General features: G+C 41.0%; 1 protein-coding gene and 2 long non-coding RNA genes across 30 annotated transcripts in view; all 3 read left to right on the forward strand.

The window, feature by feature from the left end:
- The first annotated feature begins 5,749 nt into the window (after positions 1-5,749).
- On the forward strand, positions 5,750-74,991 carry LOC106096594 (myocyte-specific enhancer factor 2C). Of its 28 annotated transcripts, XR_003213333.1 has the most exons (13): positions 5,750-6,011; positions 13,119-13,252; positions 36,889-37,131; positions 46,520-46,723; positions 60,349-60,492; positions 60,671-60,808; positions 63,239-63,428; positions 64,247-64,294; positions 68,601-68,773; positions 69,350-69,373; positions 70,303-70,432; positions 70,751-70,886; positions 71,183-74,991. It is a non-coding gene; the product is annotated as a myocyte-specific enhancer factor 2C (long non-coding RNA). The 28 variants fall into 28 exon arrangements; XR_003213341.1 differs by lacking the exons at positions 5,750-6,011; positions 13,119-13,252 and adding an exon at positions 13,269-15,493 and having other exon boundaries at positions 71,279-74,991; XR_003213332.1 differs by lacking the exons at positions 5,750-6,011; positions 13,119-13,252 and adding an exon at positions 14,566-15,493.
- A 6,220-nt stretch (positions 74,992-81,211) lies between these two features.
- Positions 81,212-115,531, forward strand: LOC112841723 (uncharacterized). The gene is made up of 4 exons (XR_003213360.1): positions 81,212-81,555; positions 94,997-95,094; positions 111,972-112,069; positions 115,273-115,531. It is a non-coding gene; the product is annotated as an uncharacterized LOC112841723 (long non-coding RNA).
- A 21,413-nt stretch (positions 115,532-136,944) lies between these two features.
- The window catches only part of tmem161b (transmembrane protein 161B), a 20,767-nt gene continuing 13,532 nt past the window's right edge, over positions 136,945-144,179 (forward strand). The window contains exons 1-2 of the mRNA XM_005473229.4: positions 136,945-137,201; positions 142,987-143,090. Of these exons, the coding sequence (XP_005473286.1) occupies positions 137,199-137,201; positions 142,987-143,090 (107 nt within the window). The 5' untranslated portion in view covers positions 136,945-137,198. The remainder of the gene's footprint in view (positions 137,202-142,986; positions 143,091-144,179) is intronic.

Below are 144,179 nucleotides of genomic sequence, written 5' to 3' on the forward strand. Positions count from 1 at the left end.
AAGGGGCAGGCAACACCCTAAACCTCTGGCCTGAGACTTTGTTTTCCCTAGGCACCAAAGCACAATACTTAATCAGACTTTGGTCTGTGAACTGCAGACTGTGGCTGTTTAACTGTATCTCTCATGTCACATTTGCCATATTCTGAAAGCTCGTAGGAAACACCTTAGCCAGATTACTGGACTTGCTAGAAAAACTGAAGTAGTACACGGGACTTTAAGAGTGTTGAACATGAAAAGAGAAATATTAGTGATTCTGATTTGAATTTAATGGCATAAAAACAGCAAAGACAGCTGTGAACAGTTTGTGTTTAACATTATGACTAAAAAAATTATATGACTCAGTTTGGGTATACCACAGTTCAAATGACCCAAGACTGAGCTCAATAATTAGGTCATGAAGGTTTGGTAATGAAAGAATCTGCATAAGAAGATAAATAGGTTGATTTTGGCTTGTGTTGGTGGTTTGCTAAGTAAACCTTAACTTTTGAAAGTGAAATATCCCCCCAAATAGGAGAAATAACAGCTTGGGAAACTTGAGAAACAGAATGAATTCTTTGAGGTCTTTATATCCAAAAAACAAGACTTTTTTCGCACACAAAGATCACTAATTCTTTAGTTTACCCTGACCCTAGGTACATAAAGAATGTCAACTTGACTTAAGAAATTATTAGTTCATTTATTTATTTATTGATGCTTTCACACTGATTAAAACGTAAACTTCAGGGTTTAACAAAATGTTATAAAAAATGATGCTATTTTGTGTATTGACATCCAGAAAAAGTGAGCATATGTAAATACATGACATTCGCTCATAGAAGCAGTGTCACTTCAAATAATGAGGTTTCCTGCTTAAAATGCAGTCAGTAAAAAAAAAAAAAAACAATTAAAGAGACTGTCTTACTGTCTAAAAAATTTAGAAAACCTATTTTACATTAACTGAAACAGCAGAAGTATGGTATGCACTGCTCTGAATCTACAAGCAAAAGACCTGCTGTTTATGTTAATGCTAAATATAGTCTTACTTAGAAAGATACACTATTCGACTATTTTTTTCTTGGCATGTTTTCAAAGAAAGACTGGATCCTGTACTGAGTTAATATGTCAGTATTGAATATGGTGCAGTTAGTTTGGGTTTAAATGAATGGGATCAGAAGTTCATCAGGGTTTGCTCTGGTTTGCTTTCTGCCACTGGGGGATGCACTCTTCCAGTGACTTAAATGTCTGAATATTAATCAAGTTTACATTTTTGATACTGTGAGTTTGGTCTGATTGACTTGTGAAAGCTTATGAGATCTCCCTAATCAAGAAATAAAACATCCCATTTTCCCACCTTTCTTACGCTTGCGCTAATATCTTTGACGTTACCTCTACATTTTAAATATAGGGCTGATGTCCTTTAATGGACCACATGTCACATTAGGCTAATTTGAATCTTCTGCCACTCGCAATCGTCTTACAAGTTCAAAAAGCACCACGCTATATATGTTTATTTTACAAAATGTATTTAGGGTGAATATACTGTACATTGGCTACAGTAACAAGAAAATAGCCTTCCTTCCCAATTTACACTCAGCCCCATGGAAACAGGGCGAAAAACGTGGGGGAGATTTATGTGGAAGTTAAGGCAAATACAGAGCAGTAAGTGCAAGGGAAATTGCTTTGCTTTGTTACCATGGCCACCTGAAAATGCTTTGTGTTTTTCTCCAGCACAAGAGATGATGAACAGAGAGGGGAGCATGCGGAAAAATATGTGTTCATGACAGATCTGAATGTTAGTTGATTACATACGAGATTAACTGTATTATGCGTTAAGATATTTTCATTTATTTCTTTCATTCAGATTTAAGTGTATTTGACATTTTTAACTTCTGTGCCTGATTTATTTCACTCATTAAACTGAAGATTATGACTATATGTGATGTATATTTTGAATTCCTTACAGTAGTAACAAGACTCACATTTATTTCATGTACAACTACCCTTTTGGAAAAATGTCAGACTGGAATTACAGAAGGAACAGTGTGGGCTAAAGAGTTAGCCATGGCACTGGGCATAACCCACCTTTCAAAAGAGCCAGATGGAAAGGGTAAGGTTTCAGTCAAAATATTGTTTTTGGATTGAGGTGTGTAAGCGTTCTCTCACTCTTGCACTCTTTCATTCTCCCTATGTCCTTGTCTCTCTCAATCTTTCTCTCTTGTGCTTTCCAGCACTCCTTCAAATCCTCCTCCTGTTGTGTTTTATCTGATCTTGTCAAAGGTCTCCCCTATAAAACCAACGAAAGCTCATCAGGGCAGACCTCTGGAGACCTGGCTCGGTAAGTCCTGGTTAGGTTACGTTCAGCTAATATTTATCAAAAATATCAGATTCAGAGTGCCGAATAAAAAGTCAGCACTTCAAATCTTCTGTTTTTTTTTCACAGAGTGATTCACGATGAAATGTATGGTGAAAGGCACCCAAGCAGCGGTCTTAAATCAGCAGTTTTACCCTTAGACGCTTGATAAACATACGGCCCATAGGTTTGTGTCTGGCCTGGTGGGGCTGTGGGGCAGAAAGGTATGTGCTTAGTGGTGATTGTGTGCCATGGCCTCCCCTCATTCTCCAAAGTCGAACACACACAGAGTGACCTTGTGTGGAGCAGAGGGGTGGGCAGACACACTAAAACCAGCTCACGCCACGCAGTGCTGTTGGCAAAAGAAAAAAAAAAGATCCTTCAGGATTACACACGCACCCACAATTACTCACTAAAAAGCATTAGTTCTACCCGACTCTGCATTATTATCTTTTTTTTAACTAACACTAAATACACTTGCACGAATTCCTACATGATTCTCATAATCATCAGCTCCAAGTGAGACTGCAGGGTTGCCCCAGACTACTGTGGACTTGTTATACAAGCACTCATAAATCCACCCAGAGTTACATAAACCTGTCAGTGAGTTCATTACAATAATTATTTTAATTTTCTGTTGATGATTTAATGATAAAGCAACAGAAAAAATTGAGAAAATAAAAAAACAGTGAAAGCAGTTTTCAGAAGAGAGGCCATGCCATGTTTCCTGTTGAACACTTGTCGCCTTTCAGCTGACAGAACACTTTGTGTTTCACTGCTGGCATAGCCCACAGTGTTGTGAGCAATAGCAAAGAAACACCTTCACCCTCACTGGCACGCAGTTAGAAGCATATACAATATATACACAGAATATATGCTTAACAGTCCACATGCATGAAAAAGCTATGAAAACATCATCATCAACCCAGCGGTGATGCAAATTAGGATTAACATACTTTACTGTTAATTTAAAGAAAAATAAAATCAATACAAAAAAAAAAACATCAGTAAAGCAACTTGTTCCTGGGTGAGAATACTTAAGTCAGACCAACAAAGAATACCAGCTCAGCACAGACATCTGCAGCCTGTGCATACAACTGATTAGCAATTATAAATAACATTATGAAACCGCCTTCCTATAGCCTTACGAGAATTAATCAGAAAAATATAATAAAACTCAAACTTAAGCATCCACATGCAAAAAAAACAAAGACAGAACATTGTCATATAGCTGCAGTGTGCAATGCTGTGGGGGTTTTCAGGTTTCCCGATAAAGCTAGCATGGAGTTTGCTTCTTAGATTGTTCCAAAGGTATTGATGAGGGCTTGTCAAAATCAGTAGAGTTGGTGCAACATCCAATGAAAGTAGAAGTTACTGGAGAGAGTACTGTGATACCTAAAGCAGACATGCAACAGCTGGACTTCACGAATTATGATCTTGTTCACTTAGCATAACTGCTACGACTGAGATATTGCTAATTTTACCCGTTCAAATCTAAGACGACTGTCCTTGACTTCACTGAATTGTTGTGGGGGATTTTTTTGGTACTTTAATCAGCTGCTTAATCTTTACATATCTCCTGACACTCACTCAGCAAGAATAAACATTTAGCAGAGTATCTTTCCAAAATATCCACCAGTGCCGAGAGGTACCCTCATTCAATCACACACAGCTTCCTCTCTGCCCGAGCAGCTGACATGTCCTCATACAGTTTATTATAGCTTATAAAGTGACTTTTGTTTTTACTCTCCCACAGATATGACTTTAAATAAGGTAAAGCACAAAGCTCAGAGGAAAGTACAAAATGTTTATTTTTTTAAAGAATTATTAAAACAATTTCTAAAATTAAAACTGTCTCATTAGGACAAGATACACATGTAAGGTTTTTGTGATTGTGCTACAGCTTTACTGGTACTTGTGCTCTTTTCTTACCATTTTTCTCCACACTCATAATCAGACAACCAGGATTTGGTCATCTGTAGTGCACTCTATTGATATTGTGGGGTGGGGGGCAGACCCACTATTTTCCAACTGGCAAAGAAGTGTACTAAGGGGAAGTCTTTAACCAAAATACACAATAACACAATACAGCACGGTCATATCATCTTTGATCAAGACACTGAATCCCTCATAGAGGTAGGTCACAATTAAATGAGCTCCCCCCAACAACCCGCTCCCCACCCAGTTCCCTTCAAAAAAGATTAGTGAATTCCTGCTCATGATGTCACTGCAAATGTACCGATGTATAGGTACCCTGGATTGGATAGGTGTACAGGTAGTCATGGTGACAGAAAAACTTCCCCAGATAAACAGATTAGTTGATTATCTGTGCCCAGAAACATGAAAACAATACAACTAGATCAATACAAACCATATTTGACTGGCAGGAGTGTGAACACCTATCATCCAGGGAACACCACTGTTTTATCTCGTGTCTCAGTGGATCCACTCTTTTGGATGTATTCTGGGAAAATACCAATCTATAGTCTACTCATCTTTCCTTTGTGCCATCAATCTCCACATTAGCAAATTGGTTGACTTAAGAGGGATATATAAAACACTAATTTAGGTGTATTGTTCTGTCGTTATCTACATTAGATTTTGGCATCAGGTATGAGAGCGTGACTGGAAAATTTGTGATAAAATTACAATTACCCCTGTGCCACCCCCACAAAACTCTGCTAATGTACAAACAGTCACAGAGGATGTTATGATTTAAGCTTGTTGATTCCTACACCCTACTGAATGTATCATTTAGAAGGGAAAATGGGTTACAGTCTGGATGCCAGCAGCTTTGGGAAATTCAGAAGTTTTCTTTTGGATGAAGATGTATGATTTTTATCAGGTAGCAATGAAAAGGAGAAACATTTCCTGAGTAATATGTTTCTTTAAAAAAAAACAGGACTGTAGGTGGATTTTAGTCATAGATAAACTCAGCTAAATGAGCTTATAATTACGAAATTATAGGTGTATACCACTGCACCTGGTATTTTGACATTGGACAAGATGCTATCAGTGCTGACAAATCTCTTCCAGTGGCTCATTTATTTGCACAAATTACACAGATTGGTTATGCAAGGAGTAGGAGTATTTGTTATATAAAGTTATACTGTATATGTATATATATGTATACTTTTAAGACAGATTAAAAGAGGATATTGAAAGTTTGTGTGCAGCAGAACTGTGGATATGTGAAGGGGCAAAAAGGGGAGTCTTTTTTTGCCACTGTGGAGGTGGCAGCATTCTTGGTAGGGCTTATATGCCAGTGCTGACAAAGGTCTGGGGCATGTGTATGCATCAGGGAAATGGGGGGTGGGGGGTGACACTGATCCCTCAGAAGGCTATATTTACCCAAGAGTGATAGGGGCAGGTGGATTCAGCTGGGATAGAAGGGTAGGGGTGGTAGAGATGGTTGGGAAGAACCGGACCTGGTTTCAGTTCAGTCAGAGATCGGGGGCAAACAGACAACCCAAATTGGGGGTTCTATTCAAAGCCAGCTGGTCTGGCTTTATTACATGCAGGACATCTATTTAAGGTCATTTGTGGCCTTTTGTTTTCTTTTTATCCATTATCACGTTAGTTTTTTTCTCTTTTTCAACTTTTTTTTTACTTGTTTGATTGAGTCGGGCCTCAGCTGGTGCTGCAGGGTGTAGCTTCCTGGAGAAGCAGAGAAAAGGCACGGGTGAGTTTATAAAATACACCTATTCCACTCTTTTTTTCCACCCTCTAGTCTGAATCTCATTCGGTTAGTGGAAAACCTGTCTCTGTCAGAACTTCAAACACTTTGCACAGCAGGTCATGACATGTTTAACAGATTAAGCCATAATTTGGATATCTGAGCTGCACAATTTAAACCATTCTGAAATTTATTTTGCAGCCGCATTTCCTAATTGTTTCATTATAGCTTCGCAGGATTTAGTGAATGATGTCTTTGTCATGTAACCCAACACAGAAGTGCCTATACCAGTATGAACAAGGATAGAATATCTACTTAACTGCTGTTTACATTTAGATTTTCCTGCTCCTGAAAAAGTAGAAAGACACCAAAAAAAAGAAAAGAAAAAATCTCAAACAGTGTCGTAGGAGGAGCGAGGTCCCAGCTGGTGCCAATCACCTCTGTTGAGCACTTGGGGAATAGCTGATTGAGGCTCCTGGAAGTGCGTGTGTGTGTGTTTAGTTTTAAGAGTGTACATTTTTATGTCTCCAAGGCAAGACAAATGGTTAAAGTCAGTAAAGTGGAACTTTATATTGTGCTGTTTCTCTGTTTCTAATTCTTCACAGTCAGTTTAGGTTACTTGTACCGTTATGGGTAATTGCTCAGAACATCTCATTGCACGATCTGGAATTATCAGTGAAAGAAAGAGCGTGGCCTTAAAGTGCTGTTTGCTTTAGAAATGACTCATTCCCTCAAGGTGGCTGCACTAGATGCAAATACATACTTCAGATGAAACGTGTGTTTCACATGTTGGTGTCTAATGAAGACATACTGGACAAACTTTTGATTGACAGAAAGGGGATTATTCTTCACCAGGGGACGTAAGAATATGTCCTTCCTGTAGGTCATTTGTCCCAAACCGCATAAAAGGGTTTTATTTTTTAAGTTTGTTTCCACATTAGATTTAAATTTGTTGATGCTTCTGAATTTCATATCTTTAAATTTGAAGTTCAGGGTATTTTAGACTATTTATTAAAACCGTTACCAAGTCAACTGTTGACACAGACAGTGGATATAAAACTTTATTATACTCCTACTTTCAAAGTAAAACAGTTTTATTTTTCATTTTTAATATACATCTAAACTTGAGAAGTACACATGCACTCATGTCTTTTTTTGATACCCAAGTAAACTTGCTGTCCTCATACTATTCACCCAAAAAGCAGAACAGTAGAAACTTTGACCCAGTTTACAGGAACAGTGCAGTCCTTACTTTACTGCTTCTCTGCCCCTGAATTCCATGGCTTTGATGGTCAGCGGAGTTGAGGAAACGCACTGTTTTCTTTCTCCGTAGGGTGGTGAGCGCTCTTGTGCAGTTGCCTCTCTGCCTTTGAAACTCACCTCATCCTGTCTTTCCACCTTCCAAGTCAGCTATTGGTTTCATTGTTGCTTCCAGTTTTTTGTTTTGTTTTGTTTCTTTTTTATGCTGTATTAATAGTAAGTAAATTATAATAACAATACGTTTTTAACTTGAGTGGTAATGTCTCAAAGGTGAATGTCAAAGTTTGGTCACAAACGAGCACAAATTTCCCTAAAAATGTAGCTTTCTAAAGAGTTTCAGTGTTTCACTTTGTCTGGCGTTAAGTGGAAGGTAATTCAATGCAGATATGCATTTTGTGGTTTCCACTGTGTCACAGTGTCTTTGTGTAAATTAGAGGGAACGTTAAGATACACTGTAGAAGTAATTTGCTGATTTGTTGTTACTGTGTAGCTGCTGCTGACAGAAAGCATTGGTAGTATTTAGTTTCCATGGTTATTTTGTGGCACCACTGATCCAGATGCTCCCGAGTTACTGAACCTATGTTACTGTAGAAAGTGCATTTCATTTTTAAAACAAATTAGAACTGAACCAAGACCAATTACACATATGGGAGTGATTTCAATTGTGAGGCATGAAGTACCTTGGTTCTGTAATGGCTTACAGTAACAGCGTAGTAATTCTGCTATTATTTTTTTTCCTTTTCATTCCCCTTTTTATTATCTTTATTATTTAATTTTGGAAGACTTCCAGCAGCGGTCCATCCTTCTGTTTAAAAACTCTGTTTCCTTCTAACCCCCTGAGCACTGTCGAGGCCAGAAAACAGTATGACGCTCCGCCGCCACGATACAATGCTTGTGTGCCGGGGCCGCCTAAATCTACAAAACACGAGCGCTGGCGCTAGGCAGCTCTTTTGATCTGCAGCTAATCTCAGTTGCCTGCCTCCCCTCTGATCATGTCTGAATAAGAATGAGTTGGGGGTGATCCTGGAGGCACAAAGAGCTTTAGACATCGCCGCTCGTCTGCCAAGCTCTACTGTGTAACACAGGTCTGCGCCGATGGTCGGCCTTGCTATCATACATCTGAGCTGGGAAATCCTCATTTAGATACACAACGTATTCCACTCTAGTTGCTTCTCTTCGCAGTGAAACACTATCAGCTGCTTGGTGAGAGTGTGGGAGAAGTTGCAGAGCCATGCTGAATGATTGTTAATTGTCAAGAGAATTGGCTGAGGTCAACAGCTGCAGGAGGGACTTTTGCTGTGTAATAGTTATTATGGGAAATCAAAACAAAGCTAACTGCAGACTTTCGTGCTATAGTTGGATGCATTACAGCTGGTTTTGGTTATTCAAGAAGTGCAAGTGCAACTTTTTACAAAGGATCATCTTTATATTACTCTTTATATAACAATATTCTGTTAAAAATAATGTAACTTTACATCTTCTTCAGTATTAAAAACTACTTTTATTACTCAGCATGGAACTATATTGCTTCTGCTGCCTCTAATTAAACCACCAATGCCAGTGACCCATATTAATGCTTTCTGATTTGCCTCCTTTGTCAGCAGAACAAGTTTTGCCAGTTCCTCTCTAAAATGCGCTTAAGTTGAGGGAGCGATCATGGACGTGGTTTAAAGAAACCATAGTTGATGGTTAAATAAGAAAGAAACAGCTGTCTCCCATCACATGTTACGCTCAATATTATTTACAAATACATAACAGAGCCAAACTTCAGCTGTAATTTAAGCCCGCATTTCTTCTTTGACATGTTGATCATGGCACTTTGCTCAGACGTGGGCTCTGTTCCACTGCCGCACATTTAACACTAATAATGTTGTTTCAGAAACAGCTTTTGCACCACTTCAGGAAACACCGGTGGGCACCCCTTGAACTGAGACATAAAAAAAAAGTATCACTGGCATCTCTCTTTTATAGGCACAATTAGAGAAAGGGCAGCAAGAACAATGGAATAACTGTGCCTTTGTTGGAGCAGTTCATAGGGAATTACTTTCCAACCATTCAAAATGAGGAAAAATCATTAGCAGAAAGTGAGTTTCTTTTCCCTCCCTCTCGCGAAGCAATCTGCTGGAGACAAAGAGAACTTTGAGCCCTTGATATACAGACAGTAAGTGTGGCAGTTAAGCACAAAGAAGACACGGGAAGAGGAGGAGGTGGGAGAGAAAAAACCATCAGGGATTAGAATAATGAAGGAAGTAAATTAAAAACAATTAAAATATTTGTGGGATAGCGGTTAGAGTTATTTAATATTTGTTTTTTAAAAAATTACTTGGCTAAAATGCCTAAACAGTCACTTTATAAAAATACGACCGTGCTGAAGTAGTTTAGGGTAAAAAGTTGGTTAAACTTTGGGGCACAGAGAACACCTCCAGTTAACCCCTGTGCTAAACCTCTCCATTCTCCTAAGAAGGGTGCAGACCTCCCCTGCAGGCAGCACACTTAATTGCAGTGCCTGTACACTGTGTTGTTCATATATAGCAGATGGCACACACTGATGGCACCTGTCACATTAATGACATATGTGACATTAAAGCATTTTGATTGTAAATAAAATAAGCTGGCAGTCAATTTGCAGGTATCAAGGCTGAATAATCACCTCTGTAGTCGACGTGAGCTATTTTTGTTTTCTTCCCAATGTGATCATCTTATTGAAATTGTTTATTATCATCCATTCGACAGGTGGCACGGTTAGTTCTTCGAATTAAATATGAGGAAGACGTGCTTGCTTCGTGGTCTGTGTCTCTGCGTGTCGAAAAGCCCACGTAGACGTGATATAACAAAGCGAAGAAGCAACAGGTCTGATTAACAGCTCACCCAGCATCGCTGCGTCTCAGCGTGCCAGTGCAGTCACAGACAGGACCATGGAGCTTTTCCTGTGATGTAACCAGAGAATCAAGAAGAACAAAGGGAGAATTTGTTGTTCAGCTTGTGCCTCATCCATAATGCAGGAAAGGTGTACAGACAGAATAGTGTTGGTTAAACGCAACACATGCAAATCACCCGAGCTGTCTCTGAGTGACACTGCTTGTTAAGGGCTTGTTTTAAAGCCACTGCAGTTTTGGATGATAGATATTATTAAAGATGTAGCCACACGGTAGAAAAAAAATGTGTTATTAAAATTAAAACCGTATACAGTTTCACTGAAATATAGCAGGTCACTTCTCTTGTTATTTATTACATTTCAAGATATAACAAGTAAAACTACAGGATGTAGGAATATTTGACACAACAGTTTTTAAAAATCAGTTTTCTTGTAAAGTGATACAATAATGACCTAAAGTTATGATGTAGATTAAATGAATATATGATATATGTATCATGATCAAGTTTTTTTACATTTGCATACAACTGATTCTTGCAGAGGCAAAATACCTCGAGGCACGAGTAAAGGCAGAACTGCGTCGCTGCTTTCTTTCAGAAATAAAATTAACAAGGAGATACTGCCTAAAAGCTGAATTGCATGTTCACATATAAAAAAAAAACCCATTCATACGTGCAAATAAATACTTCCTCATGGTTATATGACTTTCTTTGTTTTATATATATTATAACAAGGAGAAATATGATTTCATTTAATTAAACCTGATTTTCTAACCTTTGCTCCCTTAATTATAAAGTACAGTAGTACAATTCCTTCGACTATAATTACTGATGATATTGCCCTGTGAGTTTCATTATAATCCTTATTAATAAGGAGCTTCAAATTATGTATAATACCACGCTTTAGATGACTTACCCAAAGACCAAACACAGATCAGCGGGGGAATGTCTCTCATTTTCTAAAGCAGGTGTGTTTTTCCTGAGAACACAGCCCAGATGTTGAGGCTGAGTGAGAACTGTATGGCTTAGACACTATGAGTTCAAATGAACAAAGAATGAATGATCTTATAGTTTAATAATTGTATAAAATAACAGACCATGTTGTGGATTCCTAAATATTTGTGCTCTTGAATGTATACTGTCACATTACATACACATAGCACTTGAAAATGATTCATAATTATGAATAACGTTTTAATTATTATACACAGTTTTTTTTCAAAATTTCTTTAGTCAATCTAGGTTTGACCTAACCCTAACTATAATGATACATAATATGTGATACATTTCAATAAGGCTGAATAAGAATAATTAAAAAAAAAAATCTTTTTTAATAAATATGCATTGAATTTTTAGCATTCTATACAGAGTCAAAAAATATTGCTGTGATTGCCCTTGAAACACCCATAAGACATCTCCACTTGCAAAAGTGAGATCTATAGATTCCCAGCTGAGCATGCGAGTTAAATTGGCCTGCAGGTCTTTCTGTGCTTTCTGTGAAGCCTTTGGTCGTCACATCATGTAGCATCAATCTATTGTCAAAAAACCAAACGTGTCTAAAATTCATTAGGGAACAAGTGCAGGAAGAGAAAGCGGTAAATACCAAATAAAGCTGCAAGCATCTTCAGACATATCCGACATACAACAAATACTCTGCGTGTTTCGTAGTGCTTCTGTAATCGCTGGCTAATTCTCAGGAGCAGTGAGGCAGAGCGCTTGACAACATCATCTACTGTGACAGGCAGATTGTGTTTTCACGTGAGCATGATCGACAACAGATTGCAGTGAGCCCGGGCTGTTCTTGTTTGCCCTGGAAATGTGTTTGTGTTTATCTTTTGCTTGAGAGAGGCATTTCTTTCTTTCTCCCTCTGTTACCAAAAACAAACGCGCGTGCGCGCACACATACATTTTTAGGCAAGCTGTTCTGCACGTGTGCGTTCGGTGCGTGCGTGTGACACATGCTGTGAAGTGGCTGCCAGGAGAGGCTTAAGAAACAATCCAACCAAGATCAATATCAGCAAACCGCACTTATATGTTTGACTTAAGATCCAGTCGCAGTTTCTCCTGTTTCACTTTTTATGCACAGCCGAAGCCAAACCTCACGAAACTGCATTTACCCGAAAGCCTAAAGTGTGTGTTTATGCACACTGTGACATATTTTGAAATTACATAATTGTTTGGCAAACTCTTAAACTGATTTTTTTTCTCCACCAGGCTTTGATGAGACTGTCAACCCACACTCGAACACACTCGCAAACACACTCCTCAGAACACAAGTTCAGGATTGCATGTAGGAGGGAGGGACAATGGCTAATGAGTAGGTCTGGGAAAGTTTCAGATGGCAAGAAACTAATAATTTCGCTCATTTTGATTAATGAGAAAATAGTTTGTCTTAAGATAACACAAATGCCAAAACATATAATATTTAACTTACAACGCGCTCTGCTTATTTGCACACAGTCATTGTGTAACTAACTCTAAATTTATCAGTTTTAATAGCATAATGTGGCACACCTTCAGCTCTGCAATGTGGATTAATATCAGCCTGGTTATAATGCTGTATATAATACATATAGATATAGATATTTAGCCTTAGACCTGTGCTCAGTAGTCTCAAGAGCAAAATATACAGCAGGTCTTCCCTATTTAGCATTAAATGTATGAGAACTGAGGGAGGCTGTTAGTATGGTTTCACCATAGGTTTATCCCCGTAGACAAGTCAGTCATTTATGAATAAGCATGAGCCAGTGTTTGCCTCATTTAATGATTTTTCACCATTCAAATGTATTCCACATCCCCCCATTTTTCTCTATGTTTCACATGGCTATCATACACACACACACATACATTACACAGATGTTAACATAGATCTTTGCACACTATGTGTAAGTACCTACTCTTACACAGAAGCAGTAAGCACTTCACTGGCAGGTTCACTCTTCTTCTCACCGTGCCTGCCTACTTTGCTTCTCCTCTCAGGTGCTAACCAAATGACGACCTCAAGCACTGGGAACACTGAAAGGACCTCTTCAATGAACTTCTCGCAAACAGCATAGAAAGCTACAAGAGGGAGGGCACGAACAGAAGAAGAAGAAGAAGGAACATTGCATGTGGTATGTAAAATCACATAAGCACCCACAGCTATCCATATATTTTGGAGACTTACTGCAACTGTCAGGTGCGAGCACTAGAACAAGTCTGAAAGGAGGAAATCATGTCTGTTGAAACTGTTACTCTGTGAACTCATACATGCTGACATGTAACGCCGTTGATATCTGCCGTGTCGCGTTTATGAACCTGCTGTGTCCAACAGCACCTTATTGATTATTATGGAGGTAAAGGGACCAGAGGAAATGCTATTAAAGATTAAAGGGTCAGGTGATGTGAAGGTGGCATTCAGAGTCATCAGACACCAGCGGCTTCGGTTACAGGCTGTAATGTTCACCCGTCAAGCAGATTAGCCAGCTTGATTTATTTATTACCTGATGTCTTACCATTTCCTACCCTCACTGACTGAATAACTGATTGACTGGGTGGCTGACTGCTTGCATAGCTTATGCGCCGTAGGTGAACTTCAAAAGGGAAGGGGAAGATTATGGAGTCACTCGGTGTCTATTTACACAACACGCAGTCTGTATTGCTTTTACAGTGCAAAGCTAATAAAGAGAAAGGGGTTTGCTGTTTAACTGTATATAGAAGGGTTTTTCTTTGTTTTGTTTTTTTTGTTTTGTTAAAATATCAGGATGGAAGAAACTTTTGGAAGCCTGTGATAATGTTTTCCCTTTTTTCAATGTTAAATTGATATAAAGTCAACAGTAGGGTCTAACGGTGTATTGTAGCGTAACAAGCTCCATTCAGGGCAGCCATTAAAAATCCTAAAACCGCGATACGGCACCCATATAATGTGAGTATAATAGAACTCTGGTATTATGAGGCCTATCTGGGATACATCTCTGTACAGAGAGCCAATGCACTGCCTGTCTGCGTCTTATCTGAAGTGGCAAACTTGCTGTTCTAATTGTTATCTTCACACTAATAGAGTGGATGTTTTGAAATCATTTGGTTGGACGGATAAAGGCTTGGCAATTCCCCAATGCTTACTGTCTCTGTCAGGGCTTATCTGTAGGAGATAGCTGGGTCCCTAAGAATGATTGGCAGGGTGCAGGATGTACAAAAGTGTTGCAGTGTCTGAGAAAGGAGGCAGAGCAGACATCCAAGGAATTGTTGAGAATTAGAAAATGGCATTATTCGGGAGTTGCTAAAGTTGCTCCTACTTTTCCAGCAAAATTGCATTGAGGGAAGAATCATGTCATTTAATGTGATAATTAATCTTAAACTCTTATTGTTAAAATAATGAGTGATGTTGGATCATCTGAGAGTGTGTGTTTGCAGAAACTGATGAGTCTTTTTTTTAAGTATTTTCTAAAAAATAAAAAACTAAAGATGCTCAAACACGCTGAAGTGTTTTGCTTCTTGCCACGACAGACTTAAGTTTTGGTGTACTTGGCATCTGATGTGACTCGCATAAAACAAGAGGCTGAAAACTTAACCTGCCTGAGCGAAACACAACTTTCGGGTTTCACCACATGCTGTCGGCTGCAGACCTCGGGGTGCTCTCCGTGACATCATTAGTTAAAGAACACATGCCCCATCTTCATCATCCTCCTCCTCCTCTAGCGGTCCTCTCTCAGCACTTAATTGTGTCCACTCTGTCGGGGCTGGCGCGATAATAAAGCATTAAGAGCCATGCCTCGTTCATTAAAGTGGAGTTGGGAAATGTGAGACCGCCCCCTTTCAGGAGTTTAAAAAAAAAGAAAAGGGGGTAGAGAGAAAAAAATCGATTATTTCTCCACGCAGGAGAGCAGAAGGTTTAGGGAAAGACTTGGTCGGGATTGTGGTGAGGAACAGAAACAGCTTCGCAACATCAATATCAAGCTTCAGACGTCCAGTACTAATACCGGCACCACCTCCAACACAGCCGCTCCACCGAGTCCCTCGCCGCTCACCGGCACTACGCACTAGCAGACCAGACGGTGCGTCCTCAGTGCCTCCTGAGCGAGCTCTGTCGGATCAGAGAGAGAGAGGGAGAGAGAGAGAGGAGAGAGAGAGAGAGAGAGAGGGTAGTTTTCTCTGACATTATAGGGACTCATACCACGTATTGTAGGTTACTTTTTTTTCCTCTCGGCGCCGTCCTCCTGCTTAGTTGCGCTCCTGGATTTTAAGTGCGTCTCGGCGAACTCCGTCCCCCATCAAGCTGCGGCTCCAACCTTCCTGTCAAACGGCCGGACCAAACACCCGGCGGACCGCTTGTTGTAGCCTTCTCTCGCTTCACTCGGGACAAGATTTCAGATAAAGTAAGTACCGCACTTGCACCACTTGGCACTCACTGGCAAACACCTCACTCCATCGTATGGTTCTTAAAAAAATATTATTTATTTTATTTGAAATGTTCCGTAAGGGGAAACTTGAGGGTCTAGTTTGATGCGCGCTGTCTCCCCTGACAAAGTACAGCAACTGCGTGTATTGATTTGTTGTGACCCCCTTTCGACTCGTGCCGTTAACAGCAATGTAATATAGTTACCGAGTGACATCAAATCACTGGTTATGGTGTATTAGGAGATCCGTGTGGTGATTTTAGGTGTCACTGCTGTGTCGACCTTGTGCAGCTTTCTCGCGTCCACATGCAGGCGCACAGTCCCGAAGCCAATGAACAGGCTGGTCACCTTAACACTATACTTTATGCCCTCTTTTTGCGCCTTTGGGCAGGGTGGCATATGAAAAGTTACATTTGGGTTGTAAAATGTAGCGTCCAGTCTACCTCAAACAAAATTATAAAGGCAAAAGAAGATGCACAAGTTTTTACATTTCAGATTTTCATCAAAGCAACAGATTAGGGAAACAGTGATCCTAGTTTGTGGATATTCTTTGCGCACGAAATAAACGTTCTAAACTGAGGTGAACTGATGGCAATTATGCCGTGCTAAACTTTAAACCGGTATATTATGTAGGAAGCTTTGATAATTATTAAATAAATAGCTAATCATATCCACGCTGCAATACAGGGGAAAACATTTTTTTAGACTTATTTGGATGTAAATTTATGTAGATGAGCGACACGGCGGACTGTGCTGTAAATCAGTGTTTTAGAGGAGGTTTGGCTGTTCAGGCTCAACTATAATTTCTTCCCTGTGCCTTTGTGACTGAGACTGACTTATTACAAGAGAGCAAGTATGATTAAATTCATATTGTGAGTTTGGTTAAGCCTCACGTTGCTCAACTGAACCTGTTGCGATGAGAGGAAAAATCATGAGGCTACAATTAACTTGTGGCAACTTTTCTCAGGCTTCAGCTTTGGAGCTAAAAATGGATTCTTTGTTTTACACTTAAAGTGTGCGGACACGAGGCCCACCATGTAATGTGCAGAGAAACTCGGGCTTGCAGTGACATTTAAAATTACTATAATACATTTCATTTTCATTTAGATAGATTTTGGGATTGAGTTGGCTGTGGACAAAAAAAACGTTTGCTTAATGTGAGGATAAACATTTATCTCTTTACTTTTATTGGGTTGAATTAGTTCTTAAGCTGAAACACAGTTTTGTCTGTGAAATAAATTATATAAAAAAGTAAGAAATGAACAGGGCTTTAATATAGTGATAACTGCTTGAAATTAAATATAATTCATGTAACTTTTAGAGAATATTTTGAGATTCATTTAAACTATTAAATTAATTTTAAAATAACAGCTGTGTAAATGAGGTATTTTAAGGCACTTACAGAATGGTAAAAGTGTTTCTGTGTGTAGCTGTATACCAGCTTATTTTATGTGTGCGTTTAAAACACACTGCGTCCTGCTTGACTGCATTTCTCAGTTCACTTTCAGAAGAAAAGAGAGATGCTCCGTGTTTTAAGGCATATGTAATTTTTAAGATTTGTAAGAACTTCTGAAGGGAACGTGGTGTCCAGTTGTCCAGTAACCCTTTATTAAACTTTTATGTGAACTTTTTAGTCTTAAAAAAGTCAGAGTGCATTAATTTATATTTTTTTTTAGAAAACAACATCATAAGCGTGGCTTTCCTTTTCTGACTATCGTCAATGAAGTTGTTCTGTGTGGCCTGTCTGGCCTGTTGCTCTCTTGGGATTTAGCGATAGGTTAATCCGCTCAGAGGGAGGTGAGCACTTGCATGTGGACCCACGATTACACACTGAGAAGTCTGTCAGCCAAGCTCTGTAATCTAAGAGACCCTCTACACACACGGACACACGCACACACACACACACACACACACACACACACGGACACTTGTATGCAGTCGTGCGCAAACACACACAGGTGCACAAAAGCATGTTCTGTCTCCTTTCTCTCTCTCGCTCTCTCTCTCCCTCCTCACACACACACTTTTACACACATGCATGCATCAACACCCACACTATTTGGCCTGCGCTGCTTTTGTTTCTCTTATTCTCTTAAGACCTCTCCATCTTGACAAATCATTTGGGATTTTAGGCGCTGATTCACAAAACCAACAGTGACAACACACTCTTACCCTTCTCACAGAGAGGGATTAGAAGGTCACGTGTCTCTGTGATTGGCCAGGGCATTGAGCCGATTGTCAGGGCACTTTGCTGTACGCCAGGGGCTCAGTAAAGCTTTAGTTAAGTGAAGGAAGGGAACACATTGTATGCCACGGTCAGGGTAATGCCATGTGTTTTCAAGGCACTGCAACAAAATCAGCATAATTAGCAAATATTTGTCATTTGAAATGCCTAATATATTGCTTATGAATGTGTAATTTAACACCCATAAATTAGTTTTACTGGAGGTAACTTCTATTCCTGCTACCAAGTTTCCATCTTCAGGGGGGGAAAAAAGGTGTAAACTATACCACTGTGCTCCCTGATCTTTGCTCACATAGACATTTAATACTGTACAAGAGGCACATTTCAAAGATCCCCACCTTATGGAAAACCAGATCTATAAAAACATTTTTGCTTAATGGAGACAACCAATGTATTTATGTTTAAGCAAACAGTTTAAAAGCCCCTTTAGCTGTGCTTTAAAGTTTTTGTTTTTTTCACTAATGGCTTCAAATATTTTGGAAGAAGTTTGCAGAGTTTACTCAGTTAAACATCAGTAAAACGTTCATTTGCAGATTGCCGGTTGGCAAGATCGTGAGGTAGATATCGAAGAACTCTAAAGTGGACTTCATGCCCTTTGGCTCAAATGAGAGACTGATATAAGACTCAGATGTAGACATTTGTATTTACCTTATATGCAATGCTTCATACCGTAAGAAAACGTCTTAAAATGCTGAGAGACGACCTTGTGTATCCCGCATGTGAAAACGTTTAATTGGTTTAGCAGCATATGTAACGCAATAAAGTGCAGGCTGTGTGTGTAGTAAAATTTGCCTCGCATAAATAACAGAAATATTAAGCCATTTGTTGAGAAAACAATTCTTCTTGCCAATTTATAAGCAGATGAAAATGCTTATGTTTTATAATAACTTAAAGGCTTCTTGCATTCCTGTTTATTGCACATGGCAGGTGTTCTCTAGTTGCTGCATGGGAGGAATAGTCTCCTTTTTTTCTCTTTTCGTTCTTTCTTTTTTTTTCTCTTTTCATACGTTTTATAGTACCAGTGAAATACGCAGGGCTCAACCTCACCATGTGTTTATTTACTCATCTTCAGCAGATCTCGCTTTCATTGTCCTAACTGTTGTGCGTGTTAGAAATGTTTATCCAAATGCATCTTTGCCTTAGGAGCACTGTCTGTGTATCTTCTCATAAGAGCTGCAATTACTCATAAAACTTACCACACACGCGCGCACACACACACACACACACAAAATCAAAAAGTAAATAATGCAGTCCTTGAATGGTTTTTTGGTGGATTGAATGCATATATTTGAATATGTCCTGGTTTTTGCATAATGATGCAAAGTATTCTTCTGTCTCTATCTAGTAATTAGCAGTGACGTTCAGCAACTTTCTCTGTATGCTGTAAGTGGATGGGGGTGTGTGGGGTTTGTTCACTGGGGTGTTAAAGATCACAGAGGAATATATCAGCCTTTGATGTTTAATTGTATTGTAAAACACACTTTAGAATATTTCTGCATAAAGTAGACTTCTGGCTGTGCTGTGCTTTGTGTTTGCTGTTTCTTTTGTGTGTTTGTCTGTCAGTGTGTGCTGTGTGTCTGGGAGGTGTGTGTGCGTTTTCAACTTTGCGTCTTGTCTCTGTGTATTCGTGCGCTGGAATGTTTGTGATTTTGTGTGCGTATGTGTTTTTTTTTTTTTTTTTTTCCTTCGTCTGAGTTTTGTGAGGTTGTTGCTGGTGTATATTCAAATGAAAATGCTTGTTTTTCTTTTTCTCCTTTATTCTCACACTGAAGAGGGTAGGATTTGATGTCTGCGATGATGGAGCAGTCTGGAAAACAGTGTCAGTGTGAGGGCTGAAAAGGCAAACTGAGAAGACAGATGCACATGAAAACAGAGAGAGAGACGCGCGCAGAGAGAACGCAGATGGAAATTTATTTGAGCGGAGGTTAGTTAAGAGCACGGCGACAAAGTGTTCGGCCTCCGCTCAGGTAACCCTCCGTTAAGATCTCGATGCGTTCGTGATGTCATGTTTAACACACTGATCTAGATGAACAGGATGTCCTGCCCTTCTTCATCCTGTTTCCTGTTTCCTGCCTGGCCTGCTGGCCATTATTACGGCAGCAGCCTGCTGGGTGGTCTGTGCTCGGCAGTGCTGACCGCACAATCATATCATCAGCTGCAGCCCACCTAAAGAGACACCCAAAACACCTCACCATACTTGAGGCCTGCTGTCTGAAATATTTGGACAGGGAGAGAGAGAGAGAGGCCCGGGAGGTGAGAAGGCTGGAGGAGTGCAGGAGCAGAGGAGTCTGAATGATAAGACAAAGAGAAACATTTAGAGTAGAGCAGAGTTTGGGTTTCTTTGTCCAAACATGAGATCATTCCAATTAGGTTGAAAGCCTCCAACATCAAGACTTAAATGTTCAAATGAGAGTTAAATGAGAGTTTTCAGGCTTATAAACTGGCACATTAACTTCCCAAAACTTACCCAACTTTCAATCCTGAGAGATTTTTTCTTCTTCTTTTCCTGCACAGTGCAGTCAGATTTAGAGGTAACGCAAACATGACATCTGTAATGCTGACTTGAACCGTTACGTGGCGAAACCAGAATTTATCTGACAGATTTTTTAGAAGCCAGTTTGTCAGAGAAGTGTTTCCTGTCTGTTTATGGAAATGTAGCAGCCAAAGGCATTTTCTTTGATTAAACCCTGCTCCTGACCCGTAAATAGTTAGGAGCAACTTCTTACACCCTAATATTATTTCAGAGAGAGATGCCCCCACCCGCCTTCACCATATTCCTTTGGTGTGGGACGCATTTGGAATCCACCCAATGCCAGGAAAAAAAAGAAAAAAGAAAAAAAAAAGAAGGTGTAGGGATGGGGAGAGTGAGGGAAAAAAATGTAGAAATGTTTTCCAGTCGCTGTAATTTATCTTTGTCACAACTGCAACATAGCCGAGTCATTGTGCAACAGAGCCCTGTGAGACGCACAGAGGTAGCTCTGTGCCTTGGCCTCACACAAGCTCGCATCCATCTGAAACCCCCTGCTCGCTCGGCTGCCACAATCCGCGCCGCTGCCGCCACCGCTCCCCATCCGCGCTGCCGCTGAGCGTCACGTCGCGATCGGATATTTATAGCAGATCTTGTGTTCACACCAAATTCAGAGGAATTAGGACTTGAATTCTACCCCGTCAGGCTTTTTATGTGATGTTGCTTTTTTTTTTTAATACAGCAACGCAACAGTAAATATCCAATAATAGATGGCACGATTGATACGTCTGTCTCTCTTTTTGTGCTCCAAGGAAGAATATCGCAGACTTTTTTCAAATTTTGTGTTTGTTTTTCACCACAGCTTTAGAAATCTGGACAAGGTGTGTAAAATCAGGAGATCCTCTGTGTCGTTGAAAATGCTGTTAACACTTTCTAAGTCGGGGAATAAAAAAAAAAAGAATCCATGCTCTCAGTGCTCTCCTTTTCTGCAGAGCACACTGCTTAACCAGCCGGTGTCCTGCCAAAGCCCACACCAGTGTTTCTTTCCACTGTCATCTGTGCCATTCCCACACCAAAGGCCAGCCTATGAAATAATGTGCAACACGGGACTGTTTCGAAAACGTAGTTTACTCAGCTGACCAAAGAATTAAGGAGAAAGCGGGACAAAGAAATGCAGAAAAAGCTGAACAATAATAAAAGTGTTTAAACTTTTTCAGCTAATGTGCATCTGAAGTCAAACTTAGTAAGACACTATAACACACAGTAGGAAGGGCCCTGAAGGCGGTGAAGAGTGAAACAGCGTAGAGCTCACGCACTCCTTTTCTCTCTCTCTCTTTCTCTGTCTTCTTCTTTTTTCAGCCCAGTTCCTTCTGCACTGTGATGTATGGCTTTTTCCTACAGTGGCTCTTCCAAAGTGCAGCTCGTGATGTCATTAATTTTATTCATACTTTATGGATGCTCTGTCTGGAAAAAATGAGAGAAAACGAAGAGGGCCGATGTGAGAAGAGAGGGAAGAAGATAGAGGGAAAGAGAGAGAGAGAGAGGCCTGGAGAGGCAAAGTGAGAGAGAGAGGAAGAGAGAGAGATGAGAAGAAGATGGCATTGCGGAAGGAGATTTTCAGTGCAGTTGCATGTATAATGAATGAGGGGGCACTTTGTTTGAAACTCCAGCCCGCCGCTTCACTTCAAGGTTTGCTGGGCAGAGTGAGGCCTTGTGATCTCACACCAGCCACTCTCTTTATCTTGCCAATAGATGCTTTCACCTGGCACTGTGGTTCGACCCAGTGGAAAAACAAATAACCTTGGTGTGTGTGTGTGTGTGTGTGTGTGTGTGTGTGTGTGTATATAAGAACAACAGAGAGAGAGCGAGAGAGCAGTGACAATGGAACAAGGGGTTGGGTGGAAAGGATGAGGAGCGGGCGAGAGAGGAAAGAGGTGAGTTTGTATAACTGCAATGACAGCCAGACGATACTGAGGAGAATACTGGCACTTTGCCCGCACTTCCTAAATAGTGCTCTCTACAGAAATAGCTCAGCCTTGATATTGACTTTTGTCTGTTGTGTATGTGCGGATGTGCACATCTGTGTATGCTCAGTAGCAGGACATACAGTTTCATTGTCGGGCGAAGACCTTTTTCACTTCTTATCTGTTGTTGTTTGTTGCCGGTGTGCGTGGATACTTTTCTGTTCCTCATATTCGGCGCTGGTGTATGCGCGTGTGCGTTAAACTGTGCGAGTGAGGGATCTTTATTTGCTTTTATTGTCATGGGCCAAAATGGCCTCTGTCTTATTTTTGGCCCAGCTCCGGACTCGTGGTTTTAAAAATAGCTGAGGAAGTGCGGGGGATACCTGCCGTGGCTCCAGCCTCCCTACAGCAGAGTCCCAGTTCCTCCACGTCACATCCATCCACCGCCGGCCCACTCCAGGCTATGACAGAGCAGCCCCTCTGGGGCCCGTGCAAACAGGATTGGACTCAGATTGAGGGTGTGAGAAAATCAGCCTCTGGAGTAAAGCGCAGAAAGGGCTCGCAGTTCAGTGCGAGAAGTCTTAGCCGACACTGTCAGATTTTGTAACGTACAGATTAGAAACCCTACAAGCTAATTCCCTTTTTTTTCTTTTCAAATGTAGTCCAGAGTAAAAGATTTTAAGGGGAGTGTGTGAGAACAGGGTTTTTCCACAGTTAGTTCATGTGTGGAAGGGCACGGGCTGGCTTGCTCTCTTATCTGTCATCTGAATGCCGAGTTGTCTTGTTGATTTCATTTCTATGTCTTGCCTATGGGGCCTAACTTTGAGTCCTCACTCCCCTCTCATTGTACTCTCCATTTCTTATGGAATGATTCAACTGCAGATTTGCGAAGGCAACGAGAGCATTTAATAAATAGGGTTAGCTATAGGAGCAGAACTGGATGTTATACCCGGTTTAGATTTTACCATTTGACATTCATTTATTTTTTTTCAAAGATTCACATTTTCCAGGGTCAAACTCATTTTGAATGTCTCACTTCTGTGGGTGGATGACTACATTTATTTTTGATTAATTCGGGTATTCTTTACAGGGCATCGTACTCCTCCAGCCCATATCTAATTGTTTGCTTTTGAAACGGCATTATTATCCCGAGATGCTCTTTCATCTGTAATTCTTTTAAACACGAGTGTCATCACTGCTACACTCTAACCCAAGATATTGTTCACCCTTTAAATGAGTGACACTCTGCATCTTGGCCCCTCATAATAGGGACCCCATAATCATATTATAAGTGGGACAAAAAAAGAGAGAGGGAGAAATCTTTGAAAAGCTCCACTGCCCTTGGTTGACTGTCTCTTTACACAGCGAATGAGAAATCTTTTTTTTTTCCCGAATGCGCTTTCACCCCCCCACCCCCACCCCACCCCTTTCTCTGTGAAGAGAATTGTGCTGCCTGTTATTAATGTGCTTTTGACAGCTTAATTTGATAAGCGGGGTACTTGTTAAAGAAACCTTGGATTGTTCTCACAGCAAGAACGTGTTTTTTTTTTTTTTTCCCCTCCCATGTTCTTCAAAATGGTGCCGCACAATCTGTCGATGACCCAGTTCTGAGAGATGGTCGAAAACAAGGAAGAGCAATGCAAAATCCACAGGGAGAAGAACGGAGAGAAGGCGAGAGGGTAGCAGGAGACAGAGAGAGAGAGAGAGGAAGGATACTATAACTAAGAAAGGCACTTGTGGGAAGTTAACTCAAATGATTTTCTTTCTTCTCTTCCCCTCTCGCTCTTCCTCCTTCTGCACCGAGCAAGCAACCTACCTTCTTGGGCTCCACTTCCCTGTAGCCTAATCAGAAGAGGAACGCTGGGAACGATAACGGGGATTAGCCTCCACTACTCGCCAGTTCCACTTGGTTAAATACACGTGTAATGAGTTGTTTATTTGGGATAATGCACAGTAGGTGCTGCAGAAGGCCAGAACTGCCCTCGCCTCCCTCCTCCGCCGCTTACGTGCACGCACGCGCGCCCACAGCAGATAATACATACATATATTGAACATATAGCCCAGCCAGTTATGCAGAAATATAGACGCAGCATATGTGGTGTGAACACTGACGTGTCCAGGTATGTGCTCATACATACATTCACACACTCAATCCTCCTACAAACACACCCTCCTACTCAGATTCCCACACACAGCTGTGATGCAGGTCACTCGCTGTGGCAAGTTGTACAGAGGGAGAAAAATTGGCAGTTGCAGTTAAAGGGTTCATCTAAGTGTGTGTGTGTATCTGTGTGTGCTTTCTTGTGCATGTTCTCAGGCCTTCATTGGGTCATAAGGCTGGGGGATTTTTCTCAGGGCAGAGAAGGAGTGGAGGGGTGGAGGGTGGGGGGAATTGAATGATATGAGAAAAAAAAAAATCTAGGGAAAAACCTTAAGAAGGAAAAAGGGGGCATGTCGTGCCCACTGGTCTGTGCATGCATGTGTCCAGCGCTCTTGAGGGCGTGCACAGCAGAATATGTGTGTATGTACGTGAAGTGGAAAAAGCTGTTGCCTTGCGGAGGGGACGTGCTCTGCTATCATTAGCGGAGGGGGTGAGGGGCAGGGGTAGGGTGGGAGGGGGACATGCGAGGTTATGTGAACGGTGCAGCTGTGCTCACAGCAGAGGGATTTGAGTGCGGGGAGTGGGTGGAGGGGTGGGGGTGGTGGTTTCTCCAGGCGGCCAGGTCCTTCACTGATCCACCAGCTCGCGAAGCCGATGAGAGGAGAGGAGAAAAATTCAACCAAGAAACAAGCCCAGCGAAGCAAAACACAAACCCGCCTCTGCCCCCTCTGTTCACTGTCCCTCCATCCCACACTCCTCCGCTCCTCCGCTCCGCCGCTTTAGCCCATTATTTCCCCAAATAGGAAAAATAAATAAATAACGACTGATGGTCGATGGCAAGGATAAGAGTGCAAAAGAGAGAAAGAAGAGAGGGGGGAGCAAGTCACGATTTATATAGAATGCCTTTTCTGCTTTTCTGCCATCCGTTTATGCGTTTTCATTTCCGATTTTCAATTGAAAAACGAGCTAATAATGATGAAGATGATGATGATAAAAAGTCATTTATAATTAAATGTTCTCAAGTAACTATACAAGGAATAAAGAATTGTTTTCTGTCTTTTTTTTATTCAGGGGATTTCCCCAACAACTTAACATTCAAATTTGTTTAAAGCTAACTCCACACTTCTCTTCCTTTCCCCGGTGGAAAACGAAAAGACAAAAAACACAAAAAAAACTTGAAGCCCACGTAGCGAAAAAGATGGCGACGCAGCCGACGACCCAAACTCGCTTGTCAAGACGTGTGATCAGTCGCCGCAGAGAGCGAGACAAGGCAGAGGTGGCTGAAAGACGACAGAACACAGAATGGCATCAGCGCGCGCTGCTAATGCATTCAGCGTGCCACCGTATCCAACAACAAGGCAGAATATCACACAGCTCACTTCACAAGACGTCCCCACAACAACAACAACAACAGACGCATAAACGCGCGCGCTCGCCGAGGCGCAGTCATGCAGCCGCACGCAGGCATTCACACATGCATAAATAACGGCGCGCTGCACGTTTAAAAACCAACCATGAGGAACAAGAATTTGAAAGCAAACAAACAAGTCAGAATGTAAGCAACTTGTCTGAGACTTTGTGACAGAAAAAGAAGAAAAAAATATAAATGAAAAATGAAATAACAGCTTTCGTTTCATGGGAAGACAAAGAGTTAAAAAGGACAAAAAAAAAAAAAAATTCCTGGCAGAATTTAGCGTAAGTGTGAGCTACGTCAAAGACAATGTGAGCGCTGAGCTAAAAATAGAGTGTGGTCAAACGGCAGTGGCGCTTTGGCGGGAGTGGTCAGCTTTGTGTGATAGAGCGGCCTTCGCTGTCGGCCACATATTGAGAGCAGAGGCACTCTGCCAAAGCTTGTAGATTCACAGCAGTAATTTAATATTTGTTTGTCTCTATTATTTCATTCTTCCCCTTTCTCCTTGTCCCTCTCTCTCGCTCTTGCTTATGAGGGTTAAGTAACAGTATGCTTTATCAGATTACTGGGTCTGAGGTCTCTTTCAAACCTCACTTTGCCATCTTGATGTTGTGCAGCTGTGCAGACTCTTTAATCACACGCTATCTTTTTTCACTCACCCTCTCCTCCCTTCTCCTAGTCCTCCCTCCTCCCTTAACATATGTTAATTGGCTGCTTTCTGTGACAAATTACGAGCGCTCACTTTGATGAGGTCGGTTTGTGATGGTGCTGGGAGTGGAGTACAGTGGAACAGCCAGACCCTCACCAGTTCCCCCTTAACCACTCCAAAAAGGAGCGCGGCACCCAGCCGATGACTAATGAGAGGCTTGGACTGGGTCTGGCCTGGCTCGAGCCTTGGTGGGGCCACTCCCCTAAACAGAGGCTGATCTGTAGGTACCGTATGCCGCCACACGCCCTCCACACTCCATACAACCTTTTGCCTCATGCACCCCACCGCCACCACCCTTCCCCTGGGAACTGTAACGGTCTGTGAGAGCTGAAGAGTTCAGGCTATGTGGTGGAAAAGACTCACGTTATGCATGTTGTGCACGTTACACGTTATATATATGTATATATTGTTTTTCTTTTCTTTGTGAGACTGGACACATTTTCAGTGCTTTGTTTCGCTTTCGTGTTTACGGCTTTCTTTACATTCGAGGCTTAAAACAAAAGCCCAGTAGTAGCATAAATTATAGATGCGGCACATACAGCTTGTGTCTCAGGTTTACATTGAGCGGCGCGTGTGTGTGTGTGTGTGTCTGTGGTGAAGAGGCAGTGCCTGGAAACATTAAACCAGCCATGCTTAAACAAACACTTACAGTGGAACAATCTCTGTTTAATGATGCTCAGCATCAACAGGGAAACAATGCTCACCAATAATCAGCACAATCAGCTTGCGGTAACAAAAAGAAAGAAAGAAAAAAAAATGACATCATCCAAGTAGTGTGTTCTGTATTCTTTTTTTGTGTGTGTTCTTAAGTGTTGTTAGTGGTAGGGTGTAATAATGTGGCTGTCTCCTGCCAGTCTGTCATGCTGTTTCGTGTTCTCCGTCTCTTTTTCTACCTCTGTCTCTCATTCTTACTGTCTCACTCTTTTTCTCCCTACTTTATGATCTAGGTTACTTGGTTTCCTAGCAGAGCACAGGGACCGGAGGAAGAGAAAAAGAAAAAAGAAAAACAGAAGGTCGAATCTATGAAGGACATGCTTGTTGAAGTGTGCAACCTTCTACTTCTCTGCAAATTACCCACACACTGTGCATAGAGTCAAAGCGGGGCTGTGGCTCCCATTTCAGCTCCGCAAGGCTGTGACCATGGCATGTAACGCTGCTGGGAGCATCGCAGCTACGGGAGAGGTGCCGATGTACCGTCAGCTCCGGCGCTCGTTCGTCGCGGAGGACAAAAGTATAATCGTTTTATATAATGGTATCGTTGTGGACTCTAAATTTGCTGATAAAGCGAGAAAAGGAAAAATAGTAAATTCCACAACTTCCTCATAGGTCTGCCTGTCTGTACATGCTGACTTAGTTCCAACAACCTCAAAAAGGGAAATTGTTCTATTTACCTCTTCCCATCAACAAAATGCAAAAGAGATAACAGCCCATAAGCGACTGCTCATTTCCATAGCTACCAAACTGAAGCACACACACACACACACACACACACACACACACACACACACACACACACACACACATATATATATATATATATACATATATATACACAAACAAACTGGGTGACAGTATGAAGTTGGTGAACAAAAACTGCACTAGGCACCTTGCGGTTGCGTGAGGGTTAGCCATGTTAGCATTAGCCTGCAGGCCTTAATTGAGGCCAGGAGGGAGCATTTAATAATTGCTGTCACAAGATCAAATTTAATTCTCCTCTCTTCACAGCCACCACTGCTGTAGGGTAGAGTGAAACAAATTGTCATCAGAGATTTCTAAATGAACAAAGCTTTTAATTAGGGTGATTAGAATACTGTGGCATAGAGGAAGACTAAAGGGTGGGGGGTGTGATGAAATCATCAGTGGATTGTCTTCACCGTGATGTGTGGCTTTGATACAGTGCGGGGTGAAGAGTTGGGGCACGCAACTGCTATGGGAAGTTGTCTGTATCTTATAAGTCAGCAACTCGTGTCGCCCTAGAAATGACATCCTATTGGAGCAAATTCTTTTACCGCTTTCAGTGTAGAGCGAATTAAATCTAGCTGTTCAAGAGCTGGGTTTTTTTATGAGTGGTGCAAGAGCTCCTAACCTGCGCTGACATTTTTTCTGTTCAACCAGATTGATACGTTTTGCTAGTATCTAAAAATACCCATAAAAAATGATTAATGTAATATTTCCTCAATTAAAAGAGGATGCTCTATTTAAAGCCGTGCCTCTGTGTCTGCTGAGCAGGCACCGTCGTAGACAGAAATAAAGGCCGAACCCAGGATGCTGGCCAGCCGTCTCTCACCTTAATGTTGTTGCGTGTTTTTCACAATAAAAGCCTTGATTAAACAAAGTAAATCAATAATAGGTTGTTTCTATTAATACAACTTTAATTTGAAATGGCTGCATGATGTGTTTAAAATTAAGCTGGTTGCTCTGTGTCGTATACAGTTCAGCTACAGCTGTTGTATGAGTGTTTTAGGTCCCTTGGTTGATGACCGTCTCCGTGTTGGTAGAGATAAGCGAGTGCCAAGTACTCAACTGTTTTGCTGAGTTTTATCCAGAATGAGTCACTGTCCTCTAACAGACTGATGAATTAACTTTAACGTAGTCAAGGGAAACGAAGGTTTGTCTCTATAACAAGCCTGCTTCAGACAAAGACCTGTTACATTCTGCGGCTCAGGTAAATAAAGCAACCGGGTTAACTTTCAAATCTTTACTGACATGTCCAGCCAAACAGACACTATTTCTTTCTTATGATTGGGGCTAAATTTTCTTCAAAATGTATTCACTATTAGAAATTACTTGTATATATAAACATCATCTCTAGGAGACAGGGTTGGAGTAAGCATGGCCCCTACAGTAATGAGGCCTTAGCTTCAGTTTGAAACCTCTTGACTCAAAACACACATACACACACTTTCTGCCCTTCTCCCCTCCCCTCCGACTGGAGAACATTGCTAACATCCCGAGACATTGTCATACTCGGCAGAGTACATAATTGGGTGAATATGTCAGTGCTTTGTGTTCTTAGTGACATGACTCCCGGCTGTTCCTGTGGGGGGCTGGGTGCGCTCAGCAAAGGGTTTCTACTGCAATTTTGTTACATTTGGCTTATTGTTCATTATGGTTTTTGCTTGTATTCTTCTAAATCCAGATAAGCATGTAACTCCTGATCCGTGCACACAGACCTTGTCTTGTGACAGTGTGGTCATTTAAGCTCGTGTGTGCATTAATTTTCTGTTCCTGTACCTTTGGTGTCAGCAGTTGGTCGCACCTGGGTCCTTTGGTGAACGTGGAAACATGCAAGTTGAGACAGTGGTTAATGCTGACTGAAGGGCGAGAGAAGGGGAGAGAGAGATGAAGAAGAAGTGAAAGAAACTGTGGTGGTGATGATAAAGTGAAACCCAGTGAAGTTATTTGTGTTTAAACATCAGATGTGTATATCGCCACAATCAGCACCACTTCCATATTCAAAACCATTTTGATACCTCTAATTTCAGCCTCTCACACTGTACACTGATCTGCCGGGTACTTTGTCACCTCTGTTAAGCTAATCTTTCTTTTTTTAAAATATGTAACTTCTATCTATGGATTATGCTTTAATTCAGCCATTGTCACTTCTTATGCTCGGGCCATGGAAAGACTGAATGTACGAAATGGTGATTCACTCCAGTCTTTCCGGGGCCTCTCCAAAATGTGGCTTGCCTATGCTTCTGCTTTTTCTTCTCTTCTCCTTTTTTCACTGATACCATTTTTTCCAGCATGGTTCAAGAGTATGTTTGTGGCGAGCTGCGGTCCTCAAAATGTATTTATATATCTCTCATGTTCGTAAGTCACAGTCCCAAAAAACAAAAAGCTGCTGAGAATTGACAAGGAATTCCTTTTTAGCCACAACAGCCAGTCCTTCTCCCTGTTGTTGTCGAGCTAGCTTTACCTAGCTTTAGCGTGGGGATGTTTGCTCATCTACCTTTGGCCTAGCAGCTGCTGCTTACAGCCCTTGGCCTCCTTTCAGACAGAGGGGTTGACGCATCGTGTCAAATCATTTTGTCCTTGGGGCAGTCAGCATTAGGTTATGGAAAGATGGCTCTCACCTGTCTCCGTACTGGCTCTGACGGATGGCTACCTATCTGCATTGCAGCTCTGATGGCCCAAGGCCTGCATTTCCTGGTGCTGAGTGAGACGTACAGCTGCCCAAACGAAGGGCAGACCTCTGTACACTGTTGCCTCCATTTCTATTCCCTCATCATATCAATGTGATACTTTATAATTTTAGAAAAATGCAAAAGTGATTATATAGACACATTACTTGTGGGAGCGTCCATAAACGCTTTCACAATTTAACATGTCTGTAAGCTTTCTTGTTTTTTGTAAAACTTTACATTGTAGTTTACATGAAAAATAGACACATCATAATTTATGCATTTACTCTCTAATTTCTTTTATAATCCTAATGCCTTAATTTAATTTGAAAATGTTTGATAAAGTTTGCTGCTGTGAGGAAAGCCACAGCAAAGTAAACAGAGAATGAATAAAGAAGAAGAATGAAGTTAACAGCATCAAGGTACTTTTCTTCATGGGGATATTTTGACACTCCCCTCACAGGTATGCATTTACCACAAAAGATGCTCAGATGTGTTCAAAAGTTAAAAAATAAAAGTTTAGGGGGGTGTGGAACCAAGAACAACTAAAAATGCACTCATAACAAACCTGACATTTTTGTTCAAAAATGTTGAAACCAGTGAGTGTTTCCGTCTGATGCGTCACAGAAAGGTTGTGATTTCAACATTTGTTTTTTTGTCTTTTGCTTTGATTCATGAGTTCCTGCATAACCCCCCACCCTACCCCACCCCCACACTCCTTCAAAATATGTCATAGCCTTACAAAACCAAGAGACACATTTTGAGGAACTAGAAGTAACTGAGGCCTGAAGTATTTCGTATTGAGAAAAACATGGTTTCTGTTCATTTGTCCTCATTGTCGGCCTCTGGAAATGAGAGGGGAGCGTAGCAGTTGAGTTTTGAACCCTAATTCTTACCCTGCGATTTGGGGAAGGAAAGACCTTCAGCACCTTTGATTGTCTATGTCTGCTGATGTCACATCCTTCCCCCTCCCCGCGTATCTGTGTTTACTTCCCCTCTTTCCGTCGTTCGAGATCAGGCAGTGCTGCTGTTGTGAAAATCAGTTTGAAGTTTGAAATTCTGGTATGAAGTTTTAAATTAAAGTAGGGTCGGTAAGGAATTGAGACGTCACCTAAAATATATTTATAAATATTTATTTACTTTGTTCTATAATGTCTCTCACACTATAAGTTGCTGGGAGAGTGTCTAAAACTCCTCATCCAATGCTCCAATGCTCCTCATCAATAGACAGGTGTCTCAGTTCTAAGGCACCTAGAGATTGAAAATAGAATACATGAGAAACCTTCCCTGTCTCGGTAATGATACAACTAAACCATGATCTAATAGAGAGAGACAGGTGAAGACATATCCTCCAACACACATATACGTGCACACTTACACAGCAGCCTCTCAGTTTCAAGTTTAGCTCGAATGCTCACTGGGAAAAAAATGAAAAAAAAAGGAATGAACACATTATAAGATGATCCACTGCTATCACTCTAATCCCCAGATGTACATGTTGCTAATCTCTTTAGCTGCTAACATGTTAAATTAGCCCTAATATCTGCTGAGATTCAAAACCATAGAGGCCCACCTACGTGTGGGCTACCGCCCAGGTTTAGGTCACTCGTCTCCCCCTTCACTCAAAAAAGATACAGACTCTGGAGGGAGGGAGGGGGGGTGGCAGTGATAGCCATTCGTCACCCTGCCTATCTTGCTCTGACAGATGGGGAGTGTGGCGTGCCACATAGAGGAGTCACTGCCTGTAATGACATTAGAGGCACAATGAGACCTGATACACATTTTTTTTCCGTCCTGCCTAGCCATCAACTTGCTCCTTTGCTTGATTCTTCCCCGCCTCTCATTTCTGCTGCTGTTATGCCTTCTTCTCCCCTTACAGAAGATAAAGTGTTGTCTGCTGCTATTTCCAAATCAAAAGTACAAATGCACAAAGTGCACATTTAACATGCAAACATGCACATAGCTGCAGCAAAAACACAAGAAAGAAACCTCCGAAAAATCTACACTGAAAGAATAAAAAACTGTTTCTGAGCCCAAAAAAAGAGTTTCCTACATAACAGAAAAACTCACGTACAAATCGAGCACCGCGAGTGTGTACTGACGTTGGGATTGTTTTGTGTAAAATGGTATTAAAACATTTTTTTTCCATCCTCGTCTTCCAGGAAATGGGAGTTTATTTAAAAATGAGAGCGTTTATTTAAATGTACCATACACCTCCTAAAAGGTTTACTTACTGCAGTGTAAGATGTTATTTCAAATTCTCACAACCACATTTCCCATGAGGGACGGAGGACACTGGCATTGCACTTGTGCACACAGTTCATTTACAGTTGCCCCGGTTTTGTTTTTACGTTTCCCCACAGAAATTCTCTGAATGCAGAAACAATCTCAACAGATTATTGTGCACAACTTTAGTTCTTGGAAGTGCATCGTGTGTTCATTTCTCCTTATTTATTGCCACGTCCATCCACCTCATTCACAGAAAAAGGGGAAAAAAAAACACAAACTGAAACTGTCTTTCAAAATGATGAATTAGCCCTGAGCATGAGTTAAAGTAAAGTTCCTGTTTTTTGTTGCCCCCTGATTCAAAGAAGTCATCTTCAGTGTATGTCCTCAATAACAAAGCCACATTAACAAGCACCCTACAGACGTCTATTAGAATGTGAAAAAGTGCCATGTGCTGTATATTAGTTTTTAGTGACTAAACACTTGGGAGAGGCGACCTAGAATCAAGCCTTGTGGTGCACTGAGTGTATATGTTCTCATTGTCCTCTCAGCTACACTTCTGAGACACAGAGAGAAAATGCTCATTAGATCTATGTGCTGAATTGCTCCTCTCTCTCCATCTCTCCCATCCTCCCCCAACCTTCATATCTCCCTCTCTGGCTCTCTCCCTCTCTCCCTCTTTCTCTCTCTCTCCATCCGTCTGCTTAACAGATGGGAGGGTCGTGGGCACAGCTCTTCCCCTCCCCCTGGAGAGGCCTGGTGCCTGTTCAAAAGATCCCTCTTTATGCTTCTCTCCATTTCCCTGTCTTCTCTCCATTTCTCTGTTTTTCTCCCAGCGCTCTTCTTCTCTTTTTATTGTCACCTTTAAAGCTCGAAGATACGATAAAACCGGCGGAGGAACAACCGTCGTCCTTCAGCACGCTCTGTGCCGGCGTGCCCTCTGACCTTAGCATTTGCCCACCCCGGCCTCCTTCCAGTTACCACACATTAGTGTGAATACAGGCATACCGCTAGTCAACAAGTCTACAGAGTATAACGGAGCTCTTTTGTTTATTCTTCATTTCCCACAGATTCATTCCCTCCTTGCCTGCTTCGGGATTAGTAAATTGGCTTAATGTGAGCAAGTTTGCTCTGGGTTTTTTTGTCTGCTCTTTTGTACCACGTGTCTTCATTTTTTTGTTTTGCTACTTTCTCATCCTCTTTGCCCTGTCAAGGTCAGATGTCAGTGTCGCTGCCTTGCAAGACATTCCTGCCAAGGACAGCTGTGCTGTGCCACTTGACCACGTTCACTAAGCACTGCTTATTTCCTGCTTTTCCCTCCACTTCACTGTCTTGGCGTCACGAGGCTAAATTGGATTTAGTGATTCACTGCTAATCTGTTAAGTTAACCGATGATCTCTCCAGCGCTGGGGAAGGGAACGCAATGGGGAAGTGGGCACTCGTTCTCTTTTTTTTTGTTGTTTTTGGGTTTTTTACCCAGGAGCTGCCTGGCACCCATAAGGGACGGGGGTGGGTGTGAGGAAAAGTGAGGGGTGGTGGCAGGAGTGGGGAGGGGAAGTGGGGGGGCAACTTGAGTTGTTGTTGTTGTGTAGGAGGAGGTAAAGGAAGCAGGAAAAAGATGGGATGGGGAAGGAGGCTGGGTGAAGTGAAGAGGCACCAACATGGGGGTAAGCAGCAGCAGAGCTTCACCTCAGGGAGCGTTGGCTGGTGCTCGGAGCCAAAAGCGGGGATTAAATGTTCAGGACACGGGCTTAATCTTAGTGTTAATGTTACGTAAGGCCTAAGGTGTTGCCCCAGCGGGTGTTGACATTGAGAGGTTCAACTCTGTGAACGTGCTGTGGGAGGAACGCGGAGGAGGTGCAGGCCAGGAGGCAGGGATCATGAAGGTAACGCCTCCTTGTTTGGAGCGATGCCCGGGCTGGGTAGTGTTGAGTACAAAGACTGGGAGGGGATGATGCTGTCAGCCTGTGATTGAGGTACGCTGGCTTGATTGATATCCTTGTCTGGCTGTCTTGTGCCAAGCGCCTTAGTGTTGGCTTGTAATCCTAGTTTGTCTGACAACATCCTTTTTTGTTTTCTTCCACAGGGCAGCTCTTTGTGTGTCTGTCTACGGATGGGTGTGTTTGCACAGAGCAATGCTAAAATGTTTTGGATAGCCTCTTCAGAGCTGCCACAGAGTTATTTTAGATCTTGTTATTATTATGATGGTGCAGTCCGGCTGTTGTCCTAACTGCCAAATGACGCATTTATGTTCGTATCTCAGTTCTTCCATGAGTGGGTGTATTCCAAACCATCATCTCAGGAAGTTTTTTGTCATGCATTTCATTATTGTTGAGACTGTATTGTCTCACTTTTTTCAGTTTTTGTGTGATGGACATTTTTGGCAGGCAATCTTATAAAATCCATAAAAATCAATGCAATGCTGTTTCTTTAATACAATGTAATATACTTACTAAATCCGTGTTTCGCATACATACACTGAGAAAGCCTTAATTATAATGCAGTATTCTAAATTTTGAAGGAGTCGTGAATAAAGCACAGAGCCTGCATTTCATGCTGCAAATGGAAAAGATAGCTACAGCCTTGCTTGCGCTACAGGCCTTGGTCTGTCATTAAGAGCCACAGCATCCCTGGATGTCTCTATTATGAGTTTTCATTATCAATGTCCTACTCTCTAGCACAAAAAGGTCAAGTGCATAGCAATGTGCTGCATTCACCTGAGGGGTTTAGATCTTTCTTGTGCTTCCTCATGCATGTTACTCAATAAATACATGGATTGAGGTTAGCAGGAGGTAAAAAAAAGGAAAGGAAAGGAAGTGCATTACAATGTGCAGGTATGTGTGCAGGAGTGCGCAAAGGAGAGAATATGAGAGAGTGAGGAAAAGAGCAAGGGTGTTTGAGAAAAAGGAGAGAGAGAGAGAGAGAGAGAATGATAGAGAGAGAGACTGAGACTGACATGTCTTTTGGTGAAGCGGTGTCGTCTTCCACATCAATGTCTGATGCTTGTGCTGCCAGGTGCCGGAAATCTGGTTCAGAAAGGAGAGAAGAGAGAAGAAGGGGAAAGTAGAGAAAAAAAGGCAGGGTAGATGGAGGATTTTTTTTTTTTTCATGTGACGGCGTTGACAGCTCCCCTGCATTGCACTGAGCTTAAATAATGGGATGCTCATTTGCATAACGAGGGACGTTATCACCTCTACTGTCAAAAGAAAACACAACAACAGTTCTTCTGCTCCTCCCTGAGATAGATTGGGTTGGCCTACTTTAGCACTCTGGAGAGATGCACTGGAGCTCTGGCTTAGCCAAGCTCACACAAGAGCACACAGTTATGCGCACGCACACACACAGATGTACGTCCACACGTGTACACACACACACAGTCACTCAGTCATGCAAACTTTTCGGAGCGCAACTCTGTTCTTCGCCCGTTCAGTCCAGCGCTTCAGCTGCTGGCCTGCACCTCTGAAACACAGGTACACACACTGCGCACGCGTTTATTGGCTACTCAGATATCTTCTGTACATGCAAGGTTTTTTTCTCCAAGAAACCATCGTGCATCAAACTATTATGTTGCCACATTTTACTTGTTTTTACAAAGGCTTTGTTTTACCAGAACACGGCAACGCTCTTAGCTCCTCGTTTTTTTACATCTGTATTCTATCTTAGCAGATCACATCTGCCATTTTGGAGATGAGCTGCAGATAGAGTAGAAAAAAGTTGCGGCTGGCAGCTCCACTGTCAATACAGTGCAGTTTCATGGGAAGAAACAAAATGTATTTCTCAGTCTGGAGGTAATGTTACAGTGTTGGTGATTAGAGCGTTTAAGTTAGCGGCACTTCCAAAACACTGTCAAACTCTCTGTGAACGAGGCGAGATCCTGACAGTGCTGTCTCCTCTCATAGTCGGTGCCTAGGAAGAAAAAAAAATGCAAAAACTGATTTGCATGATATCGACAGTGAAAAACACAGCGGTTCTCACAACATTGTTGACAGATTCTTTGTCTTTCTTCACCCTCCCTTGTGGCTGCCACGATGCCACTTTTATTATTTTTTTTTTCCCCTCTCAGTATTTTGCCATATTTCATTTCATTTAATGCTTATTCTCCCCGACCCCTCCCTTCTGTCTTGCAGGTACAGATGCTGGAATCTTTGAGTTGATTGAAACAAATAGAAAGCAGGAAAAAAAAAGAAGAAAAGACAAAGCAAAGGAAGAGCGGAAACGTGAAGAGAAACGGGAGAGAGAGAAGAGAAGAAGAAAGAGAAGAGAGAAGAAAGCTTGAAGTTCTTTAGAAAGAGGAGAGAAAGAAAGAGACGGGGACGATGGGGAGGAAAAAGATTCAGATCACGCGGATTATGGATGAACGCAACAGACAGGTAAGTCCCGGGGGGATGGGAGGATGGATGAGTATGAGGATGGGGGAGAAAAGGGTGGAGGAGGGAGGAAGGAGAAACACCCTACACCCCATATAGCTCTTAACAATGAAGGTTTCTGGGAGTCTGGGCAATATGCGAGCTGGGAGACAGAGCAGTCCTTGCAGGGAAAGTACAGATATTGCTTTTGGTGGAGGAGTTCCATCGGCTTAGAATAGCAATGTTTGTTTCCCTTCAATCTAACAATCCAGTGTGAGGACACGAGGAGTGTACAGTGTTTCCTAAAATGGACTTTGCTTTAAAAGTGTTGTGATTTTTAAAGCACATTCTGCATATCACAGAGAAGTCTGAGGGGTGCAGCCTACGCTCAACTGAAGCACCCTTCACACACCCAAGCCCTCACACCATGCCACCCTGTTTAGCTCCCTGCCAGTGGAATATTACCGGGCAGAGGGTGGTACCACCAGTGAGGCAGGGTGGAGGAAAATATAAACAAACAACCAAACAGAGGGTTCGGGATGGTCTGAAATGACACACTGGGATGCAAACACTGAAATGCTATTTTTCTCGAGCTAAATCAGTAACAGTGGAAGTGCTGTAGCTTTCCTCTGCTTTGAATAATACACATTAATTTAAAACAAAATGTCAACAACCAATTTTAAGAGTCAGAGAATCCTTGCAAGACACTCTTAACGACAGCTGGCATCACTTGAGACTTGAGATAATAAATTGTGGACACTATTGTCTCAGGCAGGAGACAGAGCTCTCTCACTGCCCTTGAGGCCCACAATCGATCACTTCCTGTGGCATAGCTGACCACTGACACTTTGTCAGCTTCCTGGCAGCCCAATTGGATCCATACGCTGCTAATGTGGCCCCTGGATCACAGGTCAAACACACACACACACACTCACACACACACAGTTCTGAACACAATCCGTTTCAATGCTGCTTGAGACTTCTACACCGCGTGACATTCTCAATAGTATTTCTGAGCCATTTCACAATGTGCTTTTATCAAACACAGTCATATGTGGCCGGAGCAAAGGCTCGGTGAATTGATTGGAGTGTGCCGGGGGAGTAATTGAAGTAGATGTTGGCCCTTGTCGTGACTAAGCTCAAGTGTGTTTGCAAGAAACAAGAAGATAATAGGAAGTGTGTAAGAAAGTTTGCGTGCTGGACTTGAAGAAGGTCACATCAGAAATGTTGTTTCTCAGAATCACCGATGCAGCATAAAAAGAAAGAGTGTAACCGAGAGTCATGTATAGAGACAGTTTTTGAAAAGTATGGAGGATGTGAGACTGTATATCTTTGTTTGTTATTGAGAGAGCCAGACGGACAGAGAGGCAGAGAAACAAAGAAAGAGCAAGGAAGAGGTCACCGAGTTTTAGATGAGGACTAAAACTATCGTGTTTCAGCAGCACCCACACTTCCTCCTTGCTGTTATCTCAGCCCTCCTCTCTTATCCCACCTAAGAATGGGCCCGGGCTCTTCGACTCCTGAGGAAAAGGAGAGAAAGAGGGAGACAGGAAGGACACCTGAGGGAAATCGATGCCTGAGATATCCGGGCTTCGCTTACAGGGAGAGGAGAAGGAGGCAGGAGAAGAGACTGAGGAGAGAGAAAGGGTTCATTGGGAAAAGAAAATCAATATATCGCAGGATTTTGTTGTTTTGATCCTTAAAACCATAGAGTGGTCGTTGATATTGTGTACTCGTTGTTGCTTTTAAGCAATTGCTATTCCTCCTGATATTATATCATCGAGTCATGTGGAAAGCACCACATGTTCTGTGGAGCATAGTGTCATAAAACCTACAGCCTAAAAAAAAAAAATGACATCACCGTGTTTTGAAGAGGCGGATATCACAAGACAGGGACAGAGACAGACACAGAAACTTAAATTTTCTTTTTTAAAGAAAAAAAAAACAGAAGCTCAAGCTTTACATATTTTCACTTCCTTTTTGAGGAAATGTCCCAGAGCCTGAGCCAAATAAACACCAGAGGACTTTTTGCAGTGTTGCTTTTGACCTCACATTCTTCACATACTTTCAGTGTTTTACGTGTTTCTGAAAGCCCTTCTCTACAGCTTTAGCAGGTTACGATCTTGTTTGAATGTTGTTATAAAATATATTGTTATTTTCCATAATATTCATTTCCAAAAGTTTTAGGAGTTGCATAAAAAAACAAAATAGGATATGGCACAATTCCTGCATTGTCCATCAATACAATATATCGGGCGACTGTAACGTTTCCTTGGTTATGACACTCTTTCTAACGCAGCCCTCTTTGGAGTGGCACCACTCCGTGTAGCTGTCAACGCTACCTTTCCACCTACAGGGCTTTAGTGCCTCCTCACCCCTGCCCTCCATGCAGCTGCAGCATCATATTGGGCACAGGGCCTGGCTCTCTCTGGGCGGCCACTTTGGGCTGCCACCTCCAGGCCCCGAAACACTTCCCAAGAGCAGTGGCAGAGGGGCCAGGCCTCCCTGGCGTTGACTGGCTGCCCGGAGTGCTGGACAGTGGGCAGCAGTGTGTGAGCCCTGGCTCCAAGCCGCCCGGCCACTCAGACCCTCTCCTAGCCTCGGGCACATGAAAGAGCCCCCTGTGCCATAAACTCATGGCCGTTCACAAAGAGCAGACTCTTGAGCCAGCTTGCAAACGTGCACAGATGGGCAGGCGCACACAAGTTAAACGTACAGGTGTGCGCACGCGCCTGCACGCGTCGACACCGTGGGCGTAGACCGATCGTAGCACACACCTTAGACGGTTCATTTGGAGCCTTTGTTAACGCAGCAGTGACAAACGCATATGTGTATGCACATGTACACATCTAAAAACACATCTATCTCTCTGGAGCCCGTGTTGTGCATCGACTAATTTGCTGCAATTGGCTCTAATTAGTGTTACCTCTCCAGCCAGTCTGCTCAGTGGGCTTAATTTAGGATGACTTGTTTGTGTGAATCATTGTGTTTGTGTGTGTGCGTCTTTGTGTCGGACATATGGGTTTCATGGGGGAAGGGACCCGAGGCCAAAGGTTAAACATGTATCAGGTCATCAGTGACAGGAAGTAAAACACGAGGATCTCCCAACTCCCCCAAACAACAGTCACACCAGCACACACTCGGCCAAAAGAAGCTTTACAAATGCTGTGGCTTTGTTTTTTGTGTGTGTTTTTTAAAAAAAATTTCTCTCTGGTGAAGAGAGCCACGTTAACTGCAGCGCTGTCGCTGTAGTAAGAGGGTCTTTTTGTTTCTACGACAAAGCGTTCTTCCCTCCAATCAACAGTACCGGGGTGAGAAAATGTGCGAGTGAAATTAACAGCAGGAAAATAATGAGGCCCACAGGGTAGCTCCTCACCCCTGCACCCCTCCTCTAATTCCCTGTTTCCCACCTTCTACCATCTCGTTCATTTACCACACCGAGTGGCACTCCTTTCTATCGTATGCTCAGCTAACCTGTGGGCTCGCTAAGCTCTCACCTTCACTTTGTTTCCCCCATTTTTTCCGCTCATTTTTTTTTGTCTCATCCGCCAGTTCGTCACTTCACTCTAACCACACTCCCCACTACAAAGCATCAATGTTATAGCTTTCGATAGTTCCTTTCCTTTGTATGCTGTGGAATTCATCCCTTTTTTGATCTATAAAAAAGAAATCTGTGTATTAATGAAAGCATATTTTGCTGGATAAGTAAAAAAAAAATTAAAAATAGAAGGCATACCATAAAAAGTTTGTTGCTAATGACACCAGCCTTTTTATTTGGCCTTGGTTTTATTTATTTATTTTTATCTATAACTTTCAGATGAGCTCGTAAACTGCGGATCATTTGCACAATCACCAAAATGTTCTCATGTCTTAATAAAAAAAATAAAAAATGGGGTAATGTGGTTTTCTTCTGCACTGATTACCGGAACAATCAGACACACATGTAGATAAAGTGAAATGAGTTTAAACCAATTAGTTCCCTGTTTTTACTTATTTTTCTATTGCGAAAATCGGCTAAAAGTAAAAATAGCATCCCTTGCATAAAGTATACAGCCTCGGCCTCAGTGCCACACTGACAGTTTATACCCTTCAAATGGATGACAGCAAAGTTATTTTTGTCTTTCTGACCACTAACTTGGGCCTTGCAAATGTGACATCCCCTTTTTTTAGTCAGCGGGTATATCCTTTTCCAGTTGCGGTTTTTCAGCATAAACAGGAACATGCTGAGATGTAATTACTTGCTCGGCTAAGAAAAACAATCTAAACTGGCGTGGACTTGAAGACATCTATGGTTGTACCTGCCATAATTAAGCTATCACGATTAACTTTCACACGCAAGTTTTTAACTAACGTGGGATTCAATACAAAACGTTTGGACCATACTCTCTCCCGCTCTTTGGTGTACAGTGCACCCTGTGATAGGATGATGAGTGGGGTTTTTGAGGAGAGAGAAGAGCACGGCATATATTAGAGGTGGGACAAAGCCTCTTTTCTCGTAATGCCTCTCTTAACAGCGTCTTGGCTGTGAGGCAAAGTTCAAGCCAAGGTCTTCGGCTCCTCTTATTCCTTTTGCGTAAGCTCGTGTCTTCCTGCTCAGCCCCTGACAATGGGATAAGTGTTTGTTTCAAGTCAAATCTCGCTGCTCCATAGGTGACTGACATCTATGTGTGTGTGTGTGTGTGTGTGTCTTCACATGGCCATGTTTGGTTTGCTAACCAGCAGTTTTTTGGTGCCTGTCTCCCCACTCCTCCTCTTCCTTCACCTCCTCCTCCCCCAGGGAAGCAGGCAGGAGGTGGGAAGCAGAAGCGAAGCCATTGTGAAGGGGAAGCCACTGGCCTCTTCCTGTTATGAGAGGAAATGCATACAAATGTGCTTCCTGTGCGTCCGCCCCCTCTTTTCTCCTCCGTCTTTCCCCTCGTCTTTCTCTCACCCATGTGGCAGAGATTCAGCCTCTCTCCCCTCCTTTCTCTGTGTCCCTCTGCTTTTCCTGGGTGTTTCTCTCCATGTGCGCCAGATCAAATGCAGCAAGCGGAGAAGAAATTATTAAATTTTTATTTATTAATTTGACTTTAAGTTTTTTGTGTTTTTTTCACCAGTCATTTTCTGGTGATAGCACACCAACTCACAAGCTGACAGAAATAAAGAAAGAAAAACAAAAGCAAATTGACTCAAATTTGTTCAATAAAAATTTACAATAGAGAGACTTTAACAGGGCAGCTAATGGTAACGCAGCTGAGTGGTTGCAGAGTTGTCTGTTTGTGTGTGTGCATTAGTCTAAAGCTCTCCTGGGATGGGGTTTGTGGAGGAGGATAGGGGTGAGTGAATAAGATGTGTGTTGCAGTGAGTGTACAGTTTACGAATAGTTTAGTTCATGTAAATAAATGCCCAAAGTAGTACTTGATAATTGTTTGTAGATGCTATGGAAGTGTGGGGATGATTTAGTGTCCTTCACAGGGTCTTTTGAAGGTAGGCGTTGTCAAGATCTCTTCTATAATTGAGTAATCTCTTAGGAGCTTAAGCTTGTTGAAGTAACATTTGGACATTCTCATACTTGCGAGGTTCCCCTGCACATGCATTCAGTCAACCTTTGCAACATTCAGGCCAAACTTCCTAATTCTGTCTTCTTCTTTTTCTTTATTGAAGATCTAAAGCCAGAAAGCATAACGTTGAGACATCACTGAGATTTGAGTTATTCTGATAAACCCATTTTTGCATATTTTATGGGTAGAATTTATGCGTCAGGGTTAGAATTTAAATATGGTCAGACCAGCATGCCAAGACATCTGTAAAGTCATGTGTCCCATTCCAATTAGTTTAGGTCTTTACCTTTAACGATGACCAAAAATAGCCAACGAATTTTTCCTGCGTACTTGTATGTGTGCTTTTATGTGTGTGAAGATAGGTTTCACACCCTCGTTACCAATATACTGTGAAAAGACACAGTTGGGTTCACACTCACACACTCGCATTTTTCCCTTTTACCAGCATGCGCGGCACTGTAATGTCATTCTCTCTGTTATTAACATAGTGATGTGTCTAACAGCACCCACTGACCAAGGAAACAAAGATTACACCCACACCGACATATGGGTGGTTTACAAAATGTTTTGTGTTTTAACAACAAAGACAGAGGACTCATTCAGTAAAAGAAATGTATCAGATTTCAAATTCATCCATTTGCATGTATAGCAAATGTAAATGTTTATGATTTTTTTTAAAGTGATGATTTGTTCAGTCCATACAAACTTAGAAATAGTAACACAAGGTAAGGTACATTAGTGCTTGGGTTACAAATTAAGCTTATTGTCCTGATTTTTGGTTATGAATATAGCAAGTGTTTTAATATTGCAAAACTTCATCATTTTTATCAAGTTTCTTCAAAAGACTGTAGACCAATGACACCTCACATGGAATTAGTTTTAAGTACTTGGAAAACAGGTCCATAGTACCTGTTAACCGCTTCTGTTTGGGCCGAGTGAGATGTTTGAAGCTTGCACAGGAAAGGCTGGAGGTGACATCAGCAACTTGGATGTTGATGGGCTAAAAGTATTGCAAGATGACATCATATGCCAGGAAGTCACAACAGTTATCTTGAAAAGTCAACTATTGAGCTTCAAAACCTGCATTGATGCGGTGCAAATCAACATGTCCTCCATGTCTCGTAAGATCTTTGCGCATTCTCTTTAAGCATTCACTCTGTTTACTTGCGTGCATTCATCTTATATTCGTGGATGTATGCACACAGCGTAGTAGTATGTGTTTTAGAGGTAGCATGTTGTACGTGTCAGGTTGAGATAAGGCGCGGGGAGGTGTGATGTGATATTTATGTAGGTGTTATAGTTTGGTCAGTTAAAACTTTTCATAATCACACCCATTCTCTTCCCTGTGGTGCTGTTGAAGCCAGACTATGTGTAAATTATAATATGTGCGAAATGCTTCTGCACGTAGTTCCTCATTTAAAGCATGAGGCTAAAGACAACTTTGATTGAATTCCGCTCTTTGTTTTCTGCATTCTGAGCTGAGAAGCCGAGAATGCGTGTCCCTCAAAAGTACATTGAAGCATTTGCATGCGTGCGGTGAAGCTTGCGGCAGTCCTCACCTTTGAGACCGACTAGTCTGGACCTCTGAGACCCACGCCCCTTCCAACTGTGTGTCCCATGTGCACACTTTTTTTTTTTTTTTTGAAACATTAATGGCCCCAGCAGAGCGAGTGACTGAGTGAGTGGCTGATAACGGAGCTTGGCCGCCAGCTAGCTGTGTCCTGCGTCTGCCCCCGGTGCCCCATGCATCAAAACACCAAGGGAAGACAACACTCTGCTTGTCCTGTCCCTGAAAAGCACGCCTTGACCTTATGTTCTGCAGTCCTGTCATCTTATTTACCTGCACAACTTGTACTTCAGCCTCGCTCTTGTAAGGCTTGCAGACGCTCTTTTGGGGTGCTCACTTTTCAGTTGTGAATAAGGAGCTCAGAGTGATTTGAATATGACAATTAATCCTATTGTCACAAGATGCCTTTTGATCTTAGACTATAAAAGTGAGGCTTGTTTTTTTTTTTGTCACTTTTCAGCATGCCTGTATAAATGTCAGCATGGTATTTAGAGCCCAGGGGAGCGTTTTTCTACACATGTCATCAGTGAGTCACACGTGTATGTACCGAGGTATAGAACCTGACACAGTGCTTTGTCAGGAGGTAGCACACTGCATGTCCACGCCACATGTCCATTATCAAGTGTCTTTGGTTTCAGCATCTGTTGTCTGACAAGATAGTTTGGCATGAGGCGGTGACATCAGTGGAAAACTTTAAGATGGGGTGGGGTGAGGTAATGGGGTGGCAGCGAGAGGGCCCAGGATAAGACGGTCCACTCCTGGTAGAAAGGGAGAGCGAGAGAAAGTCAGGGTGGAGGTTAGGGATGGTTTGATGTCCTGTTCCCCTGGTGCATCCTGGGAGATATTGTTTCAAGAAATTCAAAACTATCTATCAATATCTATTCAAGCCTATCTCCTCTTTCAGTTGTAAAAAGAAAACGTGAAGGGCAAGGCATGATAAGTAAATGCCAAAAAATCTATTCAGGCATTACCCAGATCTATCGCAAGCAAGGCTTTCTTTATAAGGGCCTTTATGCTTAAACTCACAATCTTTATAACTGTATTCGGAGCTTGTATTTGTTCTGCATTCATCTGGTATCTTTGGCCCACTTAAGTGCTAGAGGAGAATGGGCAAACATGCAGTTAATCAACAAACTGAGATTGTTAGTTACCAGCTGGGCACAGTTCTGGCAGAATTTCCTCTTTATTAAAACAAAAAAAACAAAAAAAACAAAACTTTGTCAATACAAGTCTCCAATGTAAATAATACACACAGTCACAGAGGAACACAAGAGACAGTTCTATTAAAAAAACGGGGGGGAAAAAACATGCTGCTGTGTTAAGAGAGGCAAGCTGGCAGTGGAGCATTTTCTCTTTTTTTCCCATTCAGCTAAAGAGTGCGCACACATGGCTTGGAAAAGAAACCAGGTGCAGCTCACTGGCATTAACTCACTTTCACTGTTCTAGTTTTGATTCAAACAATAGAGGAATAAGGCTGTTCTATTTTGACAGTGTTGGTCCTTGTGTGCCTGTATTATTAAAGGTACTTGTCTTGGGCTTCACACACATACACACACAGATATATATACATATATATATATATGAAGGAACAGTAAGAGAGAGGGAAAAGGGACAATTTTTGTGGGTTAAGTTTAGCGCATTATCACGATCTGTGCGCTGACTAACAGCTTTAAGTATGGAAGCTATCTGTTATTTATATCACTGCTTGTTATTCGCTATGAGACTCGGTTAATTGGGCAAGACAATAACCGAGCTCGCGTTAATGTCGCTGAATAGAAAACAGTTAATCTCAGCTCATTTTTAGATGAAAATAGTGTGTGTTTCTTTTGTGCAGAAGCACACTTTCGGACCATCTGAAAAAAAGACAATTTAACTTGACATATGTTCCAGGATGAGCCTCTGTGTGCTTTGATGTACAAGCAATAACTGACCTTCTTTACCGTTATCTGACTGAGACAGAGTATTTTCAGTTCCTTAAATGCAAGCCCAGCTTCTTTTTTTCCTTTTTCCTGGTATAGTGGATAGACTGTTACAGTCAGTGGGTGTTAAACCATTAGCAGACTTCACTTTCCTTTAATGCCATTTCCCTGAAAACTCAAAATTTTTAAAGAGGAAAGTTGCGGTGTCAAATTCCTATTTATTCTCTCATTGCAAGCGAAGTGGTTGAGGGTGGGGGATTTTTTTTTTTGTCATCATCAAATTCTTATAACAAGTCAGATAAAACAGCTTGGTTTGATTGTAAGTGTGCCGCAAAAGTAAACTAAACATAAATCCCTCTTCTCCCTTCTTCTCTCCTTTCACTTAGGTGACATTTACAAAGAGAAAGTTTGGCCTGATGAAGAAGGCGTATGAGCTGAGCGTGCTGTGTGACTGTGAGATTGCCCTGATCATCTTCAACAGCACCAACAAGCTGTTCCAGTATGCCAGCACAGACATGGACAAGGTCCTGCTTAAATACACCGAGTACAATGAGCCCCATGAGAGCAGGACCAACTCTGATATCGTGGAGGTAAGCTACGAGAAAACACAGACGGCACACACACGCGTGCACGCGCACAGCCACACAGGAGCACACGCTCGGGCGCAGACATGGACGCTCATGCAAACGCACAAGTAGACAGATGGTTACAGCATTTGTGACTCATTCAGCAACCCTTACTTCTCTCTTTTAGTCTTCACACCTAACATAGTGTACGAAATAATTGCTCCCATAGTTTGTCACTTTTCCCCAAGGGTTCAGTACCACTATCAATCACTGTTAGAAAAACTTATTTTAAGACTCACAATAAGTCATTAATTTCAACACAGCGTGTTTATTCAAATTGCCTTCTTGTGTCGCCTGCACTTTGCAGCATAAAAGAAGTAGCCTATCATTGATCTGGGCCTTTTAGACTGTCCCCTGCGGTGTGTAATCACCATGCTGTGCCCTTGGTGTCTTGTCACCATTGATGTACCTGTGAGAGGAGGATGTTGATCGGACTTGCTTTGGACACATGTCGCTAGAGTGGCTCAAGGCAATGTTAAACAGCGCTGTCAGCCAAGCCAGTAGGCAGGTAGATAAAGCAGGAAATGACGCTAGCACCCTCCTGGATCCTTAAGCTTTCAACATGAACCTGTTATGCAACATTCACTCTGGAGCTCTGACCTCGTGGACCACACACAAACATGAATGCAGTCATGTGAAGTTTATCCCTTTCCCCTGCTCTCTCTCTTAATTACGCTCACACTGTGCTTTGCAAATGTAAATGTGCCTGCCCCACAAAGTAATCCTGAATGGATATTACAAATATGTATATATATAAACATTAGCATCCCTGCTCTTTGTCTTTATTGTTACACGGAATCCTTAAATATATAAATCCAGATTTAATTAGACTCAATTTACTACATTTGCTAATTCCACACATTTGCCTGTTAACCAGAATTAAAATCCTCTTTATGTTTGATGTTTCCAATTCTACCCACCGACCAACACAATAGCACAAGTAGAACAATATGTATCCCATTTTAATTTTAGAGCAATCTATTGTGACAGTAAATACTACATAAATACTGTTTGGGACTTTGAGGTTAAGAAACGAGTCTGCGTCCATATATAATCCCCTATTTTTAAATCAATTGTTATCATAGAATACAACTGATTCGCAACATATATTGCTTGCAAATGATAGGTCAGCTGGTTATGTTCATGGAAGATACACAAAATAAATAAATAAAGACATTAATATTATCAAGCGGTTGGCCACTCTAACACAGGACAGAACAGTATGAGACTTTTTTTTCCATATGGCTGTTGCTGGGCTTCATGCCCATCTAACATCAACTGGTGTTCACACTTACATGTACATATTGCCCACGTTTTCTACATGTCATGTTTGGAGTTAGCCTTAATAAATTATGTGGTAAGAAATGCTGTACTACTGTTGTACATTAAGTGCATTAGGCATTAGCTAATGATGATCTGTGTAGATTTATGTGTAACCACAGCTTATTTTTTAATGTTACTAGAAATACTTATCAATTGCCGGAGTTTCATACTCCTTAATTGTATGCCTTTAGTAATTTTTGCATACTTTTATCACCATTTTGCCTCTCAGCACAGGTGTCCTTTGCTCACCAAGTCTTTCACTCACTCTGTAGTCAGTTTATTATCCTTCCCCAGCTGAACCCATGAAGAGAGTGATGTATAACTAGTGCTTGTGACAAGAGCTTGCTGCTTTGAAGCTCTTTCTCTAACTGTCTCCATTAGAGAGCAGAGGATAGCTAACGTGTAAACAGCCATGTCAGGGGGAGATGCTAAAGAGCCTGGTGGGGGGAGAGTGCTATAAAGCACTACATATAATGTGATCCCTGGAGAACGGAAGCTCTGCCATCTCTGAGAGACTCACAGCGGGAGAAATCGACCTGAAGAGGCCTTTAGCCTGAGCTGCGGTGTGCTAAAGGGATTGGCCACAGGGTTGACACTAGCACGTTTAGCGTGGGTGGGAGGGAGGGGGGGTTGGGTGGTGAGGGGGTACAGAGAGGGAGGGGGAGCAAAGGGGAACAGCGTGGTCAGATCTTTTCCTACAAGCCATGTGTGCCGACGTCAAAGCTGCAGTAACATGGGTGGCGTGTTCAGTTTTGGCTAAGTAAGGAGCAGAGCAGACTTCCTCTTGAGATGGCAGGATGATGAAAAGGAAAAGGAGGAGGTTCTTAACAAGATGAGGCGCTGATTTTAAAATGTAACAAAACAAAGCAAAAAAGAAAAAATCTTAAATATGAAGTCTTATATATGTCAGATTTAATTTCAAATTTGTAGAAAGCTCTTGTCTTTGCCACTATGCTCAAATGCATGCATCTCTCTTCCTCTGTTGCTGCTGTGCCTGAAGGTGTAGTGGGAGGAGAGGCAGAGGTAGGGGAGCGGAGCTCTGAGTGTGGGCGGCTGGCATAGAGGCCCGCTACATTAGCAATAAAGCTCTATGTAATTAGCATGTCTTTGGTTGATAATTAGCGTTGTTGAGAGAGTGGCACTGAGTACGTTGCACAGCCTCTCTAGCAACAGCATGTTTACAAGAGGCTGGAGGGCTTTTCTCTCTACCTCTCTCACTCTAGTCTGCCTTTCTCTTCTGTATCTATTTTCTCATTGGATTCTCTAAGCTTTTTTTTTCATTATTATTATTATTATATAGAATTTATGTATGGGTCAATGGGTTTATTTATTTGAAAGACAGAAATAGGAAATAGAAAAAAAGAGAGAGGAGTAGTAAAAAAGGTCTGATGACTCACTGCAAAACCGTTTCATCTAGGAACGACACTTGTTCAAATATATGTGAAAGCAAAAGAACAATAAAGCAAAGCTAACCCTCCTGTGAGAGAAGTGGTGAAACAAAAGAGACATCACTAATGGAAATTATGTTCACAGTGCACTGTCTTTTATTCTGTCTTTCTCCCATCACCCCCAACCAGTCACAGCACATGACTGCTCCTCCCTCCCTGTCTCTGACAGAGGTTTCTTCCTGTTAAAAGGGAGTTTTTCCTTCCCACTGTCACCAAGTGCTTGCTCAAAGTGTTCATTAGATTGTTTGGGCCTTTCTTTCTATTATTGTAGGGTCTTTATCTTATAATATAAAGGCGACTTGAGGCAACTGGCAATATATAAATAAAATTAAATGAACTGAAAGACATATACTAATCAACGGAGCAGCAATTAGAATCAAACTGAGGATTTTTTTTGTTAGTCTTATACACTCTTCAATTTAATCCTATTTCATGTAGGACCTGTTAGCCCACTCAGACTCCAGTGACTGGATTAAATAAAAACATAATATGTAGCTCTTCCATAAACATACGGAGAAGTCCACTTAATTAATGCTAAGTGTTCAAAGACACATCCAAGCTGATCTCTCTAGTAGCTTGATGAAAGCAAACACAGAGGCAGACCCTCCATCATTTGATGTCCGTGCAGGTTCCAAGTGTGCCGTCCTGGCAGGTCTACAGCACACTCTGAGTCTGGCTCCGGATAAAACAGTCAAACATGCAGATAGATTTCCTATACTCTCTGTCTGCCAGGCCAGTTTCCAGTACATGTGAACAGCATTAGAGGAGAAATGGTAAGCTGTGTTGGGAAATGACAATAGAACAGATTCATCACTCGCTTTTTCTCTGGTTTTATTCATGCTTAAGAACAATCACTTTGAGCCGTTACTGGTGATTTATATTCCGGTATGGGGGTTGTTAATTGCAATAGCACGTGAAAGAGTCCTTTCTTCCCCTCCTGATGATTGCAGATCTATCCCAAACCTAAGAAGCATTGGCTGGGTCTTGCTGTGATCGAACAGCCCCAAATCCAACAACGCACTTCGGCTTTGCCAAATCCCTCTTCTACAATGTGCTTGTTTTCCCCCGCTGTTGAAACAAAGAACACAGGTTTTTGAAACAACCGAAGGGTTAGTGAGTGTGTGGTGATCTGAAGATATATCACCTCAATACCTAAAAAAAGAACCCAAAAAAAACCCGCAAATGAAAAAGTGTTTGTGTGCCTGTATGCACACTTATAGCATACATGTGCTTAAACACACAAATACACTAATGTGTTTGCTGTGTAGGTGTGCTCTCACAGTGGCCTCACTGCATGGGTGTATGTGTGTGTACATACATAGTGACAATTGGCTCAAACCCTGCAGCGCTAATGGCATTGTGATGACCTCAGCCAGGGTCACACGCTCCGATGCCATTGGCTCAAGTATCACATGGAATAGCACATGGCTCTTGGTACTGAAGTGACCTGCCTGCTTGCCTACCTGCCAGAGGATGGCCACTGGCCAATCCCATTTCCAGCAGATTAACCTAATCTGAAAGTTCAGCTCACCCTGTAATCTTAAACAGCAGCAGCAGGGATCTGACTCCCTGCCTATCCTCAACTCCTTTTTTTTCACTTTCTCTCCCTCTGTCCTTACCCAGAAAAAAAAAGCTATTGAATGAGAGGGGGACGGGAGGGACAGAGGGATGGATGAGTGTGAGAAGAGAAGGAGGGAGGGAAAGAGGGATGGCAGGAGGAAGGCTGGTAATTATTTCCAAAGGTCATTCTGTTAATGACTACCTGCTTGGCTAATGAGATTCAGCAAAGCTCCCTCACCATGTTTCACCCTGCGTATGTTTCACCCGTGTGCTGAGATGTGCGAGAAGCACAGGTGTGATTTCAGCCCAGTGACAGTACACTTGAGGGAGGGAGAGTGTGAGAGAGGGGGTGGTGTGTGCTGGTGGAGGGGTGTAAATGAAGAAACATAAAGAGAAAGTACATCAAGCAGGTATATGCATACCAGCTCAACGCTCAGCCATTTGGAAAGAACATCACATTACCATACATTCTAAGCACTGCTTAGCTGATTTCGCCATCTCCGATTTACGCGCCTCTTCCTTACTTTCTCAAGTTCTCCAAGCCAACCAGACCTGAGCTCCCTCTCTGAAGTGCTAGTATGCTCGAGTTCTGCCTCGCTCTTATAAAAATATTTTCCAGCATCTGTGCTATTCTGTGTGCTTATTTGGTTTCTAAACAGCAACGAGAACATTAGCCTTGAGCGGTTTTTCGGTGCTGATCGGCTCACTGAATGGCTTCTTCTCATAGCTCTTAAAACTGTATTAATTGCTCCAACAAGAATGCAATTTATACCCTATTGCTTTTGCGTTGGTCGCCTCCAAGAGAAATAAGGGAGTCGTATCATATCTTGTGCTTTGGTTGTCCACGGTAATTGAGTGTGCAGTCATTTTCTGTTTTTTAGAAGAGGTTGCATGTGGTATGACATGGGAAGGGGTTGTCGGCACATTCACGAGGCCTCGGTGTTTACCGGGGATGAAGCGATTGACAACAAGGCTTGTTTGTCCTGATGAGCTAAGGATTAGGTTCTGAAACTGCTTTGAGGGACTAAGTAAATTAACCTCGTGACACTGACGAGCTCGTAGTAAAGCGGTTTGTTAAAACAAAGGCTCCCGATGACAGACTGTTTACATGCTGTAGCAGGTTGTCAAAAATTCCTAGTATATGGGGTTGAGTGCATGTTAATTAACGGTGAAAAACAGGAAAGAGAAATTGTACCACTTTCAATACTGCCTCACACATCTCTATCATCAGTGCATAATTCATATTTACAGTGTTAGCAACAATTCATCTATTAATTTACAAGAATACCGGACTAGTGCAATAGTCTGTTGCCAGATGTCTCTGGCCTCCTTTGAAATCAACAAAACACGTTGCCTCTTTATTCATTCAGTTACGCAAGATGTTTTTTTCAACCCAAAGCTTGAGATACAAAAAAATATTGATCATTAAATGTACGTACTTTCAGCTACTTCACTCTTCTAAAATGTATCGAGCTCACCACTTAAAGCAACAGCCTAAAAACAACCCACCATTTTCTTTAAAATACCCATTTCTTAATAAATTCCTCAAAAAGTAGTCGCTTTCTAAAAATAGTCTACGGTGAAACTAAATATAGACGTCTAGCTGGCGGTTCTTGCTGTGAAAGAATAGAAGAATAAGACTGTCTCTGTCTCTCTCTCTTTCACCCCCCCGGCCCCCTTGTGTTTTAAACAAGGCTGGGTGGGGGTTGTTTCTGAAACAGAGGAGTGAGTAAGCAAAGTGTCAGGATGTTCATCCAGTTGCTCTCTCTCTCTCTCTCTGTTCTTGTTGATCAGTTATGAAGACTTGCCCTCAGCGACCACATTCATAAGACCACTGGTGTGAGACCCTGAGCTGCCTACAAACATTTGGTCCTTTGAATGAAATAGTCTGTTTTTTGTTTTTTTGTTGCAATTCTCTTGTTGATCCCCCGCCTCATTCCACTAAACAGAGCCTTCCTGTCTGCTTTTCAAAAACTTTTTCATTACCGAGGAAGGAAATTAATTTCTCTGAATTGCTATCATATGTTTGGGCCGATCTGAGTATGTTTTGATCAGCAGGTCTGCCTTACATACAATTGATCAGCCCGGAGGACCCATATGTCTGTGGCTTCCACCCTGCATCAAGGCACAAAGAGAGCAAATTCATGCCCACCCAGCCCTTTTTTGAAAGAGTGGTTAAGAACAAGATTTCAGATAATACAGTATATGTGATCCACAGCGCGGCACTTTGTTCCACATCACATGCCCGCTGACCAGAAAAGCAAAAGCTAAGGCAAGAAACTATACCTCTTAGATCGCTGTCAGAGGTGTTTTTTAAGGTCAATACTGAAACGGAAGTCTGAAGTACTCACACAACAACAAAAGGTTTTTAAAAATAGACTGTTTGAAATGTGCCAATATGTGGTCCCCGTGGTGAGGAGCAGTGAAAAAGGCAGGCCACTTCTGAGGCCACGCTGCCAAAAGGCAAGACTTTTCCACTACACACAGCCCAAAACAATTCACGCCAGCCATTAGGATGAAATGATGCCTTGTTCTTTGAAACTATTTGTGGAAAATTCAGAATAAAGATCTATTTTTACATATGGCATTCCCTTCCCTGCCTAGAGCTTCCTCTTGGCCCTACCTCCTCCACCCCCACCATGGTTACTGCTTTGGGCAGGGTGTGGAAACTCAAGGTCACTGTATAGAGGTCAGCCGGCTGGTCATTGTTACTGAAGGCCTCCCTCCGGCTCCCTTTTCCTGCTTTGGCACCACGCGATAAGAGACAGAGAGACAAAAGACGATAAGTGACGATTTGTAGTGGGGTTTTTTTGTTGTTGTTGTTGTTGCTAAAGGGTCGGGGGTTAGGTGGAGTTTCAAGAAATGAAAAAGAGGTTGGTCGAAGGAGGCTTGAGGTTTGTTAACTGATGGTGATTTAAAAGTATGTACATTTTTGATATGATTCATGGTGTAGTACAGTCACATGATGACTGTGGCATAAACAGGCCACGCGCAGTTTCACTGTACAAAGTATGCAAAGCTAAATTACGTGTGGAAAACACACAATTTAACCTTGGCGAATCGATTTTTATGTCGCACCAGAAATACATATAGACCCGCACTCATTTCTCTCATTTGAATAGAGAAGCGTTATTCAACTGCAGTGTAGATGGGGATGAAAGATGGCTAGGTTAAGGGCGCAGACATAAGTGCCCTCTTTATCCAGTTTCACTGAGCTGGCATTGTGTCTCATTATGTCTATCTGGCTAATTATACAGTGTGGTGACAAGTCTGAATGACCACTTTGTTCCCAGGGCCGGGATGCTGCTGTAACAAACAGTGTTGGATTCTGACATGTGCTTAGTGTGTGTCTCTTCCATATGGGAAACACTGCACCATCTGGTATTCTGATGTGTACTGGCTAGCTAAGATTGTGTGTCTGTGAGTGGGCTCTCGTCTGCAGTGGGCTCTTCTTAATAGTGATTTTAGCACATGCACCATCAAAGTGGCACAGTTTGGAGAAATGTGGAGGAACCTTGTTGCACACAGTGCCCTTTCCCTCTGTCTTGTTTTCTGCCTCTCTCACTTGCCTTAACACTTTCTCTCTGTTTGTTGCTATATATCTCACTCCCTTTTGTAATGTCGAGTAAACTCTGTAGTCTCTAGAAAGCTAATAATCACATGTTTAGGCGGTGTTATTACTGAATGTACCACCAGGGATGATGGATCCCAGGTGCCAACGTCTGGTTACTTATTACAGTGCAGCAGGGCAGCAGGAGTAAGGGGCATCAAAGCTGCTAAAGCACTGAAAAGCCAATGATGCGGTAGTTTCTTAAACAGTGAATAAGGATGCAGAGATAATGACTTAAAAAAAGAAGCAGGCAGGGACATTAGATGGGACATTAGGGATTAGAGGTCCTATTCCTCAGATTGGTAACCTACAAAATAAACCATCTCCCCCAAATCGCTCGCACACATACACACTCCATGTAGCCATCATCCATGGGCATGCCCCTCGACATGGTCCTGGCATGTTCAAACCACGCTTCATGAAACTGTGGCCCTCTTGCCTTTGGTCTGCCATCTGCTTCCAATAAACTAAGCCAGCCTGATCCCTCTGATGTTCCCTCCACTCTGAAAGGCAGACAGAAAGGACGGGCGAGCGAGAGAGACAGCGAGCGAGGAAGAAAGACAAAAATGGGAGCAAGTTAGATTGAGCCAAACGAACCCAAAAAAAGAAAAAAAAAGGAAGAAAGAGGAAAAAACTTAGAAGAAGAAACAAAATAAGGAGAATAAAATCACATCTCAAACATGCTATTACCTCTTCCCTGCCGCCAGGAAGACCACCCTGCTGGTGCTTATTGTGAAGTGGCGCTGGGAGGTCTTAATCCACAGTAGGTCCACTTCATGACTACCTCCATCTTATTTTTGATAAGAAAGACAATGTTTCTATTTCTCGGTGCACCCCTATGGACACAAAACCCCTTTGCTTCTCACCAATGTGACAAGAGATGGTTTTCTAAACTAGATACACACCCCAGCCTACATTGACTCCTCACACTTTGCAAAGTACGATATATACAGTCGGCTTACTGAGAATGTTTGATAGCTGGAATAAAGTAAAGTCATTTTTAATAGTGCAACAGTGGCAAGCTTGGAGCCTTCTAGACAAAAGATTTCATTTGAGTGCCGTTTTATTTTAGTTTAACAGCACAGCAATCGTGATTAACCATAAGTGGCGCTGTTACTGATGTTTTTATATTGCGCTTGTCTATCACAGACTTGTTTCCCACCCACTGCTGAAATATGCCGCAAACCCCATAAACTGGTCCATTTACGGTGGGAAACATTCCCGCTATTATATATTATTTTCTATCTGGGTTTAGCTTACCGTAGTGCATGTGCGCTGAAGATCACACAGTGTTGACAGAGATATAAATGGCCTGTAATACACTGGCTGTTTGGTGGAGCGTCTTTGCGCTGATGCTGCCTGTTATTGGGTTGAAGACACTGAGGAACATTCGCTAGCCTGACCGTCGCCAATAGCTATAAACACAATATTGAATGTGTCGTAGCCTTCAGCCACTGCCAGCATAACTACAGAGGGAAAACGGTCAACAATGGAGCTCTTTCCAAACACAAATCCTCAACTGCCCAGAGTCTATCAGAAATAAAGATGTACCCGTCAAGTCAACAGTGTTTGACTGAGCTTCTGTCGAGATGTGGTGGTTTTGCAGAAAATTGGGGGACTAGCGCAGAGGTGGTGAGACAGAGACAGACTGAGCAACAGACTGAGACAGAAATATGGGGGCAGAAAGACGGATTGAGGGATAGAGAGGGTGAGCAGGGTGGCAGAATGCCGAGCAGACGGATCCTGGTATGGCAGGAGCTCTGGGCAGGCGTCAGCTGTCCCTAGCAGACTCCCTGGGGCCACCCGGGATTCACACCCAAATACTCTCCACTGTTTTTCTCAAGAGCTAAATGAAGTTATCGCTCACACCCCCAACCTATGAAGTGAATATAGAATTAAAACATTAGGGAACGGCAAGCGTGTTAGAATGTGAATCGGTTTCTTTGTAGCTCAAGCCGGCCTCGGTCTCAGCTCGGGTTACCTCCGTTAGGTTTTTACAGCGCCGTCCTGCCGTTCCTCTTACACCAGCCCCAGTCTAGGCCAGCTTAGCTGAGGGTGTAAAAACTGAAGGGTACCAATGAGACGGGCGTCTCAAGTATGTAGGACACCTTGTCTATGCTGTGCCTGCCTCACACAGGCCCTGTGAGTCAAGTCATGAGGGAGCATCATGAAGAAGGAGTTTAATTAGGAGCAAGCCTCCAAAGGGGCCAGAGAGAGAAACACAGAGCCAAGCAAGAAGACACAGCTTTTTTGCTGTCTTTGCTCCTCGCCATACTTTTTTTTCCCACCTTCCTCTTTCTCACATTTACAGCACAAACTCTCTATAGCATTCTGCGTGACTCTTTACATTATCGTAGCATTTTGCTGTCTTCTAACCTCCTTCCTCTCACACTTTCTCCTCATAATCTGGTGTCCCCGTCCGGCCATTTTTTTCTTGTGATTCACAACACGGCAGCAGAGGGTAATATTTAATGTGAAAAAAAAATGTCAGTCATTGCAAACGGGGGTAATAAAAACGCTATAAACTTAAATAATGCTCGTTTATGCCAGCAGTCAAAAGATTAGCTTCTTTTTTAACAATACAGAAAGAAAATGAAGTTACTTAGAATATTGAATAATTTTAATTTAAGCATGAGAATGTGGGGGAATTCTTTGTGCATAAAATTATTGCCACAAGTGAACTGCACCAAAGTGTTTTTGTTTAATCCTCATCCTATTACCGTATTCCCCAAAGACTCTATTTCATGCCAAGTCTTCATTCCTGTACTCCTGTTTCTCTCAATATTACAACAGCAACCCTTTTTTTCACTGATCATTATTCTCCCCATTATTTTGAAATATAAGTCTTGGATGTGCCTTATATAATGGTAATGTTACTGTATAACAGAATGAAAGTTTGGAGCAGCACTCAGTGGCATATTCAAGCAGCAGATAAAGCAATGGGCTATTAGAGGAGGGTAAAACACATAGGATGGCTTGAAAGTAGGGCAGCGGGATGGTGAGGTGGAAGGCTCAAGAGGGAGAAGTCCTTCTAAGGCTACATGAGCTCTTCAGCAGTTCTGATTGGTTGCTGGGTTGTATGCTAGGCCTTTGGCAACAGGTGTGATGCCTTTAAACAGGTGGGCATAACTCAGATGAATGGCATAACATCTTTGTACTGCACCCTAAATAAACCGAGGCCTGCTGGAAAGCTGAGCCTGGGTCAGTCATGCAATACTCACACCCTGGCTAAATGCACCTCCATAAACACACAGAGCAACTATTGCCCAACTACTGCTACACCGCCAGCTCAATTACCCCATATGGGTGTCACCTTTAACTCAGCCCCCGTTCTCCTCTCCCAGCAATGCTCCACAGCTATTCTTCCAAGAATGGAAGTAACTCTCTCATGGACTCATGTGCTGGTGGCAGTAGGTGAAAATCTATGCAAGTAGGAAGAAAAGTTGTTTTGTTTTTTCTTCTTTTTTTTTTTGTTTGTTGTTTTTTTTTTCCTATGCATGCATTCTCATGTGAGCAGAAAAAGGCCAGTGGTTCAGCTCTTGTCAGTTCGATATGATACATCGCCAAGGCCAGATTGAAACTACGCAAAAGAAATAGCAAAGTTTTACATCTCACGCCTTTGCCAAAAAAGACAGCATGCTAAACCTCTGCGCCCCTTTTGTTCTCTTGACTCATCCTCCTCAGATAGAGCAAGAGTGCCTGATTCACTGTAGGTCTATTGGAAGTCAGATCTCCTGCATCGCCTAGCGTGATTTGTTTGGTGTGATTTCCTGAAGACTGTCAAAGATGTGAGAGATGCTTTCAAATTCAGAATTCCAGATTTCCACTCCAGGGGCCAAGTGAGGATTCAGAGAGAGAAAAAGGAGAGCCAGCAAATGTTGACACACTTACAGTAGCTGCCTCGCCACGAGACGCCTCAGGAATCAAACAGTTATCACACAACACACAAAAGAAGCCCTCTAAGTTCACTAAAACCACGCTCAAAACAGGCCTTTGTTGTGCTGACATGAGAGATGACTGGATTTTTATTTGTTTTCTAAGCAGGCAGATCGCTCCTTGTCACTTCTGCTGCTGGTTGTGATGGAGTAGCTAGCACTCGTATCTCTTCTGTGAGTGAGTACTGACAGAGACAAACAAATGAGAGGAAGAAGTTCACCGAGATTAACTTATCTTAGCATCTATCTTCCTCCTTTCTCCTGCTCAGTCGCTCTTTCTTTTTTCTTGACTCTAACACCCACTCTCACACACCCACACATGCACACACACACACACAAACACAGACTCATTCCCCTCTTTCCCCACCCACACATACACACACACACACTATACAACATATACGGAGAAGCGCACACTCTCACACACTTGATCAGCATCAAATACAGGGTGTGCTAAAGTAAATTTAATTACGTCTGTCTGATATGGAGCTTCAGATGAAAGTAGGAGAGCGCAGTGTGAAGCGATGACTGCACAGACAGGAGCAGGCCCGTGATATTCCTCCTGTAGACTAATCTCCCTTTATTAAAGCCAGGAGGAGAGAGGCAAGGGGGAGTGAGGGGGGGGGGCGTGTGGTGGAGAGGAGGAGGAGGAGGAGGTGGTGTCTTTGATGAGATCTCTCTAACTGTCAGCTACTGTACTTTTCTTCTCTGCCGCTCGGTCTTTGTCTCTCTCACTTTTGCGAGGCAAATGAACACAGCACCTATCGTTACATGCCCACTTGCTCAAGCAAACATACCCTCGTGCTATCACACACAGTAATGCGCTCTGAAACTTATCCCTGTTGTTAAGGTTGTCAACAATATCTAAAAAAGGACAGAGACAGCTACAGATACAGCCCCCCCCCCCGCGCCAACCACCACCTCTCGTTTTCTTATTTATTCCAATGCTCTCTTTGTCTGTCTCTCTCCTCCAGTGAGAGGGAGTGGTGATCGAGTGGAGAGTGTGTGTGCGCTTTTTTTCCCCTTCTTCTTCTTTCAGCGTGCTATTTTCTGTCCACTCTAATGGGGGCAGGTGGCCATCAGGTGGCCAGAACAGAAACTGCCACATTTAATAGCACACACACCACACTCGTAAACTTGTGCACCTCGGCTGTATTTTAATTCTATTTCACGGCCCGCTGATAATTATGGTTGTAAAATATGTTTTACTTTTATGACTGTTCCCTTTTCTGTGCAATTATGAGGTTTTAAGGTCCCCCCTCGATTTGTCATTCAGTTATGTCTTGTTATTGAATGTGATTGAATCATTTGTGCCTTTTTTTTTTCTGTGTTTAGCGGCATGTTTACTTGTTCATAAAAATAGACCGTGTGTCCTCACGCCATACCGTGTTGTTAGAGTTCATACTGTGAGCGTTTTTTATTTTTGTTAAAAGCTTTTTTTAAAATTAAGATAATTTGTAGCAAAAGATCTCATTACCCTACACAGTAAGCCGGATTGGTTCTTTGTTTTTTAATTTGATATAAAGCCACATCAGTTTAAGAACTTTTCCAAAGTGTTTCTTTTTTTTCAAGATGTCCTTTAATCGGACTTGCATTCGAAAATGAACCTCCTCAAACTTCATTACCATTATGTCCCTCTGAAGCTGTTCACCTGGGTTTCTCTTCCCTACCCCAAAGCCCTTCAACTATGTTGTGCAACTGCTCTGTTTGCAGACATTGAGAAAGAAGGGCCTAAACGGCTGTGACAGCCCAGATCCCGACGCAGATGACTCGGTTGGCCACAGCCCCGAGTCTGAGGACAAGTACAGGAAAATAAACGAGGACATTGATCTGATGATCAGCAGACAGAGACTGTGTGTAAGTACTTCTTGTTAAACCCAGAGCCTTCTTCTCACCTTTTCTTTCCTCTCTCCCCCCCCACATGCTTTCTGTTGCTTCATCCCTGTCATCGTCATCTGTTCCTACCGCCCATCTCTCCGTTCCTTCATGTGTGTGTCTCCCCTCCATCCTTCTCTGTGGTTGTGGGACCTGGCAGGCATTGAGCAAGAAGGAGAACAAAGGTGGCGAGAGCCCGGAGCTCGAGTCCGCTCTCATCCTCACCCCGCGCACTGAGGAGAAATACAAACAGATTAACGAAGAGTTTGATCACATGATTAAAACTCATAAGATACCTGTAAGTACTGGGTTATACTCAGCAGGCTGACAAAATGCTGACTGGCAAGTAACTGTTGCGCTAACCCAGCTAACCACCATTGTTTGGAAGCAGACTAATTACACAAAGTGAGAGTGAGAGTAAGGTCGGGGTAAAATTGCACTCTGCAAAATTACAGATCTTTGAATTTTCCTGTTTACAGTAGAGGAATGGTCCTTTAATTTGACATGTCTGCAACCATAACTAGTAGGCACGTTTGCTGATTTAACAGCATAGTTTCTTTTATGACAAATTTTAACCTCACCCGGTTCCCACCTTGAACCCGCTCTACCCATAATGCCTTGCCTGGCTCTCAGGAGAGGTGTGGTCTGCATGCGCTTTTCCTTTTCCTGCACCAAAACCCAGTGGTCTGTGACCTGCAACAACAGGGACAGACAGTGTTGGCAGTGAAACAGCTGCAGGCATTCGAACACTCTTAATAAGCACGTCTACCTAACTCAAAAAACTTGCTTATCTCTCCTCAGGCAAACGCCTTAGTAGCTTTGTATATGCCTAGATGTGATATCTACTGGATTTATATTACGTAGTGTCAACTTTACAGAAGGCTTTAACCTATAGCTAGTTGCCAGAAACCACAAAATTGAGGCCTTCTTTCTATGTAAACTGAGCTTGCCACTCATTCAGAGAGCACATTATAGAATGGTTAGCGCTTTGGCCATACGGAGCAAAGAGATAATTCCACGGTAGATCGTTCAGAGAAGAAGAGTAGTGTCTGAGCCGCGTGGAGTAGGAGGAGATGTGGTTAGAAGCAAGGCAGTGGTTGGTGAGCTGGGGTGGTGCATCGGGGTGAGGTGGGGTGTGTTTGGGATCGGAGAATGGGTGGGGTTGAGTGGTGGTGGGGGAGATGGAGGGGGTGGGGTGGGGTTCTGCAAACAACAAGTGGCAGTTCAGTGTGTGGTCAGAGTGGCTGCCAAGCACTGGGCCTCTGGATTGCAGGGGACTGTTGAGGGGACTGCGGGGAGAGGCAAAGGAGGAAGATGAGTGAAAACAGGAAGGATGGCACCAGTTAAAGGACAGCTCAGAAACGGGGCCCTTATACCCAGCAGCAGAGTGTGTGTGTATGTGTGTGTGTGTGTGTGTACACATGCAGAAATGTGCATGTACGACGACAGCTCACACATTTTTAAATAATAGTTCACCGGGACCAATTAGGTCGAAAAAGTCCAGCTAAGAGTCAGAGATGGAAGAAATAATAGGGTGGGTGGGAATAAATAAAACAAAACCAGAGACAGACCCTCAAAAAAAAAAAAAATAGCATATATAGGTTTTGGCTAGCCACTCCCGTGCAAAGTCGCAGTTAAAGCGAAACGTGCAGAGGCCCATAATGAAATATGGTTAGAGTAATCATCTTTGTACACTGAAATAATATTTGGCCTGCTAACAGAACATTAGCAGAGGGGAGAAAATTAAAGAAGCTGAGGCACATCGCCCACTTCCACATGAGCCAGGCTGATGATCTCCCTGATGCACTCCCTCCATGGCTCTGAGACACATGGCAGTAATTTAGGGCGCTATTTTCTACTTCCTAAAACTAACAATGCAGGATCAACCACTTCCAGGGCACTCCCAAGGTTAAACCCTTATGCCAAGTGACACAATAAAAATGACAAACTAGATGCTGGAGGCTGACAGGCTACCGCTTCTCATGTTCCTGGTGAGACTATTGACTGATCTGAGTGCGTCACTTAAAACACTTTACATAAGCTCCATATGATCTGAAAATAAGTGATCCCCCGTTGTGTTCTCTTGTGCCGTATTGAAGTTACTTTTGCAAGATGTTCTGCAGGCTTGTTAGTGAGGTGAAGATAGACTGAATTATCTTAAGCACTGGGACAGTGGAAAACGATTGGCTTTGTTCCCTGTGAACCACAGCCTTCCATTTTTTTTATGTATGACTGTAATGACTTCAGCATGATATTTCCTTTGGTCAGCCTTTTGACTTTACAATGGCAAATGTTACAAGATGTCAGGGCCAGCACTTGACTCCTGCGTAAAGACATTAGTAGCCTCCAAAGTAACTCGATCACAGTGAAATGAAAAAGCACCGCCAGTCCATTTATATAATCACTGAGGCAATTTGAGTAACTCTGAAAGGAGTTTTCCTTTTGTCTTTCATGCAATGCTGCTTTTGCCCAACTCTGCTATCTTGTGTTTTTATTCTTTGCTGTAAGGAGTTCTGTACAGTTCATCTGTCCATTTGTCCTATTGAACTTCACTCTTTAAGTTCCTTTGTGTTCCTGGACTATTTCTGACCTGTCATGCTTTTTTCCTCTCTCTTTCTTTCTGTTTGTCTCATACTTGGAAAACCTTGTTTTATACCAATTCAAGCATCAGAATCATTTTAACCTTTAGTCTAATCACACCCATGTTTATGTCTCTCTATCTTCTCAGCAGGCCGTGCCCCCATCGAACTACGACATGCCCGTGTCCATTCCTGTTAGCAACCAGAACAATCTCATTTACAGCCATCCCGGTGGATCCCTAGGCAACCACAATCTGTTGCCACTGGCACACCACGGCCTACAGAGAAACAGCATGTCTCCTGGAGTTACACACAGACCCCCCAGTGCAGGTAATACAGGTAGGGTCTCACACGCACTCATGCACCCATGTACATGCTGTTATCCCATCTGTCTATCTTCTCAACTGTGTGTACCTGTCTGTCATGTTAATAGAGGTGTGCATAGAAATGTGCAATTTATTTTATGACAGCTACCCACAATTTTCCACCTAAAGGCAGTTAATGAATCCTAAGTCTTCCCCTCCCACATATATTCACATATTGCCTGCTCAGTATTCTGTTCAAAGTGAGCTGATGATTTAATGCAATATAAAATCCCAAGCCACAGGCCTGCTGATTTAGTGTTCTGTTGTACACACAGGACGTCTGGCCTTATATATAGGCACCGAGTTGCTGGTGACATAAGCAAATTGGGCCTGTTGGTTTGTTATTGTTGTCCAAAGTCCTTTTTTTGTCCCTTTGGTCTGAAGGCTGCTGCCCACACCCTCACCCTGTCATTACAACTGGATGCTAGAAATGCCAGCGCAAACTAAATATGAGTTTTGGCGCTTGCAGCATCCATGCCAAACCGCACACGCTCTGGACCCTCCCACTCATCCACCTCTTATGCCTTAAAAATAATAATGTGTCATTTTTCTTGGACGGCAGCTTAATGCATCCGCTCGTAGTGTCCAGTTGCTAAGCGTGTTCGAGTTGGAGTGGGAAGCTGTGCTGCTTCTGGTGTCAGTGCACATATGACGGCCTGACACGCGCACACACACGCGCAGCACATTGTGATTAAACCGAGCGAGAGACAGAAGGTGCAGTGGAGCCAGTGTGGGTGTCTATCCTCTAATGGGTTTCTCTCGTTTTGCTGCGCTCTCTATTTCATCTTACAGGTGGCCTCATGGGTGCCGACCTTACCACTGGCGCAGGCACCAGTGCTGGTAAGAAGACCCTCCTCTTCTCACACACAGATGTCTGCTAACATGCACACACACATACACCCACTCACACACATACATGGCACCCACTCACCCACTTGGGGCCATAAAATGCATGACTAACACTAACCCAAACCCAAGTGGAGATTTTGTCCATGATGTGTTGAAGTTAGTGGTCGTGGAGTTCATCTGGGAATGTTTGCTCAGTGCCTGGGCTGTGACACATCCTGCCTGTGTTCATCTATAAAATGGTAGAGCAAGTGGGGGGAAGAGAAGTAAAATGGCATTATATCCTGAGGCAGCAGATAGAGCAGAGATATTGCTAGACTCTTTAATGTACGCATACAAATTTGTCTTGTTGTTTCTGTCACCTCTCGGATTTCTGTCTAGAACCAAATTAATTCAGTGTTTAGAGAGTCTCACGGTGGGATAATGATCCTGTCGGGAGCTCAGCAACCCACATTTGGGAAACACGTGTAAAGCATCTTATGTGTTAACTTCTGTTTGTACATGAGTTTGTCCCTGAGGACATGTGAGGCCCGCGTTTATAACAAAGAGACTCCCTTTTAAAGGGTTGAATTTTTACGACTTCAGCGTACGGTGCTGAGTGTAAAAAAGAGAGAATTGGGGGCGTCAGTGGGGCACAGCTGGGCAGCCTTGTCTGGCCCCTGAGGCTCTATCACAAGGGGTCAGTGCCTGGTTTCTCTGTCTGGACAGTCATCGCACACACAAACACATACGCGCGCACAACAGGCCCATTTGTTGTGGCGTGTGTTCCATTGACTGCGTTTCGCAGTGCATCCTTCAAAAGTAGCCTTTGTGTCACTGCGCTGAAGGAACAGAGGCACTCTGTGAGCGCTGCGCGTCGCTCAGCAGCGGCGAAAAACACAACGTGGAGAGAGAGTCATGTGGGAGCTGAAAGATTCCATTCAGTGCTCTCTTAAATCTCATCTGGGGTGGAGCGGGGTGGGGGGGGGGGCACAGTGATGAATATCCACCAATGGTGGAAGCATGTGTGCAAAGGAGAAACAGAGGGGGGAACACAGATGGAAGTGTTCTGCGAACTCGGTCAGCCATTTTAATGATGTTCCTCTAAAATCATCAGTATGAAGTGGCACAGCCACTGTGGCACCTCGAGGACTGTTTTAACACTCCTCTTCTCCCCAGTGTAAGTTTTGATAAGATGATTGTAAAAGTGGCCGTGTGCCCCGTGTATGTGTCATCAGTCATGTGCCCTAAGTAACATAAGAAGAGCCTTAAGACACACAGAAACACACAACTTCTTTTGTGCTTCTGTGAAAGAAATAAAATAAATACCTCGACTGTTTCTCTCATTGCACAAAGATATGCTGCGTTGAGTCATATCTGTACATAATCCAGTGGATTATGCCTGTATATTCAACTGAAACAGATCTGCAAATCAGCCACATGAAACCCAGATGTGGGGGTTATATTCAAATCACAAAAGTTCCCCTGGTGATTCTAGTCCAGTGTAAATAGGACATGTTACTGAAGGGCTGAGTCATCATAGCTTTCCTATGGAAAGTTTTTATGCCTACATCTAAGTATATGTTTTGTTCCGTCAATTTGCATGATGAGAGACAGAACGTGAGTTGAAAGAGAAAAAGAGCACTCAGGAAAGAAGTCCGGATGGAGGCCTCGGCTTGTGAAAACCTTTCCACCTGAATGCGCGCAATTAAGCAAGTGTCATCTGTCCACACGCTTCTCACCAAAGCACAGCGAGGAATTAACAAGAATCTCCTCTCACCTCTCACTCTGCCCGTGCCTAGATTCTTCCTTTAAATGAGTTGCATAGAAGGTACATCTTGAGGACATCTCTGATCGCATTCATTCAAGTTTTTAAAAAAAGGGAACACACACACACACGCTCACATATAGTAACTGACAAAAGGTCAAGCTGATGAGTGTCTGCTTCAGTTTTGGCAGCATCCTACACCAACTGAACAAGTGTGACACCTTTGTTCAGTTGGAGAATTCAGGGTTGAATGCACGTTTGGCCAAACCGCAACGGAAGAGTGTGTGTATGGGGAATAGAATGGAGCGCGCCTGTTAGACCACAACAGGACATCAGAAATTTGTTCAGTAACAGTAAAATCTACATGAGTTTAACCACACCTCTCCTTTGTGTGTGCGCTTTGTGTGTGTGTAAGATGGAAAAACACAGAGAGAACACTCTGATGGGGGGGTGGATGGGGGGGAGTCTTGTCTAACACATGTATCTCGAAGTGCCCTAGCTAACCATGGAGCCAGATTGTAATCATTCAGCTCTGACCTTAGCTATCCCCCCCAACCACACACACACACACACACACACACACACACACACACACACACAACTCAGCAATAGCAAAAAAACCCTATTTATCTGAATCTGAGATCAGATATTGTTCTCCCTATATCGAGTTTAACGCAACAGCCAAAAAGACTCCCTGCTGGGCCGTGTTTAATTTTGGTACTTCCTCTAAACAGTTGACGCCAGCCTGCGCCGCACTTCGACTGCGCGAAATAGTAATAGAGGAGGAGAGTGGAAATGAACTCTGGTTATCATCTGTCTCTTTTGAATGCGTGCGCCCTAAAATCAGGTTGATCACGCTGCAGAATAGACCGATTTGAGTCACAGTTCTCGCTTCATTAGCTTAATTGGCTTGTGATTCTACTTTTGAAGTGCTAAAGGACTGGCCTGTGCCACTCATGATTAAAGTCATCCAGCATATAATTGACTGGACTGCAGCCATCTCCACAGGGTAGCAATACACAGATGTCAGAGTGACTGTCACCAAGATGAAGTCCGTGTCATCTTGACCAAAGTGTGTATTAATGTCTCTCCATTGCTCACTGTCTTTTTGATTCATCTGTACAGAAACAGTGATGTACTTCCTGCTGGGTTATTTACTAAAGTATGTGTATGTGTGCTGGGAGGGTGTGTGTTATGTGTGTGTGAGATCTCATTCATCTGTCTCCACATGCACCCACTCGATCTCACAAAGGGCCAGCCATGAGAATGAGAGAGCGGGAAAACTGAAGAGGCAGCTGCCTCTTTGCTAATGTGAGACTGACATTGGAACTAAGAGGGTCCAATACAAAACACACATGTGCATCCATATACGCATGGCTCGTGCAGAAGCAGCATTTCTCACAGAGCCAAGTCATACGGCGCCTATAGCGTGAAACATCGCATAGAGCAAAACGTACAGTGACACACAAAGTCTGCGCTAATATCAGGCATCACGCGTCGGCACACACATCAGCGGCAACAGTAACACAACACTGTTTTTCTCGTTTTCTGTCAGGCGGCCTCATTTTCTCTCACTGCTAGCGGTCGTTTACTCTTCAGATTGTTCAAATTGAGCTTTTGAGACTTTTCATTTCAAAACAACAAAAACCTCGCTCTCAAATTAAACAAAGATCAGCGGGGGAAATTGCCCAGGAAGACATCTGTGACTCATTTTCCCCTGGAGTATATGATTAGGAAATTCATTTATGTCTAACGTATAATTCCTGCCCGTCTTTCAAGTGGGAACGTCCACACAGTGCCCTGTGTTCTACCCCTAGGAAGAGGGAAGGAGAAGGAAGGGGGAAAAAAGCAGTCTGTGGGATTGGGTTAGAAACAAAGACCATGTTGCTTGCAATAAGTCTCCACTTTCAATTTTTTAATGATGTTGCTAGGACTACCTTTTTTCTTCTTTTTTTTTTTGAGGGAGAATCTGGTGCTGTATGCTTGACCTTCCATGCTTAGAGGAATCCAGGTCTAGTGACAAGAGAAAGGCACGACTTTTGTCTAGAAGAACCTCAGAACTGTGTTTAAGTACGATTTACCCAATCCCTCTGTGGTCTCGCTACCCAAAATTAGATGTTTCGGCAAGATTCGCTGGCTGAAACGGGAACAATGTAGCCTTCAGTGATGGTAGCAGAGTTTTAGGGTGAGGTGCTGCCGTGTGGGCACTCAAAAACTGGTAATGAAGACGAAAACTGCACATCTGCTCCGCCAGCAGTGCGCACCGCTTCCATGAAGCGCCATTTACAAGTCTTCTCTTCAGGACGGTGCGCTAATAAATTTCCTACCACAGGAAGTGAAGATGAGGCAGAAACACTGAAAGGGAGTACAAGGTGAAAATGGATTCCTGTAGTTCATAATTAGGTCACACCGTCACGGACAGCAGGAGTTTTGAGATTCATTAAACTTTTGACACAGGTTTAATAACATGTAAGTGCGCCTTCCTAGAAATACCAAAGGAGAACACTGGTGTATTAAATGTTTCTCTGCCTTTTTCCCCGTGCTCTCTCTTAGGAAATGGATATGGGAACCACCGCAACTCTCCTGGTCTGCTGGTTTCTCCAGGTGGCATGAACAAGAACATGCAGACTAAGTCTCCCCCACCCATGAACCTGGGCATGAACAACCGCAAGCCTGACCTACGTGTGCTCATCCCCCCTGGTGCCAAGAACAACATGCCGTCCATTGTGAGTAGCGGTTGCATCCCTCTCTCAACCTGCTTCCTTTCCTCATCCACTTTCCCTCCTGCATATCCTGCTACCTTTCTAGGGGTTGGGGGGGTATCCTGTCAGGTTTGGCTGTTATTGTTTATTTCCTTTCATGTCCTCTCTGCTGCTTTCATCCTATCATATCAGACTTGGGTTGATGAGGTTATGCTTGTGATAAGTGTGACTTAAGGTACACGTTTCTCTGATTAGTCTTGGCAGCTTGTTAAACCGAAGCCTTTCTTTAAAATGTACTTTTGGCCCAAGGCTGATATTCTGGCAGTTACAGTGTATCACTTCTGCTGTGTCTGTTTGCGTATGTTGAAGCTTCTTCCAAAGGTCCCCCTTATTTCTTTTTTTCCCCTCCTATAAATGAGTGTGTTACGTTAGTAGAGTTACAACAGCTGTTAGCATCCTCTTTTCACATTAGCTCTGCTTCCGTTGGCTCAATTCCAATGCAGCTCCATTCCTAGATCCACACCTAACCACCACCACTTGTGTGTGCTCACCTACACTCACTAATTTGAATGTATTACCCTCCCCTTTCAATGCCATCAGTCTGAGGATGTCGATCTGCTATTGGTAAGTCAGACTGCAACTCAAAATCAGAGATTAAAAACAAAAGAAAAAAAAAACAAACCCTGAAACAGTCGAAACATTCTGAAGCTGTCGAGTTTTCCAGTAAAATAAAAAATACCTCTAAGAAGCATAATGGGCCTTTTAGATCCTAGAGCGATGCAGTCCCCTGATACTAACCTCTTAATTTGAATCCAGTTTTGCTTTGACTAAAGGGCTTATTACTGCAAGACTGTTTTTTTTCTAAGAAAACCCATCCTGACTGCAGAGAAACTTTCACCTTTTTTGTTGCTGACTCTGCTGAAGGCCTCAGTGTCGCCTCGTGCGATGTTTTTTGAGGGCACATGGTGCCATCCAGTGGTGTGCCAGAGTAAAAGCAACCTGGCCTTTTTATTTTTGTGTGTGTGCGTGTGTGTGTGTGTGTGTGTGTATCCTTTCCTCCCTTTCTTCCTCATATTTTTTCACCTGCATGGAGAATTGTGTGTTGCACATGTGCAACTCACAGGACCGCTCAGTGTAGAAATGAAAGGCAACAAAAGAGTACACTTTCATGTTACATCAAACCTCCATGATTTTCTGACAAACCCTCCCCTCTGCCTCACTAAAGTGCCTTTCCTTTGCCTTTGCTACCCTGCGTTGCCGTGGAAACCGGCGGTGTTACTATAGCGACAGTAGGCCCTTGGAAAAAGGGTGGTAAATGATAGGGTTGGCAGGGTTCAGCCTTGCCGCGTGTCAAGTGATTAATTTCTCCAGAAGTTGGCATCACATTCATTCTTTCAGCATCTGTTGAGTGAAAGAAAGAAATGAAAGAAAGAAAAAAAAACTTTGTCGGTTTATTACTTTTTTTGTTTGTTTTGTCTGGAAGTAGATTTTATGTTCTCAAGCCTCTCCCATCTTTCCCTTTTTTCTCTCTGTCTTCTCTTCCTCTGCCACAGAACCAGAGAATAAACAACTCTCAGTCTGCTCAGTCACTGGCCACCCCAGTGGTATCAGTAGCAACTCCTACTCTACCAGGACAAGGCATGGGCGGTTATCCATCTGCCATTTCTACTTCTTATGGTACCGGTACGTTGCCCAGTGTGTCTGTAAACATTGAGTTATTTTGTGCAGTTTGTATAATTTTGCATGACACGCAAAATGACCCATCAAATCCAAATTTATTTTAAAACTCTATATTGTGTATACCAAGCTTTTCTTTTCTGTGTGCAAATGGGTGTTATACAGCAATCCAACAGCAGAGGGTGATATTGTCCCACCCAGTGACTTGAACACGTTCATGTCACAGCAGCATTTACCAGAGCTCCAACTTTGTCTTTTTTTTCACTTCACTGAACAACTATAATGTGAATCTTCCTCTTCTTTTTCGTATGTGTTTGCACACAGAGTACTCCCTGAATAGCACAGACCTGTCCTCCCTGTCTGGCTTCAACAGTGGCAGCTCTCTACACCTTGGTTCAATGAGTGGGTGGCAACAGCAACACCTTCAGAACATGCAGCATTCAGCGCTGGGCCAGCTAGGGTGAGTGCACAGAGCTTACTCTGAGGTGTTGTTGGGAAGTGCATGAAGTAACACATGAATTACTCCCAGAGATTTTTTATTTTTTGAAATGCCACACTCATAAATCTACTTTACTGTTCTCAATCTTCACTTGCAAGATCGAACACAAGTGACACCTCACTTTTTTTTTTCACGAGTGTGTATGTATGCATGCCGGCATGTGTGTATGTTTGCGTGTGACAAGCTGACTTTTAAAATCACTTTGTTTCTTGCTCTGTAACTCTGTAACCCCTTTGCGTTTCCTTTCCTTCCAACAGAAATTGTTCTAGCTCTCACTTATGTCAGGGTTCAAATCTGTCCCTGCCCTCTGCTCAAAGCCTCCACATCAAGTCCGAACCTGTTTCTCCTCCTAGAGATCGCACCAGCAGCACACCGGGGGGCTACGGTGGCGGGGTGCCACCTCCCCAGAACCCCTCGTCCCGCCAGGACTCGGGACGCTCCCCTGTTGATAGCCTGAGCAGTTGTAGCAGCTCCCATGAGGGCAGCGACCGCGATGAGCACAGGAATGAGTTCCACTCACCTCTGGGACTGGCCCGGCCCGCCCTGGATGAGCGTGAGAGCCCCTCCATCAAACGGGTACGCCTGTCAGAAGGATGGGCGACATGATTGCACTGTCCACACCTCTGCAGTGCCCCAAGTTGCCCCGAGCTCCCGACAATGCAGCATTACGATGCCCCACAGTCAGCTCCCTCCTCTTCCTCCTCGCACTCGATCTCATGAGTCACTCACCGCCCAACCCCATGGCCTCTCTCCTTTTTTCTCTTTATTGCAGAAGGAAAGCAAAGGGACAACCCTTTCCAAAAATCTGTTTGTAATTTCTTTTCCTTATTTTTTGTTCCTTGTTTTGATTTTGCTGAGTGTGCGTGTGTGTGCGTGTTATACATATTGACATTATATAAAGCAGTTGGGTGTTGTAATGGGGGCTTGGGAGGGTAGTTGTTGTTTGGGATGGGATCTGGGGGTATATTTGTTGGGGAACTATGCATAAATTGTATTGTGGAAAAAAAAAAGAATCATGTATGCATATATCTTTACACGTGCAACACGTGTGTACAGATGTGCATATCAACAAATACAAAAAAAAAAGGTCAGGTACTCTGTTTCATAAAACGTACTTACAATTTGCCCCAGTGCTATATCAGTGAATAGAGACAAAAAAACAAAACAAAAAAAACAACAAAAAAAACAAGATGAGCGTGATTGTGTCCAGTGAAAAACACCTTAGCACTTGAGTTGGACAAACAATACATGTGTACAGTATCAGTTTCATTGCTATAGACCTTCTCTGCAGTTTTACCTTGCAAAAATGTGTGTTAACATTAGATGATGTCATGTTGCAGGTTCAACGTATTTATGTAAATAGCGGGTCAAGGGGGTAAAAGGGCCTGGGGTCAAAAGTCGCCAGACATTACAAGATTTATTTACTCACTAAATGAAAAAGCTATTATGCAACATTTGAAGGATTGTACAGGTAAACGAGAAAACCCGATGCTAGATGTGTGGAACCCTTGATCGTTTTCGTGCTCCCCTTAAAGAACGGAGTGAGGACCACTCTTTGATCTAAGAGCTATGTCGGCGTAATCAAGAAAATCTCTGGATCTAGTATTAACTATTCAGTATTGATAAACAAAAAAAAGAGAAAAAAACAATTGTACAATACACTTGCTTATATTTTCATATGAAAGGAATAAAATGCAAAGCATTTTTGTGGCTTTTTGTAGTTTCTATAAGCCAGAATGTGTTTTTTGATAGCTTTGCCAATAAGAGATGGATAGTTCACCCAGAGGGGAAATGACAGGGCTTCAAGCCCCCAAGCCATGAAAAACAGACTGAGATCCAATGCTTTGCTGAACTGTTTAATCTTTGTAGAGGTTTGTTTTTAAACGTGTATTTCTTATTATATATAATAATGGTAATATTAAGAATCTTTTAAAAAAAATCTGTGAAATTAACATGCTTGTGTATAGCTTTCTAATATATAAATATATATAATAATGATTTTTTGTTGGTTTCTTAGTGAAGTTTCTATGTGCTGTTGCACATGTTGTCTGGTTTGTTTCATTTTAACTCTGAACAGGGCTGTTTGGGCGGGGTGTTTAGACTAACCTTAAAAACCAGCTGGAAAGCATTGCCAGGGTTGAAGCCTGAATGCTGAAAAACCTAATTTCTAGTGGAAAATGTCACGAGGCTGAATCTGGAGACGACACAGAAATAAATGTTGACACGTAACGTACACGATTGTCACACTGATGAGGAAATATGACAGAGCCGCAGTCTCCGGATGCATTTTTATGCATCCCGATATTTCGTTAGGAGTCCAAATTATTATAATTTAATAGTCACAGTCATAAAACATAGATTTGACCTCATCGATTTTGAATACCACCTTCAATTTTCAACCCAGTCTACCTTGTGTTCGAGATGCCGCTCAGACGCAAACTGTAAAATCTTCCTTTGAATCGCATTAACGTAATGCGATTTATGCATCGTGATTAAGTACTCTTGTTTTCAAACCTAATTTAATTCTGTGTCGCTCCAGTCTCGAAAACAGGGTTCCACATCCTTTACCACACTGTCGCAGACAGTTCAGCGTAAGACACAAAACAGAACAAACTGATCATGCTGGTATGGGAGAAGCACAATTGTTTATTCTTGATGAATAGCTTTGATTTTCTCTTTTTTAAACAATGAAACTAGCCACATATCTCTCCGCCTCCCACACCCGTATCTGCTGTCACTTAAGTGTTATGATATTTCTATGTGCATATTTCATGCAGGTTCACTAGGTTGTTACTGTATACAGTCTGTGTAGTCAAATGGGGCAGAGCCTCTATAACAGTGTTTTTCTTCTTCTTCTTTTTTTTAAACTTCAATAGAAAAAAAAAGGTTGGGAAAAAAATAAACATGATGTTTCAGGCAGCGTAAGTGTGGAGAAACCAAAGCCAGTGGCATTTCTGTGTTGTAAAGTCAGCTTTTATTTTCACATTCATTTATGGGTTTTTTTTTTCTTTTGCAAGCATTGAAACAAGATAATAAAAGATTCTGCTTAAATTCACAACTGTTTTCACATTTCACTTTCAGTTAGTTATTGTAGCTTTAGCCATCAAACTGCATTGTCCATAGGAATCGTATTAATTTACCTGTTTTCTTGTTCATTTGTCTCCCTGTGCAGCGTATCGAAAAAGGTTACATGGGAAAAAAAAACAAAAAGAAAAGGAAAAACGCATTTTCTATTTACAATTTGTTACTTAACTCGGAATCATTCAGGCCCGTGTGAAAGCACTACTTGTTTTTCACTTCATCAATCAACATTACACACTGCTTGCTCGCTGAAGAAAATAATGCCAACATGTCCTGACAGTTAATTAGAGTGCTATAGTTTTGACAGTATTTTTAACCAAAGACATGGAGAAAGCTTGTCTTTATATCTTTGATGTTGTTTTTTCTTCTTCTTCTTTCTACGTTTGTTCAATTTGAAGCCAATTTTTTTCTTCATCTGTTGATCAGTTGTTCTTTGTCATTACTATATCAGACTAAATGTTGGTACCTCAAAATTGACCCAAGCAGTACCTCAGCTGATTTTTTGATAAGTCACTTAACGTGCAAAGGGGAGACCATTCACCTGTACAGCCATGTGTAATAACAATTGCTTAAGGTCCCAACATTCACATGCTACGGGATTCTTTGTTGCTCCTCTGTGTTTGTGGTTTATTTAAGTTGTACTCAAAAGCTGAAATTAAAAAAAAAAAAAGAGTAATATGTTAAAATACTTAAAAAGTCAGTCTGTAGTATCAATGTAGCTTGTATAAACCTGATGATGGGGGGGACGTTTGTAACTAAGGTTTTTTGGAATGCAGGAGCGGCTTTCAGCGGCATAAGCTGGCCTTTGTCGCCACTTGAGACTAAGATGGTATTAAATTAAAATCACATCTCTGTAACTCAAGGGACTTGATTCAGCTGTATGTAGTGAAAACGTATGGGGATGAAATAAAAGTCTCCTCTGCAGGAGGGAAAGGCTATTTGTATTTTGCAGAGATTTCAGTAAAGTTACTGGCTTTCTTAGTTATCCTGATGTGACTTGGTGTGATTTCATTGTGTTTGACTTGTTTCTACATGCATCCCATACAGCGATTGCTTTCATACCATGCAGACTCAAAAAACATATCAACACAAAGGGATTCCATGAGGAAATGAAGAAGGGACATGGTGCCATAGCAACTTCACTTGCAGATAATTTGACATCCACATTTTTTTCAATAGATACATCTTTATATTTATAATGAAAAATAAATAATAATTGTAAAAAAAGCAGCAACAACAACATTTATTTAATATTTTAAACAGTTTTTTAACAGTTGGCCTCACAATTACAGTGGCATCGTCTTTCTGAGTAGTAAATTAAACTACATTTGAAGATGAGAGCACATAGATCCTAAACAATCACAGTCGTATGTTCCCACACGACAAGAAACAAGGTAAAGGTTTAGGCCTACTCCTGTCCTACTCGCTTTTTCTTCAATTAAAAAAAAAGTGAAAAAAAAAACAACAACTCAGAAGTGTGAATCAAAGAAAGAGTGGACAGCTTATTCTATAGAATCCATGACAGTCTTTATTTTTTTCAGCTTTTCTTATAACAGTTATTTCGCAGTGACTGACCCCCCAAAATATAGCTTAACTTTGTTGTAACAATTATTGGTTTGATGACTGCGTATTTCTGCAGGCAGCACAGGTCCGTATAGCTTACCTGAAAGAATCACTTTTTTCGAATGGAAATGTAATAACATTAGTGAATACACATATAAACAGGCACACATATACAGAAAAAACACACGAATTACAGTTTTACAAAAATAAAAAATAAATCCATCGCGAGATTTCGAACATTTTGTAATCCCAAAGAAATCCTTTTTATAGCGTTTTTCTTTTCAGTGTTTCTTCTATATTAATCTCTCTCTATTTTTATATATAATATATGTTTACCGTCTATATTTTCTAAAGGCCCCATTTCTATCTTTTCTTGTTAGTCTTAAGTCATTGTTCCTTGAAGTGAATATTAACAGGAAGTTATCGCTTCTTAACGTTAGCGTTATTTATTTATTTACTTAGCACATGCAGAAAAATTGTGAATCGATATGAATAAATATATTTTCCAGGAAGAGAAACGTTGCAGTGGGTTGCTGTGACCATAGGCCTACCTGTAGGATGGTTTCAGAATTATCGAGGAACTAATTGCATTTAGATTTCGTTTGCTTTTCTACCGTTTTTCCTCCCTATTCGGTTTGTAGTCTACGATTTGACCGTCGTTTTTTTTTTCGCTGAGAAATGTGCATTTTTTCCTTTAATAGGTAACAAGAAATGATACAAAAACTTGTCACACGTCATCTATTAATTGCACGTCTTTAAAGGTGGCAAATCGAAGAAACAGATTCAACACGTTTTGGATATTGTTTTATTTCACAAGTAATTGCTACATCAGCAACATGTCTACATGCATCGCTTTAAATACGCTTTAAACAAATTATTCACAATCTAAAAGTGAGCAACTTACTCTTTTAAAATTCTATATAACAATCAGGCTGCTCCGATATGTTGTACTGACTGCTTCACTTGTGCAGACTGGAGCAGGAGTCTGCAGATGCTGGCAAGTAACAGATTTAATGTTTACAGCATCTTTATTGACACTGTTTCCTGAACTGTCTAAATTTTCACATTTTCTTTCGCAATTACATTAATACCAGACACACTGAAGTGATTTTGAAGAGTTTTCTACCAGTAACGTGTGAATGAAGGTTTGTAAGGTCACTGCAGACCAAACATAATGAATTATCTATCAAAAATAATATACTGCGACAACAGTTTTCACAGTTTTTCAAAGGCCAGCCTTATGCAACAAACCTGAATCTGCAAACGGGCTGCCACTTTTTTGATAAAAACTATAGAAAAGGGAAAAAACGATTTGTAAAAAAATCAGCGCTTTCAGGGTGAATAAATTAAAATAAATCAATCAAAATCAAGACAGCACGTGTACATTTACATGGTGGGGAAAAACAATATCTAAAATACATTCTTAGCTTAAAGCTCAGTTAGGGCTTCAGATGCTGCTTTTGTAACATTAAAAGTGAAAGAGTTCTGAGGGCATGTGAGTTTCCAGCATCAGGCTTATTTTAAGATCGTAAATGTACATTAAATTGCACGCATGACGTTGGATTGCGCAAGTTCAGTGTGGCGTTGGTAGGAACAGGTACTCGTACACCCGTGTAGGCTGCCCACTCGTTCACCGTGAGTACTCAAACTAGAAATCACCACTAGATGTCACCGTTTAGCTGTTTAGTCGATGCCCCCACAACCTGGATCTTCCTCACCGTCTTTCTCCAAAAGAAGCTGTAGACCAGACCCTGAATGGTCCCGTGTACTCCACCAGCTGCTTCATCCATTTTTCTTTGAGGTAAGTGTAAATACATAATACACTATTTATTATCATTTAATTCTAACAATTACTGCTTAATATCCGATTGTGAAAACAATGATAATGTGGAATGTGTTGCAAAGAAAAGAAAAACCCAACAACTGTGACATAATAATGATAATGATAATAATAATAATAACAATAATAATAATAATACATTTTTTCTTGTTACTATAAGAGACAAAAGTTTTTATTTTTACACACAGCTGCAAGAGAGACCTCACACTTTTACAGTTTCAGGTATTCAGTGTAAAAATAGCTTGGCTGGTTCTTTACCTTGGAGGTGTTTCATTACGCCAGCTTCTGAATACCGTTTTCATGTGCCAGACAAAGCGCCCCGGGTCCTCTTACAAACTGCATCGTAGGCTGATGTCTACCCTGGCCTCAAATTGGAAAATAGGCAATATTTTTATTTTATTTTATTTTATATTTATTTATTTATTTTTGTCTTATCGAAGATCAGTTAATGCCATCTGATCCAAACTGGTTTCGCTTATTGTTTTGCTCCCCTTTAAACGATGATTAAATTCAGTATGTTGAGAACCGAATCACTGCTTCATCTCTCAATAATATATATATTTTTTTAATTCCTAAAAACGACATGCCTTTCGATTTTCTGTGCCCCTATTTGAAATCACATTGTCTCATTTGCTGGGAATCTGTTGTCCTGATAAGACCCGAGATAAAGGCTGTATTATCCACGCAAACAAGTGATTTTACCATGAGGAACAGTGGGAATCCACCATGAAGGTGTCTCTTCTATATACAATTCAAATGAGGATGACGGAACAGCGAATTGATCTCCTCCCCAACTCCGATTACAGAACTGGAAAGTGAAAATGTAAGTTCGTGCCCAGAAACGTAGTGGTCTCCCAATTAAAACGTATAACATCATAAGCTCTTTCTTTTGCTTTGTCGAATTGCGCAGATCCATTTCTTTTTTTTTTTCTTTTTCCTTTTTGGTTACATTAAAAGGATAACAAGTAAAATAATAAAAGGTTACATTTGTTTATAAAAAGAGAAAGCCTCCTTTCAGACCCTTTACTATAAAAACCTTTCTTCACATCGTCATCATTAAATCACAACATAACTATTACCGCAAGAATCGTTCATTTTGTTCAGGCTATAGCACCAGAATGAACACTAAACATTCTTAAAATTGACCACTAATCAATATGCTCAGTTATTTATCATTTCCAAAGATAAAGGCCTACGCGTTACATTTTGGTTTTTGGTTATGGTGATGAATACGTGTGTGATGCAACAAAGGATGATGAATGGACCCCCAAATATTCTAATATTTTTTATAGCAAGTAATGTTAGGCTGCTTTCTAGTTAGAAGCCACACATAGGTGGGGTAACGGACTCTTGTGGCTTTGAATATCTTTACGTGAGCCAGCCTGACCACTGGTGTTGAGTCACGAGCAATTTAAGAATAAGGTTCAATGACAAGGGGAGTAGCCATAGGGGCTGCATCTGCTGTGGCTGCTAGAAGAAAGTTTGACCTCCCGGAAAACGTCCTAGCAACTTGATCGAAAAGTGACCTATAACCAAACACAAATTAACAGCAGCAGCAGCAACAGCAGCGCTGGATTATGATAACTTGGAGGTAAGTGGTCAGATTTTTCATTTAAGACCCGTGCGGAAACACAAGGAATCAGAAAAAGAGGGAGAGAGAGGAGAAAAAAGGTGAAAACTGCGATGTTTTAACGCATTTCTACTTGGTTTCATATAAACATGTGATCACGTTTGTGGATATTTTTCTCCAAGAGCACTTGCATTCGCGCTCTCGTCCCTGGCATCATCTCTGTGCGCGTGCACGGACACTAAGGAGACAGGCTGAGCAATTGCAACCTAAATGTCAGCGCTGCGTCACTGTTTTTTTTTTTTTTTTTCACAAATGGGACAGCAGACTTTTTAGTTATTACTTTTCGACACTGTCATTTTCTTGCTCTGAGACAGTCGTATCAGTATCACCTCTAAGCTATTACCTATGCTGAGTGCCCATTGTTTGCCCACCAGAGAGCTCTTTGTTCATGCATGCTGCATTTACGTATTCAAAAGACATCGCCGATTTACATTAAGATCCAGTGTTTTATTTAATTCTTAAGCACACAGTGTCATCACTATCTTCGCTGTTGGTTTAATATAAGCCAGCATTAGTCAAATAATTTGATTACTGCATTTGAAAAATAAAAGGAAATCATCGCTACGAGGGTGCACAGGAGCTCTGCACAGATCTAAGCGGTCAAAACATGAGGAAATGCGTCGCAATAAACAGCAAGCAAGAAGTGTGTAATGCAAATATACCCTCTGAATATGCATCAATATTAAAAATAATACGCACACCAGAGCCAACGGCGTCGGAGAATTGAGAATGGCGGAGCGGGTCGTCTCATTACGCATGGGCGGTTTTCCACGCAGGAGCCACGGATCTCCTTCTCTTCATGTTTCCCTTTAATTCTGTCCTGCTCACATTAGGGAAGCTTCTTTGGAAGACAAAACAAAGCTATGTTGGCTTTCAATACGGCAAAGCACCAAGAACAGGCTGAGGGGAAATACTCCGACTGCGGCCGGGCGGACTATGTAGTAAGAGGGATTTGCATATTTTGATGCGCTAATTGCCTTGATGTATTTAAATATGGCTGCACGTAGCTGATATGCTTGTCTACGTCATTGAACGTGCCCTCGCTGTTAAACTAAAACGTGAATCCGGTTGAATCTAATGGATACGCCTGCAATTAGGCAAGGGATGGGGCTGGGGTAAGGGGGGTAAATGAGAGAGGATGCTTGGCGCCCCCAAACCTTTTTTTCTTTTTTTTTCTTTTTTCTTTTCTTTTTTTTTTTTTTTTTTTTTTTTTTGCATTTTCCGTGTTTCGGTCACATGATGATTTGCTAAAAGAAATGAAAAATAGGCTACGTGGAAACTGTGGCCGGTGGAAATAACAGAGCGGGAAGCCCGAGGCGCTTGCCTGGAAGAAATGGTGTTCTGGCAGGAGAAAAGCCTTTTAACTAGTTTTACTGGGAAATATCGAACAGTATAATATATTCACCCCCCCCCCCAAAAGAAGAAAAAAGTACGTCTTCACCAAGAGAATTATATAAAGACACAGGCTACTTGTAGGCTACTGACAAGTGGGTCACTTCATTCTAACTTTTTTTTTTTTGTGGTGTAAAAAAAAAAAATCTCTCATCTTTCTTTGCCTTTCACTCTCTCTCCAAGCTGTGTATACGTGCGTGCGTGCGTGTGTGTCCAATTTGGGAGGGGTGGTGTGTGTGTTATGAGATTAGCCTACCTCTTATTAGGCTACTGGGACCAAGGTGGATTTATAAGTCTTAGTATGGGCCTGTGCTGTACACCGAGATTGAATCAAAAGATTCTGAGTGAAGTTTAAAAGTGTGTTTCTCCCCTTTCTTTTCATTATTGACCCCATTCTAGACTTAGTTTGGGAATTGCATGTAGCAAATCATTTCCCCTCTGTCTGGAAACCGGTAAATGCGTTCCGTTTGTCAAAGCGTGTTAGCGAAGCGCCTGCAGCAAATTCATTACCACCCAACTGCGAGGCTCACTTCGCAACCTGGTCAGGCAAGAGGAGGGAGTTGTCCACGCCAAACCGCGAACAATGCTGCCTTAGTTCGTGCGTGCAACAAAAGAACCGAGGGAACTTGTTTGAATTTCAGAGCACGTCCTCTGCTCACACAGAAGGATGGACTTTACACCCCCCACCCCAGAACCCCTCCTCCTCATCATCATCACCCCCTCCCTCCTCATCCGAACCCACCATCAACAGGGGGGAAAAAAACTTGCACACTCTGAGAAGCTCAACTGTGCATGCACTTTTTTTTTATTTGGTGCTTGTAGACGTTATGGGAAAGTTGTGTCTCTCCCTCTCCCCATCCCTCCCTCTTTCCCCTTCTCTTCGTCTGTCATGTGCGTGGGATGCTCATGCTTTGCACAGAGCAGCTGTAGCACGCCGAATACAGGCTAGAGTGTTAGCGGCAATTTTAAAGTCCCCCCCTCCCCTCCCTTCCGCCCCCCACCCACCAAATAATACGGCTGGGATATTTGAAGGGAACATACACCATATCACGGTACACTCGGACCCCGTTGTTCTTCACCAGGTTGGGACGGCTTCTGGTCTGATTGTGACTCGCCATTAGGAAGTAAGTGCAACTTGTGTGTCTGATTTAAAGATTTCCTTGTGCGCAAAAGTTGAATCTAGCATATCGTTTAAAAACGTGAGCTGCTGTTTTCTTAAAATTCGTCGCCGAATGATGTCTCGCAATTACGTTACACTTTCAGGAAAGAAATGTGAAGTTTGTGGCTTTTAACCTTTTTTGCACAGTTTGGAAATAAGACACTGATTGGCACCCTTTAGATGCATTCAGATCCTAAGTTAGGCTTTATTCTCACAAAGAATAGTTTAATGCTATTAACTTTAAGAGCGTCTTCACTCTTTCAATTCAGCCTTCTGCAATTAAGTCATCTTTAAAGATTTTCAGCAGTGTTACTAGAGTAAAAGATGCGTCAGAGATAATCTTCTTTCGTCCTCTTTGGTTATGAAAAACAGCCGAGCATAAAAAGAAGTACTGTCCAAAATTTGACATTATTATTACACCTACATAAGGCATACTTCAGCGGCAATGAATCCACCGTGTTTGGGTTTTGTTTGTGTGGACTGGATGCAGCGAGAGAAGTGTGATTTCGAGAGCGATGTGTTTGAAAAAGAAAGGAGAACAAGGACGGACTCATTTAGGAACAGAAACAGATCCAATCGCATATTTTTTTTAATGTTTGTTGAAGGACCTGAAATGTCTTGGTACAAAAGACAAAAAAAGACAAAAAAGTTTGACTACTTTGAATGAATAACGTCACCAAAATCGTCACACACCGTCTTAAAAACAAAGCGTTCGTTGTACAGTTTTACTTATGTAGGTGCTATTACGCACGAATGCGTCGTATGCTCGAATAAAGCTAATACTGCAAAGAGAACTGCGCCCTTCTGAAATTTTTGGCTTCTCGGCATTGTGTCTTGAACTTTCGCGGAAATGCAGCTTCTTGTAATTGCACAAGGATCAGCAGGTCTTACCTCTGAAAAACGGTGAGCTGTAATTAGAGCGTGGTCTCTGTGTGGAGGCCCATTCTGAACCCCTCTTTACCTTAATCAGGTGTCCTTTATAATGAAAACCGCAAATATGTGAAGTTGGTCACTCAACAGATCAACAGAAGGACAGGATGATTTTTGGATGTGGTGAAGCTTACGGTGCATTAAAAGAAATAAAGACATTAACAATGTGTGCGTAAGTTATATAATTTGGGGCATTTTCAATTGTGCGGAGATGGCATTTGGGCAAATTCGGATATATCACGTGGAATATGTTGTTTGGAAATGGACAGCTGAGATTTGCAAATATGAATTCACTAAATGTGAATTCACTAGATGTGAACGTTTGAAGGAGCAAAGTGTGTAGAGTAATCCCCCATTGAAATCCACAGGCCCTGTGACTCATATTTGCTCATTAAAACACCTCTGCTTTGCCCCTCCCATCCACGAAACGAGAGTACACTTGAGGGCCAGGTCTAAAACTGTAGCAAGTGAATGGAACACCTGAAGAAGAGGGGGGAAAAAGTTAATGTGCCATTGACAAATAACTGGATGTCAATTTATCACAGATATGCACGCATGAACCGAGTCAGCCAAGGTGTGAGGTTGACTTTTTAATTTTATTTTATTGTGAGCTGAGAGCCTTTCGCAGTCCGAACAGAATCAAAGTTCTGCACAGGATACAAGAAATGCACTCGATAACCTGCAGCTGCATGCTCCTGCGCATGATCCATCACATGTTCCATGTGCGTGTTATTGTTGACACACTTACAGAGCCCCTATATTTTTGACCTATTTGTGCCGAGCTATCAGTTAACTACTTACATTTCTACGGAAAAAGTGAGCGGGTTAACATCCTCGCGGAAAAGCGCTGAGGTCTCATTCCGCGGGAGGCGACACCGGCAGCCTACCTGAATGCCATTGTAGTCTGCCCATCTGATTGCGACGATGGCAAAAAGACAAAAACAACAACAACAACAACACACAAGCGGCTATTAAGGATTTCGACGCAAAGATCGAGCACGTGAGAGCAATTTGACTCCTGTTGTACAGATGTGTCTCGTGTGAGGAGCAGAGCAGTGAGCAAACGGGTACCGTGTTATTGCGAATAGAAAAATACAGCCTAGACAGGAAGACGCTGGCGCTCAAGCAGCGCAGCGATGCTCTCCTCACAAAGTTGTTTCGTTTTTATTGTTTAACAGCTGCAATTTTTGCTCGCGTCTCCCAGTAAAAGCAGTAGAATCGCTCTCATTCTGTGTAAAAAAAAACATATGGTTTCCTCTGCCATCCATTTTCATCCGTGTGAGAGAGAGGGTGTGCAGACTGCTCGCTGCAAGGCGGACTTACTCCAACGCGCTCTGTGTAATGGATGAAGATTGAGCATTGATATGAGGCTGCATTTGCGATTTTTTTTATGACATCACCGGAGTTACTTTGTCGTGGTCCGAGGCCTTTGACCTCACTGGGGTTGGTCCATATTTTGGCCACCCCCAGCCCCCTGTCCTTTGGGGATGGCCCTTATCCCCCACCCCCCCACCCCTTTTCACACTGATCGACCATGCAGCCTGCAGAACGGACCCTTTGGCTCAGAGTCATCGCTTTTTATCTTTCCTTAAGTACACGTTGGATGCGAGCGGACAACTTGACACTCTGGCCAAAAAAAGAAAGAAAAAAAAAAACAAGCTCCTGTCTTCATAATCCGAAACATTTGCGTCGTAATTCCCTCTGCTGTTATTGCACTTTCCACAGGAAACAGGATTTCCCACCTTCTCTGCCGCGTTTCTTCTCCACTGGCCTCGCAGGATATCTATTGCCACTGCCACAACGACTTAATAGAGGCGAAAGAGCCTTTTGTGGGATTGAAGCTATTTGCATTGCAAATGATGGCCCCCGTGCAAGGATGACTACACCTTACCGCGATTTTGAAGGCCCTCTTCAGCTCAGTAATACTGGTTAATGTCAAGTGAATATGACATTAACACTGGGAATATATATCTTTTTTTTTTCTTTTACACCAGGTGTCTAACAGTTCGGGCTGTACTATGGTCCCCTCAACGACAAAAATAAGGGAATATAAGGGATATAAATCACAATGTGACTTGAAAAAGGACACTGATGACTTTTTTCCCCACCGCTATGTATATTTGAGTTCTGAGAGATGGAAACTTGGAGACCAGAAGATGAAATACACATGTGGATTATTGCTGAAGATTGGGAAGTGGGTTGTTATCTTTGGTTATCTAGCTGTATGAGTGTTCTGCTCGTCATAAAGCTAGATAACCGAAAGTAAAAACTACTTCCAGACTCGTCGAGGACTTTTGGACCACCTATTCCTACTCAGTTTCCCCATGGACCTGAGACTGTAGATGTGATTCATCTAAATGGGGTTATTTTTGTTCTTTTATTTATTATTATTTTTGTATCCCTCCCTCCCCTTACACAAGTGCAAGCTTATCCACATTTAACCACACACACACACACGCGCACACACACACACGCTGAACTTTTCCTTAGACTGAAACACTTTATGTTAAATTGTTTCATACTTTCTACAAATTGTTTTTAATCTAAATGTAGTTTTTAAGCTTATGGGGAGCATTTAATGGGAATTAAAGAATGGCATTAAGAGCTTCTGTAGTGATCCACGTGTGCGACTCCATGCTTCTTATTCCAGCATGATCGAGTCCGGCCAGGAAACGGCGCTGGCATCCCAAACAGTAATAATTAGGACATATACTGGAGTGACAAAAATGGAGAGAGAGAGAGAGAGAGAGAGAGAGAGAGGTGGGGAATAGGGGTAGGAGCAGGAGGGAGGTGGCAGAAGAGGGAGGACAGGAGGGAGGGAGGGGATTGGGGAGATGTTGGGGTGGGCGGGGGTGGGGGATCGGGCCCGCTTAATTGATTCCGTTAACCGCAGTGCAGGAGATGTGAACGACTGGACGATCCCATTCCCACGCTCGGTGGGGCAAGTGGCAATGCCATGCCCAGGCCCAGTATGACAGACAGCGCCGTGAGGACCTGGAGGGGCTGGGTGGGGGGATGGGGGACGACAGGGGTCATGAAAAGACGTCAAGTGCACCAGACTCATCTGCATCCCCAAAGAAAGAGGCGACGTTTCCCAGCCCCAGCCGACGCGGCGCTCCTAAACTTGGAGTAGTAACGGTCCTGAATGCGTTAATGTCTCCACAATTGTAGCAAGTGATAATGAGGACTTGTTGGGGGAGGGGGGTCATTATTTTAAAACTATGGGGTTTATGGCCGCATGTGCCCTACATGTGCGCGCGTATCCGGGCATTTTCCTAGAGAATAATTTTGCATATGAGTCTTGGAACAGCTGAATGGATCACAGCTCAGCACTTTGTATTTGAACTTGACCGTGAACGTCCTAATTGAGATTAAGAAAACAATGTCGGGGGTAGAAAATTAGCTGGCACAGATAAAACTGTGGGGTGACACATGGGACCAAGCGTTGTAACGCACATTTAACTGCCTCCCTCAGACGGACCTTTAAAAGAATAAAACACATTTCCTCCAGTAAAAGAAGTTTATCACTCATGGTGCTGTAGATTCGAGCTTTTAACGCCTGTAAGCTTGCGAAGATGCCTGCTAGCCGTCCGGATGATTGCCTGATCTTAAAAATGAGAGGTTGTTTCCATTGCAACCCACGTGTTTCCAGCTTGCCTGTTTATTTTGAATATTTACAGATTTAACTTCATTTTCATTCTTTGTACTCCCATTCACAGTGTATGTTTTTTCTTTCTTTTTTTCTTCCTTTTTAAAAAAATTCAGATTAAAAAAAACATCTGATTAAGCCCTATTTCAAGTTCAGCATATGTTCAGAGTCTTTTGCAACAGAGGATTATTTAGGTGCCGTGTTAAACAGAGGCACAGTGGCTGAATTCAACACCGGCTTTGCTGAAAAGGTCTCTTGCAGACTTTCTCACACCGTCAGACAAAACTAGTGTCTCTTGTTCCCGACCCCTGTCAAAGACGGCATACAATACCGGGTCGTTTGGCCGAAAGAAATTTGAGAACACAATTTGGGCCGAGCTGCGGTGAATAAAACAAGTCTTATTGTCCTCGGTTAAGTCGATTGAAATCCTTGTCTAGCGTTATGAAAGAGAACACTGTTTTTAAGTCTGGGGGGCACACCAAATGTCAACTCGGAGTCAGGAATAAAAAAAAAAAAAAAACTAAAAAAAACCCCGCCTCCGTCACTAAGGCAACATCTCATAGCCTGTCATTAGCCAGATTTTCTACTGTGGCATATTCAGCATGTCCTTATTACGAATTACGCTATATATATTTTGGTTTTGGTTTTCTTTAAAAAAAAAAAAAGAAGAAGAAGAAGAAGAAAGAAAAAGCATATATGCTGAATTTATGTATGCTGATCTATCCTAGTAGTCACTAATGGACCTTAGTTCAAGGCTTGTGAATAGAATTTGAAATGTAATGCTTGGTTGTGCTATTACCAGGAGAGAGCAGCATCAGGTCTCAAACAGTTGCAAATCACACTTGCATGTCTCTCCTCCTTAATAACCTCCTTTGCTGCATGCAGGGAAGATGCAGTATGATTGGCAGCCGTGTTTGTGTAGTTTTTGGGCTTTTAAATTCTAATATGGTTCAAAATGCTGGTTTTATATGAAGTGGAAGCCACTGCTGCCATAAGTCCTAAAAATAATCAATAGTATTCTTTAAATGTGATGATTACTTAGCCCTATCTGAAACTTACGCTTAGCTGATCCTGAAAATGTGCATCTTCCGTTGTGCATGGTCTCTAAAATATGTCTTAAATTAATCAAGCATCCTCCAGTCTGTCAGGAAGCCAAAAGAATGCTTTTATATTATTCACGGAGGTGTTCCTAGTATACAAACAAGGCTCTCATTCTCATATATTTATATATATATACATATATATATATATATATATATATATATATATATATATATATATATATATATATTAGGTTAGCCTTCCATCCATGTTCACACATGCAGTCCACTGCTGCCACACCAATGTTGTCACGTGATTTGTTGAGTAACATAACCATGACGACCATCATAGAAGGTGTTTTCATATTCATTGGATGTGCAATCAGCATATTTTATGTGAGTGTGTCTGGGCGCTTTATGTGATTCCTCTGTGCCTCTGTGCTGTGTAAGGCAGGTGCAATAGCAGGTTTATAGTATGTACCAGACTTGGATAATTTGTGCGCCAGACAAAGGATGTGAATATAGTATATAGTTCTCATACAGGTGACACACACACACACACACATATACATATATATATATATGTATATATATATACTCATATATTCCTGTGCAGTTAGAAAAGCTGGCAGATTGTGGGTCTACAGAGTTATACACATTACTCAGTTAGTTACAGCCAGTTAGTTAAAAAAAAGACATCATGTGCATCTACATAGTGATGTTTATGCCATACCATGTATCGTGGATAGCTAGTGAGAATACCACAGTCATGTTGATGAAAGGGAACAATAGCTGTGTCTCAGTCAACAACGTCTGTCTGGCTTGGGCCATGTCTCACTCTTTTTGTGTGTATCTGTGTGTGTGTGTGTGTGTGTGTGTGTGTGTGTGTGTGTGTGTGTCCCCTGGACATGAACTTGAACTTGAGACAGGCGGCCAGACACCATCTGTGCACCAGGGGTAATGAATTCAGTGCATTCATGGCTGTGGAGCAAGCCTAGGCCACCACCACCCATTGATGAGCAGATGACTCCTATAGTCTGAGTTAGCTCTTCATCACTAATAGAATTCAACATTACCAGCTGGTAGTAGGGGGGATTGTTTTGTCTGTTTCCCTAAATGAGTAGCGCTGTGCAAGTGTGGTGGAGCTTACGTGTATGCCTGCAGTGTGCATCCTTGTATGCGTCTGCATGCCTGTCAGTGTGTGAGCATGTATGCATGAAGGCCTCCATGTTTTCCTGTTTATCTTTGTCTCTCCATATAGCATATGCAAATTAATTGACACGGACTTCTTTTCCTCCCCATATGCTGGTCTTTTCTCCAATAAAGCGCTGGCCTGCTATTTTAACAACACGACTGTGCTGAATTTATTGCCTTGATAATTGAATGGGCCAGTTCAGTATTTCCCCTGATAAAGGGTAGTAAGTGAATGAGGCATAAACCTTAAACAAGCCAGGCACAATGTGAATTCCTGCAGGCCCTCCTTCTCCTACTCCTCCCTCTCTTCTTCCAGCTCAAGCTTCTGTCACAATCACAAGCACATACACATACACACAGACGCATGCGCACACACAATAAGCTTTTCCCTCTGGTTGGTGTCGCCTTGGCAACGGTAGGTGAGATCACCTTGCGCATGGCAGCATCAGTCCCTGCCAATGCAGGACAGGTTCCTAGTTTCAGTGTGTGTGCTTGTGTGTGTGTCTGTGTGTGTGCGTGCGCAGGTGAATACAGAGTGTTTTATGCAAGAAACTAGAATGCCACCCACCCCTGTCTCCGTGGCTTAGCGTATACACAGCTTTTTGTGTAAGGTTAAATCTTTTGCTTAAATCCCTTACACTTGTTATTTGATTAGCTTCACGTTTCTTCTTGTTTTCTCCTTTTTTTTAAATGCATAAACTGAAGTCATTATGGTAATCGAACTCGTGAAAAATTTGTAAGCGTCCCGATATATAACACAAAACAGAGTCTGAGATAGCAAATTCGTGTTTTACAGACATGCACGCTTAAAACTTCACTAAGGGTGTCACTGCTGATTAACAGGGATCTAATCAGCCACTCTCCATAACAGACCAGCCAACCATAACTTGCCAATAATCCACTAAAGAATGTCATGGCCCAGCCCTTTTTAATGACATCATGCATGGCCACTTGAATGTCTTGTGGGGAGCAGCGGGCATGCTGTGCTCTGCCACACTGTATGCCCCCCCCCCCCCAACCCCCCTTCCCCTTCAACTAACTGTGTGGATATGCGTGGCCGACATGTTAGTCAGACACCTCACTTAACTATCAAATGTCTGTTATGCAACATAATGGGACTGAGTTTGAAAGCAATACATTTTTGTTGTTTGTATGGTGTAATCCTGCCTTTGTCAGCAACTATGAGCTCTGTTAATATTATCATTATTCTTTTTTAGTATGATGTTAGAAATAAAATGTAAGTAGACTGTCATTTTTTTGACTATGTTTAAAAATTTCATCTTCAAAACTTAAAAACTAGAACCAAAATGAGTTTACATTCATCATTTAGATCATCTAAAACTATCTTATGATAACCTGAAAATGTTCTGAGCATGCGTAAAACTCTGAACTTTATTCCATAAACTGACCATTAAGGAAAGCCAAAAGTGAAGCTAAAATTTGGTAATTCCAAGACTGACACTTCTAACCCCCTCACTTAACCCAAACCCAAATCTTATTAATCTACATCGCCAGTATGCATGCTAGTATGCTTCCAAAGCACCCTACACTTTCCCTATATTTTATGCATCACCTTTAAAGTTAATCACAATGTAAAAATATTCCACAAAAAGCTCAATTTAGAGACAATTTTTAAAAAAAAAACAGACATAGGAGGGAATTTTGAGGAAATACAAACCAGCCTTTTTTAATGCATAACAAAAAAAAAACAGAAAAAGAATTTCCCACCTTATTGTCTAAAAATAAATAAATAAATAATTGAAATCCAAGTTGATATATAGCTTATCTTACTATTTCTCTGCACCCCCTGTTGAAGTTTTTAATGGAGTGTTTTTTAAGCTGATAAGATGTTTGTAATTTCCCAAAATCTAACATTACAACAACTTACTAGTAAAATATGCTTTCAGCTTCGTGGCAGTACGATAAGATATCAGCATTGTGGCAGCAGCAGTGCAGACTAAGGCTGTACGCACAAGTGCTATTTTTGCTAAAGTCTGAATCTGGCTGTCTGCCTGTCTATATCTGTGCTCTGCTGGCTTTTGATTATGCAAATACTATGCACTATAAATGAATTAGTACACTTGCATCTGAAACATGCTTTCTTGAAGATGAAAGCATGTAAATAATAAATTTGGTGTCACTGCATAATTCATTCTCTATTAATTACATACACAAGACTGCGTGCTATACTCTGCATTTAGGTGGTGTTAGGGCAACACACACTCAGATATTGTTTTCTTAAATATAGAATACACTGTGTACACAACCGCAATCTGTCAGTATCTAGACACTTGTTTCCAAAGTGCAGTTTTAATTCAAATTGCCTCTCATTGTTTTCATAATCATTTCCTATTATAAAACTATCTTTGCATTGTCATCCTAACGCAATTTCCAAAACTCTACTGGCCTTAATCGTTGAATTAGTAATTCATTTTTGAGCGGGCTCTGATTGTGTAAAACACAACGCCCTTTTTCATTGTTTTTTTTTTCCCCTTTTTCATATCAAGCGCCTCTGTAATTATGTATGAGAGGAGGGGCTTTGCAAAAAAATTAAATAAGCGCAAATATTTTAGACGCGCATCCCGTACAATTAAAATATGCCCATCTTCGCGCGCTTTGTAAGGCATGTGGTATTGAGGCCGGGCTACAAATTTGAATACGGAGAATCGTTTGAAAAATATATGCTGTTCGGCAATTAAATTATATGAGCACTTGGATGAGGAAGCACTACCACTGCATATAGAATAGTGAGCAGTAGTTGCTACGCTCGCATTAGCATCTGGCCCTTTTATGTAAATTTGATGAGAAAGGACTCATGCATATACGCCAGGGCTGGGGTGTACTCGCCTAATATCCTTATTAGAGAGGGATGAATTAAATATTTATTAGGGGGGCTAAGGGTTAGGAAGGGGGGTGGGGGGTTGGGGGGGCTGTCCTGTGTTGTCATGAGGACCTGAGGAGAAAGAAAGGGGGAAAGGGAGGAGGAGACTGGCTTTCTGTACGAGTGTCTCTCTCTGCCTCAAGGTGCCACCATCTTAAGGCGTTTGGCGGTAGTGAGATTGTGGGGAGGGTAGACCTAAAATGTCCGCTGGCATAGACACACGCACGCATACACATTAATGCATACAAATTTCCGTGAAGCATGTGGATAGCACAGAGATCTGAGAGTCAATTATTCAGATACTGTCGTCGGCAGCTATGCATGCCGAGCATTTCATTTGCATCTATTAATTCCTTCGATTACTGTCACTTAGCAGATCGACCTGTGTTTAGCTTTCTGTTGCTCGCCGCTTATTGTGTACGAACGCTAATACCGGCACTGCGGCTATCACATTTGCTAATATTCTGGGAATTTCAATTTAGCACGTCAGTGTATTTTTATCCCTGGAAACAATTTTCAGTTGAGCCTTCGTTAAGGCCCCGATGAAAGCAACTATTTCTTTATATATGTTTTGTGCATTTGCCATCTTTTTAAAGCATCAAGCAGTTCTTTAAGTTGTTTGATTGCTTTGATTTTCAAACACTTGCCAATTTAAAAGTACTTTTTGTATATAATATAAATACATGGCTTTGCTTACTTAAACATTATAGATAAAAAATGCAGCATTTTACCTTAAGTGAGAATTTAGAGAATTTTTTGAGAATTTCAATTACACCTTTTTTAAGGAAGCTTTGCCAAAAATGACAATACGAACGCTACAGAGCAGGGTAAGAAAGGCACTGACAATATTGTAAGTTTATGTAAATGAGCGCTTTACTGTTCTCCCTATCATTTTCTGTCTCCTTCTCTCTTACTCACTCTCGCTGTCACATACACACACTTTAGCTGACCTCTCCTATCTGTTAATTATCATAAATGTGCTTAGTGAGTTGGCACACACGGGCACAAACGGGCACGCACACACACGCACCCATATCCCCAGCACACAAACACACATTGTTCAGTCAGATACAGACGCAGCATTAGCATTCCCTTTCATCGTGAAGTGCTCCTGAGCATGAAAAAGAATGTGCAGGAAATTATTCAAGATGAATTATGCCACACATCATCCCGAGGTTTCAGGCAAAGACACACACACACACATACAATGACAAATACACACACACACACAGCTTACACACCAGAAAATATGGGGCTCACCAATCTGGGGAAAGTATGTTATCGAAGGAAATTCGGCTCGTGCTACAATTTCAAGATTCAGTTTAAAATGGCCGTTAACTCCCGTACGTGCATGTGGATTGCTGTTAGTCTATTCATTTGTGAGTTGCCATCCTTATACGTTGAAACTGCCTCAGAGATTACGTGTAATTATTCCCGTGTGAATTCTGCGTCCTTGCACACTTGCCTGTTGTCCCATTTTTCCATGCATAAAGTATATACACAATATCAGCTGATCCCCTTCCCTACCTCCCGGTTTCCTCTGATGAGTGGTCTGCCCTGGCGCCTTGCCAAAGATGTGAGAATAATTAAAAGGCTGTGAGTTTGAATCTTGCGTTGGCTAATGGATTGTTACTGAGAGGAAATGAGACAGGCAGCATGGGGGAGCTGGGTGGCAAAGCAGACCTTGACTTTGGATAATGAAACACTGTAAGCCACGGTGGTGGAGAGAAGACACACCTCTCATAAAGCAAATGCTTTTGTTCTGCGACTACTCCCTTTTGTCATATAGGCAGGGGCAATTGGAAGGTGTCGCACAATGTGGGAAAGACACCGTCAATCCTGCGTCACTTCAGTCAAAATAGATGTAATTTTTCCCCATTTTAATTTACAATCTCTTCCAAATCTCTGCAGCTCACTTAAATCAGCTTTTTAAAAAAATGTTTCTCCACACAAGATAATCATTTTATGGCTCGTATACATTTCCCTTTATGTTCTCTTTTATTGCCTCGGTGCGCGATTGCCTGTGATATGTATACGTCTGCAATTTGCATTATATTTAGCATCCTATGCATCACCGCAGTGCCACTTAAAAGGAAGCCGGCTTGATTTTTTTTTTTTTTTTTGGCAGCGTTGTTACCAGTGTAGCACCTCTACCAGCCCCCCCATCCACCCAACACACATGTAGGCTCAAAGCGTGGTGGTGGGGAGAGCAAGGGGAGCAGAGCGAGGCAGGGAGATAGAGGAGCAGGAGGGAGATGGGATGAGACAAGTCACACAAGCCGCAAAGGGAACAGGGTGAAGGTGGAGGGGGAATGCTGTATAGTTACCCTAAACTCTGCCGTAGGGCTAGAAACACACATAGACACAGCAACACACGAATGCAGACACTTACACACACACACTGGTTTGCCACACAACCGCAAGACACACTCAGAAATATGTGGAACATTGCAGTGGGGAGTATGAGAATATGCACCGATATCCCAGTGATTTATTTATTTATTTTGTTTTGTTTTTTTTATTCTTTTTTTAATTCCTGAAGTCTTGATTGAATTTAGAGATGCAGGACATCCACGTTTCTTTTAGGGTGCTTGATATCAATGCACTTGTGAAGCCTGTATTTGATGAAATAAAAAGGCAAGTAAATGGGAAAAATAAGAAGATGTCATGGATGCATTATTAATTACTTCTTACAGCACGCACTGCAAGCGTGAATGTGTTGTTTTGCACATGCGCGAGAGCTTTAATACAGAGCTCTAATAAAATGTGGCACCTGTCAGTTTGACACTGACTCGCTAAAAGAGTCTCGCAATCACTTGGGAACACAGGAGGAAAGAAAGCCAGTCTAAAGTGACTGCATAGTAGCCTACAGTATATTTCTGTACATAGCCTCCTAATGAGTCATAAGTACCACATGAGAGCGGCGAAAGGTAAAGAAGTGTTATGTCTAAAGTGCACGCTTTGTCATCCATGTTCAACTTTCCGACATCGGGCCAGTTTTTTAACTGACTTCTCTCTCCAGGTGAGGAGAGTGCACCAGTCATATTTCATATACAGGGGGCAAAAGGACAGAAAATGAGAAGCTAAAATGAAATACTCCTGATTGTTTAAGGATGTGTTCAGGTTCACATGGTGGCTCGCTGGATAAAGTCACAAATTAAGTCTCAAACTATCCTTATAGGCTGCTGCAGTCTCTAATGACCATCTCTGACCTCAAATGCACTACTCAAACAACATGGCTGCAGAAACTGTGTTGGCATACATCAGAGATAATCAGGCAGTTTACAAGAAATAGCAGACTCTTTTAATATGATAGCGTTAAACATCGCAGCAAAAACTGTAACATTTGAGCAAAGATTTATAATGATATTTTGAAGTATGCAAAACTGCTTGCCATGACCTTCAAGTGATACGCAAGTCAGCCGTTCATGTTCTGTAAGGTCCCAGGTTTGGCGTACTATTTGTGGCAAAGAGTAAAGGTTGAGAAGACATTTGCACAAAGTTATTGCCAATTTGAATTCCTCCAAGCAAACTTAGCTATGGTAGCTATTTCCCTCCTTAACCATATAACTGTGTGTTTGCCGTCATTCCGATGTTTTTTTGGTGAAAACCCGTTAATTGTGATTTGCTCGGGAAGAGTTGTTCAACAAGTAAAGGTTACCGCTTGGTAAACACTCCCTGCTTGTGTTGTGTATGTCTTTCATTGCTACAGTGCTGGAGAAAGGGAGCTGAGAGAGGAACTGCTTGCAGCAGGAAGTAGAGGTCAACACAAGATTTCGGGGGTTTTGCTCTCTAATGGACCCGCACGAGGTGAGCTTTGGTTAATAAACCAAGTATGTGTGTGTGTGTGTGTGTGTGTGTGTGTGTGTGTGTGTTGTTGGTCTAAACTGTTCGAGATGAACGTGCATGAACATTTAGTTTTTGTGCATTTTGTGTATCTATCAGAAACATGAGTTTACTGTGACCTCTGGTAGTTCAAGGACAAAACATTTCAGTAAAACACTCGGTACCAATTTCTTGCTTCGCTTTTTATCAATAATTGTTTTATTCTATAAAACATAATTGATTTATTGATTTGCCAGACATATGTTGCGGTCTTATTATGCATTTGAAACTCATTTGGATGGTTTGAATACAAAATAATAAAGAATTTTGTTTAAACATCCAAATTTCTTTGTTGCCAGTTGTTTTGACTGATTTTTTTTTTCCTCTATGCCTATCTCCACTGATGTGTGTGTGTATGTGTGTGTGTGTTTGCCTGCAGCAAAGTTAGCCCGTGTGTGTTGGATAAAGGCATAGATGTTAGCAGTGGTCCAGAGGACACAGTAAACAGAATAACAGGGGTTTGAAGGGAGCTCAGGCAACGTGATCGTGGGCAATATCAAATCCCATGACCCATCCTTTGCCCTGTGGTCCATACCAAAGACAACAAGCACGGGGGAAACAGAGGTTACTGCTCACTATTCATCATCACAACAATGCACACACAAACAGTAACTACAACCAGGAAGTGATTGCAAAAGAAACATCTCCTCTAACTACCAGAACCCGCACATTAACACTAATTACGTGCAAGGCATCTTGCTGCACTACCCGCCGTTATCACATGCAACATTTTTATGCAATCGTAGGCAGACAAATATTTTAATGATTAGTTTAATGAATGGTTCTCATAAGAATGAAATTCTTTCAAAATTAGCTGACAGCAAGAGCAAATATTCCTGATAATATTCCATATATACATAATATATTCTCATATGTTCTTAGTTTGATTCTTGCTGATGCTGAAAAAAAAGAAGGGCTGAGATGGTGGCATATTATCACCCTTAGGTCACAGTGCACTGTGGCATTACTGTTCTTAATTACTCCCAGTACTCGTACACATTCGGTGGACTTCTCAGAAGAGCCAATTAGAAGGTCAGGGCAAGTCACTTGGTAGGAGCAGTTACTGCAAAAGTCTGTAGAAGTCTTAAATTTCACCCTCATTCTCTTTCCCTCTCTCTCACAACTTAGACAACACAAAAACATTTACAGTGTAAATCTTCCTTTAGTCATATCTGTCGACCATTAAAACAAGCACTAATAAAAAATAAAGGATGTCTGCTACACAGTATTGTTTGTTTATATTCCATCACCTCATTTGTTATGCTATAGTCATAATCATCTATCAGTCATGCAGATTTGAAGTACAGCTGCTTACTATTAGGGTGCCAGCGGGAGTAAGTATTTATAATGTGCCGCCTGCATTCAGCGAAACCCTCGAGTCTTTGCAGGCCGGCTTCTGTATCATCAGTGCTATCCCACAGCGATTAATGAAGTCATCTGCATGTGTCTGTATGATTAAGGAGCGCTAAAGTGTCATTGTGTGTATGTGTGTGCGAGTGCGTGCGTGCGCGAGCGTGCATGTTGTCTGGTCTTCATAGATAAAACAACAGCACAGAACAAAAGATGCCAGCATACAAGAAAGTATCGCATTCGTCCAATCCCAAAGAGCAAAATAACAATTTTGCACAGTAATAACAGCACAGTAAATATGAAGGCTTCATTCTTCACGATCAGGTTATACAAGAAGAGACAATTTAAAAAAATAAAAGGATGAGTAAAATCAGAGTGGAAATTAAGGGAGAAAAAGTGAATTATTTAAAAAACACACTGTAAAATACTGAAAGTTTTTTTTCTCCCTCTCTCTTTCTCTTCAATGATTTAGTTTCCATCTATAATTTTCCTATTTCCTATTTGTCAAGTAATTCCATATTTCATGCTTGGATGCAATCCTTTCCCCATGCTATATATTGCAGATGCTCATGCCTCTTAGCGATAGCATAATATGTCTTTTCCATGCTTGTTCAAAAATTCCACAAAACTAGAACATCCTCATCTCTTTTTTTTCCACTCCCACCCCCAACACCCTTCATTCTAATCACGGATGCACCAGAGGATGAGTTTGGTATTTGTGCACATCTCATCTTATCAATTCATAATTAAAACATATAAAGCTACGGTTCTTTTTTCCCCCCTTTTCATATAATATCTAAGTAGCTTTCAGTGGGCTGTGTAATAGCGCTGCTTAGGGAGGCTTTCTTCTGCATCACCATACAGTCAGAACAAAGGATATGCACATCGTAAAAATCATGCAAATACATGCAAATTGCTGGCAGCAAGAGAAAGCGTAGTAGCAGGAGGGGGGGGAGTTTGTATAAGCAGAGAGGGATGCCAAGGACTTTGTATACAACACTCACGCACACAGTCTTTCTTTAAGTTGTGTCATATAACTGAAGAATACTGCTTTTGGATCTCATTGTAAATCTCTTCTCAAGACTTCCTCCTTATAAATTCCTCTTTATTTCTGTTTACCCACAATGCATAAACGATATATGGATTTGTATTATTTGCGGAGAATCGCGTTCCATTTTTATGATGCAACAAAATGTATAGTGCTCATTGAGGACGCTATTGTAAATGCAGTGAATGCAAATGTGATTCACTGGCTGCAAAAAGCATGCGTGTGTCTGTGTGAGCGTGCGTGCTGGGATGATGCAATATTTTGGCAGCACCACCTCAGAGAAATGCAGAGCAGATATTAGTGGCACCATGCTAATAACGGTCACACCCCTCCTCCTTGCCATCACAGTGAAAACTTTATCTTACGTGATAGAGAAACTATGGGGATTAGGTAAAGACAGCTAGGCCCTTTTCCCTCTACCTCTAAAAAGCAATATGCTTGCATTATATTTCTTGATATTAGAATTTGCAGTTAACGTGGATACTCAGAGCCATGACAGGGTTACTGCATCATCACGGTTTCATCAGCATAGAATTCCTTAAAGAATAATTTGTGGTCTACTAAACTCAAAGTCACATTACTTACATCCTAAATTACATAGCATTTTTTTCAGATGAAAGGTTTTTTTTGGTTTTTTTGTTGTTGCTTGAAATGTGTTTATGGGCTTAGATTTCCTGCTTTCCTGCATGTATTTCATTTTCATACCTTATTTGAATATAAATCCTGCAATTACCCAATAAAATCCTTATCAAAAACAGAGCATTTTGCACAATATATTTATTTATGTGAAATTAATTCCCGTAGCATCTCACCCCAATGACCAAAGCTGATCAAGACAACAGTCAACAGTCAGTAACGCCTTCTGCTCGCTTGCAAACAATCATATTTAAATAACACCGCCCTCTTTCAGACGCACACGTGCACACATACACACATACACACACGGACCAACCCGCAGACACAATATGGCAGGGGAGGAAAAAAAGGGGGGAGGGCACACACAGAAACACACTCACAATTGTGCATAATGATGTTAACATTCCTGCATGTCTAATGCAGGGGATATTGAGACAGACACTAGCTGGTCTGCAGTCTCGCTGCACATTGTGTGTGTTCATGGGTATAAACGGTAGCAGGGCATAATGATGTATTAACTGTGGCTTGCTCTCGCTCTCAGTGTTTGGGCTCCTTGCTGAGGTTACTACAAGACTATGTTAATCTTATGCAAGATCACGCTGCGCTTTATTTTCTAGTCTGCTGCATTAAATTTTAGGTGCGCTGCTAAAGAAGCATCCGTGTTTACTTTGGTTTTTGTACAGAATTGCAACCAATAGACCGTTTATTACTTTCTGCTTTCTTAAATGCCTGTTCATTTTGGAGTGATTAACCAGTTATTTAAATATTGCATGTAAACAAAAGAATAGCAGTGGGTGTAGCAGTCCAGGGTTTTAGCAGATAACTGCTAAATTTAAAAAAAAAAAGCCAAGTTGAAACAAATTAAAACATCATCATCCTTCATCACAAACGTATTTATTCACAAAGAAGATCTTAGAGGGTGTGGCTAATTTGAAATGCAAGCAACATCAAGTGTGGCACATATTTTTCAAGCTCCTTCCAAATAAAATCTGCACGAATATGGATATGAAAATGGAGCGCCTAGATCATAAAAGATGGAAACAAAGAGGGACAGACAGCATATACTGGCAAGGACAGGCAAAAGATGAAGCTCATTTTTCCATGGGCACCCAGTGGCGTCTGCATTGCAGATCGCTAAAATCCCCCTCGAATGCGTCCCTGGGCTTAAGGAGGGTGGAGTGGGGAAGGGTGAACAAGGGCTGGGTTTATGCTATCCCTGCTTTGGTACACTTTGTTTTTTTTTTCCTTCCCCCACCAAAATATATTTTTTTTCTGTCTGCATCAAATGTCAAGTTAATTTCCTGGGCGCTATGAGGGATGTGTCCTCCCCTTCGGTATGTGTGGCAGGGTGGTGGATTGTGGCAGGGTGCTTTGCGTGCCGGTGTGTTTATGTGTACGTGTTTCTGTGTGTGTGTGCGTGTTTGTGTCTATATGGGTGAATGGGGAAAGGAAAAGGGGCATGGCAAGGCAAAGAGAGAGATGAGAGGTGGTGGTGGGGGGTTCAGTACAGTATGTATAAATTGGTTCTCTCTGAAGAGCTAGAGAGGTGTGTTGAAAGTGTGCATGCTTGTGTGTCTATGCGAGTGTGCCTGGTTGTATAAGAATATGATCCAATTATTAATAGATACTTTTGGCAATGTACCCCCGGCCATGTACCTGTCATTTTCTTTTTTCTTTTTTTTTGTGAATTCATATGTTCCGGTCTTTTGAAATTTCATCTGAATTGAATACTAATGCAAAAAGGAGAGAAAAAAACACAAGGTATACAATAACAGGCATAACAGCATAACTCAATGACATTGTAAAAAAATCTAGAAAAAAAGCAGAAAATCTTACTTTGCTTGCATACATTTCCTAACAATATCGTTTCGACTGGGGTTGTATTAGAGGATTTTTTTGTGGTTTAAACAATACTGCTAAAAGCTCATTATCAAAGGATATGTAGCTTTGTTAAACACGTTGACGTATCAGCCCTCTGTTAACCTTCCTGCTTGACTCTTGGCATCCTTTAAGTCCTTCTGAGACACATTTAATTTGACTTTTTGTATTGATTTGCGCTTTTCCTTATTATCATGAAGTAATTGTGCTGCCCTCATGTCCACTGCCTTTAAAAGCAACTAGGCCTTCATTTATTGCTCCTGGTTTTTTTTTGTCTAAACACAAATGTACTGTGCTTAGCTGTCTCTGTGTTGTTAAAATGGAGTGTGATTGAGAGTGCTCTGCCTTGAGAACACTGTGCTGTGTTCTCAAGGCATTTTTTTTAGTGTCTTTATTATGTTTATGTATGCAAAGTGTAAACGTGCACCTGTGTATGTTTTGTTTTTGTTTTTTGCATACAGCTATTAGGTGTATAAAGGCAAAGTGGATATTTTGTATTGCAAAGTGTAAAAAGGCTTATTGCAGAGAAAGGGATTTGCATTTGTCAGTCGGGCTTACACTGATGTATGCTCCTGCCCCACAAATGTCACATCCCATAACCCAGAAAAATTACACTAGTCCCACCTAATTACGCATATTCATGATGCTGTTTTGCATAGTGCTGGTAGCATACTTCTGTTACAAGCCACAGAGCTGAGGGATGTGGCTGAGTGAAAAGGCTTTCAATCCACTGATTCAGCGTGTCTTCGCCACAAGCATCAGCTTGATAACAGTACCTCCATGCCATTTTTTTATTATCTCAGACCATTATGGAAAGAGAGCTTTCTCTTATTTCTTGCAGTCAGTCATGCTGCCACTGCCTGCAGCATGTTCAACCCCGGTGGGAATTTTTAATAAAGAAATTAGCTTTGTCCTAGTTTATGAAGGTCATTTTGAAAATAGATCAGATTCAACAAATGATTTTTTGAAATACTTTATCATTTATAACCCATCTCGTCTCTGTTTTGCTTTCTTTGCTTCTTTATCCGTTTTATCCTCCTCCTGTAGTAAATGCGGTTCTCTTGGTCATTGGTAATGAATATGCAAATCAAAAGGAGACTAAGGCTAGCAACTGGGAGCAGCTGAAGTTATGACTGAAAAGACGGGAAAGTGGATGAGTCGTAGTGGCGGGCTCAGTGGTGTATTCTAGCACTTGCAGAACAGAAGTAATCAGACTTGGCCCAGCTATAATGAAGGAGAGAGTCTAGGCTGTGCCACCGCTTGGGTAAACAGCGATTGTTTCAGTCCAGGATTCCAAACATGGGCAACAGTGGTACTATTGTCCAGTCGGCTCTAATTAAGAAGTGAAGCAAAGATGGGGGAGAGCGAAATGGGGATGAGAGGTGGGTAAAAAAGGGGCAAGAGGGGGGGAAAGGGGAGTGGGGGTGTTGAGAAGAGAGCAGGAGCAGGTGGAACCTGGCAGGAACAGAAGCTGGGACGGGCGGGGGAAGTGAAGAAAAAGAGAGGTATGGAGGAAGGTAGTGAGAGGTCCTTCTCTGATCCTCGTCTTTTTTTTGACACTATCATTGTGTCTTTTTTCTCACCATCTTCCTCTTGTTTCCATATCCTCCTCTCTTCCAACACCTCTCTTCCCCGTCTTTCCCTCTCAGCTTTTCATCGATACTTCCATCCTTCATCATTCTAAAAGTCATCTACTCTATTCCTTCCACCTGCCCTTTGTTCCTTTTTTTTTTTTTTTTGCATTTGGGATGGTGAGGGATGTTTTGCCTGTCATACCACCTTTGTATCACCTTTCCCATCCTGTGCCGAAGAGGAAGAGAGAGAGGGGGGCAGAGAGAAGAGGAGGGAGAAAAAGAAAAAGAGGAGCGGGAGTGGGGGGAGGTGGATGAGAGGAGCAGGAGAGAGTAAAAGAGGCAGGACCGAGACAAAAAGAAAAGATCACACTGCTTCCTGGCTTAATGAACATGGGCAAAGGATGATCACAATAGAATACATTATGCTCTTGTTAGCAGAGGCAATCAATTAGCAGAGAGCACACACCACTGGCACACCATCTTTCCTGCCTGGGCACTGGCTCATTCAAAGCCGAAAAAGAGTGACTGAAGGGACCCCCTCGAATCTCTGTTTTTCCCACCCTCAATGCCCAGTGGCCACAAAAGATTTTCTTTGATACATCAATGTGAAAGGGGACAGTTTTGAATTTGCATGTCCACCACATTCACGCCACATGGGTTGAATTATTACTCAGGTTTTACTGCAGTCAAAGGTCACGTGTGTGTGATTGAATAAACAGAAACAAAAGCATTCATTAAATCAGAATTAGAAGACAAGTTCCCAAACCCCATTTAGTCCTATTTATCTAAACTAATAAAAACAATACGAAGTTTATTAGACATTTGAAAGCTGTCCACTGACGACACACTCTACCCACTAAAGCTTAGCTTGAGAAGATGGGAATCAGACATGACAACGTATCCCTGAGTGACACTGACAATTGCATATGAAATTGTCAGTCAAGTTTCCATCAGCAGTTCATACAGTGGTTGGATGAAATTCCTTCATCCTCTTACCCCCATGTTTTCTTCTTCTTTTTTGTGTCATCTAGAGGAATAGCTCCAGATAATGGCAGCAATCTTTATTGTGAAAAAGGCAAGGAGTAGTTCTGCCTTAACACAGGCACAAATCACAACTGTCTGGCTGAGGATCTGTAGAAGTGTCTGTGATGAGTAGAATAGACTGCTTTCACCGAGGAACTTTGCTGTGATTCGAGGTAGAGGCTGGAAATAGAGGAAACAAAAGGAAATGAAGGAACATGAGAGAGAGGAAAAATTGTATTAAGAGTGAGGATTCAGGACTTGTTTTTTTTTTTTTTTCCCCTGAAGACGGAGCTCACAGAGAGAAAAATGGCCACGGGTTTGGGTTCAGCGAATCAGCTTTTCCTGTTTTTGTCAGGGCATTCACACTTTTCAATATGGCCATCTAGAGATTGTGCCCGTGTGTGTGTGTATTTCAGTCACCTTTCCCATTATGGCATGGGGCATAATACTCTCTAATACTGAATACAATTTCTTACACAAACTGTGTACAAATGTCCTTCAGAATGAACTTTGATGCTTGACATGATTTTTAATTTTCTCATTTAAAAGGATTAATGTCTCAAAGGTCAAATTAGCGAAAATACGTAACAATCCTTCAATTTTCAATTTTCAACTTCAATTTTTTCACAACACACAGTAGATACAAAGCCTGTAAACTATAAACGGTATGGGCTTCACTTACAAAGCTTTCACCTTCACTTACAAAGTAAGTAACACCAATACTTAGTGAGTAAAGTCTATACTTATTTCATACTTACATGCATATACATACTTATAAGTCTATATCAGATACTTTCTTTTCTTACTTACCTATGAACAAGCAACACTTTACTGTTTTTAATTAATTAATTATTTAAAAAGACATACAAGACTCATGTCTTATCACTTAAGTCCACTTCAGACTCATATGGTGGAAAAATGAACGAGTAACATGAAAAATTATAGTTCTTTCCATACAAGTAGGAGAAGTTAATTTGGTAGATTTCTGAAAGTGCATGATTACATAGGTCAACAGAAAGGCAGCACAGCTACACAGTTACATATCAGATAAGTTCTGAAGCGTTACTAAAATGTTGCTCATGTTTGTGCCAAACTTACTGGAAGGACGTTAACTGAATCAGCCAATCAAGGAAACTGTGTGCTTGTTACTGCACTATTAGAGGCCAATCACAGGAGCCAGTTCCGCCCCCAAAGTGGTCAAAAAGCAGGTCGATTTGCAGCAGCAGAATTTCACTTTGAAGGCAGAGTCACCTGCCACGTTGTGTATGCGCTTGCCAAGAAACTCGTGCATGCATGGTGGCTGCTTTGTGTGCCTGACTGCTTAGTTTTATACAGGTGGTTGTTAAATTAATCTTCAGGACTCAAGCATCAGTGAATACCTGTGTGTGTGTGTGAACTGCTATTACTGGCTATTCAGTATGTTTTATTGAGCTTGCTATGAGAGAAATTTGACACCACACCTAATGGAGCTTAAGTCAACACCACAATTAGTCCAGATCTTATCCTTTCTCAATAGAACTATGTATATGCAAATAATTATTGATTAATTATGATATATTTGTTTTTTATCTGTTTGCTTGTGTGTAACTGGATCAGCTTTTGTGTCTTTGTGTTTATATTTCTTGTCTTCTGAGTTTTGAGTGTTTTGACCTTTCATACTCTCTTCCATAGCATACTCTGTGTGCTATGGAAGATGACTGAATCACCTGGAATATTCAAATGTGTGTACTGTATTCAGTGTTTAAGGCTTCAGTGGGCATTTTGTTCCTCCTGCACTTCTTTAAAGGGTGAAATGTTCACCACTGCTAGTGAGCCGTTCGGGGTTTGCTCTGCTACTTGCAGAGAAAGAGATGGAAAGAGGTTGCCTTTGCCGTCATTTGAAAACACACAAAAGATGAAACATAAAAAAGATAACACGGCTTGTAGCTTCTTTCCTAAAGCCCCAACTCAAATTACTTTATACATTTTAAGAGCTTCTCTTTACCTTATATATACCTCTGCCTTGGTTTCATTGCCAGCTCTTTTTATCTATTTCTCCTCCTTGATCATATCCTGTACTCTCTCATTGTGGGTTCCTGTGTACAGGTCATCATGCTGCTGACATTTGTGTCCAAGCAGGGCCTAGTGGTATGGCCTTTACCACCCCTCGCTGGGTCTCCCTTCACCATCAGCACCCCCTACTGTGATTCTTAACCCACCAAGTCCTCTTCATCTGCGTGCACATCAATGAGTGTGTGTGTTTTCTTGTGTGTGTTGGTGTGCTTTGGGACCATCCTCTGTGTACAGTGTCTGTGTGTTTAAGCCATGTCCAGATCAGCCACGTTCATGCTTGCCTTTAGCCTGTGAGCACAGTAGGGAACATGGTATGGAGCAAGCCTCTTTCTCTGCTGGATACAGGGTGAGCAAATACAGTTGCTGTGGGCTGGCGGGGGTACTGGAGTATGTTACAGTGGATAGCTCACTATGATGTGATAAGCTCAACTCACAAGGTCTTTTCCGTGACAGTAACTTGAAAATATGTCTAAATATGTCTTTCTTATTAAAATAAATATCTAAAAATTCAATTATCAAAGGGAAAAATGCTTCTGCTTTTTTTTTTTAACTATACATAGATTACTTGGAATTCTTTTATCCCTGACTTTCTGGAATGAAGAATTTTGGAAGAGCTGATGTGTTTCAAAAAAGAAAGTGCAAAGCCTCATTGTTCTGTTTCTCAAACACACACACACACACACATATAGGCATACTCACCGTCCCTGCAGCCATGGGAATGGAGAATACCGAGGTTCAAGGTCATTTCAAGTATTCTGCACCCCAGGGCTCTCCATTGTCAGTGCACCACATCCTTTTGCTCACGCATCCACTCAGATTCACATACGAGACATTGTATGCAGGGATTCATTCTACACACAGCTATTCAAAAATGCACAAACATCTGAGGGAGGAAAGTGTCTGTCAGGTGTGAACATGACACTTTGTAAGTCCACTCACATATACAAGCAGCTGCATGTGTGACTCTCTGGTGAAGGCACAATTATCCACATTTGCTTCTGTAGCAGAAAAGAATAAAAAGGTATCGCTGGGCTGACAATTGCTGGTTTTTGGCATCATTTAGCCTTTGGAATAATCATTGTTTGGCATCATCAGATTATAAATTTTTTGGTTTTCTATTAAGTAAAGGAGTCGAACTGCTTGGAAATGATAGAGGCATTTTTTATAGAATCAAACTGAAGGTAAGGAAAAGAGAGAGAGAGCAGCAGTGGGTGTGATTAGCTCCTTTGTTGGAGGTCTGTTGAGCTTCATTGGGTCCAGAGAATAGGTTCCTAATGAACCCAGCCAAGCTTGGACCAAACTTTGTGCTGAAGACAAACTAAGTTATGGTGGTCTGGCAGAGCGCTGTGGGGTGAGCCGACTGATATACAACGTCTGGACATATGGTCCCCCCACCCCCCATCAGTGCCTCTCCCAGCCACTTTCCCATGTCCTGGCTTCTGTGCATGACTGTGTCCTTTTGTGTGTGTACACGCAGAGTTGGATGCAGAGTGAGGAAGAACATTTATAGTGTGCGTTATTTCACTGGTAACTCATCAGAAAAGGGAAACAGGAGAGAAGAAACAGAGGGATTCAGGGGCACGGGTGTGTGTGTGTGTGTGTGTGTGTGTGTGAGAGAGAGAGAGGGGGGTGCTGGAGAGAGAGGCTGGTTGATGCTTACTGAAAGCGACAGAGGAGAGAGGGCTGCAGGCTTTGTCTTTCCAGCTGACCCCAATACAGAATCCTTTCTGACACGTCCTACAAGCCATGGAGTAACTGAGTAAATCAGGCCAACCTGGCTTTTGTGTAGCAGCAGCTACACCATAACAGATGTGCGTTTATCCATGCATGTGTAGGAACATGTAAGGAGGAGGTGCAGGTGAGCCGCGTGGTGGTTTGAGCCTAATTGTTTGGGTCAGGGTGGGAGTGTGGGGACGGATGTCTTCCGTGTCCCACCAACCAGGCTCTCGGTAACTGAGCCGGCGAGGGGGAGAATGGGCCCACTACAGGGCCACACAGCAGGCTCAAACAACACTTATTCTACTGGCCAAACTGTCAGCCAGAACAACTTCATTGTGCCCAAAATTGGAGTTGAAGGCAAGGCAAAGACTAGGGATGGGAAGGGGAGGCTTGGGAAGGTGGTGAGAAAGAAGAGGAGGATGCAAAGAGAGAGAGAGCATGCAAGAGAGAGAGAGAGAGAGAAGAGTGAGGGGGCCTGTGGGAAACGGGGGACTGGAAAAGGGGGAGTCCCAGAGAAAGTGCAGTCTTGGGGATGAATAAGGTCAGACGGTGTGAGTTCATTTCAGTGAGAAGAATTCTCATAGATCCTACATGAGGGGCAGACGGCCAGAAGCAAGGCTTGAATGGAAATTTATTAAAATGTATTCTGGGAGAAGGGGAGGAACTATACTATTTTTGTATTCCAGTGTTTGTTTTGTCACCACATATAATCATGCTGTTCAGCCACGAAAAACACAGTTTTCAGACAACAGCACAACAGCTGATGGGGGTGCACGTTTAACAAATGTGCACTTAGGGTACATTCTGGTCATTATTATTCTCTTGTAGTCAAATTCTGCACATCCACTTCCCCATTAACTCATATTAGATCACATATTTGAGAAATTTCTCAAGCATATATAATACATAACAGGGCCACACACATATATACACACAGGTAATCCATTAGCATTAGACACTTCCTTGCAGACTTTTCCTGCCTTGCATCCGCACGCGCGCGGGGGGTTCAGCACAGCAGCAAGCTTTGAACTGTGATTTAAATACAGTACATCAGAAAGCCCCTTTAGACTGACACTAAACCTGTTTAAATCAGTCCAACACTGGCTTGCGTCACACCTCTCATCTTTTGTCTCACCTCTCCTCTCCTGCTGGTGATTTCAGGTAACGGCTGTAAAAGGGTGAAGAAGTTTACTTAGTCACACTGAGTTTAGGGAGATGAGGAGAGTCTGTGATTCTGTGTGTGGGCAAAGGTGTGTGCGTGTGCTGCTGCTGTTCGTGTAATGCGTGTGTGTGTGTGCACAAAATGAAGAAATGTACACACACGCATGCACAGATACACACACACACATACACCCCTGTTTGATCCAGAGCTAGCCCTGCAGCTCCCAGAGACTCAACAAAAGGCCTCCTCTATCCATTGTATGAGCTGTGTGTTTCCCAGGAGAGCTCGGGCTCAGTTAGAGAAGGGCCCCAGATCGCTTTCTCCTGACATGGATGTTTATTCGCTCTATGGTCCAGCAGAACACCCTCAAAAGGACTGGCCTTCGCATTTTGACGTGCATGACACATAGTTTTTGAAAAGAAAAGAGGGGCTAGAGGGTGCGAGAAAGAAAAAGGGAGAGTGAGTGTCTTGACAGATGAGCAGACATATAAGACAGACAGAGAACAGGCTTGTCTGTGAAGGTGTTCTCAGTGCACTCGTATGAAAAAGAATATTCAGCGCGTTCGCCGCCATCTTATTTGCTCCTTGTCTTTACACTAGTCAGCTTTCTTGTCAACCTTGTTCATGAATGTAGAGCTACCCGGTGGGTGGGTAGAGATTTCTTCCTGATCTTGACAAGCCCTCCCATCCCTAACTGCATACTAATTTCTTCCGAACTACTGAGCCAATGCAAAACAAATACAGTCTGCCAGGGCTTCTATTCAGCTTGGTCTTAGCAGGTTAGCAGATATTATTCTGTCTATTCTGGGTGTGTGATTAATGAGCTGCATATTGTATCTTTAGGACTCTGTCAGTGTGTGTTGAGTATAAAATCCTGAGCTAATGAAGGAAAGTGTACGAATGGCTTGAAAATGAATTCCTCAAATATTTAATGCGACCAGTTAACGGTTACTTATTCTCACAATCGCAGGTTTTTAGCTGTCAGTGCATTTCACATTATATATTTAATGATCCGTCCTGCTACCATTTCACAGCTGTCTCTATCTCAGAGTTTTGAATGCTATCTGTCAGTGTTCTTCACTTTCCCTGACAGTATCTAAAGGTTTCCTTGAGAGGGAGAGTGCCTGCAGGGTTGACCATACATCTCAGTCGAAGAGGCAGGAGTCGACCACTGAAAACAAACACAGTATGGCGGATACCATCTAATCTGCTGAGCGCCATTATCGTTTAAGATATCAGTATACTGCCTTCCATACCCACATGAACCCACCCTCTAAACCAGACGCACTCTCTCCCTCTGCTCTCTTTGAGGTAAAAAAAAAAAAGAAGAAGAAGAAGCTTGTGTGTTGAAACTGAGAGTGAATGTAAGCTATTGTTGTGGTGTAACCGGACTCTATAGCAGGTTGTTTGATCCTGTTTTGGGCCTGAAAAGCTTTTTTCTTACTTGAGCTGCCAGATCAGCTGAGAGGGTCAGACAACAGAGTCTATTTGTAAAGTCCTCAGTCCGTCCGCTTCTGGGTTTTTGGGAGTTTTTTGTCCTTTTTTCATCCTCACTTTGTCAGCTCAACTTCCTCATCCAGATTCAAGCTAGAGTCCAAAGTTTTAATTATAATGCAGAGGAGCATGCACTCATTCACATACTCTACTTAGACACAGATGTGTGCTTTTAGGTGCATGGTGCTGCTCTCAATGTCTCCATTTATTCCCTTTTCTTTAAACTGGATCTTCCTGTGCCTCTCTCCCTCTCTACTGTGGAGACACTGGGATTATATTCCTCGCTTTGCACCTCTGGTGTGGCAGTGGCAGAAGGGAGAATGTTACTGGAAAGTGTTTAGATGACAAAAGCTTTCGCAAATTGTTTTGTTAAACCACAATACTTCCCGTGATACATCCAAGCTCTCGTTGTATTCCTGTTTACCCGACATCATTTCATTATTTACATTACAGCATAGAACCATGCCTCTGTATTGTCGACTGTTTTGGGAGCTGACTTGCACTTCTATGCCTTTGTTACTGTTTTGACATTGCACTCTCAATTTATGATCTGTTTAGCGTTCAGTGTGGACAATGTGCATGCAAATATACTCATCCCATTATACTGTCTCTCTTTGTATGTCAGCTTTCTTGCCTAAGAGGTATAGATGTAGAGTTGGTTGGGGGGAAGGGTTTGATAGTGCTGTATGTTTTTTTTTTTGGGAAGGAGATTTGTGCACACACACACATGCACACACACAGGCGCATGCATCTGTGCCGCCAAACCCGTTTCAGACGTAAGAAACTGTACCTTAATTTGCATAAGAATAATTGACACTTCAAATTAGCCTTCCAATCAAAGAGGATTATTTTTTCAGCATATGTGCAGCTACTGAGCACTGCCATACTGGAGAATATGAAAGGGAGGGCAAAGAGTGTAGGAACGGGAGGGGGCACGTCATAAAAGATTAACCCTTTCACTTCCTCATCTCAGACAGGAGGAGCTGGTGTGCCATTTTATTGCATATATAACTTGATATGCAGTTTAAAAAAGAAAAAAGACTTTTGCAGGAGGAAAAAATGATTTCTCCTCTAAGTCAGAGGATACTGTAAGACTCTGGTAGGGCAAAATGGTGCATCTGATTGATAGGTGTTTTACGTTTGAAAGCCTTAGGTGCACTGACTGTGTTATGTGCACGATAATACATCTATATTCACCTTGGTGGCACTGGGTACAGGCCAAGAGAGCGAGCGCTATTAGGCAGAACACATGAGCGTGTGTGTATGTGTGTGTCAGAGTGGATGTGTGCAGAATGAGGGTTTGCCCACATTAAACCATTAAAGCAAGTGCAATGTTGAATTATTGATAATGGCTAATGAAAAGGATCAGTTCAGGATGAACTACAGGCTTAACCACAGCCCTGAGGCTAACACACACACACACACACACACAAGTACATGCATATACACAGATTCTCCAGGTGCAGCATCGATTTCAGCTTTTCTCCAACTGGAGCCAAATCGGTACCAATGTGTTTTTTTCCCTGTTTATAGCTTACTCGTCATCATTCTATCATCTTTAAAGGCCCATAATGATCCATTCCAGTGAGGAGCAAAGGAGGCCACAGCAAAAAAATAACTCCTGCTTTCTTCCAGGCCTCCGCGTTTGACAAGCAGAGAGCCTTTCTTAAGGTTGAGCCGGTTTACAGGGAGAATAGGGACAGAATTCATTTTGGGGGAAGGGGTAGAGAATGGGGACTGAGGGTTTGGCGCCAGCCCCTCTGAAGCGCTCAGCATCCCCCCGCTTATGGGATGGCGGATGTGTCTGGGTGTATCCATGACAACCTCACTGCATGCAGGGATATACCACGGCAACATAGCCAAGGAAAGTTAAGAGTAGATGTGTGTATGTGTCGGTGCAGATCCATTAAGGTCCACATACTGTATCTCAGAGAAAGTATTCTCTCAGTTAGACCGGGAACCTGCTGAAGCCTCAGTTTGCTGATAGACATATATCTTTAGCCTTTGACTCAGAAGCTAAACATAAATAGATGCGCTCTTTTGTAAGCCAGTTTTTTACTTTGGCACAGTTGTAAGTGAAAGCGCCTTCTTGCTAATGGTTCAGCATTTCCTCCTATGTGCTGTGTGTTTTATGCTTTCGCAGATACAGACAGGTGCACCCTCATGTGCACTCAGGTCGCTGCCTAACAAACATTAAAACACAGACTAGCACATTCTCAGACACAAAGTCACACAATCACTCTCATGAGTCTTGCATAGCTCAAGCTGTGTTATAATAATCCCATCTGGGATGGCCTGGATTCTCACTCAGAAAGTACCTCATAAAGTAGCACATATATGTGTTTCAGTGTGTGTGTGTGTGTGAGAGAGAGAGAGAGACAGCGCAAGGGAGACAGTGCACAAGAGCGAGACAGAGGAAGATGCTTTCTGTGACATGGAATATATACTGTTTTATATTTTAAATTCACCTTTCTGTCCATACTCAAGCACAAATGCACACAAGCACACACTCACAGATGTAGAGTCAAACTCAGATCCTGCGGGAGTGTATTTTTAACCCCAACTGCCTGTGCTTTTGCTGAGGGGTTAAAGGGCCGAATGGAGAATCAAGTAAATAATTCACAATAGCTGAAACTCTTTCGATGTAACCTCAGAATGAACGGGGGAGGGATACCAAAGAGACTTAGTTATGTAGTGGCACAATACAGTCCTGCAAAATCCTGCTTTGACTTAACGGTAAAAAGAAACAAGTAGGTCAATAAGTGGAAAGGCCCCTCACCTTCTGATTACGTCTAGTTACATGGAACAACTGTGAAATGTCTGTATACATGCAGTGCTAAACAATATACCTGTCCTGTTATTTCAGGTTCGATAGACCAGAAGTCCATCATGATCCACAAACATCTGGAATAATGACCGGAGTCTACGACTAAGGACGTGGAATACATTCTGCTGATCTCAGAGGTAACTGAACTCTCTCCATTGTTACATGGCCTGCTCTGTGCATCCTTTTTTTCAGAACATTTGATATGGAGGTGTCTGTAAGACACTTTTGAGTGACATTGCCTCTGTCAAATGGCTGATTGAAGGAGACACAGAGAGAAATGCTGTGCTAATGAAATCATCTGACCCACATCCTTTCGTGCTATCCATTTCTCCAAAGACACAGAAAGGGCATTTATACAGGTAAACCATGACTGGTCCCTGAAGTGAAAGAGGGGGTTTTTCAGAAGGAAGAGGAGCATCCATTATTTACTATACCGAGGTTGCCAGACACTTAAGAGATAATGCAGTGCTTCAAGCATACAAAACATAGAGCCTCCTTGGTGCTGGTGAGGCCATTGTTGTGTGTTTTGAACATGTCTGTTTCCATCCATACTGACAGATGAAAAAGAATGTGTCTCCCAAAGGTTCAGAAGCTTGGACAGAGATAGACAGAGAACGGAGGAGAGGCAGGCAATGGGATGGTGGAGAGATGTGTTTGTGTGTGTGTGTTACATCTCTGTGGATGTTTGTTTTTGTGTCTGTGCATCTGTGCATATGTATCTCTGTTTATTACCCCCCAGTTTGTTTTTCGGTATCTCCTCATGCACTTATATGTTGAAAAACTTATCCAGTCATAGACTGCATAATGCAAAATAAATAGTCTTATTTAGTGCATGTGCCTGTCTATACATACATCATGTTCCTGCTGACTTTGTATAACTAGTCTCTTCCAGTTCTAATAGACTTCAGTCAGGTCTTATTCTCTATAGATTAGCAGCATCACTTTCTCCCTCCTGGAGACTGGAAGCATCTGACTGTTGTCTACTGGGAGTAGTTAGCAGAAGGAGACTAAGGCATACAACTCCTTCCACCCTGTTACCAGACTTGGGGCAACACCAGATACTACTTTCTGCCTTTGTCAATTTCCTGGGGGACACTTTGACATGAAATCCTTTTTATTTTCTTGTGGATGAGGAGAGAGCACTCCCCAAAATTCCAGTGTTTTTCTGCATAAATGCGCATTGTGATGAAGAGCACGACGACTATACATGTTTACAGATCCGCTCAGGGAAATTCCAAGTCACTGAACAATATCCGCAATCTAAAATATATATGTGTGCATGTGTGTGTATTTTATAACATAAATGATGAAAATAGTGACAAGGGGACTATTATGCTCATATTTTAATTTTAGTTTTATAATCTACTAGTGTTTATGGCTAAAACATATTGGTTCAGTCCCTGAATTCAACCTCTGTATAATAAAAAACATTTTTTTCAACTCCTCACCCTTTAAGGCCAACCTCCTTTTAAATAAACCGTCTTCTGATTGGCTACTCCTCACAAGCAGAAAGCAGGCCAGGCTGCTGTGCTAACAGCCAGAGATGTTTGATTGAGGTGACCGCGTTAGGAATAATATCATTGTCTTTGACATTATATAGATCCAAGACTGCAACAAAACTTGCACTTACACTGTTTGAGACTTTGGCCATCAACCAGTATAAGGCCACATGTATCATAAAGCTAAGAATAGGAAGATCATATTTCACAACTCTTGGATCTGCTTTCTCAAAATGTCTCTCTCTGAATTTTACAGTCAATGAAATGTTATGACAACCAAGAAAACGAAGGCTAAAACTATTAAAAAATGCCCCAGTTCGTAAAAGATGCAAAACTCTCTTTGGAACATTTGAAATAATAAAGTTATAAGAACATATTACAGCATTTTACCCTTTAAGTATTCATCTTGAAGCATGAGTTTTCACAGTGTGCTTCATCTCAGTGTCTTTCTTTTTTTCTTTAAATATTTTACACTTTGGCTGAAAGTTTTTGAAAGAGGCAAATACAGCGGATCATCCTTATAGGCATAAAACTGCAGTGTCAGCAGAGGACATCAGGAGGATGCATAGAAAGGCACATGTAGTTTTGACTACGATCAGCTGCCACAAATAGACAGGCAGGCAGTGTTTGCCCTTGAGGAGCTGTGAGCAGACAGGGTGGTGTGTTTGAGTTGTCTGAATCCACCTCCCTTCATCTTTTGGAGTCAGGCTGAGTTGGACTGCTGATGGCCCAGGGACCCCATGCCAGCCCTGAACTATTTTGTACTGTCAGCCAAACATCAGACAAACTTGTTCAAGGAAACATGTCTGGCCAAAACACTACGTCCATATATTCTTGTTTTCTCTGAAGAAAAAAAACTTTGGGGAGTTACTGATTTATTGCAGCCTGTAAAGGTGTAGTGCAAGCTATTTCAAGTGGCCAGTTAAATCAGCAAACAGCAGTCACAGGTTCGTAAAATGACATGCTTTGTTGTCTTTGTAGTCTGATGCAGCTGACGAGACACTCAGCCACCCTTACTGTCTCAAATGACCCCAGCTGTTCTGTACAGCCTATACATTTGTATTAGGCCCCTTAATACCTTCCATGCTTGTCAACGAGCTCCATGGTTTCGAGGAAATTTAATACCATAATGTCTTTTTGGAGGAAGGGAGTGTCGGGTATGGCAGGAGTAATGGAGGAAGGGCTGGAAATGCAGGTAACCCAGGTTAGGCTGAGGGTACAGGGATCCGGTAAGGCGTTCCCCAGACCTTAGAGTCTTCTAGGCTTCTCTATTAGAGAATAATAAGCAGCTGTAACCCTGAGACACTCCCAGGCCTGTGTCCTCAGCTACAAAAACCTCCACTGGGCTTCTTATCAGGTTCTAAGGATATCATGTAAGACAATACATGTGAGAAGTGCAGGGAGAACAATAGGAGGAAAGTGCAGTGTGATATGAGGGGGACTAATGTCAGCGGATATTGCTGAGGCCTTTGTCGCCTTCAAGTACACTGGGAACTCGCAGCTCACTGAGCTCCTTTCATTCAAGGCTCATGCTCTGGGATGTGATGAAACTCTACAACAAATGCTGTCCCTCACGCTTGATGGCAAACTGTAAACACGGAGGTTATGTGTTTGTTGTGCATGAAGCGTAACTCACTCTTTCCCCAATCTTGGTGGAAAAATTGTGTTTACTGAAAGCTAAAGAGTATTTCCTAAACCTTGTGTGCGGTACATTTTTTTCCACGCAGCATCAATGTTTTTCTTTAAAACTGTAATTAATAAACTCCTGTGATAAAATCTAACACTGTTGTAATGATAAACTCATATTTCTCGTCTTTTTCTTTGTATTTCTCTTTTTTTAGGTAAATAAGTTATCCTGATTAAGAAGAACGGAGCCAAACTTTCAGCAAGCCAGAGCCTTACAACAGCCTGAAAATAGTACTTACTGTGCCTTTGTTCTGATGGGTATCATATTTTCTTTTCTTTTTTTTAATGGAAAAACACTTCTTAAAATAGGATGAAAATATTCTACACATTAAAACATGTATTTATTTCATGTCAGTGATTGAATTTAACAAGTATATTTTCTGACAGCTAAATAAAGACTTTTTTCCCCCATAAGTGATGTTTTAAGCGCGAGTTATTTCTTCCTTTCTGTTCAGTGCTGTGGCACTCCAGGTAAAGAACAATGTGCTTGACATAATTGGGTCCTATGTGGTTATGAAAAGAGCACGCACACTGATAAAAGCTGGCAGTGTGATCAAAGCACTATGTGTCCTGATCAAATCACACACCTGACACAGTTGTAGTTTTTCCAGACAAACTTACGAAATGTAGAGGAAAGAAATTTCAGTCAGCGCCAAGAAGCTTTCCTCTTGAAAATCTGTGTCATTCGACAGTATGAACCATTTTGGCGCGCTGCTCATTGTCTGTCAAATCAAGTGTAAGTGCATGTGCAATAATTAAGAATTACAATAATTATTATTTACTTCTATATCTCCTTTGGGGGGAAAAATGTACAGTCTGACTTCTGTTTGTGCTGTCAAGGTGTCTACATAATTATATCCACAAACTAAATTACAAAGACAAATTGGGATCACGATGTCTTACATATTGTGCGGTATAAAAACAATTTGTTTTTATCTTTTATTACTCAGTTTTTATGTCCTTCCTGTTACACAACTACCAGTATACAGCACACCAGGCAACGAACCCATAACATCATAACACATGAGGTAACTAGAAAGCTAATGTTTGAAACTGGAAAATGCAAACTGGACATGTTAAGGACACACACATACAGACAAACTCATACTGACGTCCTGCGTTTTTCCACGGTATCCAAATACCAGCGTATGGTGAAGTACTATTTAAAAATACCACTAAGTGTAAAAACCAACTTTATTTTTCATTTCAGCGCAGCTCTCTAGTCTATTAAGTTATCATTTTAAGGGCTTTCCTGGCTTTCCAGTTAGCAGCATCAATTGAAACTGCTGTAAACTGTAAGTGATTAAGTGATGGCTCGAGTTCATTTGTAGCATTTGCGTAAAGAAAATAATATGACATAGAAACCTGCGTATATTCCTCGATTATTCTATTTTAGCGTAGTCTAGATCTTAATTAGTTTAATATTCGGTTTCATTTATAGTTTTAAGGGCCTCTAGTTAAAAGACAGCACAGAATAAACACCAAATAAACCACAATTCAACGTCAAAATATCCCAGTAGTCTTTCTTTCTTAAAGAAAGAATGAAATTGAGTAAATTTGAGGCTTAAAAGTTCTCCGCCTGAATACACGCCTCTATAACCCTCAAAGATATCAACTGTACAACAACTGCCACACTCGCTTTCAAGTATCAGCAATATAGCTGCAATGCACTGCAGTACAAAAAGATGTTACACCAAAAGATAGAAGTCACAAGCATAATTCCACCTCTTTGGAAATGTTTTTGTTTCAGAAGAAGGAGCATATAAAAATTCTGGTATCTAAACTTTCCCTTGAAAAGCCATTGAATAAAATTCAGCTAACTCACAAGGGACATCACCCAGCAGGGGCCGGAAGCTAAGCAACCTCGGAACTAATTTTGTATAATTTTATCAAAGAAGCCTAAAGGCCAGTGCAAAACCTTCTTTTAATGTTAAATTTGATGTTATTTAATGACTGAGAGGACACAGTTATGTTTGTAGCTGGATTCACTGCACACGCATTTGTAGGAGTGCAAAATTTGGGGAGGAGCTTATTTAAATGAATCATACAAACTTGATTTACAAAGGTTTTCACAGGAATCTACTGCAAAGTACATTGACTGCAACACTGAAAAAAACATCATATTTTGGGCCTGATTTGGGTCTGATATTTGCTGCTAGGAGTGGTAATTTTTGTCGAATGCCAAGAGAATATTTTAAGCACAAGATACTGACACAGGTGAATGGCTCAATGTCATGAGTGCAGTGCTTTTTACTCACTCCCAATATTTGATTTGTCAAACTACAGAGATTACAGTGATTTAGGCAGGTCGAAAGTGTGTTTTTGATTAGTGCCTGACTCTTACAATATGCACTATAAACTTTAATAAATACTTGTATGGCAAAAACAATAGTAATACAAACAATTATGCATAATCACTCAATCAAAATGCTTAAGGTAATTTTCTGTGTTACCCTACACACCCTACAGGACAGCTGTCACACAAGATTTACCGGTGAAATAGTTTCCCCCAAAGCACACTATTTCATTTCTTAGAACTTTAAAGTTTGCCCTTACATCTTAAGAAACTGCTCCCTCATCAGGTCAGTTCATTAGTGACGCTAATTTAAAGTACTACTGGTTGCTTGTGTTGGTCACTATTACAAGGAACTGCCTGTGAAAGCTCTATCTTTTTAAGGAGCTCAGTAGACTGTTCGCACACTTCCCACTGCCCAGTCTCACATTACTTTGATCTGCATAGTAACTCTGGTCCTTCATGTCTAAAAGGGAGGATCACTTAATAATTACTCCACAATTAAATATTTATTTTTCACCCTGACTACTCATTATTTGCTGATTATTATGTAATATGTGAGATAAATACATTCCATTCGGACCAAATCATTGTCTCTGTGATTCTGCACAGAATTGGAGGTCAATAAAATTAAGGCTTTTCTTATGAATTAGACTGATACATTTATTTTAATTGGTTCAATTCATTAATATGAATCTGGTGTCACTGAAAATCCAAAGTGCCACACTCTTCATTCTTCCCTCTCCTATTCTAATCACATTAATTTTCTCTGCTTCTCCCTACTTAACATTCATTGTCACTATTTTTCTCACACTTACCCCATTTTCATTTCCTTTACCAGCATCATTCTTCCCTTCTTTCCTTCACCCATCTTTTGGGCTCATCTGTCCTCACTTGTCCTCTCCCACACTAAACCATTCTTTTACTGCCTCTCTCATTCTTTTCCTCCCTCTCTCTCTCCTTTCCTTTCTCTCTCTTCTATTTTTCTCCCTCTCAGATGTCAGATCACAGTCTAGTCTTCCGCTTGCCCTGTCATCACATTTTTTACACAGCCCCATCCCTTAATTGGGCCTGTATCATCATATCATATCATGTAGAATACCTGATCACAGCAAGAGATGAAAGATGGCCTCCAACTATCCCCACACAGACAGACTGACACACATAAAAACATACACATTACACACAGCCGCGCTCAAACCGATGCACGTCAGTGGTCATATGGGACATGAATCTAAGCTGAGGGTTGTGTCTGTGTAAATTTTTGCTCCTCGTGTTTGCAGCACATTGTCGATGTGATCGTTACAGTGTGACAGGTGAGATGGTGTGTATTCCACGAGTGTCCAATGATGTTTGTATCAACTGCTAGTGGCTTTTGTGATGAGACAAAGGATGCCCTGGAGCCAGCAGTGTCACATCTGCAGGTAACTATGGCAAAATAAAGGAAGCATCAACAACAACTGTCAGAGGAGTGTTAAAATAGCTCAAACTTGTCTTGGTGTCAGTTTGAAAGATGCAACATGAAATCTTGTGCAAGCTCCCCTGTCATTCCTGCAGCTGGTAAAAACGACTTAGCACTGTAGCCGTTAACTATATAATGAGTTTCTCATTCACTTTATGTTCTTCCAGATAACAAAGGTAACATATTCATGAACTAAGTTTATTTAAGCCATAATTACGTTTATGACTTAACTGATAAGCATATTATATCTCCATTTAGGTCCATGGTAATAAATAAGAAAAAAATGGGAACTGAGACTGGACAAACTTTGTTAGCTTTTGCATGCATTGGGCATTCACTGTTATAACACAGTCCAACTCATGGTGTTCATAAAGGTAATACTATTATTATTACAGAGAGGCAGCACTCATAGCATTTGTTGCTCAGGTTCCACATTAACAGGGTTGTTGTTAGCTATAGCCGCTAGCTGCTACCTTAATGATAATAGACAGCTAATGTGACTATGAGATAATTGCTAACAGTTAAAGGTCTCATGTAAACATCTGCACCAGCAATGTTAACACTTATGATAACTTTTTAACATGTAAATGTTGAAATGGGAACTGTACTGACCTCTCCAAAGTCCTCAGGAAGAGTTCCTCAATATTGTGAGCACAGCTAGCGCTAGAGCAGCTAGTGAGTGTACGGGCTGTGCGTCTGTCTGTAAAGTTCTGTATTAGCTAGAGGAGGTGAAGTTGACATCAATACTACTGCAAATGAATATCTAATCCAAAAATGTTTAGTATCAACTACTATCTTTTTCTTTTTTTTTCAACTGCTACTTTTAGTGGTCACCACATCTGCCTCCATTTGATCCTATCTTACATTCCACGTGATTTCTTAGTTTGGGTGTATATTTGTCAGACGATGTTTCAGATCATCAAACAAATGGTAATATTAGACAAAGAGTAAATAAAAAATGTGGGTTATAAATTATACCATAATTTATTAAGGGGAGAAAAAAATACCAAAATGTACCTGAGCCTAAGTTAAATCATTAATTAGCTGTTTACTGCTGTTTACTACATTCCAAATTTTCCACGTTCCAAAAAGGCAAGCTCAGGTCAATTTGAAATAAGAAATCACTTAAATAGAACCTGACAAGTAAAATAGGCTAAATTATCTCAAAAAGCAACAAATCATGCCACCAGTGTTGGAAGTGTTACTCAAAAATATTAATGTATTACATATTACTTTTCATAAAATAAGTGCAATACGTTACTTAATTCCTCACCAGAGGAATCTTTTTACACCATTTGTTACATTAATTTCACGTTACTCTGTAAATTGACCAGAAGCCACTGATACCAGTTAACAATAAAAACCTGCGTTCCACACATCAGCACAAATCCCTATACTAATTTTGACACATATAAATTTTTTTTAAGTTTATTTTTAGTATTGTTTAGATTTAATGTATGAACACAAAACCAACAACACAAAGGAAAGATGAAAACCAAACCTTAAGAGACTTTAAGGCCACAGTGGTTCTACTGCAGAAACATGTACAGGTGAAAATGGAGGCTGAAAATGTTGAAAGCCTGAGGGGTCATCACTGCCTTTTTTACCTGTTGTAGTTTACGGTCTGGTTCCTGGGCTGCAGTCACGATCCCCTCAGCTTTAACATCACTCTGGATTCTTGGCTAACTTTGTGTCAGCATGCTTGTTGGGAGCCAAAGTTGTATGAGGTCTGCATCTCACCAATCGCACCTTCTTGTCTTGTTGTGCAATTTAAAAAAAAAAAAAGAAAAAAAGATCTACTCAAAAACTGTAGAGCACCCCATCATTTTCCTCCTCCCCCACAAACTGAATTCAGCTAACTGTAGCACAAGTGTTCAGGAAGAAAGTATATTTGTTTGATTTTTTTTCTTGCTATGCATCGTGTGCAGATAACTGAAGAGCATTTGCAATGCAAGTGACAATGTGATTACTGAATGTAACGAATTACATTACTGTGTTAATGGAAAATATATTTTAATTAAAGCTATGTGTTACTTTGGAATGCATTACACCTGACACTGCATGACACAATTTAAAGAACAGATTAGAAACAAAGTCAGTGACATCTTTCAGTCTGCAAAGCATTATAAATCTACGGCCAAGGCTTTGAAACCAGTGAACGATGCTGAAAGCCATTATTCACAAATGGAAAAAATCCTGAAACAGTGGTGAACCTTCCTGGGACTGACTGTCGTAGCAAGGGCACATTGACGACTCACCTAGGAGGTCACAAAAGAGCCCAGAATAACATCTAAAGAACAGCAGGCCTCACTTGCCTCAGTTAAGGTCAGAGTTCATGATTCAACAATAAGAAAAGGACTGGGCAAAAACTGCATCCATGGAAGAGTTTCAAGGCGAAAACCATGGCTGACCAAAAAAAGACTCAAGGGCTCATCTCACATTTGTCAACAAACATGTTGAACTTTTTGGATGGTTTGAGTCTTGTTACATTTGCCATAAAACTAACAAAGCATTTCATTAAAAAAAAAAAAAAAAACATACCCACAGTGAAACATGGTGGTTGTTGTGTGTGTCTTTGCTGCTTCAGGATCTGGACGACTTGTAGTAATTGATGGAACTATGAATTCTGCTCTCTACCAGGAAATTCTGAAGCAGAATGACATCAGTTTGTGCCCTGAAGCTCAGGAGCAAGAGAGTGATCCAAAACACACCAGGAAGTGCACCTCTGAATGGTTAAAAAACAAACAAACAAGGTTTTGTAGTGACATAGTCTGGTCTTAAATCTGAGCGAGATGTTTTGGCGTGACTTTAAAAAGACCATTCACGTGGGAAAACCTTTAAATGTGGCTAAATTAAAACAATTCTGAAAAAAGGAACAGGCCAAAATTCCTGAAAAGTGAAATAAAAGACTCATCGCCAGTTATCAAAAATACTTGTTTGCAGTTCTTGTTGCCAAGGATCGCACAACCAGTTATTAGGTGTAGGGCGCAAATACTTTTGCACATAGGGGCATGTAGGTTTGGTATCTTTTTCCTTTAATAAATGAGGTCATTATTTAAAAACTGCATTTTGCATTTACTTCATTAAAAACTAAGAAATTAGGAAGGGGGCAAATACTTATTTGTGGCACCACATTTACTCTTCCTCCTCTTCACATTTCCAACTGATTTCCATTACGTTTACATTTCCAACTGTAAACATAATGAAACAAACATATAAGAACTCCATAGCTGACTCCTGCAAAGGCAGAACGCTTCACTATAAACGCTTCAGAAGAAAAATGTTGCTTTATTCGTTAAAAAAGGTATGGCGTATTTATACTTCTGTTTACAGCTTAATTAAAAGCAAAACTGGTTCAAATTAATCCAAAATGATCTGTTTCATTGAATCAAATAGAAAGGAAATGTCATGGAAACTCAAAATATTTGTTAATGGAATTTTAAAATGAATTAAAATAAATTAAATTTAAACTATTGGATGTAATTTACTTGCAGTAATTTGGTTTACGGTGAGTCGGTTAACCTTTAGAAGTAAAAAAGCCCCAAACAAACAGACAAACTGCACACACTAGCTCATTGCAAAGTCATAGGCTCTCATATTTCACTAACATGGGTAACTTCCAGTAGATATTGATGCAATCATGTGCAACGTGTGTGGATAAACACAAGCACCTGGGTTTGCTCAGAGACCCAAAAAGGACACACACCTCTTTATTCCATGGCTCTTGTCAGTTTAAACAACGACACGTACATTACTTATTCTTGTAGAAGACATTATATGAAGGTCATGTTCTGAAAAACTAAAACTAATGGAAACTGAGTTACAAGCCCATTTTTACGTTGTTCTCCTGTTATGACAAAGTACGTCCAGTAGCTTGGTTGTATCACTGAGGCAACCTTCTCATTTGGTTGGTGCCTCAATTATATGCAATGTGTACTGTGTATTGTGTACAGACACACAAGGTGAGTTTGTATCACAACAAATACTTTGTCAAGAGCCTGGTGCTATCCATGAAAGAGAACACAGATAATACTGTACTGCAGTAGTTCATGAATGAATGTGAACTCCAAAGAAGACAAACTCAGTCATGTGAAGATGTGAATCTCGGTTTTTGTAGAATCATAAGACACCTGTCTACATCTTTCAGTATTGTTGAATGGAACCTGGAGAATTTGGGAAACACAAAGACCTCAGATGACTTTAACTGGCACTTACTCAGGAAGAATTCTGCTATTGATGCAGAGCTATGAAGCAATGAAAAAAAGCCTTTCTACATTTAGGTGGGGGTGTTTTAGCCCATGAACATGACCTTGGTAACTACTGGTGAGGAAAAGTAAAGAATAGAACTTCTAAACTCTATTATGTGATAGAACTTTTTGGCTCCGTTCTTTGTCTCCCTCCTGTTTTTTTTTTTCCACTAGACGGCACAGTATTTCACTTTTATCTGCAAATAGCAGGACTTTGTGTTATCTTATTTTGTTTGGGGGAAGATTCACAAGTACTATCCGCCGCATGATCCCAGCAGACGACAAGATACAGAACTCCAAGTCTGGAAACTTCACAGAGAGAAAAATGAGGTCTTACTGAAACTATCTTTGGTTTGTGTTTAACTCTGGTAATTCCTGCTGAAGATCTCAAAACCATAGTATCTACTGGTGTTTTAGTATACAATGAAATAGTTTGTTTGCATTTTAAACCCGTTTTTGCTTATGTGTTCATTCCTTCTTTTTTTTTTTTTTTTGGTAGATCACAGCTGTAGACTGGAAGAGCAAAAAGGATGACTCATTATTTAAGGTTGTGGAGGTCACACAGCCTACTTTTTAAAGGCTTTTTTAAATGAGAATGTTGTGATAGACTTGATTTGATCATCATTTTACAGACGTGATCAGTTCTCATCATTGTTCTGTTTAGTCATGTTTGCTTATGTACAGTACTGTGCAAAAGTCTTAAGTCAACCCTCATTTCCTTATCATTTGCTAGGAAAATGGGAAGTAGATTCAGCTATTAATTGAAATATGTACAAACATACACGGAAATGCAGCATATAAGACAAAAACAGAGTTTGTACAATTCTAACAAGCTTCAAAGTCAGTATTTGGTTTACTCACCTTCACTCTTCAACAGAGCCTGAACTCTCTTGTAAACTTTCTTTTAATTTCTTAAAGTAATTTCTTAAAGTAGTCTTCAGGAATGGTTCTTCAGCCTTCTTGAATGATATCTTAAAGCTCTTCTTTGGATGTTGGCTGCCTTTTGTTCCATTGTCTGCCAAGACAATTGCACACTGCTTCAATTATCTTGAGGTCCAGGTTCTGTGGAGGCCAATCCATGACTTATAGTCCGATTGTGTAAAAGAAAAACAAATAAATAAAAATTGGAGAAACTGGACAACTGGGGAAAAAAACTATCTACAGCAGATGGACAGCATCTGAAAATCAGGTTCTTAAGAAATGGAAAAAAAATCCATCAAAGATCTGAGAGATGCTTCTGGATCTTCAGTTGATTTTATGCCATCCATGGTGAAAGTCACCATCCATCCAAAATATACTATTTTATGTCTGTCATTGTGTTTTCTGTAGACATAATTAAAGAAATGAGAACAAATTATTTTTGATAAGTTGTCTGTTATGTCTAGAAACAACACTGGATGATAGCTTGAGTTAGCATTAACTCAGCATTAACAAAAAAATACATACCTCTGAAAATCGACAGGTACAAAGACTGGACTGTAAATGAGTAAAAAAAAAGGCAGCTGGAGAAAAAAAGTCTGAAGAACTATCTGAAGACCACCCACTTTAAAAATTACAGGGAAGCAAAATGTAAATCTTGTAAATGAGGACTGGCTCAAAATTTTTGCACAGCACTGTAGCACTACTGCTTGGAGATAAAGAATTGTGATTATCACCAGTACAGGGGATGCAAGTTGGAAAATTTCTCTGCCTTTCACTCTGTCATGGAAAAAATAATAAAGCCAACTAACAAGTTTAGGGAGTGTCAGTGATCACATCACATGATAACTGTCAGGTGTCACACGCTGTCTCGACATCCTAAGTCTGCCCTGTTGAAGCTGGACAAGGGCAAAAATCATTGCCTGTAATATGGTGTGTGAACATGTGCATGTTTGAGTGTATGAGCTTGCATGTGTGTCTTTCTCTTTTTGTCCAGTTGAGAGTGATTGGGTTTGAAGTGTAGAATGTTGACAGAGTGTTCAGCCATCTCTGGAGGCACGAAACCACAGGGCCGAAACTGTTTCTTCTCTTTCTGTCTTTCTTCTAGCTCACACTCACTCTCCTTTTTTTCCTCTCAATTCGCGTCTCTCATCTTCCTCATCTTTTCCCTGCTCAATCTAACCTCTTTTCCTCCTGGCTATTTTTACCCTCCTCTCTGATGAATTTATTGATATCCAACATTGATATTTATTGCTGCCTAAAATGGTCCTCCGTCTTCTGAGAGGTAGGCAGGGATTCCTTATATGGGTCAATAAGAGACACACATGCCTGCTGCTTTGAGGGAATTCACAACTGCTATAGCAGAGATATACCTCATGATCCCATATATTGAAAGAAAAAAATATATAAAAGAGATTGGGAATGGGATAATCAGAGATTTTCAATATGGTCTAGTTCACTTATTTGCATTCTGTGCATTCACCTATAACTTCCTGGTTATAAATGTGTATTTACAGTGTATAGGTAGGAATCTAGGCTCTAGGTTACATGTGCTTCTTCTGAGCACTTCTTCTGGGTTTCTTGCAGCTGCCTGAAAACTCTTTTAAAAGTAAAAACAACATCATAATAAGAATGAATAATTTATTTATGTTTTTTCTTTAAATTGCACATATGTCATGATACATTTCCATAAAAAGTTCAATAAGTGAACTTTGAAGCCAGCTTCCTGGTGAGCCCTTGGTGGACTGACTCAGTTCATCCATGCAAACTTCAGGTTTGAATTCTTGAACTGTTCATTGCCGTATCTCAGACCTGCTGGTTGTCACGAGGACTAAGGGTAACACAACAGAAGCAGTGATCCTCTCTGCTTCGCCATTATTGATGTCGTGTCACCCACTCCTGGGGCTCCGGCTTTGTTTTCCCATCATGCCCTCGCTGCCTGCTGGTTGGTTTAAACAAGCAGTATTCTTGTTCAGCCTTTCAATTATACCATGCCCTGTAGCAGCACCCTGCACCCTCCATATACACCAAGACAGGAGCTAAGAGAGTGGGAGGAATTGATTTGAATTTGGCATCTAATAGATGTTTTGGTGTTCCTGTGGTTTTTCTGTTTATTAGTATTGTGACTCCTTATGAGCAGCTATTTTATGTGTTAGGTATGATTTTGAGTGATGCACGAGGAAAAAAGTACTTAGCCTTGAAGGAAAACCTAAAGTAGTGGACCCCAGGTGCTGAAAAAATAAATAACTTAAGAGTTCAAGAGTCCTAATAGTTTTTGATAGTAGTAGAGTTAAACAAGTTACAAAGAACACTGAAAAGGAAATGAGAAATGCAGTTTCACACTAGCTGTTTCACTTAGGCGTTTATCACACTAAAACATATTTAAAAGTCAGGCCCTCCATAACTTAAAATACCAAAAACGTATTATTTCCACTGCTTTCCCACTGTCTCATCACCCTATAACTCCCTGTCTCCTTGTCTGCGAGTCCCACAACAACTAGACACGGGTCAAGTTCTTCTATTGAAAAGGTTACATAGAGGCTGAAACCTGGCAACCGCAAAAGGAGACCGTCTAGACAAGGCCCCACAGTCCTGACCCCAGTTACACCCTGTCCCTCAAGGGGCCTATAACACCTTTGTTTTCATGTTGATAAATTCCATTTCCTGTCATACTAGCAGCACAACAAACCCTGTGATATCAAAACTTTGAAACCTGGACTACAGGCATGTACAGAGCAAGTGACAGTGTGTAGCATAGAGCAAAATTAACATGTATTTTTTATGACAGTAACTATTTGTTTACAACAAATTACCCAACAAGTCCTGCTTGCATAGTGTAGAAACTGTTTTTGTAAAATATTCTACAATTATTGATGAGAATAAAACAATCTGCAGAAAAATAATACTTTTTTCACTTACATTTACTTTGGTTACCTGGGTAAACTTTGATGAGAATATGTCTGGCACAAAGTCCTCGGTTCCCACAGACACATGTCTGGATTTGGGGGAAGTCTATTGATTTAAGCTTGCATTATCATCTGGTCACACAGCATAAATTAACATACAGAACACACACGACCAGGCTACATCTATTCAATAAGGGAACGTGGTTTGCTGGCTGACACGTCAAAGTGTCGTTTTAAGGCCTGCTCGTGGCTAAGCATTATGCTAATTACTGCTTACACATGCACTTTAATTAATATGTAAAACATTAAAGATGCATGCCGTATTTCAAGTGCTGTCAATAAAGAACAGCTTGCACAAAATATATTTAGTTTTTATAATTAGTCTTGCATAAAATGTACTTATGTAACCCCAGCCAATCTTAGGTACACTCCATGATTCAGTTTCATTCGCCGTTTCAGAGAATAATTGAAGTGGAGACGTTTCTGATTTCAAGATATTATACACTGATTCTTTCCTCATCTCTAATTGTAACAGCAGTAGAGTGATAGAGTGTAAAACACTATACTCTATGTCATTATATACATATAGTACATCCCTGGAGTCTCCTAGATAAAAACCACTTTCCTTTTGTTAAGCTGTTTTTCTATACGATCAGTAATGTTAAAATTGCAAAAACCTAATTGGACTTACTGGACTTATTACTTCCCTCTCTTCCCTTTAAGCTATTAACTAACTGTACATTTAAATTTTATGTATACTGTATTTCCTAAAATAGCAATCAGTAGTCAATTAAAAGCTGGGCCTATGAAAGTGCTGCAAGTGTGCCATAATAAAAGCCCTGTTAAATGATGTGTGTCTGACGAATTTGCTAACGTTAAAAGCTCAATGTTACGCATGTTCTGTTATAGTGAGCGTTTCGCTGTCGTTCTATTACATTAGGGGTTCGGTTGCACATAATGTTTTTTATTTACCTTTTCACAAGATTAACTAAGCCGTGAAACCACGATGTGCATTGGGTTGCTGGGTTAATGACCATTCCCATGTTGGCTCAGTTTAGGGTGTTTAAAGTGAGGGGCTTCAGATTTTAAAATGAATTGCACAGAGAAACTCAAATTCATGTCTATGAAAAGTCACTACTCAGATCTGTTTTAACCTTGTATGGCAGTAATTGTAGCAGGACATGTGAGAGCAGATTAAAACAAGGCTGTGTACCAACACAGTGTATGACTTTGTGTAATTAAGCAATCCTATGCAAAATTTGAGTGAATGTAACTGTAAACACTAGCACAGAAAAAAGTAATATGGGCATTTAAACAATTAAATACATTTAGTAAATGAATAATTAAACGCATTAAAATAATTAAAATGAACACTAACCAAAAGTGACCAAAGAGCAGATAGATATTGATTAGACAGCTGTAGTTTTAAACACACCAAACTAGGTTTCCCTCATCTTTTCATAGAAATTAAGCAGCATTTTTTTTTCAGTATATATGTGGAACAACATGGTTACAGGAAATATTGGCATGGGCAGAAATGACAATTTCTGTAACCACATTGTGTCGTTAAATCAACTCCAGATTTTTCTAGAAATAGAAATGAACAATTATTGCGAAATCTATAGTTCATTTTTTTTATGTTGGCACACACAGAAGAATCTGTTGTTTTGCAGACACAATATTTAACAAAGCAGATAATGAATTATATAATTGTTTATAAATACAACACTCCAGTGAATAGCTTTATCTGATATAGTTTGTTTTAGTTGTTTTTTAATTTTTATAACAGATATTTTAGTCATCTATCTTGATTTAAGTATATAACTAGTATTCATGAGCGAGCCTGTGATAGCCATATTTCATTCTGATTCAAAACAACCCTTAAAAGCATCACCTAGTGTTTCAGTACTTCATGTAGAAAACCCTACTTCCTGTTCTTTGTCTTCCATTTTCTACCACCAAGCCAGCTGAGAGCTTTCAAGTTTAAAGTATACACTAACCCTACCAATGCAGGGTTTTGCTTGCTTTCTTCCATTGTTCCGAGACTCCTTGTCCACCCCTTTCCATCTTCTGCCTCCCTATGGAGAGCCATGAAGTGTCTGAGTCATCCTCGATTACAGTTTGTATTTATAGATGAGAGTCAGGACCCGGGCCTTGCATGCAAGTATGCATGTGCATGTGTGGGTGGATAGGTCTTTCCAACTCACACTGCCTAAAACCAGTGCCCATTGTCTGATGACTCACCTCAGCTACTGGACGCTGCCACAGGAGAGCTGACGTCACCTGTCCTGAGACAGAGTTACTGCTTGCAGTGACCTCACTCTGATCCAGGTTAGAGAAGAAGAGTGCCAGAGGATGTCTGGTGTGTCAAAGCTTTAAGGCACTGTCTCATATCCTCATTTCTTGAGCACATGTCAAAGTAAACATGTAGCATTGCACTTTGTGACAACAAAGACTGTCGAGCCACCACTGTTTCAGCGGTCACGAACAGTCAGGTGAAGCTGTGCAAGAATTTTGTCTCTTTGTTTATCTGGTCTCTTTTTCATATCCAGATATTGAAATGTGCTCATCAACACTCAAATTTCAGTTAAATGAGCAGCCCATAATCGTATATTTGCACTCAAATGCACACACATAGGGCCTTCGGGTGATTGATGTAGGAAAATTTCTGCTGTGTAGACTGGAGCTGCCTGTCTCTTCCACTTGAATAGGAGGGACTTTTTCTAGATGGAAAGGCGGGAAGGCAAGAAGGTGGTGAATGCTTTCCCAATGAGAGGTGAGGCATATTGAAAACTATATTAAATTACCCTGATTAACAATTTAGCCACGATCAGAAAAGCCATGGGGGTGCTCTGTAGGGAGGCCCAAAGACTATTCATCCCCACAGCGCCAGGGTCGTAAGGTGCCCCAAGTTCACAGGCTCGGGCTTTTTGTTATGCTAACACCTTATCCCAAATCAGCTGCCTCCTCCATGGTCAGACACAAGCATTTCCCTGAGAACTTTCAGTGATTCGTCATTCCACCGTTCATCTCTCCCCCACCCCAACACACATATATGCACGCTCAGGCACTTCCATGCACAATTCCACATTTTTGTAAGTAAGGAGAAAAGAGATGTGGGTTTTTGAACCTGTGCGTCCTTGAGAAAGCCATTAAAAGATGTCTTTTTATCTTTTGTATAATGCTAAAATATTCCACGCACAATCACATTTTTTTTTAATTTAGAGAAATTAAGCGTAGTGATCAGCATAACCTTACTGTGCACTCAACATACTAAACATAAAACTGAAGATGTAAAAGAAAAAAGAAACAATACAGAGGATAACATGTTTCAGCATTTTTGTCTCATGGGAGAGCTAATCAATACACATTAAGAGGGGAGTTGATAACACATGTATTAGAGGTCAGGAGTCAAACTCTGGTCAAATACCCTTGACCTAAGGTCAAAGTCTTTAGCATGAACGTGCCTCATCATCACATAGGTCCCAAATCTGTGTAATCACAAAAATCTATTTAGCCAGATAAGCATTTCTACAAGAAGATGTCTTAAAAAAGGGATTTTATTTTTTTACTTCACATTTTGAATTTTTAAAATTGTTTAAATGTCATTAATAAATTATAATTTATCAAAAAAGCTTAAACTGTATTACAGTTTCAATAATAAAAGCATATATCATGCACAAATACACAAAATGCACAATACAGTCCCTTATTTTAAACATTTTTTAGACATTTGCCAACAATCACTGCAATACACATAAAATACCAATATGAAATTAAATAATTTCTTTAAAAAAAAGAAAAGAAAAACGCATGCAATATAATGATATACCACTGATTGGAAGACAATTATTTGTGTACAGCCATGGTCCTGAGTTGTAGGCGTGTATGACTGCCCTCATCTCACACTCAGCCAAAACTCAACCAGGAGAGAAGGAAAAAAAAATCTCATCAATGCAAATTAGAGCCCACAACCTGAGGAGCCTTGCAGGACCCACCAGTTCTCAAAAAAAAAAAATCACAGGCTTTCATTTCCAAATCTTGTTGTCACAGATTCTCCATATTAACACAGGATAGTCAGTCATATCCATGGATTAGTCTGCAGTTACTTAAAAAGCCGTATCCACACTCAGGCTGCCACAAGAGAAAATAAGGATGCTTCTAATTCTGCCAGCATAATTGCCTGATTATAATGAGCTTCTCTCTCTCTCTCGCTCTCTCTCTCTCTCTCTCTCTCTCTCTCTCTCTTCAGCACTGCCTTTATTTCTCAGTGTCTGCACACACACACGCACACACACACACACACACACACACTGCAGCCTAATTCTGATATAAATCAGTCCTCAATTGAATAGAGGGGGGAAAAAAATCAGCATTATTATTTTCTGGTGTTGTAATAGTGCTGTGCACAGTGAAACCTGGCATGAAACCTAACATTTTCCTGCGATTTCAATAGATAATAGAGTTTTGAGCAAAAATAAAAATAAAAAGCACAATAAAAACAACAATTTATGTTCAAATGAGGTATGCTGACATACCGCCTGACATTCAGTTAATTAATTGTGTGGAATCCAGACACAGTGCCAGTAAAGCAGGCTAATGTGATATCAATATGCTACAGTGCCTTATGTTTCGACTTTCTTTGTTTGAGATGCATTACAAGAAAAAACACTGAACATTTAGCTATGGCTTGAAATTATACATATGTATATTTTTTTGTTAGCTTTGTATAATTTGAGTATGAAATATCAGTATTCTGATATTTTTTTAATTAAGCCACAAAAAAGACTGATATTTATTTAACTTTAATCTGACTGCTTGTCTTAATAGCATTCACCTCACAGGTTACATGTCACCTCAAACATAATAATGACTTAATCTTGAGATTTTATTAGTCAGTTCTTTTCAAATGACTGCATTGCTTTAAGCTGAGATGTGGCATTGTGTATTTATTTATTATTTTCATAGTGTTGTGCACTATAACCTCATCCCGAATCAACAGCATGAGCAGTCTGAGCTGTCAGTTCATTCTGCAGCAAAGTGACACTTTTAGTAAGAACAGTAATAAAAATACATGCATAATTTTATACCTTTAGGTGTAAAAGTAAGTAAGAAGGATTAGGCCACACACACACACACACACACACACACACACACACACACACACACACACACACACACACACACACACACACACACACACACACAGAAAGACACGCACCAGTACAGACAAAAAATTATATTCAATGAAAAACAATTAGAGAAGGCATTATAATATAATGTTTCCTTTCAAAGTAAATATAATGTTACCGCTCTTCTACTGTCGACAGAAAACTGCATTTGTCAATCATTAAAACACATGCTATGCTAGAATAGACGAGGAGGAGAAAAGGATATGGTGCAGACAATATAATGTCACTAACTTTTTGAGTCGTTGTTATTCTGCCCACAGTGTTTTCACTTTGGCAATAGCATACATCGCCTTGTTCCACCAGGATTTGTTCTTCCATCCCTTTAAAGCTGTCTAAACCCAAATGCAGGCTAAATGAGCATGCCCACTCATGAATGCTTTTGCTTAATTACAATCCCTGATGGAAAAACTGCTGAGGGAGAAGCCTGAACACATCAACGTGCTAGGATGGAGACAGAAGCTTTTTTTTTTTCTTTAAAGAAGACAAAACGTATGTGTTCAAGTGTGTATGAATGTCATTAATTATAATAGGGGTATTTTTCCCCCCCCCTGCCTCGACACAAAAGACAAAGGCAAGCTGTATGTGCTTGAATTTCATTTAGAGAAATTATATTGATGTTTTGAATAGAGATCTTGAAAGGCCTTTTTCCTCTGTGGACTGGATGTGAGTTTTTACTTATCGGAGAACAGGATCTGACATCTAACTTGCAAAATGTGTGAGTTATTTAAATATCAGCTGCCTTAGTTATAGATTATTATTGTTAGAAAAAAAAATCATTGAACAGTTACTGGCTGTAACAGACTAACAGTAAATAATATTTCTACTATTCCTGTTTTGTGAAGTCATAACAAGCCAGAGGGATGATGGGTGTAAATTTATATTCATATTTTTTAACCAATAAGATAAAATGTTTGTCAATGAGAGATCAAGTTAATGAGACTTGACTCTGTCCTGGATTCAGCAGTGTGGAGAACAGAGAGCACTGTGTTACATGATTCCAAAAAAAGAGACTCCATCTCAGATATTAAATCCTGATTCGTGCAAACCTTGACAAAAATGTTGAACAGAATTTTACATAGTAAATTCCTGTGGTATATTCTGTGGTTAACCAAATGTGTGCTCCGAATGTCACATTATTCTAGTTAAGCAGAAAGCTCCCGGTTTCTGTAAAGGAAGTCTACACTACATATAAATTATTCAGGAGTATTTGCATTTGCATTGTAATTTGCATTCATGTAGATTACAGAGAATGAAGAAGGAGGCGCTGCACCAAAGAGAATTACATTCTGAACCATTTTCAGTCCTACTGGTGAGGAGTTGACATGGATTTTTGTTCTATTTTCCTCCTCTGCTTCGAGGTGTACTGCTGAGATCAGGGACACACATTTCAAACTGTTGTTTGATTAATAAAAGAAGGAAATGATGTAAAATGCTCGCCAGATCTCATGCATAAGAAGCCCTGCCATTAAAAATGAATCTTGACATTCAACAATGAGTCTATTTGATTGACTAGGCTGAGATTTTTACTGTAATATTCTCATCATCTTTATTTATACTGTCAGGATTGTGAGTTGAAACTCAAAAGAACCAGTAGGCACAGAGGAGATGTCATATGGATTAAACACTAGGAAAATGTGTGAAACTCTCACAGTACACTGAAGATCCTGGCTATTATGTTTCATCTAAAAATAACAAGCCTGACTAAAAAGAACAGACAACACTGAATAAGAAAAGAAGAAGAAAAAAAAACACAAGCTCCAGAGAGAACAGAGTTCAAACAGCAGGAGCGATAGTGCTGAGTGTGATATGGAATACAACGGGGAGAATGTACAGTACGAGACTCCCTACAATTATAAATGAAAAGGAAATCAGTGTGAAATGTATGGAATAACCCAGATTCTAAAAAAAAACCCTATTTAAAGCTGCTTTTGTGAAATGCTGATGATGAGTTTCATGGGCATATATATGTGCCATCATACGACCTCCTATTGCTTTAAAGTGATTGTATTCATTTATATCACTATTAGCTTAGCAGCAATTATAACAGCAATTATCAGAGAGACATTTCAGGGCCTTGGCTGAATGGAAAACGTGCCACAGAGTAGGCTGAGCCCGTGTGCCTGTACACTACTGGATTGTGTGTATCCATGTGTCGTGCCATGAGGGGCTAGCACAATGCATCAAGGGGGTGGGGTATGTATCCCTGCAATAAGAGAGGAGGGCTTAGTCAATATATGCGCATGTGCAAATACACCCTAGCTCTAATATACCCAAATGTTGTCATACACGGCATTCCATATGTAAAGGTGCACAAATGCACAGTTGTGTTATGTCTGATCATGCTACGACTCGTGCCGTAAATGGAAAGCACCAAGTGTGTTCTTTTTAATGATTAGGGCAACATAATTACATTTTGCACATGGTATGTCTTACTTTTACCTAAATACTGTATGTGAAGGGAAAAAAATGTTAAAAATAATAAAGAAAAAGGGTCTTTTTCTTTGATTAGACAGGACTGACAGGCTCCACCTGATTCAATTGTTTTTTATTTATTTTGTTGATATTATTATTTTTTTATTTGGATCTGTGCTATTTACCAGCTTGGAGGACTGTCAGCATTAATTATGAGACCAAATATATTTAATGTGGAAAAAGCACTCTTTAAAAAACTCTGCAGTATACTCTAAGTCCTGCATTTACAGGTGACCATGTAAGTTTATCAGCCGTGAGCTACAATTTAAGAGTCATATTGTGATCTGTGGAGGTGAAGTAATGGGAGGACAACAAAAACACCACAGCAGAAGAGACCTGTGGAGAAAAAAAGTGAGCCATCTACTTGCAGCTATAAAACTTTGAGGGTAAACCTTGATTACAATTAAGTAAGTTAAGTATAATATTCAGCTGTGCTTCATTTGAGACCAGAGAATTCTCTTTTGACTCATTATAAGTATTGCACAACAAGAGACTGTGACTTCTCCAGGCTGTACCCCGCATTTTGCCCTGTGACAGGTGGGATGGGCTTCAGCCTCGCCAGGACACTGAATTTGGAGTGGAAGAAAATGGATGAATGGATGTAGAGATAGTCCCACCTTCCTACATTAATATAGCCACCTAATTGAGAACTCTAAAATGGCCTGGAAAACTTTTCAATAAATACACATATGTTGCTGTGTAGAAAAATGGTGCAATTCATAGATTAAAAATTCATGATAAACTATATTTCGTTACTGAGGGCTTGCCGTCATTTGCAGTGTGGAATAATTGTACAAAATGTATGAGTACTCTTTAGTGTTTAATCTTACCTATATTTAATTTCATCACGCAGCCACTATTCAATCAAATTTCAGAGCCTGCCAACTCACAGAACTCATTAAAAATTTGCTTTTGAGGTCTTAAAGCACAAGATTACCCAAACTGCAGACAGGTGAAGAGTGACATAATTAATCTCTGACATGTTTTAACTTAAGAAATTAACTTATGTAAAGTTAATTTTTTAAATAATATGTGATCAATATTCACTGCCTAAAGACGGTACTTTTTTATTTTTAAGTTATGAAAAGCACAATTTCTGAAAATGGTCCCTTTTTAAATGTTTTATTATTTATAACAAACTTTATACACAGATGGGGTCAAGCAGGAGTTTGCAGATGATGAAGTGATATGTAGTGAGAATAAGGAGCAGGTGGAAGACAGCCTGGAGAAGTGGAGGTAGGCACTGGAGAGAAGAGGAATGAAAGATGGTAGAAATAAGACAGAATATGTATGAGTGAATGAGAGGGAGAGAGTCAACACACAAGGAGCAGAGGTGGATGAGTTTAAACTCCTGGGGTCAACCATCAGTGTACCAAAGAGGTGAAGAAGATAGTCCAGGCAGGGTGGAGATGGGTGTCAGGGGTGATTTGTCACAAAAGGAGAGCGGCAAGAGTAAAAGGTAAGATTTAAAAGACGGTAGTGAGACCCGCTATGATACATGGTTTGGAAACAATGGCAATGATTAAAAAAAAGACTGGAGTCAGAGCTGAAGACGCTAAAGTTTTTACTGGGAGTGACCAGATTGGACAACATTTGAAATATGTACATCAGAGGGACAGCTCAGGTCGAGCACTGTTCCTGCCAGGCAGGAGAAAAGGAGGAACATGGATGTAGTAAAGAAGGACATGCAGACATGTTGGTATGACAGAGGAGGATGCTAGGGATGAGATGGAGGCAGATAATCTGCTGTGGCAACCCCAAAATGAAATAGTTGTAGAAATAGTGGTGGTGACCTATAAACTCTAACAAAATTACACCACTGGGGGGGGGGGGGGGCTTCTCGCTGAAAATTAAGAAAAACCAATCCTGTTTTGGCATTTACACCCATACACACGACAAACGTATTAATAATTGTGAGTTTTGCAGTAGTTTAACAATAAAAGTGCGGTTTGATAATCTGTTGCATTATTATCCTCTCCTTTCATTCACTCCTTTATATTTATATTTATGTAAAAGTAATAGGTATAGTCTGCGAAGCTATAAACATTCCTCTGTTAACCTTAAACACAAACATGCTGTCCTCAGTTTCATCTGTCCCGTGTACTACTACTGATTCTTTGCGCTTTTCCGGTTGGGGCGGTCCTGATAGGTACGTATAGTCGCCTTGTCGAATCCTACAAAAAAGTACAGACTTTTTGTAGTGCTTTAACGAAAGCTAAAATTTTAATTCACAATTATATCTTAACACTTTTACAATTTCATTTTTATTTCAGTTTGTGATTATGTGAATAAGTTAGGTTTTCCTACTTTCCGTTCGGCACACAGGCACATCTGTGGACACCTCCTTACCTAGAGTTTTAATGTGACCTCTACTGCAGTTGAAAATACTTGGGAGCGGAGGCAGAATCCATTGATTTTTCTTGACAATGTAGGGCTGTATGAAAAGATATGGTGACAAATTGAATGAGAAACCTCTTCTTTTTGTGTATTAGAATCGTAGGAAGCGCTTATGTGCTCCTCGCCGCTTGATTTCCGAGTCGGAGAGCTCAGTGTTGCCGGGGTAGAGTTCGTTTTAGCTGCACTGCATCAACATGGTGAGTATGACAGCGAGCACCTGAACGCATCTATTTTTTGTCTCACTTCTTTGATAGGTCTCCAGCCTCTAACATCAGCTTTAATGTGAATGTTTACCTTGACTCTGAAACGTTTTTCTTTTTGTGCCGTTTGCTATTTTGAGTGCAGTGGGACTTTAGCTTAGCTTGCTAGCCAGAGCAAATGCTTGTAGTCGGCAGGTCAGTGTAGCTTGTAAGCTAAAACGGTGACAGCAGAGTAGTGAATGGAGCAGTACATATTATGTAGTATATATGTTTATATATATGTTGTGCTGTTAAGTAGGATCCACTCACATACAGTGTTTACAGTTATTGTCATTTACTAGTTTTGCATATCGGACTTTGAAGGTAGGTCGTATATACCATATAATTAGCAGTTAGCTTACCATTCAGCTGGCAAGATAATTTTGGCAAGAAGATGAAACCTACCCCCAAAACATATTCATCGTCATTAATCTAAATTCAACCTCCGCTGTACGTACATTTGTAGTTACATTTATATCTATATAAATCAGGCGATTGGGCAGTCCTTATTGGATCAATAGCCGTGGATTTATACAAGTAGCTCAAGTTCTAACACAAGATCACCTAAGTAAAAATAAGATGGAGTGTCAAACATGAAAATGTATTTCCTATTGAAAGGAATTTGCCTTTCTTTAAGAAAAATTGAGTAAAGGAAAAGTTTTAAAAATAATAGAGAGAATTTCCTAAAGGTTAAAACTGCATACTAAAGCATAACCTCCTGCAGGTACAATTTGTATCTTCATTGGTTAGTGTAGCTGACTGTATCTGCTGTGATGTGCCTTAAGACACAGAACTGAGTCTGAACTTCTTGAACTAACCGTTAACAAGTGACTGACTCATTAAGTAGTAACACACTTGTTAACAGTTCTATAACTATGTTTATCTATATTTGGTTAGTTGATAAGTTGTAGTAACCTTCAAAATACTTTCAGAGGTCAGCTCAAGGTTAAGAGCTGAATTGACTTTTACGCCCCCTCAACACACTAATTTGACTTACAAGAGTCAAGAACTTCCAGTCTCTTCATGGTGGTGCTTAATGATAAGGGGAGGTAAACGGATGGAAATGGAAGTTGACTTGCATGAGTAAAATGATGGACACCAGCATACAGGAATTAATTAATTGGACGGATAATTAAAATTGAATATAATGACAACACAAGGCAGCAAATATTGAAATTCACAAATATATTGCAGTGTATTATAGGTAATCATCATGTAGTGCATCAAGTATTGTGGATTTGCTGTGTCAACACAATAAATAGGCATTGTACCGTCATTGTATATTGTACAGTATATTGCGTTCTGTAATTCGCACCCTGATTCATTCATCAAGTATCTTACTACAGTGTTACTATTAGACTTGTTTCTATAATAAACATATGGAACATCTCTATCATATGGTGCAATGTTTATATTACAAACTTTGTTCTTGGACCTCTGGAGCCCTCACTAGCTGAAGAGTTTAAATACATCCAGCAGTATATAGTGAAGATGAATGAAACTGGAGAAGTGCTGGTCAGTACAGGGTTTCACTGCTTCAAAGTTAGTTTCATCTGTAAAATAGTAGTGAGGTTTTTGAGCTCTTACGGATAGTGTTTATCGCTGCAGTTCCCACTCCCCACCCCCTACAGATTTCATTTGGTTGTTCTGTGGAGGGGGTCAAGCGGACTGGGCAAGATAAGGGAGTCCATGCTGGCTCAATTTCCCTCAGGCCTGAGATCCTTGCAGGTCTCCCACAGAGTGTGGTCAGCATCCACCAAACTAAGACTGTGTGCTTTTGACCTATATAGCATGACCATTACTCACATGAAAAAAAATGTCCCGAGTGAGAGAGGTTGTGTTTGGTCACGCGTCACATCTAAGTGAGAATAATTGCCAAATAAATGGCACCCACTCTCCCCTATGTGACTCCAGAAGAGGTATTGACTTTAGCTTTTGAAGCTTACCCCATGCTGGGTGACACTAGGGATTCCCATGACCAATATAAAATCTAGGTCCAATGTATATGTCTGCCAGTATCACTTGTCCTGTCAAGGTGTTATTCATTTCCTCCTTACACACCAAGTTCAGCCTGACATGGATTTAACCATCACTCAGAGACAGGCGTGTTGCCATTTAGTCCAGTCCTGCTTGGCGATACATTTACTAGTAATATGTGTTGCTTTTTGTCATTGTGACAAATGTTTGTCGTCCAAACTTGGAAGCAGATGTCTGTTTAACACTTTTAGCTAGCTGTAAACAAAGCTCATCAAAAGCTATTTATTTTCAGATACTTACATTGAGTTGTAACATTGCAGAAATTGCATGTTTGCATGTTTTGAACAGTTTGTTTAAGGTTAAAGTATAAAGAGAATCAGTTGGTTGTCATTGTTGCTACTAAAACACTTTGACCATTAGTATGTTAAAATAATCTTTACGGCTTTATGTAAATTTTAAGTAGATTCCAATCAGGGCACGGAGTTATGTTTAGCCTTAATTTGTTGATAATGTAAACTCAGATGACTTTGAAATATATTACAGTGTGAGCCCAAATGTGAATTCTTTGTCATTCTTAATCTCTAGTTGGCTAGTATCCCTCTAGCTACTAATATCTAGTAGTTTTTCAGCATGCAGTTTTGTAAGTGAAACCTATTTCAAATTTAGTTTGAGCTCATATTTATTTATGATTTGGTGTATTTGATAACTACAGGCCATTATAAGTATATAATGCATTTTTCTTTCTTGCTAATATTCCAAGTACATTTATTACAAACTTTATTAGTTAAAATATTTTAATGCATCCTTGCAATAATGAGCCAGACAAAAACATTTTGGTGGGGAACCCCCTTTATGCTGCATCATGTTGTGGGTTTTTTGTTTTTGTTTCTAAAAAAACAAAAACAACAAACAAAAGTCCCACCTGTCTGTGAACAGAGACACTCGATTAGAACTTGGCAAGTGTTTGCAAACAAGTCAGTGTCTTCCGTGTAAACTACTTTTTAGTCCCGGCAATCTGCCAGTAACCAACCCAATGACACTCTTTTCGACCAGTTTCACCTGGCAACCACCAGCAACCACTTGCCAGCTGGTCAAGGAATACATATTTTTTCCTTAGTGACCAGCAACCAGGCTTTGTATGCTTTTATTTAAAGGAAGATCTTATTGTGGAGATTGGATGTTGTCAAGGTTCCTCTTCCTCTAAATTCTCATCAAGCCTCTCATCTTCTTCTTGAGTGTAGATCGTTGAAAGATGTTGGTGTGGTTGTTCACATCGTTTCTCTATATAAACTGTCAAAGATTACTCAGCTGTGTAGTGCATACATTCATGTATGTATTTATATACATTATTCTTAGGCCATTAAACATGCAGCTGATCTGTATAACTGTGACTTGCATCAGTGATCAGTCCAAATGATTCACAAATCATTTGTTGTGAATTTACTTATAAAGTGATAAAATTTCTTATTACCTATATTCTTTAGGAGTGTGAAAAAAGATCTATATATATTGGAAGAAAAATCAATAGGAATATTGGTACAGTGGTGACAAATATTGACATTTTTATTGCAACAAGCAGACAATCAAAACAGATTCCCATTCCAGGTCGGATTATCAGAGTTACTACTTCATAATCTATAATTTAAGTTATAATAAATTATCTTTAAGTAAACATTAAAGAATACAATAAGAGTAAATTAATTGCCACACTTTCTTCACCATTTCTCATAATGTCTGTGTCGCCATGAGCCTTTGCTTCTGTGTAAGGTATCCAAAGATCCAGCAAGAAGCTTAATAGCAACCTGGCACACTTGGATCAATATTCACTTAGGCTTAAGGAGCCAGAATCGTTCCCATCATGCTGCGCTTTTATCCTCTCAATGTAGGCTTAGATCAGTGGGTTGGCTTCTCTTTGGCAATCAGTAGGAACCATTGATATCTGTGCCTGCACACGCTTGACCACAATGACCCAGTACGCAAACTAATCTCCAATTAAATACCTTTAATAAAAAAATCAAATGTCTGGAGTAAGCTAGCACTAATGAACCAAAACGCAATAAAATTCAACATCTGGAAATTAGAGCAAGAATCCAATAGCTTGTTGTGTTTTTGTGTCAACATAAAATTACATTTACACTAATATTATTATAATAAACCTAGAAGAAATATTAAAAAGATTTCTGCTTTTAGGAAAATAAAATAGTCTAAACTGCAAAATCTTAAGCTTAACTGTGCATGCTTTGATTTTACTATGTTCTGCACTGGACTGGTGAACTGTTGAGGGTGTACCCACTATTCTGTAGCATGTGACCCAAATCAGTGGTTAAGAAAGTGGATGCATGGATGATTTTTTTTTTTTTTTTTATGATTGCATGTTTAAGTAACAAATTAAAAAGTAAAAATATGTATTTTTTTATATGTTCCAACAAGTGCTGCAGTTTTATGTCAGTTATTTTAAAAATCACATCACAAAAAGGTCATGTGATAATCTGCAACATCAGAAGGACCCTTAAACTGTGTGTTGCTGCACCTGGATGAGTTTATCTCTGTCAAATATTTTACAATTCTACCTTATCACAGTGAGGTAACCTAGGTTACCTACAGAGTAAAACACTTTGCTAAAATGCTGTAAAACAAAATATTATTATTATTATTATTATTTCTGTTTTTAAATAAGCAGATATTTGAATTAGCCAGCCAGCTGGGGGTGTATGCTGAAGTTACGAGAGTGCTTGAAGTTTTTATGGGCTGGTGACTCTATATAAAACAATTTCAGTGACTTACTTTTATTTCAGGTAAATGGCGGGGAACCTTTCATAATGTGTTGATGCCATGAAATTACAAATGAGCAAAGATTTCAAAGAAAATACATATTTTCTTTGAAATCTTTGCAGTTTCAGTTGAATTGTTGCCTGTGTGCTGCTTTCAAATAAAAATAGTCTTTAAAATTGTATCTGAAAAATTGTATTTGGAGTCTGCTTTATTTAAATTTTACACATCATCCCATATTTTTTTATACTCTAGCTTCTATGTTCACTTAAGACACTACAAGATTGTGTTTAATTGTGATATAGAAGAAGAGACAGGCACAGTATATGACTAATCAGTTCCCTCCTTCTGGTCATTATAAAATGTTTTACAAGCTTTCTTACAACCTTTGAATTTGCATAAATGCAACACATTTCTCTTTATTTCCTAATCGAATGAATTAAATAAATAACAAATACTAAACATCAAGCAGTACTATGAAATAATGCAACTGACTGGCTGGTGATGGCCTAATACGACCAGAGTTGTGCATAAAAGGACCACTGCTTAGGTGGTAAACAGCAAAAAAAGGTTTTTAGTAACTGTAAGATGAAGATTTCTCTGTCAGTCTTTACTGTTCCATCACATCTACTGCTGCCTGCAAGTTGTAGCTTTACCAATCAAGCAAGTGTTGAAGTAGCATTAACCAGGGTGTCAAAAAAGACACATAAATCAAGGTGTCAATGATGTTAAAGCACTTACGATGTCAGTATTCTGGTTTTAATGAACAGTAAAAGACTGCCACAGCGCCCCTTTGGTTGTAAATTTCTGTTGGCCTTTTAAATGATGTATTTTCACATTCTACACATTTTGTAGCTTTAGGTGTAGCAGGGCTTGTCTAAATAATACTGAAGCGATGAACCTCTAGGTCATGCTGAGCTCGTTTTGTAGCGGCTGTATGGCATGCGTAATTATTTTTTTCTTTAAATGTGATTTAAATCCAATCCTTTTTCCACAGGGTGTGATCGGTGTGCAGCTTGTGGTTACCATGGTAATGGCCAGTGTAATTCAGAAAATCATACCTCATTATTCCTTGGCAAGATGGCTACTCTGCAGTGGCAGGTAATGTAGACTCTCTTACTTGCTGTTTCTTTAAATGCTGCAGGCAGTTTAGTTGCCTCCTGGGAAGTTTATTTCAAAAAGGGTTCCAAACAATCGGGATCAAAATGTTTACTCAGACTCTAAAGCTTTCTGAAGCATTTTGATCAAAGACCAAAGGTCGGCAAAATATTGGGGTGACCTGAAAGGACAGAAATAGGGTGCGCTTCATTTCCTCTAACTAGTGCCACATATGTTTTCGAGAAAACTGCTTTTTGGAACATCTTTAATAATTAATATGCTTTTTTTAGGGCACCGTTGCAACATTTTCAGAACTGTTTGCCCTAAGCAGAGCGTTGTCCCCTCAGAATATTTTGTAATTACTTTTTTCCATAATAAATAAATAAATATAGAATGTTAAAAAAACAAGCTTTGCTCCTTCTATCCTCCTTCAACTCACAGTCGTTCTCAAGATGCACTAACAAGAGAGTTTCTAAACAAAGTTAAGGAGGGTCTTTGTCTTTAAAGGGATGCTCCTGAATTAGGTCTTATTTCAAGCTTAGTCCTTAAGGACAAATACTCTTTCTGTTGTAAAAGCTCTTATAAACGCATTTTAAATGTGTATTAGGGTCGCTTATGTAAAGTGAAGCTTTGCGATATGTCTGGTTAGTGCAGGCTTTTGTGTTCGAAAGTTCATCATAAAGCTTAGAGATGTTATAAATTGAGGCTTTGAGTCATGTTCATACAATCTAGACTTAATGTCACCACTTAAAAGAGCATTTTTGAAGAGTAATGTAAGGCAATTTAAAGTTTTAACAGTAGATGAATCGTCTTTGATTGTTGAGAAAGGGAAATGAATGAACAATTGATTATATATTCCCCAGTTTTCTTATGGTACATGTTTTAACCCCAAATTACTTACCTATGCCTTCCATACTTCATGGTCAACGTATGCTATTTTGTGCTGGGTGTCTCAGCAAATGTACATCAAATCTAGCATCAGTCAGTCATTTTTTTTCCTTTGTACATGCTTTTTTTTTTTCCTCTTTTTTTTTCTTTTTTTAAATCCTGTCCTGTCTGGCAGCTTTTACTATCAGAATTGTGATCTAAATG

The sequence above is a fragment of the Oreochromis niloticus genome, linkage group LG12 (assembly GCF_001858045.2).
Source record: "Oreochromis niloticus isolate F11D_XX linkage group LG12, O_niloticus_UMD_NMBU, whole genome shotgun sequence".
In the NCBI taxonomy this organism is placed as follows: domain Eukaryota; kingdom Metazoa; phylum Chordata; class Actinopteri; order Cichliformes; family Cichlidae; genus Oreochromis; species Oreochromis niloticus.